The 141,901-nt window shown below is 43.1% G+C and overlaps 5 protein-coding genes and 2 pseudogenes across 13 annotated transcripts; 3 read left to right on the forward strand and 4 right to left on the reverse strand.

The window, feature by feature from the left end:
• Nucleotides 1-4,915: 4,915 nt before the first annotated feature.
• TJP3 (tight junction protein 3) lies at nucleotides 4,916-59,606 on the forward strand. Of its 2 annotated transcripts, none has more exons than XM_072601763.1 (21): nucleotides 4,916-5,060; nucleotides 40,936-40,992; nucleotides 41,449-41,573; nucleotides 42,841-42,943; nucleotides 43,218-43,587; nucleotides 45,275-45,378; nucleotides 45,679-45,841; nucleotides 47,709-47,817; nucleotides 49,276-49,313; nucleotides 49,755-49,827; nucleotides 50,362-50,518; nucleotides 53,332-53,440; nucleotides 54,021-54,246; nucleotides 54,576-54,790; nucleotides 55,012-55,107; nucleotides 55,626-55,696; nucleotides 55,968-56,178; nucleotides 56,984-57,084; nucleotides 57,492-57,746; nucleotides 58,512-58,558; nucleotides 58,937-59,606. In XM_072601763.1, the coding sequence occupies exons 2-21, from the start codon at nucleotides 40,945-40,947 to the stop codon at nucleotides 59,037-59,039; spliced, it is 2,724 nt and encodes a 907-aa protein (XP_072457864.1). In that variant the 5' UTR covers nucleotides 4,916-5,060; nucleotides 40,936-40,944; the 3' UTR covers nucleotides 59,040-59,606. The 2 variants fall into 2 exon arrangements, with proteins under 2 accessions (XP_072457864.1, XP_072457863.1); XM_072601762.1 differs by lacking the exon at nucleotides 4,916-5,060 and adding an exon at nucleotides 28,853-29,092.
• Nucleotides 12,471-22,013, forward strand: LOC140499859 (MOB-like protein phocein pseudogene; annotated as a pseudogene).
• A 418-nt stretch (nucleotides 59,607-60,024) lies between the features above and the next one.
• APBA3 (amyloid beta precursor protein binding family A member 3) lies at nucleotides 60,025-67,856 on the reverse strand. Of its 2 annotated transcripts, XM_072601765.1 has the most exons (12): nucleotides 67,621-67,856; nucleotides 67,308-67,441; nucleotides 66,081-66,819; nucleotides 65,949-65,988; nucleotides 65,360-65,505; nucleotides 64,598-64,684; nucleotides 63,271-63,426; nucleotides 62,799-62,978; nucleotides 61,472-61,684; nucleotides 61,057-61,176; nucleotides 60,633-60,773; nucleotides 60,025-60,503 (listed from the first exon to the last, which is right to left on the reverse strand). In XM_072601765.1, exons 3-12 carry the CDS (start codon nucleotides 66,726-66,728, stop codon nucleotides 60,432-60,434), a joined length of 1,803 nt encoding a protein of 600 aa, XP_072457866.1. In that variant the 5' UTR covers nucleotides 66,729-66,819; nucleotides 67,308-67,441; nucleotides 67,621-67,856; the 3' UTR covers nucleotides 60,025-60,431. The 2 variants fall into 2 exon arrangements, with proteins under 2 accessions (XP_072457866.1, XP_072457865.1); XM_072601764.1 differs by lacking the exon at nucleotides 67,308-67,441.
• Nucleotides 67,857-70,254: 2,398 nt separating this feature from the next.
• Nucleotides 70,255-74,277, forward strand: MRPL54 (mitochondrial ribosomal protein L54). Its single transcript, XM_072601774.1, has 3 exons — nucleotides 70,255-70,442; nucleotides 72,002-72,161; nucleotides 73,767-74,277. Exons 1-3 carry the CDS (start codon nucleotides 70,325-70,327, stop codon nucleotides 73,897-73,899), a joined length of 411 nt encoding a protein of 136 aa, XP_072457875.1. The 5' UTR covers nucleotides 70,255-70,324; the 3' UTR covers nucleotides 73,900-74,277.
• Nucleotides 74,278-78,574: 4,297 nt separating this feature from the next.
• Nucleotides 78,575-88,258, reverse strand: RAX2 (retina and anterior neural fold homeobox 2). 4 transcript variants are annotated; one of them, XM_072601772.1, is made up of 4 exons: nucleotides 86,961-88,258; nucleotides 85,544-85,660; nucleotides 83,042-83,271; nucleotides 78,575-80,165 (listed from the first exon to the last, which is right to left on the reverse strand). In XM_072601772.1, exons 3-4 carry the CDS (start codon nucleotides 83,261-83,263, stop codon nucleotides 79,761-79,763), a joined length of 627 nt encoding a protein of 208 aa, XP_072457873.1. In that variant the 5' UTR covers nucleotides 83,264-83,271; nucleotides 85,544-85,660; nucleotides 86,961-88,258; the 3' UTR covers nucleotides 78,575-79,760. The 4 variants fall into 4 exon arrangements, with proteins under 4 accessions (XP_072457873.1, XP_072457872.1, XP_072457871.1 ...); XM_072601771.1 differs by having other exon boundaries at nucleotides 86,033-88,258; XM_072601770.1 differs by having other exon boundaries at nucleotides 85,544-88,258.
• Nucleotides 88,259-88,362: 104 nt separating this feature from the next.
• On the reverse strand, nucleotides 88,363-98,307 carry MATK (megakaryocyte-associated tyrosine kinase). 4 transcript variants are annotated; one of them, XM_072601768.1, is made up of 13 exons: nucleotides 98,090-98,307; nucleotides 96,022-96,072; nucleotides 95,546-95,659; nucleotides 95,262-95,377; nucleotides 94,792-95,011; nucleotides 94,045-94,138; nucleotides 92,970-93,035; nucleotides 92,528-92,627; nucleotides 92,054-92,138; nucleotides 91,424-91,497; nucleotides 90,847-91,042; nucleotides 89,340-89,426; nucleotides 88,363-89,057 (listed from the first exon to the last, which is right to left on the reverse strand). In XM_072601768.1, the coding sequence occupies exons 2-13, from the start codon at nucleotides 96,028-96,030 to the stop codon at nucleotides 88,827-88,829; spliced, it is 1,392 nt and encodes a 463-aa protein (XP_072457869.1). In that variant the 5' UTR covers nucleotides 96,031-96,072; nucleotides 98,090-98,307; the 3' UTR covers nucleotides 88,363-88,826. The 4 variants fall into 4 exon arrangements, 3 of the variants coding, with proteins under 3 accessions (XP_072457869.1, XP_072457867.1, XP_072457868.1); XM_072601766.1 differs by having other exon boundaries at nucleotides 96,022-97,568; nucleotides 98,090-98,211; XM_072601767.1 differs by lacking the exon at nucleotides 98,090-98,307 and adding an exon at nucleotides 97,423-98,083.
• Nucleotides 98,308-113,003: 14,696 nt separating this feature from the next.
• Nucleotides 113,004-118,840, reverse strand: LOC140502244 (cleavage and polyadenylation specificity factor subunit 6-like; annotated as a pseudogene).
• Between the last annotated feature and the right edge of the window lie 23,061 nt (nucleotides 118,841-141,901).

Genomic DNA, 141,901 nt, shown 5'->3' on the forward strand with positions numbered 1-141,901 from the left:
AATGAGAAGAAATGGATGTAGATTCTGGTAAGGATTTACACATAGTGCCTAATTAATAAATTTAAATGAAAATCACTAATAAGAAAGTTTGATTGATTATATTGGTGTTTATTGTTAAGCTTTTAGTAAAGTTTTTTTTTTTCAGGTAAACCCCAAAGACCTTTCAAGTCTGAGACTGTATGGTTCTATGAGGGGGATGGCTTCATTTCTCCCTCCATATGTATATCTCATATAGGGACTCACATTTGATTCCACATGTTTCATCCCTATGCAAGCTTACTGTGTATGCTCCCTACTATTGGTGCATATATTATGAAAGAATGTACCATAAGTTTAGAAGGGTGGGAGTCCTATTGCAAATCTTGTTACTATTGTGGAAATAGGATTAAAGCCCCTCTCCTTTTTTTAAATTAATTTATGTATTTGTTTTCAGTTTTCTACAATCACTTCCATAAATCTTAGATTTTTCTCCTCCTCCCTCTCCCTCTTTCCCCCTTCTTCCCCCCTCCCTCCCTGAGATGGTGTGCAATCTTATATGGGTTCTACACATACATTCTTACTAAATACATTTTCACTTTAGTCATGTTGCATGGAAGAACTAAAGCAAATGGGAGAAACCATGAGAAAAATCAAACCAAACCAAAACATAACACAAGAGAAAATAGTCTGCTTCATTCTGAGTTCCAATTCCATAGTTCTTTCTCTGGATGTGGATGGCATGTTACTTCAAGAGTCCATTGGGAATTTTTTTAGGTCCTTGCATTGCTATGAAGGGTTAAGTCTACAAGAAAAATTTCTCACACAGTGGGTTTGTTGCTGTGTACAAAGTTCTGCTGGTTCTGCTCCTTTCACTCAGCATCAGTTCACATAAGTCCTTCCAGACCCCTCTGAAGTCTTCCTTTCATCGTTTCCTATAGCACAATAATATTCCATTACATTCATATACCACAGCTTGTTCAGCCATTCCACAATTGATGGACATCCCCTTGATTTCCAGTTCTAGGCCACCACAAAGTGAGCTGCTATAAATATTTTTGTACATGTGGGACCCTTTCCATTTTTATGATCTCTTGGGGATAAAGTTCTAGAAGCAATATTGCTGGGTCAAAGGGCTACATTTTTGTAGCCCTTTGGGCATAGTTTCAAATTGCTCTCCAGAATGATTGGATCAGCTCACAGTTCCACCAACAATGAATTAGTGTTCCAACTCTCCCACATCTTCTCCAACATTTATCATCTTCCTGTTTTGTCATGTTAGCCAATCTGATAGGTAATGTGGTATCTCAGAGTTGCTTTGATTTGTGTCTCTATAATCAATAGTTATTTAGACATTTTTTTCATATGACTATAGATAGCTTTAATTTTTTCCTCCAAAAACTGCCTGTTTGTATCCTTCGACCATTTATCAATTGGGGAATGACTTGTATTCTTGCACATTTGACTCAGTTCTCTATGTATTTTAGAAATGAGTAAAAGCCCCTCCTCCTCTTAGAAATATTAATAAAACATTTAAAAATTATACTACTCAAGCCTTTGAACTAATCTGAAAGAGAAAAACCTTTTTGATCTTGACTTAACTATAAATTAGGAAACAATGTCTTGCTTCACTCTGCCCAGACAGACCAAAAAAGATTACTCCCAGAGCAAGGAATACTTTACCTGTCAGATAGAGAACAATTTGAAATGCAAAACGAATGATTTTGATTACATTAAAGTGATAAGTTTTTGCACAAACAAAACCAATGCAACCAAGATTAGGAAGGAAACAGAAAACTGGGAAAGAATTTTTACAACCAGTGTCTCTGATAAAGCCCTCATTTATAAAATACGTAGAGAACTGAGTCAAATTTATAAGAATACAAGGTAATCCCTAATTGATAAATGGTGAAAGGATATGAACAGGCAGTTTTCAGATGAAGAAATGAAAGCTATCTATAGTCATATGAAAAAATGGTCTAAATCACTATTGATTAGAGAAGTGCAAATCAAAACAACTCTGAGGTACCACATTACACCTATCAGACTGGCTAACATGACAAAACAGGAAGATGATAAATGTTGGAGAAGATGTGGGAAAATTGGAACATTAATACATTGTTGGTGGAGTTGTGAACTAATCCAACCATTCTGGAGAGCAATTTGGAACTATGCCCAAAGTGCTATAAAAATGACCCAGCAATACCACTGCTAGGTCTGTATCCCAAAGGGATCATATAAATGGGGAAAGGACCCACATGTACAAAAATATTTATAGCAACTCTTTTTATGGCAGCAAAGAATTAGAAATTGAGGGCATGCCCATCAGTTGGGGAAAGGCTGAACAAGTTGTGGTAAATAAATGTAATGGAATACTATTGTGCTATAAGAAATGATGAGCAAGCAGACTTCAGAAAAACCTGGAAAGACTTACATGAACTGATGCTGAGTGAAGTGAGCAGAACCAGGAAAACACTGTACACAGTAACAGCTATATTGTGTGATGACTAACTTTGATAGATTTGGCTCTTCTCAGCAGTGCAAGGATCTAAGACAACTCCAAAAGACTCATGATGGAAAATGTCATCTACAGTCAGAGAAAGAACTTTGGGGTCTGAATGCAGATGGAAGCAGACCATTTGCTCTCCTTTTCTTTTGTTGTTTTCTTTTCTTCTTTCTTGGGGTTCCTCCCATTAGTTCTAATTCTTCTTTACAACATGACTAATGTGCAAATATGTTTAATATGAATGTATAAGTACAGTCTATATCAGACTGCATTCCATCTTGGGGAGGGGGGAGAAGAGGATAGGGGAAAAAATTTAAAACTCAAAATCTTATGAAAGTGAATGTTGAAAAATAAAAATAAATAATGTAATAAAAAGAGCTATGAAATCTGAATGCAGAGTGAAACACATTATTTGCTCACTCTCTCTTTTTTGCTTGTTTCTTCTTTCTTGGGGTTTCTCCCATTGGTTCCAATTCTTCTTTACAACATGACGAATGTGAAAATAGGTTTAATATGAATATACGTATATGCAGAGCCTGTATCAGATTGCACACTGTCTTGGGATGGGGTGAGGGGAGAGATGGAGAAAAAATTTAGAACTCAAAATCTTATGGAAGTGAATGTTGAAAACTAAAAACAAATCAATTTAATTAAAAAAGAAAAGACTCCTACCAGAAGTAATTAGGGAAGTGATCAGACTAGTGAAGGGGACCCCGAGCTGATCCGCTTGAACCAGATTATGGCACAAAAGAGCAGCCAAAGAGAAGAAAGAGGTCTCAGATTGCAGCAGTTAAATGAACTATATTTTGGGTTCACCTTTGACCCCTGTAAAGGCAACACCTTAAAAGGATGAGGATGTCGAATGATTTTTAGGAAGATCACTCTCTGAGGTGGTGCTGAAAGGTTAGTGACTATTGTTCATTGCAGAGCAAAAAATTAACTGCTCTTTACCCTCAGGGCTGTATGTTTTATCTCATTTTGGAAGTGTGTGTATTGTCCTGGAATACAATAGGTTTAACTCCAAAAGGGCTAAAGGGCTTGGCTTATAAAGAGATTTTCAGAGACATGATAGCTCTCTTTCTGTGTTCTGGAATGCTCTCTCTCTCTTCCTCTCCTCTCCCTCTCCTTCTATTTCTCTCTCTTTACAGAATTGTTTAGATTCAAATCATCTAAATTAATAAAAAAAAATTCCTGAAAGACTGGTGCCTAAAACACAAAATACAGAATTTTCTTTCACATTCTGCTATTTTGAACTAATTGTGTCTTCTGGAGAACTAGAAAAAAATTAAACATTTGTATGTATGTATGGGCTTGTATGTATGAAGGGTATGTATCCCAAAGTACCCTGAGATAGCCAGCCTCTTAGCTGTCTTCTAAAGATTCAGTAGTCTCCCCCATTCTCAACACCCCTTCTCTCCCCAAAGCAATGTCAATTGTCTCTCCTTCCCCCCTCCCCCAGCCCCTTCGACACTGGCCCAGTGATTGTGAGTGGGTGAGCAGGATATGAGAAAGAAACAGCCCTCAGTCAAGGAATCTTCACCTTTACTGTACTGTACTTATCTCTAAACTGAGGGCATTAGACTAGACCAGAGGTAAGGAACTGGCATACTCCAGGTCATATGGAGCCCTCCATGTTCTCAGGTTCGGTCCTTTGACTTAGAGGGCCACATGTGGCCTCGAGGATGCAGGTTTCCCATGGCTGGTAGTCTATCCAGCTCTGAGTCTCACCAGCAATTCTATGACCCAATGAAGTGACAATCCTTAGGAAGAAGCAATGCTAAATTCTCCTTTTCAAATGAAACAGACTTTGGAATGTCAAAGCTGGAAGGGATCTTTGAGACCATAGAGTTATGACCTCTCATTATGAAGATGGGGAAACAAGAATCCCAAAGACTAATCCAAGGTCACTCAGGAGACCCAAATGCCTGACTACCAACCTAGGGCTTTTTCCATAGTACCATTCTGCCTTTGATAGGTTCCTGTAGATGACATGGAAATTGTATGCAAATACAGAAGTGGCCCATTTAATAACAAAGTTATGCAGGAAGACCAACTTTCTTCCCACACCTCCTAAATAAATAGATGAATGGATAGACAGACAGACAGAAGCCAAAGGAAGAATAAATGAGTTTCTTGCTCAGACCTAGTTCTCCAGTTTGGAAAAAAGGAGTTGAGAGAAGTGGGTAGGAAATATGCCAAAGGAAGGAGGTGGATAGACAGCTGGGTTTCAGGGTTCCATCCCCATGGACAGAAATAGAAATTTGCAACTCACCTACCCAGCCAGCTTCTTTCCTTTGCCGACAGGGAGAAACCTCAACTGGGCTGAACTCTGGGAAGTCAGGGGTTAAAATCAGGTGCTTCAAAGTGAAAGCAGTTGTGTAAAAGGAGCCCCTCCCTCCCTAGCTAAATCACACGCCCCCACTGCCACTCCTCTGGAGCGGATTTTGCCTAGACCTGACCCATCTTGGGGAAGGAGACGCAACAGGGAATCGCAGCAGCTGGTAGCCTGCTGGTTTCTCACTCTGCCCCCCGCTCATGCCCAGTCCCCCTCCTACCCAGACGTCATCTCTCCAAACAGGTAAGAACTTTTTCCCAGCACTTCCACCCCCTCAAATGCATACTGAGGCGCTCGCTTACCACTCCTTCCCCATAGACACACACCTATCCTTGCCCCCCAAGTCCCACCCCAAGTTAGTGGGAGATGATCCCTGCCTAAAACCGAAGTTCTGCATCCCGCCCTCCTCACAGGAGAGCACACACTAACTCAGTAGAACCTAGTCCTCCCCGGTCCTCCAACCCCCTCTCCCAAAGAAGAAACGGAGACTCCTGCCCGGCATCTGACATGGTTTCCTAAGGGATCAGCTTGCCAGCCTTTCCCAGGGCTGGCAGCTGGCCACGACCTCAGGACTGGGAAACCAAATCTTCACCCCCTCCATGCTGCTGGTTGCTAGTTGACACCTTGGAAGGGTTCCAGGTGGGCACTGGGGAATGACTACTGGACCTAGCAAAGGATGAAGGGAGGCTGACCCTTTCTCCTACAAGGAGTCTCCTGGCATCTTCCCAGCAACTCTGACTCCAAACTGAGTTACTTGGCTCCAAAGGAAGACGGAAGGAAGGACTGAGGTAACACAGGGAGTGAAGGACAGCAGGATTTCTCCCCTCCAATCCCACCCTGAAAAGTGTCCTAGATAGGAATATGATAGTTGAAGAGATGGGAGCAGGTGTGGGAGTGAAGATTGGTCGGATGTAACTGCTGGGATGACCTTTTCTGTCTCGATTTCTGTATAGAAAACATCCTTATTTGGCTGGAAGATAAGATGAGAGATAGATACTCCACCCTTTGCCCAAAGGGAGCTAGGACTGATGGGGAACCCTATGTCTCAACCCCTCAGAAGGGAAGACACTAGGTCCTCTGGTGGGGAGCCCCAAAGTAGTGCTGAAAAGGAGCCAGGACTTCAGGACTGATACCCAATCTGGCCCCTGCCGCAACTGTCAGGAGAATGGTTAAGACAAAGTAAGCTCTTGGGGTAGCTCCCTTGGGGAGAAGCAGGTGATTTCAATCACAAGCTGGCTTTGTGAGGAGCAACCTGACCACAATCATGGCCAAAGCTATGGAGACCTGGACTGGCACTCAGAGGAGGCAGGGCCAAGGAGACTCAGGAAGGCACCCCCTTTCTGTTCCAAGGTGACTGGAATCCAGGGGCCAGTATTGGGGATGCAAGTCTAGGGATAGGAACCCAGTCAAGACCTAGCTCTGCCCAGGACCAGCAATGGGAAAATGGAGACTCAGGCATTCTTCTGGGCAGAGATTCACCCAAGATAGCCTCTACCCCCATGTCAACTCTAAGGTCCCACATCCCACCATACCTTTGATCTGCCCAGAAGGCAAGAAAGAAACTAAGCATTTATTAAGCACCACAATCTCATCTGATCCTCTCCAAAATCCTGAGACAAAGATACTATTATTATCCTCATCTTATAATTGAGGAAATTCAGGCAGAAATTAAGTGACTTGCTCAGAGTCAACCATCTAGTCAGTGTCTGAGGTCACACTTGAACTGGAGTCTTCCTGACTGTAGGCCCAGCACTCTATCCATTGTGCCATCAAGCTGCCAGAAACCATCTATCCTAGGATCCCTGTGACAGGTCTAGAGACCTAGCTCAGTTACCAAGCTTGACCCCCTCTGAAGGAATGATGTCTCCCTGGCCTCTTGTTCTGAGACGAGGCCTTATTCTCCCTTTTCCAGCCCTGGGGCTGGAGCTCCAGTTTGGGGGACACTTTCCTTGTTCTTCCATTTCCTCTTCCAGTCCTCAGAATATAAAATACCTGTGGGTCTGAACACCATTCTTCAGGGTCTCTTTCTCTGGAAGGCACAAGTCTGAACCCCCTTCCCAGTGGATTTTCCCCCCTTGTCCCAGTGTTAGAGAATCTTCTCCTCCCCTCCTTGGGCTCAATACCAACACATCTTCATAGGACTTCTTAATTTCTAAAGCACATTCCCATCCATCCTTTTATTTCTTACTAAAATAGAGCTGGGAGATAACCAGAGTGAGGAATAACACCCCCATTTTACAGAGGAAAGAAACTGAAACCCAGAGAATAAATCATAGGATCATAGGATTCCAAAGCCAAAAGGAACCTTAGAGATCATCTAATCCAACCCTTTCATTTTATAGATGTGGAAACTTGAGTCTCAGAAAGGTAAAACAACTTGCCTATGGTGAGGGCCAGAACCCAAGCCTCTTCACTCCAAGGCCAGAACTATCAGTTAGATTAGATGGCTCCTGAGGTCTTTTCCAGCCCTCCAATTTGGGCATTCTATCAGATCACAGAGAAACACAGAATCCCAGAGGTGAAAGGGGCTGATTGTAGAGTTTACCTAATCCAACCTGAGTCAGAATGTACTCATTCACTCACTTGGGCTCAGCTCCAACCATGGAAGACAAGGAAAAAGAAAGAGAGAGAGAGAAAGAGAGAGAGAGAGAGTCCTCAGTGAGGGGACTTGAAAGTGATCTTGGTGTATGGGAAGAGGTTTAATGGAGAAGAGAGCTTTGTTTTGGTAGACATTAAAAATGGCTCTAGCTATGTATTTTATCAAACAGCAAGATCGACAATACTCAAAATACAGAACTATTAGTGACCACATGGAGGAAGAGGTTTGTGAGCTTGGATCTGTGGGTTTGGGCGGGGGTCGGGGGACATTCCCCACCTTCTGGTCCCATTTCTGTGGCTTATAAAATCCCTGCCAACTCAGACCCATCAGACCAGTGTAGGGGGCCTGCAGAGGGGCCTGCCTTCAGTACTTCCTGGTAGCAGGGGTGTGGGGGAAAGTCCATCTGGAGAGCTTTGGTTCAAACCGTGTGTTTGGTTAGGGAGGAGTCAGACTTTGGAATGGTATTGGGCTGGCCTAGCAACCCCTATGCTATGGGATAGGACCTTTTTCTTGATTCGAGGGAGGAGGGCCATTGCAGCCTGGTGACCCTAGTGTCATGACTTCTGAGAAACCAATCCTAAATCAAATCAAAGGCAAGTTTGGGCCATAATCTTCCTATGAAGACTACTCTAGCTCCTGCTTGAGTAAGACTCCTTCTAAACTATAATGCTCAGTTAATTGGATTTAAAAGTGAAGAAACCTCTGAGAGTTAGTCCAATATCCCTCCCTGGGACCAATGTGGGGGATGGGAGGGGAATGAAATTTATTAAGCACTTACTATATGCTAAGTACTTTTTCAATATTATCTCATTTCATCCTCATAACTCTGAGAGATGTTATACATTATTCTGCATTTTACAGTTGAGGAAACTGAAGCTAACAGAGGTTAAGTGACTTGTCCAAGGTCACACAGCCAGTAAATATTTGAGGCTAAATTTGAACTCAGTTCCTGGCCTAGCACTCCATCTGCTGCACCACTTAGCTATCAATACTTCATAAAGAGGAGGACATATTTCAGCTCAGCAAAAGAGGCAGTGCCTCAGGGGGGTTGGAAAACTGGCTTCACAGATAAAACCTGGGTTCAAGTCCCATTTTGTGACCCAAACTGACTGTTTGTCCCTAGGCAAGTCACTTAAACTCTCAACACCACCACCACTACCACCACCCCTCAAGCAACTCTAAGACTTTAAGTTGCAGACAAAGTGCTGACCTGCACTGATCGGAGTTCTCACCTAGGAGTTCTCTACACCAATAGAATCACAGTCCAGTCTTTCTCCAGATAGACAGATAGGTGGAAATAGGGCATTTATTTAGTGTCCACTATTTGCCAGGAACGGTGATAAGTGCGTGCATGTATGTGAAAATACTGGAAGGATTTCTGTTTTCCTTGCTATGGACACCCCTTCTGCAGGTAGAGATAGCAGCCCCTCCATATCTTAGCAGTTAAGTTTCATGATGCAGTTTGAAAGCACCACTTTGATGGTAAAACACAAAACTCAGAGACTGATCCTCAGATCACAGGCACAAAGCCTATCCTCAGGCCAATATTCCAAGCCAGGGGTGGCCTCAAGGCCAAAGTTTCCCAACCCCTGCTCCAATCCTTTTCAGCTTCCAATTAGAAATGTCCTGTAAGGAAGGAGTTAACTCAACAAGTAGTGAATTCCATGCCCAGCAGAAGTGTTCAAGTAGAGATCTAAGAAGATCCTTTGGGAAGATGGGGTCTATTTGACTTTTGATGGCCCTTCCAGCTTTGGGGTCTTCTTATTCTGGCCTCTGTAGAAGGTGGATGGGCTGGAGAATTTGGAGGGCCAAGATTAATTATTGAGGCATTTTTCCTAACTCATGAGGATTGTAGACAATGGGGTTTAATGAGAGGTGTTGTGATGTTGTGAAAAGGAGACTGAATTTGGAGTCAGAAGACCTGCTACTTACTAACTTGATGTCCCTAAGTCAGTCATTTTCCTTCACCAGGCCTCAGTTTCTCCATCTGTAAAGTGAAGATGTTAGACTGGTTGATCTCTTAAAGTCCTTCCTAGCTCTGAATCCAATGATCCTATGACCAGCTCCAGGCTTCTGGAGGACTCTAGAGGTCTGTGGGCTCTAAAAGCCCAACCCCTCAGATTCAGTCTTGCGTCCTGGATTCCTGTCAAACTCGTTTGGCTGTGAGATAAGAGCTGGAGAACACACCCTTAGAAGGCAGTCCTGGCCAGGCTGTCCTTGGGCCAGCTCGTCAGCTAGGAGTGAATCAACCTTTTTCTTAACTTCCTCCTCTGGCCCTTGCCCTCCCATTGCCCTCAGCACCAATAACCCCTGGGGGTAGGAAGCTTTTTAGATTCTAGACCCTAGTCTCCCTAATATATGACTTCCCCCCAAAAGAACCTGCTCCTACAGGCAGGCCGGTCCTGCCCTCTACTGGCCACATCGCAAAAGCAGGAAGCTTTTGGTAACCCTAACTCCATCTTCATCTAACCAGAAAGTTAGAGAAGATGAGGGATGAAACCCCAACTCTCCAACTAAGGAGTTGTTTGGACGAGTTGTATCCCATCTCTGGGCCTCCACTGGGGCCTCTAGGGATTAGAGGGATCCTTCTAGAATACCATCACACCGTGATTAAGAATGACACACATTATCATTGTATCACATTATAATTAAGAATGACATGTAATATTATTGCTTATATTGTTCCTGTTTCTAGACCCCATAAAAGTTTGTTTATAGTGAACTTTCCCTACAACAGTTAGTCAGCAAACATTTATGACTCACCCCCTGTGAGCTGGCACTATGCTAAGCACTGGTCACTACACAGAAGGGTAAAAGGCCCAACTCTGCCCTCAAGGAGCTCCCAGTCCTGTGTGAGAAGACGTGTAAGTCTTTTCTTTGGACCAGAACTTGTGATTTCATTGGTAGAGGGGAAATTCCCAATGAGAAAACTTCCTCTGCCAGTGTAGAACTCCACCTGCTTATGAGGTAGCTGATTGTCTGAGAGTTGCCTAAGAGGCTAAGATGTTGTTAAATGACAATGCCCAGAGTGACAAAACACTAGGCTGCTTCCCCTAGTATACAAGTATGATTTGTCCCTATTTTACAGATGAGGAAACTGAGGCTCAAAGAGGTACAGTAAACTGAACAGCTTAGTGGTGGAAGTATTATGAAGCAATAATAATGGAGCCAAAAAAGCACTGGTCTCGGAACAGGGTTCAACTCCTGGTTGTCATGGACTGAGTATATGGCTGTTGTCAAATCTTTTGCCCTCTATGGGCCTCCATTTTTACATCTATAAAATGGGGAGAATTTCTTCTTTTCTGGGTTTTAGTTTTCACTTCCATGAATTAGAGAGAATTTCCTTGTTCCTTGTTATTGTTGGGAAAACCCAGGAAATTGTTAAAGCAATATGGATTCTTTTCATTTTTTTTTTAAGTGCCTCCTATACAGCAGCTAAATCTCAGAGAAGGGAATGGAGCAGTCAGGGAGGGCTTCCTGGGGCCAATGTGGAGACACAGGGTGAGTGAAATTTCATGGGATCACAGATTTTTAGAGACCATCTAGTCCTGCAATTCCCTAAAAACTGAGACCTTTTAAGGAAAAAGTAATTAAGCCAAACTCCTAATTAGTAATAGCAGAGTTAGTAAGAATACAAGATCGTGGTTTTTTTTCCCTTTCCACTTTTTCCACTAAGTGCCCCAAGCATAGATTGGTTCCCACATTAGTGACCCCTAGGGGTATTGTTGAGAGATAGGGAGGGTCAGGGGCCCTAACGTATTTCGGGAAGTGTTTCATTCCAATTGAATTCCTCCCTTCAGTCTATGCCTTCCAGCCAACTGCCCTCTTTTCCTTCTTCAGCTCTGCCTCTGCCCCTGCCCCTAAAGTAGCAGTCAGCTTTTTGCCTCAGGGCAGTAGAGAGCTATCAGGAATTAGATTGAGAAGAAAGGTATTGAACTCAACAAGGAAAAAAGGAAAGATATTTTTCTTCCATTACTGTCTCATCCTTCAGAAATCAAAAATCTGTAACATCCTAAGATGATAGCTCTAGAGTTAGAAGGGAACCTAAAAGGCCATCTAGTCCAGGGCCATCATTTTACTATACATATGAGGAAACTAAGGTCCGTTGACACAGAGCTGTCCCAAGTGACACTGTCAGTAAGGGTCAGTCAGTGCTGTGTGTCCTGAGGGTTTTCTGCCTTGATCAGACCATATCTGCAATATCATGTTTATTCCACTACAAGGAAGAAATTCATAGGATCGCATATTTAAAGCTGAGAGGGATCTTAGAAACTATTAAATCCAACAACCTCATTTAACCAGTGGAAAAATTGACTCAGAGAGGTTGTGACTTGCCCAAAGTCACAGTATCAAAAGCAAGGTTAGAGCCAGGTCTATCTGACTCCAGATCCAACATAGTGGCCCACTCACTGCCTCCTCACCATTCAAGATGTCCAAAAGTGGAATTGGCCACCTAGAAAAGACAACTCAAACAGGTGTGCACTCAAAAAGCTTACGTTGTCTGGCAAAACTCATGTAGGTGATTAAAAAAAAATAAATTCAAAATATATACAAAGTAATTTCAGGGAAGGGCAGCTAGGTGGCCTCAGTGGATAGGATACAGGACCTGAAGTCAGAAAGTCTCATCTTTGTAAGTTTAAATCCTGCCTCAGACACTTACTGTCTGGCCCTGGACAATTCACCCTGTTTGCCTCAGTTTCCTCATCTATAAGATGACCTAGAGAAGGAAATGGCAAACCACAATAGTACCTATGTCAAGAAAATTCCAAATGGGATCATGAAGAGACAGACGTGACTGAAACAACTGAACCACACAAATTTCTGGGAAAATAGACCCAGATCTAATATAAAGGAGAGTTTGTTAACAATAGAACAGGGATTTCGGGGGACACAAACGAATGGCAGAGTGGATCCATTGAGCAGGCGATAGAAGCAATATGAGTTCTGGATGCTGATTGGATTACCAATCCCTAAGCAACAGGTGGGGTTGAACTAGATAACCCTTGAGGTCCCTCCCACTTTTGTTTTACCAAAGAAAAGAAGAGACTATAGCCATGGTGGAGGGGACTGCAGTGCTGAGGAGAAATAGGCCCAGGACCAAGGCGCAGGATTTCTAATTGGCCTGATGAATCCTTTGATGAAATGGACAGCACATTGGCTGTTGAACAGTGTATTCAGCAGAACATAAGTGCAGACTGTTCCAGTATTGACAAAATTCTTGAACCACCTAATGGCTGAGAAGGTGTATGGAAATATGAACATTTAAGGCAATTCTGCCTAGAGCTAAACGGACTTGCTGTCAAACTTCAGAGTGAATGTCATCCAGATACATATATTCAGATGACGGCAACTGAACAATGGATTTTTCTTTGTGCAGCTCATAAAATTCCAAGAGTGTCTGCTATAGACTACGCTAGGCACACAGTTGATGGTGCTGCATGTCTTCTGAATAGCAATAAATATTTCCCTGAAAGAGTTAGCATAAAGGATCATCTGTAGTCAAACTAGGATCAGTATGCTGTAGAGTTTACAGAATATTTTCACATGTTTATTTTCATTGTTGGCAAATATTTGATGAATATGAAAATTTAACATTTTTGTGTCACTGACTTACTAAATTTGTGATGAAATATAATTTGATGTCTAAGGATAACCTGATTGTACCAATTTTGGAAGAGGAAGTGCAAAATTCAGTGTCTGGGAATCATACATAAAAATATACTGAACATATAACTAACATTAATTATGTACTGTATATATAATTTTAGACACTTCAATCATGTATCCATATTATGACTTCTTTGTTTGGTATAGTTTTGTATGCTCTATGTTGCCTTTCAAAATGGGAAAGACTTTAAGTTATTCATGAGCTGTAAATTCACCAGCGTGGCATTCATGGTTTTTAAATAAGATTAGTATTATCTGTTTATAATGCCTGTTAATAAAAAGAATTTACAATTCTGTAAAAAAGAAACAAAACAAAAAGAAAGAAAAGAAGAGCCAGGGAAGAGAGAGGAAAGGGTTAGTCCAGGAAACAGCTGGCCCCAAGACTTTGCCTCAAATATTAACTCAGCTCATCATTCTGGCTTCACCCAAGTCCTTTTATGCTGTGAAGACTGGAAAATCCCTCCCCTCCTCCCACTACCAATCAGCTGGAGGAACCAGGGCTCAGACTAAACAGCTAAATAATAAGGAATGTTCCAAGCCTTGTGGTCAGTCAGCTAGTATTAAGGGCCTACTGTGCGCCAGGCACTGTGCTAAGGGGTAGGCATACAAAGAAAGGCAAAAATAAACAAAATGAAAACAAAAACAAAAAACACCCAGTCTCTGCTGTCAGCGAGATCACTGTGTAATGGGGGTGACATTATGGGGGCAAACAACTGTGTAGAAACATATATGCAGGATACATTGGGGGAATCTCAGCAGGAAGGCACTAAGATTAAAGAGGACTGAGAATGCCTTCTTGCAGAAGATGGGATGTGAAGAAAGCCAAGGAAGCCCACAGGAGGCAGAACATTCCAGGCATGGGAGACAACCAGTAAAAAGGCTGAGTGGGGAGATGTAGCATCCCATGTGAGGAAAGAGGAGAACAATATTACTGAATTGCACAGAAAATAGAGGGGAATAATGCTTAAGAGGACTGGAAAGGTGGGAAAGAGCCAGGGTACAAAGGGCTTTCCAAGCCAAATAGGGAATTTTATATTTGATCCTGGAGGAAATAGGAAGTCACCAGAGTTTATTGAATGGAAGAGATGGGGTTGATATGGTCAGACTTGGGTTTTAGGAAGACCAGTTTGACAGATGAGTGGAGGATGGATTGGACTAAGGAAGGACTTGAGGTAGGGGGACCAACCAGCATATTCAGTGAGTAATGAGAACAACCAGTCGATACAGGATTAAGAGAAAGAGAGGTGTTACAGGGGGCCAAAAGTGCCTTCTCCGAGTTGGAAAGGACCTTAGGGACATGTAGTCTAACTGCCACCCCCCCCAAGCACAAATCCTCTCTATGGAATTTTGAATAAGTGGTCATCAGGTTTTCACATGAAGCTCTTCAATGAACTCTCAAGGCAACCCATTCCACTTTGGGATAAGCTCTCATTGTTTGGGCAGCTAGGTGGTCTAGTGGATAGAGCACCAGCACAAGAGTCAGGAGGACCTGAGTTCAAATTTCGCCTCAGACACTTGACACTCACTAGCTGTGTGATCTGTGTGGGCAAGTCACTTAACCCCAGTTGCCTCATTCTGGGTCATCTCCAGGCATCCTGATGAATATCTGGTCACTGGATTCAGATGGCTCTGAAGGAGAAGTGAGACTGGTGACCTACACAGCCCTCCCTCCCTCAAAACAAAGTCAAGTGCAAATCAGGTCATTATTTCTCTGATGGCATGGTCTTCTTCTGCAGCGAAGGACTAACACACAGCTCTCGTTGTTAGGAAGTTTTTCTTTATTGTCAACCTAAAATCAGCCCTACTTGGGTGCTAGTTCTGCCTTCTGAGACCTAGCAAAGAGAGTAAAATCCCTCTTCTAGAAGACAGGAAGATATGGTATAAAGAAAGTCTACTCAACATGAAACCTATTTTCACTCTTGGCTATGTCAGTATCTGCATTAACCTCTCTGTCAACTTCTCCATCTGTAAATTAGGAGTGATAATACTTGAACTATTAACTTCCCTAGGTGGTTGATAGGAAAGTCCTACAGAAACATTCACAATGATTTTTTTTTTTTAGTAAGAGCTGAATGGAAATTTTTGTTGTTGTTTTATTGATTCCTAATAATTTCTCTCCCAACCCCAAAATAATTTTCTCTTGTAACAAAGAGATAACAATTAACTCCAACCCTATCTATTGGGACTCCATTCTCCAATATTACCTTCCCTTCCAATTCCAGATAAATAAAAAGGGTCAAACCAAATCAACAACTAAGTTCTATATGTTTGCTAATAGCTTACATTTCTTTTGAAAATCATTTCCTCATATCCTTTGCCCGCTTATCTTTTGGGAAATGGCTTATCTATTTGAGACAATTCCTTATAAATCTTATAAATTAAATTTTTATCACCTATGTTTGATGCAAAGAATTTTCCTGTAGCTACTCTTATACTCCAGTTGTATTTGTTTCATTTATGCAAAAAGCTTTTTAATGTTATACTATAAGACTCACAGCAACCCTGGGAGGTTGGTGCTAATATTATGCCCATTTTACAGACGAGGAAACTGAGGCAAGCAGGAGATGAGTGATTTGCCCAGGGTCACACAACTAGTAAGTGTCCAAGGCCAGGTTTGAACTTAGGTCTTCTGGATTCTTGGCTTAGCACTCTGTCTGATGCCGTTTTAGGTGCACAGACCCCAAAATACTGAGGTTCAGAGTGGAGTTGTATGGAAAGAATTCATGTACTCAGTCTTCCCATAAAGTGGCAAAAAAAAAAAAGTTTATTATAACACTAATAAAGGTAGTCAGAGCTCCTTTAAGGAACTCGAAACCTAACAGTAGTGGTGGTAAAGCTTACATAGAAAAGATACAGTGAATTGTGTGGTAAGTATGCTAATTAGATGGTGGTATACAGTTTCTATATCTTGGGCGCAGGTGTTATTCACTACTGGCATGGAGCCAGGGAGAGCTTATAAGGGGTCTGTGTGTGTATACATCTACCTCTGTAACAAGATAGCCTTGGGAATATATTGTATATGTATGTTGTATACAGTAACTGTGGAAATGAGTACATAACAGTTCTGCTGGTACAAGATAGTCCTGTTCATAAAACAGAAATTCTACAGAAGTCAGCTTCTTCCTGTAGCAGGGAGAGATAGTTTGCTTACTGGGTCCACTCATGAGTTATTGCCAGAGATAGGGTCTATGGGCTGGAGAGAAATATGGTCCTAGGGCTGGGGTCTGAGCACAAACACCTCATCATATCCATTGTAGCATCTAATTGCCCTCAAAACTGAGTGTCAATTTTTTTCCCATGCTTTCATCTATCCATTTTTTGGCTAAGAATTGTCCCCATAGCCATATACCTGAAAGGCAACTTCTTTCATCTTCCTCTTATTTTGAAATGATGTGACCTTTTACACTTAGATCAGGTGTCTGTTCAGAAGTTATTGTAGCATATTGTGTAAAGACGCTGCCTAAACCAGTTTTCTGCCAAACTGATTTCCAGGTTCCCCATTCAGTCTTGTCAAATAGTATTGGTCTTTTTTGTTCATTTCCCTCTAGATTTTCCTTCATCCAGTCTCCTCCCTTGATTCAATTCAGTAAGCATCTATTAAATGCATTTTCTGTGCCAGACACTGTGCCAGACTCTGAAAATAAAAAGAATTTTTAAAAGAGACATTCATTGTTTTCAAGGGAAACAACTGGGTGAGGGAGATCAGGAAAGACCATATATGAAAGGTAGACTTGAAGTGAGTCTCAATTGGGAGCCTGGAATTCCAAGAGGTGTGGAAGGGAGAGCATTCCAGGTATGGGGAGTATCCTGTACAAAGACAGAGATGGAATGTTGCGTACAGAGAACAGCAAATAGGTCAGTTTAATTGGACTGTAGAGTGTGTGAGGGATAGTAAAAATGAAATTAATCTGGAATTATATGTTGGAGCTGGATTTTAAATGAAAGTAAATTCCAGAGGAATATTTTTATCCTGGAGACAATTTGTGGTTGTTCAGTCATTTTCAGTTGTGACTCTATTTGGGGTTTTCTTGGCAGAGATACTGGAGTGGTTTGCCATTTCATTCTCTGATTCATTTGAGGCAAATAGCATTAAGTCCAGGGTCACACACATAGTAAGTAGCTGAGACCAGATTTGAACTCAGGAAGATGAGTGCTGATTTCAAGCCAGTGTTCTTTCCACTGTGCTACTCAGCTGCCCTATGACAATTAACTCTTTTGTCTCATGTAGTTTTCATTTATGATTTCTTGAAATATATAGCTCTGAAGATTACAGGCTTTGTTAAAGGTCATTGTGATTCAAATAGAGCTACCTGACTAAGCCTTTAAACCCAAATCACTTTGGCTCTCACTGATTGGCCAATAATAGATTCCAGCCCAAGTCTCACTTGCTCATTGTTTAGGTACTGTAGCTCTGGGTAAATATAAATAACAATTATTTCTATTATGACTGTGAGGGTCTTCCCCTCCCACATGGATGCTTTCATGAAAGTAAACTAGGCCATCTTTTGCCTCAATTCTTACCTGGCCTTTAATTAAAGACTTTAGCTTCAAAAGGCCAGGGTCTGTCACTGCATCAGGTGTCTGTCCTAACGTGTGTCTTAGTCACTGGACTCAGATGATTGTGGAAGAGAAACTTTGCACTACCCTGCCTCACTTAAATCCAATTCACTTGCAAGTCAAGACTTCACCCTCATTGGTCTTCTTCAAGAAGGCAAGGAATCTATTGGAATAGTCCAAGAAAAGACATAATCCAAGTCTAGATGAGGTTGGTGACTACGTGAGGAGAGGTGAATAGAATGAGTAGAGAAGATGAATGTGATTGATCTTCTTTTCTACATTTTTAATCAATGTCAAATCATTTTGCTGTCTGCCACTTTATACTAATATTTTAAGACATTAAACATGACTTCCCAAAATCTTCTCTCCTCCAGCCACGTAACCTAGTTTAATCCGTAGGGTTTCAAGGCTCCTCACCAATCTGGGAAGGGATCCAGGAAGAGGTAGAGCTTGAGCTTGTCCTTGAAGGAACAGATCACCCAACCTAGACCTAACTCTGAGGGGACTTTTCACTGTAGTAACAGAAACAGGATGTTGGTGGTCAATTCAGATGACTCAATCTTAACATTGCAGAAACAGGGATTCTCTCCATGGGTGAGTCAGTCTAGATGGCTGCTGAAATCCCTTATAACTCAGATTCTGTGATTTGAATTCCGCTAGGGAGAGGGCTAGAGGGTTGGAGTCAAGGAAACTGAGCCAGGGACATGACCCTGGGACAGAGCTCCAAAGTCAGCTCTGGTGAATTTCCTAGGAAATAATATTGTTGGAAATAACCCAGTCCACCAACATTATTTCATTTTCTTTCTCAAAGCAGCCTTTCTGAGGGAGGTAATGCAGCTATTATTATCTCCATTCTTTGGGGGAAATGGAGCCTTAGAGTGCTGAGGTGATTTGCTCAGAGCCATGATTCAAATAGGGTCCTCTCACTCCAAATCCAGTCCTGGTGCCACTGTACTGCCCTGCAGTCACAAGGCATGAATGCCATAGCTAACTCCATGGAGATCACAGTAACAGGATTTGCCAAAGCAGAATTCTTTATACTTTCCCATTCATTCTCTTCTTTGATCTTCCAAATGCTCCCTGGGAAAAGAGGGAAGCAAACATCATTTCTGTCCTTTTCCAAAAGAGAAAACCTAATGATACTGTGAGGAAAGGTCTGAACGAACAACTAGGAGACCCTGGTTCTGTTCATTCATTCCACAGGCATTTATTAAGCACAGTCACGGAGTTAGACCTTGGGAATACAAAGACAAAAATGAAGTGGTCCCTGTCCTCAAGGAATTTATTTTCTATTGGAGTGAAAAATAAATGCACAGTTTTTGTAGAGACAAAATATTTGCAAAGTAATTGTGGAGGCAGAGCCACTGGAGACTGGGGGGAATCAGAGTAAGCTTCATGTAGGAGGTGGCCCTTGAGCTGAGCCTTGAAGGAAGCTAGGGATTCTGGGTGGATTTGAACAGTGCAGGGCTTTGCTCCCACCCCCAGCCTTTGAGTCGAGGAACATCTGTGCAAAGCCACACAGGGGAGAGGGGACATCATGGCAAACAGCAAGCTGGGTAGATTGTCTGGAACATCCAAAAGAGGAAAGTGTGCAATAAGCCTAGAATGGAGAGCTGGTGCCAGATGGTGAAGGGGCTTTAAATGTCAAATAAAGTTTGTATTTTTGCCTAGACAATAAAGAGCTGCTGGAGCAGGAAAGAAATGCAGTCAGCCTTGAGAAATTTGGCAGCTGCAGGGAGGGGCTTGAGGCTATGAGGCCAGTGCAAAGGCTATTGCTATTATCCAGAGGAAAGATTATAAAGTGAGATTCTAAGATGTTGTTGAAGTTGAACTGCAAAGATGTGGCTGTGGACTGGAAATGAAGGGTGTTGACCTGAAAACTTGGTTAAAGAAAAGGCAACAGGCTTTATGATTTAATTAATTAATTAATCAATTCCCTATTAAAGAAAACTGTAACATAATGCATTATGGAGCCAGAAAAATGTTCTGGCTACCGATACAAGGAACTGGGCAGCCTTAAATCTGTTTTAGGACAAAGAAGTGTTCTGTGTCCTTCAGATTTATGATCTCCATAAGTGATTACCTAGACTATTAGAAAGGAATTTCTTAATTGCATAGGTTGTAAATACAATAAGATAAAATTTGACAAAGTTTCAAATAGAAATTACGACCTAAGATGTCTGTATTTTCTTTACCATTAACATGCCATAACATAGTATATGTCTACAAATATTAAGATATGGAAAATGTCCCATTATTCAAGATAGTGTCTTAGGTTAAAGGTCTCTTAAGGAATGTTAAGTCAGCCCTGGCTGTCTTTTGTTGACATAGGAAGAGGCATTCTCTGAGTTTGCTTCAGAGAGAACAAAGAGATTATTCCAAAATTTTATATTAAACATTATCAAGGGTAAAGGGGAGAAAGAGGGGAGAGTCAAGATGATTCTGAGGTTGCAAATCTGAACCAAAGAAGGGTGGAAATGGGAGGGAGAGCCCTTCACAGGATTAAGGAAATTAGGAGAAGAGTTGGAAAATGGGAGGAGGAGGAAAGATAGTGAGTTTGGGATAGTTTGAACCAACCTGGAAGTTCCACTTCTGACACATGCTAGTTGTGTGATCCTGAGCAAGTCACTTATGATCTAGGAAATTCTCTAAGACTATTTGCAGAAAAAGTAATGACCTGAATTCTTAGGGGACTTCCTCATTCCACCATTTCTCTATACCAGTGAGATCACAAGACCAGTCCCTTTCCCTATGGGACATTCACTTGGGAATGCCCATTAGACATTTGGAGATGCAAAACCTTGGGTTGGAGCCATGGTTGAAGGACAGAAGCTGCCAGGGGAGAGAGACATAGATGATACTAATGAGAGGGAGAATGAGACAGCATAGCCAGACGAATAAGAGTAAAACCAAGAGAGAATATTTTTCTTGGTGATCTCATCAGTTCTATGTGATTATCAGTTTTATTCCAATTATCATCTTTAATCCAATGTGTATGTAAGGTACTGGCTGCCTCTCTGAGCTACCATTTTGACCTGTTAATGTGTGTGTGTGTGTGTGTGTGTGTGTGTGTGTGTGTGTGTGTGTGTGTGTGTGTGTGTGTGTGTGTGAGAGAGAGAGAGAGAGAGAGAGAGAGAGAGAGAGAGAGAGAGAGAGATGAACTTCAGCACAGAAAAATTGGGAAGAGTTTTGAGTCAATATACCTTCCAACCACCTGCAGTACATCTATATCCAGCCACATCCTCTTTTCTGAGCTCCAGTTCATCACCAACATCATTACTGGACTTTTCAACTGGTCATCCCATAGGCAGCTCAAATTCAACAAGTCCAAAAATAAATCATTAGGCTTCCCCCAAACCTACCCATCTTCTCAACTCCCTATTACTATTGTGAAGGTACCACCACCCTTCTAGTAAATCATGTTCACAGTCTTAGGGTCATTTCTGATTCCAGGCTTCTCATTCCCAATGAGGCATTTGAATCCTGATTTCACATCTCTTTTCTCTATTTCCTTATCTCCACTTATATGGCCCCCATCTTTGTTCAGATACTCCTCACTTCTCTCCTGGACCCCTTACATTAAATATCCTCCTAATGGATTTCTCAGCCTCTAGATTCTCTGCTCTCCCCAATTCCTCCTCTAACTGACAAAGTTATTGTTCCTAAGGCACTGGTCTGACCATGTCACTTCCTGCTCAATACACATTTATGTCTTCTCTTGGAAAATATAATTTGGCTTCTAAAATTCTTTCCCACCTGGCTCCTACATTTCTAGGTTTATTATACATTTCTTCCCTTCAGAAACTAAAGATTCCAGTCAAACTGAGATCTTTGTAGTTTTTCATACCAGACATTTATTTCATTTACCTGAGAGACAGGGGAAAGAACATTGTTTTTAGAATCAGAGGACCTGAAGCCAAACCCTAGCTCTGCTATTTATTTACCTATGTGACCTTGGACAAGTTATTTAACTTTTTATGCCTCAGTTTCCCCATCTGTATGACCAGATTACCTCTAAGGTCCTGCTCAGTTTTAAATATTTGATACTATGATCCATTTCCATTTTTATCCATATCCCTCCCAAGAGAAGTTTATCATTTCTCTTTTTTTGTATTTTTTAAAATTTTTATTAATATATTTTAAACTTAAATACAAAATCAGAAGAGGAAAAAAAACATTGCCATGTATACAACAAATCATAAGACAGGATCCAATATAAAGCAATCAATTTCCATTTCAAGAAAACCTATATAATAAATACTTTATATTGTTTTCAAAGCTATCCATTCTTTCTTTGCATTCCTTGTAGGTTTTTTTTGTCCTTTCTGTGTATTTTATTTTTCCCCCTTCCTCCCCTGCCCCAAGGGCTACAATTAAGCACAGATATAATTTTATATTTATATAAAAATATATATTTATATTTTATATATTTATATATAAATATGTGTGTATACAAACATACATACACATGCACATATATATAATATGTACACATACACATTTATATATATACATAGATATCCACAAACATACACATGTGTACTCAAACACTTATGTGAGACCATATTATGCTTATTTCCATTTGCATCTGTTTCTCTGAAGGTAGATAGAATCTTCCTTTATAAGTCCAAGTCTTTCCATATTTTTCTAAATCCATCAGCTTATCATTTCCTACCCTACAACCATATTCCAGTCCAATCACATTCTATCTGAGAGATTGTCTATGAAAGTTGGGGGATTTTTTTAAACCAATTTTCTGCTTAGTTACATAGGCTTTAGTTATACAAAAAAATTTTCATTTGAAATAATCAAAATTATCCATTTTACATTTTAACACTGCTCTCACCTTATAATATGGTTTAAGATCTGATACTACTGAATCTAGTCCCTTCATATCTTTTTCCCCTGATTTCCTTGAAGTTCTTGACCCTCTACTCTTCCAAATAAATTCTGTTATTATTTCTTCTGACTCAATAAGATCATTTTTTAAGAATTTTATCAGGATGGGATTACATGATTAGTTAGGTGAAATAATAAATTCTACTCCTGACCTTTATTTTATGTTTGTATCTCTTCATTTTTTATAGCATTTCCTGAAAGCAACATATTGTTGAATTGAAATTTTTAATCTGCTATCAGTTTCTATTTTATGGGTAAATTCATCCCATTCACATTCTAAACTGCAATTACTTGTAAATTTTCTTCCTTCCTATTTTCCTCTATCCTTCTTTCCCTATTCCTATCCCTCCTCACCTCTGCTTTATTTTCATCCATTACCTTGCCATCCTTTTCCTTAACCTACCCTGTCTCTAAGAATCCCTCCCTTTTCCTTTCCCTCCACCCTATCCCCTTACCCTCTTATTTTTTCCCCGAATTTAGAAGTTTTGCACCCTTTTAAATATAGTGTTCCCTCTTTATTCCATTCCCATTAATCCACATACCCTTTTATGCCCCCCTTATCTTATTCCCTATCCCTTTCTTATCCTCTCCCCTATCTCTATCCCCTTACTCTCATTTCTTCCTGAATTTAGAAGATGTTTATACCTTTCTAGATATATTTAGATATATATATAAATATATTTCTTTATTATTCCCAATGAGAATAGAGTTCCCAAACTACCAGCCCTCCTCCTCAGTCTAATTCCTCTCCATCAGTTCTTCCTCATTTGTATGAGATAATTACTCTTTTTACCTTTTCCTATACTATTTTACTTTTTAGAATCACATCACACTCAGCTCTACCTGACCCTTTCTTTTGAACTACACAATTACTAATGACAATCTTAGATACTGTTGTCTCTTTAGCTGAGATCTGACAGTAGGTTTCTCTGTAAAAATCCCTTCTATCTCCCTATCCCTTTAGCCTTTTATTTCTTTCTGAATTTAGAAGACTTTTATACCCTTCTAGATATGTATGTATTGTTCACTTTTTAACCCATTCCCCATGAGAGTAGGGTTCCAGAACTACCAACTCTCATCCCCCATCTGATTCTTCAGTGTCTGTTCTTCCTCTTGTACCTCATTATATAGTATAATTACTCTTTTTACCTTTTCCTGGATGGCATTACTTTTTAGAATCTCACCATAATCAGCTCTATCCCAGTCTCTCATTTGAACTACCCAATTACTAATTACAATCTTAAACTTACCGTTTACATTTCCTTGTATAAAAAAAAAGTCTGTCCTTATTGAGTCCCTTGTAATTAGTCTTTGATATTTACCTCATATTTCTCTTGGATCTTGTATGTCAAATTTTCTATTTAGTTCAGGTCTTTTTGTAATAAAATCCTGAAAGGCTGGAAATTTATTGAATATCCTTTTTTTCATTCAGGATTATGCTTAACTTTGCTGGGTATGATTATTTTCAGCCACAAGCCATTCTTTTGCTCTTCCATATAGAGTGTTCCAAAAGCTGTGGTTTTTCAGTGTAGCCACTGCCAGGTCTTGTGTAATTCTAATTGTGGCTTTGCCATATTTGAATTGTGTTTTTTTTGTTGTTGTTGTTGCTTGTAATATTTTCTCCTTCACCTGGGGGTTTTGGAATTTAGCTATGATATTCCTGTAGATTTCCCTCCTAAGATCTCTTTCAGGTGGTCATCAGTGGGTTTTTTCTATGTCTACTTTTCCCTCTTGTTCTAATACTTCAAGACAATTTTCTTTAATTATTTCTTGTATTATTGTGTCAAGATACTTTTTTTGATTGTAGCTTTCACATAGTCCAATTATTCTTATGCTTTCTTTTCTCGATTTGTTCTCCAGATCAGTTGTTTTTCTTATGTCTCACATTCTCTTCTTTTTAAAAATTCTTTATATTTTGTTTTATTATTGCTTGGTCACTTAACTTCACTGGCTTCCCCTTGCCCAATTAAATTTTCAAGGAGTCATTTTCTTCCTTAAGATTCTTGATCTCCTTTTCTAGCTGGTTGACTTTCTTTTCATAATCTTGTTTTTCTTAGATTATTCTTACTTTTAAAAAAAATTTTCTTTAATCTCTGATTTTGAAGTCTTTTTTGAGTTCTTCTATGAATTCTTTTTGGGCAGTTGATCGACCATTTGATGTTACTCTTTGGGATAAGAGAGGCTTTTTTTTTTCTTTCAGTATCTTCTTCTGAAGATGAACCCTGGTCTTCTCTAGTCCCATAGAAAATGTATATGGTTGGGTTCTTTCTCCTTTGCCTGCTTTTTTTTTTTTTTAATTTCAGCAACTTGTCATTGTAATCACCTCTAACCCTGGGGTGTGAGGGATGTTGCCTCTGGCCTCAGGTGCTTCTTAGTGTTATTTTTTGAGCTTTGTTCTGGGTCCAACTTCTGAGCACTCCCTTCTCCTACCAAGCTACATTGAGGGCCCCCTCACTGGTAGCACAACTGTGCTGGAAATGCTCTTGCTCCCTGAGAACCCTCCAGTGGCTATAACCTTCTCTGACCTGGAACTGAGACCAAGAACTCAGCTGGCAGCATCCTGTAAAGTATCTTCTAGTTCCTAGGGCAGCAGAGGGGGGAGGGGAAAACATGATTAAGATAAGCATGTGGGGCAGAAGTCTGATGAGGTAAATGATAATTACTGAGCATCTAACAGCATACACAGTATTTTATATGGGCTCTATCTGTAGCAAACACATCTCTGTAATGAATTGACAAATATTTATTGAGCACCTACTATATGCCAGGCCCTGGAGACACAAAGACAAAAGTAAAAGAGTCTCTGCCCATGAAGAGTTTGCATTCTAAGACAGAGACAGCATGCACATATAGAAATATATACAGAACAAATGCCAAATAAAAATAAAATAATCAAATGTAAGGGTGTTATTGGGGAAGGAGGGTATCACTGGCAGCTGGGGGAATCAGCAAAGGCTTTTGGTAGAAAAGCTTGCTGTACACTAGACTCCAAGAGTGTTTGCACACAGCCAAGAGCATCCCCCCCTCCACACACACACACACACACACACACACACACACACACACACACACACATATACATACACATACCCACAGCCTTTGCACTCAATCCCAGGTCACAGTCCAAGGTTCCAATTGATAGCTTGAGGGAATGGTAGGGTCTTCTGAAGGTTTTTACTTATAGCTAAATCTTGGATGAGACCCATAGATAGGGAGAAATTGCAGATTTGATAGAGAGGGATGAATGAGAGAACAATCTGCTGAAGAGGATGAGATCACAAATACCTGGAGAAGAGGCAGTCAGTCTCAACCACCTAGATATCAAAGTAAAGTAGAGAAGAACAGAGTGGGGGATAATGTCCAAGGATTTTAAAATGAAGAAAAAGGGAAAATGAGAGTTCAAGGACAATGGCCTTGAGTTTCTCAGTAAAGAATGAGGTGAAGTCCTTAGCTTCCTTAGACTTAAGGAAAGGAGAGTGGTATCCTCCAACTGAATGAAGTTACATGGGAATAGGAACCCAGAAAAGTAAGTGGTGGGAGACATACTGCGTTGGGTTTCTCAGTGATCCAATGTCAAATCCAATGACCTTTTGTTAATCCTCATTCTCCTTGACCTCTCTGAAGCCTCTGACACCACTGAGTCACCTTCTTTTCCTTGATACTCTCTTTCTCTAGGTTTTCAGGGCATCACTCTTTCCTGATTCTGCTACCCCTCAGACCATTTCTCAGTCTCTGTCCCTGGATCCTCATGCAGGTGGCACCCACTAACCCTAGGTGGCCCACTGGGTTCTATCCTGGATCCTCTTCTCATTTCCCTTTCTACTGCTTCACTTGGCAATCGCATGAGGTCCCATAGACTTAATTGCTCTCTCTGTGATGATGATTCTCAAATCTACGCATATTGCCTTACCCTCTCTGTTGACCCCCAATCTCACATCTCCAACTGCTTTTCAGACATCTTGAACTGAATGTCCAGGAGACATCTTAAACACAATTTGTCAAAACTAAACTCATTATTTTTCCCCTTTAGCCCCTCCCCTTTCCAAACTTCCCTATTACTGTCAAAGGCATCACCATCCTCCCATCTACTTTAGGTCTCATCTCTGTCTCTCACCACTCATATTGGATTTATTGCCAAGACGTATAAATTTCACCTTTGCAATATCCCCTTAGCTCCTGTGATTTCTCTCCTATAATACTGATATCACCTCATGCTTAGACTATTGTAATGACCTGCTGGTGGGTCTGCTTGCCACAAGTCTCTCCCTACTCCATTCCATTCTGTATTGAGCCAAAAAAGTGGTTTTCCTAGAGGTCTGACCATGCCACCGCTCACCACCACCACCATCCCCCACTCAATGAATTCCCATGCCTCCCTATCACCTCTGGGATCAAATGCAAACTCCTCAGTTTGATAATCCTCTGTTCAAAACCTAGCTCCTTTTCAGTCTTCCAGCTTACTCTGCTAAACATACTCTTCCATGTGTGACATTGGCCTCTGCCATTCCCTGGAAGGAGATACTCCATTTCTCAACTCTACCTTTGCATTGGCTGTCCCCTGTGCCAGAAATACGGATGACTTCAAGTCCCAACTTCTGCAGGAAGCCTTTCCCAACTCCTCTTAACTTCTGTTCATTTTTACACACACACACACACACACACACACACACACACACACACATCTTGTTTGTACATATTCATTTGCTTGTGATCTCCCCCACTAGATTGAAAGCTCCTTGAGGGCAAGGACTGTCTTTCACCTCTTTTTGTATCCTCAGAACTTAACACAGTGTCTGACAGATAATAGGTACTTAATAAATGTTTATTGACTGTCAAATCACTAGGAATCATAGGACAAGCAGGCAAGGGGTCTCTAAGAAGACAATTGTGTGGCGTTGAATTGGTTAACTACGGGGTCAAAATGGGAAAGGAAAGAAAGTGAATTCAGAACAAAGATAATGACCTGAGAACATACTGAGGGATGTAGAAATAGGAGGTCACAAAAACAGGGGTAGAAGGGGTACTATTTTGATCCCCATTTTACAAATGAGGAACTGAGGCAGAGGTTAAGTGTGTTGCTCAGGATTACACAACTTGTAGATGCCTGAGGCTGGATTTGAACTCTGGTGTTCCCGACTCTTGACAGAGCCCTCACAACCCTCACTTCCACCACGTAGCGGGCTTTTGTTTCTTTGATTCCATAGCTCTAAGCTCAACTCAACGTCATTTCTTTCCAGATTTAACCCTTGGTACGAGTGCCACACCCTGCTTATTGTGTAGTGTTTTTTTTTTAATTTATTTATCTTTGTACCCGCTGAACAGGCCACCCCTCCCTCCCCACCCCCACCCCCAAGAATGTAAACTCCTTTGGGAGGGACTATTATCTTTTTTTTTTTTGGTGGCTAGGTGGCTTGTGGAGTCAGGAAAATCTGAGTTCAGATGCGACCAAAGACACTAGCTGTATGACCCTAGGCAAATAACCAAACCCCTATTTGTTTCAGTGCCTCATCTATCCATTGGAGAAGGAAATGGCAAACCACCTTTTCCAAGAAAATCGTCATAGACAGTCGGGTACTCGTTGATCTAGTAGTCCTCGAAAGAGCTGTTTAGGTTGAGTGCTGTTAGAAAGCGGAATGCAAGTTGAGAAATGAGTGAAAGTGGGGGTGGGGAGATAAGAGAGTCCAGTGAAAGTTTTTTTAAGGAAGTTATCGAGAAGCTTGGAGGGGATAAGGTAGGCAGGTTGGCTCGTTGGACCAACTTGGTGCACAAGGCACACCTCCCTAGACCTCTGTTTTCCCATTTGTAAAATGAAAGGGTTGAATTTAGGTTGTCCCTAGCCATTCAAAGCATAGCTTGGGGAAGGGACTTGCACAAGGTCACACATCCAGTCGCTGATAGAGCCGAGGGAAACTCAGCATCGTGACTCCCAGCCGGGAGTGACCTTCTGATTAGATTCTTCTGGGAAATCTCCAAAGACAATCCATTCCCTGCCAAGCATCAGAGCAAAGATCCATTCCCCCAAGTTGTGGTCTCACCTCGGGGCCAGGGTGACTCAGAGGCCCTGGCCAGTGGGAGACTGTCCCCAGAAGGGAGTGGGGCTGAATCCCAGGTGGGTCTGGCCATTAGCCCTAAAGTCCCTCTTTCTCCCGGCTCGTCTACCCCACCTCCTCCCCTGGCCCTGGGCCAGTAGCAAAGGGAAAACCTGGCCTGGAATTTCCATCCGCCTGGAGTACAGGTGCCAAAGTTAGGGCCGGCCCTGGGGCTGGGAAAGGGCCTTGGCCATCTTGAAGGCGTGTCCCTGGCTCTTACTGGGGGCGGGGCAAGGTAGCCCGTGCAGGGGCGGAGGAGGAAGAGGAGCAGGTGTAGCTGAGAGTGACACAGGGACGAGAATTTTGGCTCCTCGTGCCCCGTTTCCTGCCTTGGACTCCCGTGTCCTCCTACCAGTGTTAACAGCTACCTAGGGTCCCAAAGGAAATCCTCTAGAGTTTCTAGCCACCCACCATGCTGGGGAGCTGAAGGACCTCCCGGGTGGATGATGGCGGTGAGATTTCAGGTGAGTGCCTGGCCAGATAAGAAAAAGGAGTTGAGCCCCTAGGGCTTTGGAGGGGGAGGAGAGGTGAATAATCTGACCTATTGGTAGCTATTTAGCCAGGGGAGATCTCTTGGGGAGGTCCTTTCTCCCCCGAAACACCCACAATGACCCCCCAGTAGCCAGAATTCCAAAGTATTAGAGCGGAGAAACACCGAAATCAACTCGGTAGTCCAGCCCCATTTTACATCTGGGGAAACTGAGGCCAAAAGGGAAAAAGAATATTGCCTGAGGACACAATTATGGCTGAGATAGTGAATGCACTTTAGAGTTCCCAGCCCCTCCTTTCTTGGCTCTTTCCCCAACCCAATCCCCTCCTCTTAAACTGTTTCCCCTCCCTCCCCAAAAAACCTTTCCTAGGGCTAGTCGCTTCTCAGAACCTCAGTTTCCTCATTTGTTAAATGAGGAGGTTGAGTTCTGCCGGGTCCCTTTCACCTCTAAATCCTGAAATCTGTCCCGGGTTTGGTCGGATAAGTTGCAAGAAAAACTCTAAACCTTGTTGTCCGGCCCCCTTCTGTCTTCAAGCTCTTTCCCTCTCCTGGGCTGCTCCATTCTAAGCCTGAATTTCAATAGGGACGGTGGGAGGGAAGGAGGAAGAGCAAAAGGCTGTGGGACTGGGTCGTCTAGAAAAAAAAAGAGTCTAGATTTCCAGGAATACCTAAGAAAGCAAGGTGGTGCTAAAGGAAAGAGCCCCCAGCCAGAGAGTCAGGAGTTCTGAGGCCCAGGCTAGACAATATATTCGATATATTACCTTGGACAAGTCACATCCACCCTAAGACAATAACTGGTTTAGTAAGGCTTTTGCATTCCTAGTCACATTACCCTTTTGCAGGGCGGTTATAAAGAAATCTCTTTTGGAATGTGAGTAATTTTATTATCCCTGATTATAAGGAAATTCAGACTTAAAGAGAAGTGATTTTTTAAAATAGACTTTTATTGTTATCCTTTGTTCTTACCTCTACCGCCTTTCCCTGGTGACCCTCCCCTCCCAGTGAGCTGTCCCTTAGAAGAAAAAAAAAACTGTGAGGAGAAAACAAGAAAACCAACACACTGGAAAATTCTGACATTCAGCGTTGGTCCCATGGACCTCTACCTCTACCTCTGCAAAATTCTTTTCACATTTTTTGGGGGCCAGTAGTGGTTCCTTCCCTTTACATGGTTGTTCTCATTGTATAAATTAACTCATGATTTCCTGACTCTGCTTACTTCACTTTGTGTCAGTTCACGTAAATCTTTTCATTGCTTCTCTGTATTCATCCTGTCCATCATTTCTTATAATCCAGTAATATTCCATGATGTGCATGTGTAGCCAATCCCCAATTGATTTATTTCCAGTTCTTTTTATTGCAAAAGTACTGCTATAAATCTTTTGGTGCATTTTCTTTTCAACAATAACTTGACGTACCATATGCCTAGCATAGACTTTCTGGGTCAAAAGACAGTTTATGCCTTCCTGAGTGGTTGCACCAATTCTCACCTCCACCAACAATAGATTAGTGTGCCTATCTTTTCGCAGTCTCTCCAACGTGTGGACTATTGCCATTTTATGAGTCTGTGGTTATAGTTCTTTAGGAATCTGGGAGCGTGTTAGCCAAAACTCTAAAAAATCTTACTACTTTCTATCTGAAAGGTACATAGAGGAAGAGACCAAAAAGAGTGACTCTTTTAATAGCTTAAGTTGTATCTACTGACCTACCTCCCCAGGAAGAACCAAGGGGTTGTGTCCTAAGTTTAATGTGGAGCTGAACATGACATCTGTGGATACCAAGGGTCTTGCAGGGGTGGGAATGGGAGGCAGCAAATGCTCCCACCAGGCAGGACTAATTTTTTTCAAACCACCGTATTCAGGAACCAGTTTCCATAATCATATCAGAAATTCAAACTCTCTTTGAAAACGAACAATGAAAACCTACCTTACACAAAGATAAGCTAATGATATCCCAGTGGTAGCCCACAGAAGAGAATCCAGAGGGGTGGATTCTAATCCAACCAACTAACTATATGTTAGGGCAAGCAAGTCACTTCCCTAAATTTCAGTTTCCTCTTTTGTAAACTGAGGGAATTGGTCTCTGAGGTCTGGCTCTGGCAGTCTGTGCTTTGGGACCCTTTGAGTTCTCTGACACTGTATATGGTAAATTTAGAAGAGCACTAGTTTCTGAGTTGGGGCCTGGATTTGGATCTCAACCACTCTTCCTGCCTTCTGTAACACTTATTAGCTATGGGCCCTTGGAAAATTCCCTTACCTTTTCTTAAGACTGTTTTCTGCATGGCAAAATGGAAATAAGACTTGGATTTCTCACTAATAGAGTTGTTTTGAAGTTCCCAAACACATGCTGTCTCCCATCTCTGTATCTCTTCTTTTACTGTTTCTCTTTTCTGCTACTGTCTTTTTTGCTTTCTGTTTTTCTGCATATCCATTCATTTGTGTATTTCTTTTCCTGTTGTCATGGCTCAAGAGCCGGAAGGGATCTTGTCTGTAACCTAGCCCAGTCCCCTCATTGTACTAATGGGGCATAGAAAGAAAAAAGTAGTTTAATTACCCAAGGTCATGTAGGTAAGTAAGTAGTTGAGGCAAGATTTGAACCCAGCTCCACTGATTCCAAACCCAGTGCTCTTTCCCGTTTCTGTCACAAATTAACCATGTCTTTCTTTTTTCTATGTCTTTCTCCATTATTCTTTAAAGAAACCATCATTGCCTTCCTCTGTCTCAGTTTCTCCTGTATCTGTGTTTCCCTTTGTCTATTTTGGACTTATTCTCTCTGTCTTTTCCTCATTTTCTCCATGTGTAGCTGTCATTGCTATAGCTGATCATTTCATCATTTTTTTCTTCGTCCCATTATTTCATCCTCTTTTCCTTCCCTGGAATTATTGAGGCGCATCCTGGACACCACTCCTCCTCTGGTTCCTCCATCACCACTACTGACATCAGTGCCCATTCTCTGCCACATTCTCATCACAGCCTACTCTGGTTACTTCTGACATCTGTTTCTCACTACCATTCATGGGCCCCTTAACACTATGGTCAGTTACCTCTTTCCTGCCACCCCCAGTTAGAGAGTAAGTACCTGCCAGAGAAACTAGGCAGGGAAGGTATGCCAGTCTGACACAATAGGAGCTTAAGCTGACATCCCCTGGGGGTGGGAAACAGGCCTGGACAAGTCAGCCCAGAGGGTGGCACACTGGGCTGAGGCTCGGAGCTCAGTAGCTAGAGCACTGGGTGGGGAAATGGGGAGGGGTGGAGAAAGTGAAACACCTGGCACCTGATTTCTCCTAGGCCCTCCAGTGGCTTCTTGTAAAAAATAAGGCCCCCTGGGGTAAGATCCCCTCCTCCTACCTTCTGGCTCCCTGCAGAGCCTTCTCCCTGAGATTAGTTCAACAAACCCTTAAGAAGTACCTACTATGTGATTTGTAGACCCCCTCTTTAAAGCTGGTGATTACAAAGATGATTATATCAGCCTGTGTTCTTCAGGAATTTGCAATTCAATTCAACCATTCAGTTCAAACTTATTAAATGCTTGCTATACGAGACTAGTTAGAGAGTTATGTAGTTCTTGGGTCAAGCAGAGGCCTGAAAGATTGGGGAGGAAGTGATCATGTCTAAGGCTGAGAAGTAGAACAGGAGAGTACTTGAAGGATGTCAATAGGCAGAAATGGAGTGAATCTATTCCAGGCATAGATCTGGAGCCAGGAGAGTATAGAACCAAGATCAAGAAACAGCAGTACCATTGAGCAGGAGTATAAATTGTTTACAAAGATAATTCAGTGTAGATGGCAGGGGGCCTTATGTACCAGGCTAAGACACATGTAATTTATCTGATAGGCGATGAGGAGTCCCTTAAGTTTTTTGAGTAGTCAGCTGACATAATGAAAGCTCAGATTTTAGAATGTGAATTCCTGGAGCTCAGAGATTGTTTTATTTTGTCTATCATTTTTTATTTTGTTTTCTTCTCTGTTAGTGCCTGGTATATAGTAGACTTAGACTGAGTTTGAGAGTAGGGGACTGTCTTTTGTCTTTCTTTGTGTCTCTGGTGCTTTGCTGACTGACTAGTAGGCATATAATAAATGCTTGATGACTGACCAATATAGCACCTTAAGATTAGCAAAGCACTTTCCATATTTTGTCTTCATTCAGTCAACAAGCCTTTATTAAGCACCTACTATGTGCCAGGAACTGAGCTGATCACAGGGGATACAAGTACAAAGAATGAAAGGATCCTGCTCACAGTGAGCTTACATTCCGATGAAGAAGAAAAATTCGGTCAGTTCTGGTACGTTGAGACATAGGCTGCCAGCAAAGTCTCTCAATAAAAACCACAGCGTTTATGGGGAAATGGTGTGAGATGCGCAACATTCAAATTTTAACAGTGACACATTTTTATTTTTAAGAAATGATGGGAGCTTAGAAACTGTAACATGGTTTTACACATGTTAAATGATGAAGACATACATAAATACGACAATAGAGGCAGCATCTGCTGCCTTGGGATGCTCTTTAGCCCCAGTTCCTACAAGCCATGTCTGGCAAAATCTGCATATGATATTTTACCTTGAAAAGACCTGAGGTTTGTTGGTGGAACTGGGCATTAGAAGGGGTTGTAGCTTGTGAGGCATTGTGAAACAGGGAATGAGAGTTACCTGAAATCAGGTAGAAAGTTATAGCATCGCATGAATATGAATTGTACTCTTGTCTGTCTGTCTCTTGAAGATAAAATCATAAATAAGTAAACTCAAGATGCAAGTTATACTCAAACTATTGCCTAATATGTCAATTGCATTGGAACAAATTTACATTTCAAAATAAGAATTATAACAGAACTGACTATACACATAAAAATGTATATGTCATATATAGAAAGTGGGTAGCTATGAATCCATACAAAGCAAAGGTAGTTTGGGAGGGGAGCCACTAGCAGTTGGGGGGATTAGGAAAGCATCCATGTAAAGAATGGTGCCTGAACTGCATCATATGGAAGATGGGGATACTTTCATGTTGAGGTGATAGACATAGGGGTCAGAAAGTGCAAGAATAAAGAGATAAGAAATGTAGTTTTATTAGTGAGAAATAGAAGGCCGTTTTGACCATATTGAAGAGTGAGAGGGGCAGCTGTGATCACTGAGGCTAGAAAGGATTGGAGTGTGGTTGTGCAGGACTTTAAAAGCTAAATGGAGCCATTTAAATTTTGTCGTAGAGGTGATAGGAAGGCACCAACCTTGGTTCAGTAAGGGAATCACGTGGTCAGATCTAGGCTTAAGGAAAATTATTTTGAGAGTAGTGTGTATGATGGACTGAAAAGTGGGGGAAATGGATTAAAGAGACCAATTAGGAGGCTGTTATAATCATCTGGAGGAGAGGTGATGAGGGTCTGAACTCAGGTGATGGTTGAGTAGAGAGAGGGGGTCGAATATGAATGTTGTGACAGTAGAAATGGCAAGCCTTAGCAACTGATTGAATGTGTGGGCTAAAGGGAAATGAAGGAAGAATCCAGGATAATGCCATGGTTATAAACCTAGGAGACCAGAAGGATGGTGTTGCTTTTGACAGAAATAGGGAGATTTGGAAGGGTAGAGGGTTTAGGGAAAACATAATGAGTTCTGTTTTAAACAAGTTGAGTTTAAGATGTCTCTGAGACATCCAGACAACCCTAGGAAGTAGCTACTAAAACAAGAGACTGAGACTGAGAGAGGTTAAATAACTTGCTGTGCCTACGCAGCTAGTAAAGTATAGAGGTGAGATTTGGACCTTCATCTTCCTGGGTCCAGAATCAACATGCTATGCTATACATCACTTAGACATTAAGAATTCAGTAGTCCCTTCTATTGCAATTCATGCAGGATGAACTGGAAGATGGCAAGGCTCCTAAAATGAGGAGGGGCTTGAACTTTTTAGTGTAGTAGCATTGGGACTGGAGAAGAAAGATGAAGGACTATTCCAAATGTTCTGATGTCTGAGACTGAGGGAGAAGAAATGGTACAAGACAGTTGTGCTGTCAGCAAAACAAGGAAGTTAGAAATGTGTTTAGCTTGAAATATGTTGGGTTTTGAGGTACTGGTAAGATTTCCCCCTAGGAAGTGTCCAAGGGATCATTGGAAATGCAGGATTGGAATTGAAAGAAAAGGTCAGGATAGAAAATATCACTCTGGGAGTCATCTACATAGAGGTGATAATTGCTACCAAGGAACTAGATGAGCTACCCAAAGGAAAGAATGTAGATGAAAGAACAGAGAGTCAAAGAAAGGTTTGGGGAAATCCTACCCTTCCCCCTACAAATACACTTAGAGGTCAGGAGGGAAAAAGAGGAACCAGGGAAAGAACAGAAGGAGGAAAGAACAAAGGGTGGTGTCTCAGAAAGCTAGAAGTTTTGAAGAAAAAGCTAATCAGCCTTGTCCGATAGTGCTGGTGAAGTAGGATGAGGACTGAGCAAAAACCTTTGACAATTACAAGGTTTTGGTGATGGGAGAGAGAAGTTTCAGTAGTGGGAGTGGAAGTTTGATTGCAGGGGACAGGAAATGAGATGGGGTGAGGAAGTGGAGGCAATAGGGACTCCAAATTTTGGGTAGTAAAAGGGAGAAGCTATAGAAGAAGGGATGGCAGGATCACAGTAAGGGTTTGTAGCAAGAGAGAACCCATCATGCATTTCTATGGACAGAGAGGATAAAACCAATGAACAGGAGTGATTGAAGGATTTCTAGAATCAAAGGAGATTACCGATGAGTAGAACAAGCTCCCAGAAGAGAATCAAGTCATGATATTGGGAGTTTGGAGAGGGAATGATGGTGCTGGAGCCAGTGAGAGCCTACTGTTCAATTTTCAGTGTGAGCATTTATGCCGCAGAAATTATAAAGGTTCTAAATCAGGACTTTATTGTTCATCTAAACTTAAGGAAGTGATAGAAAAATGTTAATGATGAAGGTTAACCTTAAATGTGTGCCCTGTGTACATTTTTTTTAGTCTGGAAAGCCAGTTTTACCAGCATTTACCAGCACACTCCTGGCTGGGGTTGGAGTTGTGGGGGATGGGACAACACATAAGTTTTTGTCAAGAAGAGGTCCTCCTCATCTTCTAAGATAGAAGGAAGAAAAATCTAATGAAGAAAGCAGAGAGAAAAGAAAAAGGAAAGAAAGTCTGACAGTGGTTAGAGCCCATCTCGGATACATGTATTGCTCTATAATCCTGGACAAGTTACTTAGTGTCTCTGTATCCCAGGCATCTCTCTAAGACTAAAAGTGGCCAAAATGATAATCCAAACTGATAGGTAGAGTCTGTCATGGGGTGTTCCTACACTTCCCTATAAAGTAAGAGGTCCAGTCCCAAAAAAGACTCAAAGAGGTTTTGAAGGGAAGAAGGAAAAGAGGAAATGTCAAGGAGGAATTAAAGCGTGTTCTCAGGCATCGCCTCAGTCTGTGCGATGGCCCCCTATCTCCACACAGCTATCAATGAACACAGGTGTTACTCTTTAGCTCAAGAAGCTCCAAGGGCTTCCTATTGGGTTGTAGGGTAAAATACAAACCTCTCTGTTTGGCATTTGAAGTAAATCCTTTCACAACCTACCTCCAGCCCTATTGTACCTGACTCTTCATGCAAATAATCCATAAGTATTTATTGAGCCCCAACCATGTGCCAGATACTGGAGATAAAAGACGATCAAAACAATCCGATCCCTCTAGAAGTTTGTATTGTATGGAGGAAAAAAAATGTATACGTATCTAGGTCCAAGGAGATGGAGGAAGGGAGCTGGCAAAGGAAGTTCTAGGAACTGAGGAATCAGGAAAGGTCTCACGGAAAAGATGAGACTTGAGGCAAGTCTTAAACACACCCTCTATTCCAGCCAAACCAGCCCCATATGTGACTTTCTGTCTTCCATCTCTGCTTATGTATAGGTGATCACCCATGCCTAGAACACTCACTTTCTTCACTTCTGCTTAGAATCCCCAACTTCCTTTAAAGCTCAAAAGTCCCACCAGGAACCAGTTTGAGGCCTGTCCTGTATTCCACCCCACTGGTGCCTGCCTTCCATCTGAAACCACTCTGTATATATTTTGTTTTTTCTTATCTGTGTGCGTACTATTTCACCCTAATAGAATGTAAACTCCTTGAGGATAAGAACTGTTTGATTTTTGTCTTTGCATTCCCAGGGCCTAGGGCAATAACTGGGCACAGTAGGTGCTTAATAAGTTTATGAAATGAAATGACCAAGTCTGATCTATAGGATGTTTTCCTGGACATCTCTCAACGCAAGAAATAATCTCAGATTGGGACTTTTCTCCAAAGATCTGTCCCATTTGTCCTCCACTGTTTAGTTTTTCCTCACTCAAAAACCCACCAACCTTTCCCGCAAAAGAGTTTAGACAAGATGACCCTTAATATTTCTGCCAGATATATGATCCCCTAAATTCTTTACATGGGAATGGGGAGACCTACACATCTAAGCCTGGTGTTGTCACTGAGTGATGTGGGACAAGCACTTTCTTCCCTCTGGGCCTTAAATTCTTCCTCTGTCAAATGCAAGCTCCTTGCTAGTTCGAATATATGAGCTGGTGAATGAGAAAGATAGCAACTCTTTGAAAGCAATAAATGTAAAATTCTATGCTTGGGTTGAAAAAATCCACTTCAAGTAAGTGCAAGATGGGGAAGCATCATGTACTTCGGTTCCGAAAAAAATTCTTGGATGCTGTATTCTCTGGGTCAGGAATGCAGTATGGCAGCCCAAGGAGCCAATGCACTGTGGGAAACACAGGGTCCAGAGAATTGAAATCATTAGTCCATAGTGAGTCTTACGGCCTTTAGTGAAGGCCTGTGTTTTGTTTTTCTTTAATAACCAGCTGCCCTTTCCTGACCAAGGTGATTTCTCCTTTCAGGGAGGGTTCTAATCAGTTTCTTTATCAACCAGGACTGGCTGCTCACCAACTCTGCCCAGGCCTCACCCCATTAAGTTTACTGCCCTCAGAGCTCTGGCCTGGCTAGAAATAGACTCTTTGATAGAGGCCCCACAGCCTCCCCTGGGGTGGAAAGAAAGGGAGATAGGAAAGGCAGGGGTTTGATTGTTTTCCAACTTCACAGCCCCTTGCTTCTCCTTTCCCTGCCTTCCAATCCTTTCCCTGAGTCTTCCCTTCTCAAAGTATTGTAGAAGGGACTTCTGGGTCCCTGAATAGGAATCTCCAGAGCATCCCTGACAATTGATCATCTAGTCTCTTAGGGAGGGAGAATACACTCCCCACCAAGGCAACCCACACCACTTGGTGACAGCTCTAGGGTTTAGAAACTTTGTCCTTGTATGAAGCTGAGATTTTTACCTCTACGGTTTTCCCCATTCATTTCTCGCTATGTGCTCTGAGGCCAAGTCAAACACAGATCATCCTTCTTTGGTCATCCTTCTAGACGAGCCCATTTTTCAAACTTTCTTAGGGTGACACCCAGAATTTGACTCCTGCATTATTAGTTCATGGAAGTCTTTCCATCCTTCCCTGTATTAACTATGTTCATTATTTTTTCTTACAATACAGGAAAATTTCTTAACATTTGTGGACTGACATTTTTTTTAACCATTTCCCAGTTAATGAGAGGAATCATTCCCCCTCCCCCTTTTTTTTGTATCCACAGTGCCTGGTACACAGTAAGGGCTTAATAAATGCTTGTTGACTGTTCCAGACCATCAGTCATAGAAATAGAGGTACATATAAGCCTTAAAAGACAACTAGACTAAACCTCTCCTTTTACAAAGAGAAAACAGCCCCAGAGAAGTTGTGACATTTTCCCTTCTTCCCTCCACCCAGCTCTGAACCTTAGGTAGATACTTAATAAATTAAATGTTAATTGAATTGATTTGAATTAGCCCAAAGGCAATACGGTCTTTTGGAAAGAGCCTTAGCGTTCATGGAATGGGACACTAGCCTCCTTGCTGTTCCTGGAACCAGACACTCCCATCTCCCAACTCTCTGATTTTGCCCTGACTCTCCCCCAGGCCTGGAATGCTCTCCCTCCTCATCTCCACCTGGCTTTCTGGCTTCCTCCAAGTCCCCACCAAAATCCAACCTTCTACAGGAATCCTTTCCTCATCCCTCTTAATGCTAGTACCTTCCCTATGTGAATTATCCAATTTATCCTTTCTTTGTCGTGTTTTTATGTAGTTGTTGGCATGTCTCCCCCATTAGATGAGCTCCTTGAGGACAGAGACTTTGCCTTTCTTGATATCTCTAGTATGTGGCGCATAGTAGGCACTTAAAAATGTCTATTGACTGATTGAAAGAAGACTAGTTTTAAATCCCTCCCTGCTTTCTTGCTAATTATCTGTGTGTCCCTGGGCAAATCACTTAGGGGTCCCCATTTTCTCAAGTATCAAAATATGAAAAAAGAATAAATTATCTCCAAGGTTTCTTATAGCTCTAAATCCAAGTTTCTGATACTCTTGGGATTTTGGTAGAAAGAGCACTGGATTTGGAGTCAAGGAATATGGATTCAGCTTTTGATTCTTTTATTTATCTCCTGAGTAACATTGGACAAATTCATTTAATTTCTCTAGGAGTCGGTTTTCTCACCTGTAAAAATTAGAGGAAGTTATATTAGGTGATCCTCAATTTGGTAAAACTGATTAAACATCTGCTATGTGCCGGCACTGTGCTCGGTGCTAAGGGTACAGTGACAGAAACAAAACAGGGCCTGTCCTCAGGAATCTTACATTCCAATAGAGGAAGACAACAAAACTGAAAAAAGGGAGGTGAGAGAGGAAGGTAGCCATAGTAGAAAGGAAGGCAGGTGGCCCTTACAGAAGAGTATCCCAGGGTAAGCAGGTTGCAGCGGGTAGGTGAGAGGTTGATCCAGGGCAAGGAGGAGTCAGGCACTGAGAGTATTTCCAAGATAAGCCAGCAGTGAAGAAGGCTGAGAACGGGGCTAGGAGGAGACAGAAGGAAAGAGAATTATCTGAGGGTCTATAGAGAATTGCCACCAGGCACTTCTGAATAAGATGATGCATCTATGCAAAATGAACCATAAAGCGAGAGTTGCTGAATGATAGGAAGAAAGAGAGCCTGGAGGTAGCAATGAGCAGTAAGGAACAGGTCTACTTCCGTCCCTGACCCACTCTGTCCAGGGGCAGGAGATAAGGTACACATTCAGCACTGGAGAAGGAAGCCAGAGATGCCTTGTCTTCTGGAAGGAGCCTGAGAGGAAGAGTCCTAATATGAAAAGTAGTTTGCTAACAGAACAGAGATTCCAGAGAGTGAAAGGGAAGGGTAGAGTGGAATATGGAGAGGGGAAAGGTAGGTTGGACCTGGGTGAGTTTGAGGGAATGAGGGAGGGAAGTATCTGCCTAGGCAGCTTTAGGCTCAGAATCACCCGGTCCTCTGAGAGGAAGAAAAAGAGAGAATTTACAAGCCATAGAATGATAGACGATCATACCCTTCTTGGTAGTAGTTGAAGCTGATCTCCTGACCTCAAAATCAAGCTGATTTGATTAGCATTCTGTGAACAAAAGGTGGAAGATGTACAAATCCCTATCTGGACTTGGTGGTAAACAGAGCCCTTGATTCTTGCTGGCTAAAGAGGACTGAGAAGCAGCTGGGCCTAGTGGTCTGATTGCAAGGATGGAGCCTGCAGAGGTCCATGTCTGGTCCCTAAAGTTCTGAAAGCCATCATCCCCTTAACTTTCCTCTTTCCCCTTCCCCTTCTCTTTTGGCCCCTTTCTCCCTTCCAAGCTCCTCTCAGTTTGAAGAAAATGCCTGAAGAACTTTTCCAGCCAGCCCTGGATTTCCCTGGGATAGCCCTGAACCTTCATGTCCTCACGTGTACCTTTGTCTCTCTTTTGTGACCCCAGGTGTTAGACATGGAGGAGATGACCATCTGGGAGCAGCACACCACCACACTGAGCAGGGTGAGCGAAGGAGTAAAGAAGGCCAAGGGTCTTCTGTTCGTTTCCCAACCAATTCACCACCAGACCCTTCCTGGGCTCCCTTGGGTGCCTGGGCCTTGCTGATAGGAAACTCCTAGTCTGACTTGAAGTCTCAGGCCTTGGGTTGTACTTAAGTCATAGCCTAGTCATATACAGCATCATGAGGGCTAAGAAGTCATAAAGGAACCAGAATTGAGCCTAACCTTGAAAGACACAAGTTTTTCTGAAGAAAATGTAGATAAACTAGAAAAAGCACTGGTCTTGGAATTAGAAAACTTCAACTTTAGCCCTTGTTCTACACTAATTCTATTACTCTGGGCAAGTTGCTGCCCTTCCATGGGTCTTGTTTACCTTGTCTATAAAGTGAAGGAACCCCTACCTAAGGTCCCTTTCAGCTCTAACATCCTATGATCTTTTGAACCTCTTTGTGTCTTCCAGGATCCTCGAAGGGGTTTTGGAATTGCCATTTCAGGAGGCCGTGACAGACCCAGTGGTCCCAGCAATAATGTGTCAGTGGTGATATCAGATGTGGTACCAGGAGGACCAGCTGTGGGCAGGCTGCAGTGAGTACTCTGGATGGGGGGAAAACCTAATCTGTTACCACTGAGAGGAGAGGATGTCATATTAACCCAGGGAAAAGAGCCTTTGAGGAGGAGTCAAGAATTCTGGGTTCTGGAGCTGGCCTTGACATTGTTACCCTGTACAGTACACTCCATCTCGCCAGGCATCTGTTCCCTCATCTTTCAAATAAGAGAGTTGGACTAGATTTCCCTAAGAGCCCTTAAGGTCTTTCTATCCCATGTTCTGTGTTCTAAGATCCCTTCCAGCTCTGACATACTCCATCCTAGAGTCCTTCCAACTGTGACATTCTCTGTTCTAAGGTCTTGTCTAGTTCTGATTATTCTGTGTTCTTGTGTCCCTTCCACCTCCAACAGTCTCCATTCTAAGGTCTCTCAGTTCTGACATTCATTTTTCCTATGTTCCAAGGTCCCTCCTAACTCCAGTATTCTAGGTTCTGAGGAAGGAATTTTAACCTTCTGTGTACTATGGCCTCTGTCAAATCCAACAATCTACATTCCAAAGCTCCTAGCTCCAATATTCTGTGTCCCAAGGCCCCTCCCAGCTTTATTATCTGGCATTTTTCCAGTTCAGTCAACACTTTCTCAAGGATTTTCAAACAGGAAAAGAGAAGTGTCTGGAAGTGCATTTAAAGCAAGTCCCTGAAATGCCTTTTTTTTTTTTTTTAAGGTAGCAAGGTCTCTCAATCACAGTCAACCTAGGGCTCTCCTAGGGGAATAAGCAGGTTCAGGTTCCCCTCCCTTCTTTCCCCCTCCATCTCATCTACCAGGAGGGCCTCTGGGAGAGACTGAAGTATCAGTTAACACACTACTCACTGTAACAGGTCATCAAAGCAGCCAGCCCATGGTGGTGACATGGCCCTGGCCTAGCCCTACCAAGCTGGCCCAGAACTGGTAAACAAGCCCTTGGGAGAGGAAATGAGTGAGAATGTAAGAGAAGATTGGACCGAAAAAATCAAGAGAGGGAGAAGAAAGAAGGGAAGGAGAGGGCTGTGATAGAAAGGAGGAGAGAAGCAGGGAGAGATAAGAGAAAGGCCCAGAGAGGGAGGTGGGGAGAGGCAGAGAGAGGTTGAAAGGAGAAGAGATTAGGGATAAGAGTAATTGAGGCAGAAATGAAGGAGAGAAACCTTGAAATGCACTGAGAAAGAAAGGTCTCTTCTTGCTCCTGGATCCCTCACCCAATCTAACCAAGATCTTGAAAAAACAGCAATTATCTGAGACTGCCTCTCAGACCTATGTCTTCCTCTGCCAGGACTGGAGACCATATTGTCATGGTGAATGGGGTTTCCATGGAGAATGTATCTTCGACCTTTGCCATACAGACCCTCAAGACTTGCGCCAAATTTGCCAACATTGTGAGTTGGCCCCAGTCCTAGGTGGGAGGACATTAGGGACAGGGGTGGTGGGAGGACAGGCAAGGTATGGTATCAGCCCTCTGTGTTACTTGTCTAAGATTACTCTGGGCTGTAAGGTCTATCCCCAAACAGTCAAGCTGTGGCTTGTGACTGAATTATCCAGCAGTCAGAGGTCCATGCTTAAGGGGCAAAGATTATGGGATTATGGGTTTGAGACCTGGGGAGGCTGTAAGTTTATATCTACTTTTCCCTCTCCATCATCCACCCAAACCAGACCATAAAAAGACCTCGAAAAATTCAGCTGCCTACCACCAAGACCAGCTATCCCACTTCAAGCCTAAGCCACCCCAGCCCACAGAACCAAGGGGCACCATGGAGCCACCAGGACCAGGAAGAATTGGACCATAGTCGGGGCTACGAGGGTGACTCATCCAGCGAGCGCAGCTCAGGCCACAGCTGGACTGAGCGTTCCCGGAGGCGGAGTCGAGCTGGCAGCCGCAGAGGTCACAGCCGGGAAAGCAAGTTGGATCGGCCAGATGGAGCCAATGGCCTGGCCCTGGTGTCTGGCTTCAAGAGACTACCTAGGCATGACGTGCTGATGAAGCCAGTGGAGTCAGTGTTGGTGAAGAAAAAAGAGAACGAGGGTGAGGAAGGCTGGTGTAATGGCATCTGACTTCAGTCCCCTCTGGTATAAGTGCTGTGATGATCAATGCCCAGCTACCCAACCCCAAGCCAAAGAACTGGCCTGGGAGCTGGAAAACCTAGATTTGAGTCCTGGCTCTAGCACTTCATTGTGACTTGGGGCAGTAATAAGATTAGCTCAAATTTATATGACATTTTAAGGTGCGCAAAGCACCTTATACTGCTTTCTCATTTGATCCCCACAACAGCCTTGTGAGATGGGTGCTGTTATTATCCCCAGCTTTATACATGAGCAAACTGAGGCTGGTATGAGTTAAGTGACTTGCCCAAGATCACACAGCTAGTGTCTGCAAGTCACTTATCCTCTCACCATCAGTTTCCTTCTCTGCAAAATGGAACTAGTATTTACACAACCTACTGCCTTTGGTTGTTTTGAGGAAACATCTTTATAAGCCTTAAAGCAATAAAGAAATGTGAGTTATTATTATCACTCTAGGTGCCAGGGCAATGTCTTTATGGAAGGCAGGTGCAGTGGCTTGCTGGGTCATTTTCCCCAAGGCTGGGAAGAGAATTGTCTTAACCCAGTTACATTTTATCTTGATGAGACCAGCTGGAGACTTGGGGAGACAGCTACTCGCCTTCTCTTAGGTCATTGGCTCTAAAGAAAACATCTTCCCTCACGCAGTACCACCAAGCTCCCATGCCAGACTGATCTGGCTCTGTTGGGGTATGACTCACAAAAGTGGGTGTGGGGGTAGTTCAGAGAGTTTGACCTCAGCCCACCCTGTAAGAAAGGGGTTTGAGATTGAGCTGGAGCCCTGATCTAAACCAGACAGAGTAACAAGAATAGTTGAAAAAATACCAGTTCAGGAATCGGAAGACTGGCAGCTCTTCTCAGTGATTCACCTTCTGACCTAGGGCAACTCATTGGGGTACCTACCTAGGCCTCGGAGTCCTCATCAATGAAACAATTAATAAGGACTTGGATAATTTATACAGTACCTTCCAACTCTATATCCTCTGCTCTATAAAAAGGAATTGGACCAGAGCTGCAAGGGACTGCAAAGGTCATCTGGGCTAATTCTCTCATTTTACAAAAGAAGAAAGTGAGGCACAGGGATGGGAAATAGCTTGCCCAGGGTCATCCAGGGAATGAACATCAAAGGTAGAATTAGAACCCAGACTTTGTGCCTCCACAGCCAACATTCCTTTTACTATAGCACACTGATGAGCTTGGAGGGCTTTTCTACCTCTCGCATGAGTGGTTCCAGTCCTTCAGAAATATCCTGATATCAGTTTCCCCAGAATTAGCCTCTGACAGAAGGTTCTTAGGAAGCAGTTTGGGACATTTGGCTATCTTCCATTTACTCAAAGGGCAGGACCAGACCTCTTCAACCTCTTGAGTGAGAGCATTAAAGACCTGTCTGGAGCTCTCTCTGACACTTCAGCTACCTGGGGTGGGGCTTCAGACTAGGGGAAGCCCCAGATTCTGGGATCCAAACTCCCAGACACATCCAGGGATATGATTCTTCCCTACCTCCACTGCCATTCAGAGGTTGGGAGGCCTCAAACCTTCTCACTTCCCTGAAGAATGTTTGGGGAGTCTTTTCCATAGGGTCACCCTGCTAGCTACCTCTTGTCACCCCCTCAGCTCTGCCTCACTTTGTTCCTTCTCTGGGGTCTCTGCAGAGTTTGGCGTGAAGCTTGGCAGTCAGATCTTCATCAAGCACATTACAGACTCAAGCCTAGCCTCCAAGAACAGGGGGCTGAAGGAGGGTGATCTTGTCCTTAAGGTGAGCTCAGGAAAAGGTGAATTGGAACCTCCTGAGTAGGAACTGGTGGGGAAGGAGGGGGGAATTTCTCTGTCTTCACCCAACTCTACCCTCCCCCAGCCATTGAAAGCTGAATAGTCACCCATTCATGCCCCAGCCCCACTCCATTCCCTGTGGATCTGTATCCTATAACTCGTGTTTTAGACTCCTCCCTGGAGATTGTCTTCTCTTCTAAGTGTTGTCCATATATGAAAATTTTCAAGGGCCTTAGCCCTGTCCCTCTCCCCAACCCCTCCCTCCAACACCAATGGGACCTTTCAGATAAATGGAGTGTCAAGCCAGAACCTGTCCCTGAACGACACCCGAGAGTTGATCAAGAAGTCAGAGGGGACTCTGACCCTACTGGTGCTTAGGGATCATCGGCAGTTCTTAGTGAACATCCCCCCAGCAGTCAACAGTGACAGTGAGAGTTCATACCTGGATGGTAAGGAGGTGGTCATTGGAGGGAGCGGGGAGTGAGGTCTTGCTTGTCCAGTCCCCAGATACGCTCTGGACCCCTAGTCAGCCTTCCCTTCTCTCCATCATCTCTCCTCACTTGACTTCCCTAGTGCCACACACTCCAAGTTCTCCTAACTCTTCCCTGTCTCCTTCAGTGGTTCCCCCTACTCCCCAGCCTAGTAAAGTTGTGTTTCCCAAAGATAGGTTCTCATTCCTCCTCTCTTCTGTGCTCTCTCCTTGGGCAATCTCAATCACTGCAGAGCTTACGCCTGCCAGCTGTCTAATAGACCTGTGATCTCATTGCTATGGGAAAGTCCTAAAATGCAAATGGGCATTTTCTCTGAGGGTTATCTAAAACACTCCCAGGGGTGGGGAACCTTCCAGCCTAGAGGCCATATGTGGCCATCTAGGTCCTTGGGTGTGACCTTTAGACAGAGTCTAAGTTTTACGGAACAAATCCTTTTATTAAAGGGATTTGTTCTGTGAAGTTTGGATTTAATCAAGGGGTAGCACTTGAGGACTTAGAGGGCCTGGAGGCCTCAGGTTCTCCACCCCTGACTCAGACCATGAGTAACTCTAAATCCAGCCCTTGTTCCTGTTAATTATATGGTGCTAGTAGGACATGCTGGTGGAGATGTCCTATAGACAGAGATGTGGGAAGAGAGGTCAGGGATGAAAAAAAGGTTTGGGTATATTTTTCATAAAGACAGTGTGGCCTAATGGCTAAAGAGCTAGGCTCAAAGCCAGGAAGACCTGGATTGAAGTCCTATCTCTTACATCTACTAGTTTCAGGACCCTGAACTAGTCACTCAGTCTCTGACAGCCTCAGTGTCTATCCCCAGTACTTGTAGAGTACCTGGCACATCATAGGCATTAATAACACTTGGCTGACTCACTGATTGACTCAATTGTAAAATGCGGAATCATAGCTCCTACCCCCTAAGATTATTGTGAGAATCAAACAAGATAATATTTGTAAAGCACTTAGCATAGTGCCTGGTGCATTAATAGCTGTTTGTTCCCTTTCCCCCTTTCCTTCTCCCCTCTCTATAACAACACTCCTTCACTCACTGCCAGACAAATCCTCCTTCTGCATAAATTCTCATGATGTCACTTTCTTTTCTCCCTCCAAGTTCTTTAAAGGCTTCCTGGTTGCTTCCCAAGTAAAGTTCAGACTCCCCTGCCTGGCTCCCAGGGCCCCCCATCCCCACCCTCTGGCACCACCCTACTCTTCCATCCTTATCTCACACCATTATCAGCATAACAGTTATCAGCTAAGCCGAGTTATTCTGCATAGGTCCTTGTGTCCCCTGCACGTTTTCTGCTTTGTTAATGTGATACCTGGTTCTTGGAGCCAGCCTGGGGGCCCTCTGTCCAACCTCAATCTACTGAAAGCCTGACTCAAGTACAAGAAGTTTTCTCTGCTGTCCCCAGCTGCTGCTGATCTTCCTTGTGAGACCTCACATAGATAGCACTAAGCTTGCCCTCCGAATCATGTAAGGTGTGATACAATGTTCTGTATTTTTGTGTTTCATCCCTCTACTAGACAGCAAACAGAAAGGGAAAGACCAAGTTTTGAACTGTACCAGCTGAAATTCATAGTCACAAATCTGTTGAGAATTTGAGATGATACAATTCAAACACTTTAAGATACCTACTGTGCTCATGAAGCACTATGGTGCTCAGTGCTAGAGAAAAAGATACAGTTTACACAAAACTTGCTACAAGCTCTGTGGGCGCTCTGTCCTGCTGGGTACAGTGGCATTTGTCCCATTCTGTAGCTGTCATTTTTTAAGGCTGGGGAAACCAGAGAAGGAATGATTGCTTGTAATGATGACCTTTTGCTGTTATAGACATCTCTGACATTGGCTCTGAGCCTTCCCAAGCACCCCCCTCCCACGTGCCCCCACCACCTGGTGGCAAGCGGCGGGTGTCTGATGCCAGCTGGACAGAGTCTCCTCCGTAAGTGCCAACACCACACCCTCTCATCTGTTTCTAGTGTCTTGGAGCTTGTCTGTCTCCAGTATCATCAGGATCCGGGGTTAGAGGGGTAATCTGTTTCTAGTAAACCCTGTCAATGACTGGTCTCCAGGGAAGCATTAGCCTTGTTCCTCTCCACCTGTTACCAGGTAATAGAGAGTCTTTGAAGTGTGGAAAAGAGTTCACAGAAGGCCACCATCCCCACTCCCCAGCTATAAGAGAGCCAAAGAAATTAGAAAGAAGCCCTGGTTCTCAGGAATTGGTGACAAGGTGGAGACTTTGAATGTCCAGAGATTTGAAAGTTAGCATTTGGTTTGACTGCCTGGAAGCCGAGAAAGTAGTCAGTCTATGATGAGACAGTGTTGAAGTTGGGCTGAGTGCTTAGTGGTGTAAGTTAGAGAAAGTGTGTAAGGGGAAGGGTTCTGGTGCAGTTTATTTGACAAAGAGACAGTGTTTCAGGATTTCTGATGTGTTCCCCAAAAACACATCTGTGTTCAGAGCAGGTGAATAAGTTTTGAGTTATGGTGGTGGGGAGAGAGCAGGTGCTAGGATGAGAAAGGGGCAAGGATCTCCAACCAGTGTAGCTGGTCAGACAGGTTGTTCCCTGGGGCATTGTTCCAGGCCCCATGGAGTGATATCAATATTTAGGGAGCTATGATGACAAGGCCTGGCAGATATTAGAGCCACAGTGCAGGAATCTGTGTGTGAAGGGGTCTGTCTTACTTGAGGTCCTTCATTGTCATGAACAGAAGTAACCCTTGCTTAGAAATTCAGAGTCCTCTAACAAGATGGGGCAAATTCTTGTGTCTTTCCCCCCAGTTCCAAAGGACCTTTGGTCCAACTATACCATCAACCCCTACACAAGGACCCAAAGCAGACAGAATGCTACATGGAAAACCTTCTAGAAGATTAGGGTTCAGTGATTTCCAGAGGGAAATAGGGTACTAGGGAGACAGTGAGGGGATAATTATTTCTTTTAATTTACTTGTTTTCAGCTTTCTACAATCACTTCCATAAATCTTAGATTTTCTCCCCCTCCCTTCCTCCTCCCTCCCTGAGATGGCGTGCAATCTTGTACAGGTTCTACATATACATTATTACTAAATACATTTTCACCTTAGTCATGTTGCATGGAAGAATTAAAATGAATGGGAAAAACCATGAGAAAAACCAAAACCAAACAAAACACAAGAGAAAATGCTTCGTTCTGCAATCCAGTTCCATAGTTCTTTCTCTGGATGTGGAAGGCATTTTGTCTCAAGAGTCCATTGGGAGGGGATAATTATTTATCAATCAAAATGATCTGCTTAGAGATCATCTCTCTGGGTCACAGCTGGCCTCAGTTTCTTTCCTCCCCCCAACCATCTCCTCCTCACATACCTTGGGTACTATTGAGGCTGGCCCTAAACCATCTTAACTCTAGTCCTTTATTTGCCCCAGGGAGGAGTCAGTGGAACCAGGACCCCTTCGGAAATCAGGTGAGTGAGAGGGCAGCTATGTGGTATTCATAGGGTTTGCCCATTGGGCCTAAACCTGGTACTATCTGGGAGTGTTTGAAGTCCTTGGGACTTAGTGTTCCTCGTCTGAATAGAGAGAGAGCAGCAGCTGTCTTAACATTTCAGCCCTGTGGCCTGGTTTCAAGGGTAAGGGCCCAGACCATCCAGTTTGGTCTAAACCTGGCAAAGGAGACTGTGTGGCCCACACCTTAAAAGTTAACAGCTCAAAAGAAGTAAGATAAAGCCCTAGAAATTGCACTGCTTAGGACATTTTTGGAGATAGTGTGGGGCCTGAGCCAGGCCTGGGAGTTGGAGAGGAGTAGGATGGGGGAAAAGGGAGGAGAAGCATGGCATTCTGTGGAAAAAAAGGGGAAATGGGTGACTGAAGGCAGAATGGAGTGGAGGGACTGGTTCTTCCTTTAGGTACTCAGGAGGGCCTGAGAAAAAGCAGCTACGACATCTATCGGGTCCCCACTGACCAAAGAGAAGATTATGGGTAAGTGTCCAAGCCTAGGGTCCCTGGTAGGTTACCACCCCATTACACACACATATTCATAGCCCTACCTTGCTATTATTACCCTAGCAGAAAAGGACTCTGGGCCACCTACTCTTGGAGGCCAGGGAATCCATGTGTGAGTAATCAAGGCCCTTAGAGATCACATAGTCCCCTCATCTTCCAAATGAGGGAACAGGCTTAGAAGGAAGAATAGATTGTTAAAAGTACCATCAAGTTCTAACATTCCACACACACACATCCCACCCCCAGCCAAGGCAAAGGAGCCAATAGGATATAGAATGTGAGAGTCAAGAAGATCTTGTCCAAATTCAGCCCCCTCTCAATTTTCAGATGAAGGAATTGTTTCAAGGAAGGGAAGGACTTACCCAGTATCACTCATAAGTTAGTGTTGGAGTCAGAACTAGAACCCAAGTCCCTTGACTTCCAGTCCAAGCCTCTTTTGAGTGCCTGGTGAACCTACATCTCAAATCCTTCACCTTGCCACCCTCACCCCCTTCCCCCACTTGGTACCAGGTATAGCCCAGACACTCGGATGGTCTGCTTCACCAAGGGTTCCAGCATTGGGCTCCGTCTAGCTGGGGGCAATGACGTCGGCATCTTCGTATCAGATGTACAGGAAGGGAGCCCAGCAGATGAACAAGGGATTCAAGAGGGAGACCAAATCCTACAGGTAGGTGGGTTAGCTTGAGGCCAAGGGAGGATGGGGCAATGGAAAACTAAAAGAAAGCCCTGTCCATGAAGAAGGTCCTGTCCTTTCAGAACCTGGTGATGGTCTGTTAGAATCTCTGTTGGACCAGAGCATTCTTGGCCAAGGGTTTGGTCTCTGTCAGTTCAGTTCATTTGATTTTAAGGGAATATGATGCCCCATCCCCAATTTTCCCTAGAGAGAACCAAACAGAAATTGGAATGTGATACTTGAAAGGCCTCTTAGGGGCTATCTATTACAACCCATCCCTGGACAAGCATCCACTCTACAACATACCTAACATGTCTTTTGTTTAAAGACTTCAATAAGCAAGGAACCCATTCCTTGCTGGAATCAGCTGGAGGCAGAAGCCATTCACTCCACTTTGAGGTTGTTCTGAGCTTTAAGAAGTTGTTCTCAACATCAAGCCCACATCTTCCTCTAATTTCTACCCATTGCTGTGAGTTCTGTCCTGTGGGGCAAGAAGAAGAAAAAAATCTAATCCATTTTCCATGTGGTAGCCCATCCAACACTTGAAGAAAACCATCCTTCCCTCCTCACCCTAACTCCTAGTCTTCTCTAGGCTTAACAAATTCTCAATCTCTTCAAGTGATGCTCATATGGCTTGAAATAGATAACTCTCATCATCCTGCCTGGCACCCCTTGAATACTCTCTAGCTTATTAATTTCCTTCCTCCAATGTGATACCCTACATTGAACAGAAGATTCCAGGCTCTCCTGCACAGTACACGTTGTTTTTGCCCTGGGCATTATGCCTTTGTTAAAGTAGCTTTTTTGACTCCCATTGCATACCATTGACTCTCACTGAGCTTGTAGGCCTCAGATTTTTTTCAAATAAATTACTGTCTATCCATGGCTTCCTCCTTCTGGTAATTATGACATTAGTTTTGTATTTGTTTTACCCAAGTGTACAGAAAAACTCTTACTTTTTTGTTCTTTATACACTTCATTTTTTTAAGATTTATTCTGTCAAGCTCTTTTAGGGGCCTTGTCTCTATCGTATAAGATGTTACTTAATCTACCTAGTTTTGTATAACCTGTAAATTTGATAAATTTTGCCATCCATACCTTCAGGCAAGTCGTTGGTAATAATGTTAAGTAGCATAGGGCCAAGTACAGATCCATGAGGATCTCCTGAAAACCTGCTTCCAAATTGACATGGAACCATCAAAGCCTACTCTTTGGGTCTTTTCACCCAGCCAATTCCTAATCCAACTTTGTTTCCAGTCCACAGATTTCCATCTTTTCTTCAAGAATAGGATGAGAGACTTATTCAAATGCTTTGCCAAAAATCTAAACATCCTAGTATTCTCCTGGTTAGTTGGTCTAGCAACCTACCTAAAATCTTATCTTCTACAGGAAGCCCTTCCCAACCCTCCCCCTCTTAATTCTAGTGCGTTCTCTCTCTCTCTGTCTCTCATTTCCTATTTATCCTGTATATGGTTTATTTGCATATATTAGTCTGTTGTCTCCCCACTTAGGTTGTGAGCTCCTTGAGGGCAGGGATTGTCTTTTGCCTCTTTTTGTATCTGTAGTCCTTAACATAGTGCCTGACACCAATTCGGTGCTTAATAAATAGTTTGGTTAATCAGTCCTAACCAAAAAAAGAAGAGAGGGTGGTCTGGTACAACTTGATGTTGTTGAAGCAATGCTGGCGCTCTTTGTCCTTGTCACATGAACCCTCAGTGTTCATGAACCAGCCTTTTAGAGGCAACTCGGTGGCACAGTGGATAGAGCACTGGACCTGGAGTCACAAAGTTCAAACATGGCCTCAGACATTTATTAGCTGTGTGACCAGGGCAAGTCACCAAACTTGTCTTGCTCAGTTTACTCATCTGTAAAATGAAGGTAATAATAGCACCTATCTCCCCCGGTTATTGTGAGAATCAAATGAGATAATGTGTTAGGTGCTTAACAAATGCTTATTTCCCTCCTTTTAATAATACTTGCAACAATTTAGCCAGGAAAATGAAGTCAAGCTCACTGGTCTCCAGCTGGTCAGTTGTGCAGGACATTTCCCCTTCTGTGGTCCTGAGCTACCTTTCCTATTCTCCATAATCTTTTAAGGTCTCTGACAGTGACTCAGAAATTATATCCAGCAGGTGTTTCAGTGCCTTGGGATGTGGTTCACCTGGGCCTGGTCACTTGCACGCATCCAGGGCAGCTCAGTATTCTCATACATATTTCCACTTCCCTGGGGCATTACGTCTCCTCTCCCTAACCAAAGATCATTCTCCTTGGCAGAGAAAATGGACACAGCATGAGTGGGAAAGCTTCATCTTCAGAAAGCCCTCTTTATCATCCATCTGGAGTAGTGATCCAGTGTTTCTTTGATCCTTCTTTTTCTATTACAGCTAGAAAAGGTTATGGGCCACACTCCGGGATATCCTTTAAGCCTTACGCAGTCATATCATCCTCTTTTCTCCCCCTACCTCTCAAGCCCTGCCACTTCCAGGAATAATAATAACGTTGCATTTATATAGTGTTTTATGGTTTGCAAAACACTTCACACATCATCTCATTTGATCCTCACAAAACCCACAGAGGAGGAAACTGCAGCTGAGGGGCTAAGTGACTTTGCCCAGGGTCACACAACTGGTGAGTGTAGGATTTGAATTTGGGTCTTCCTGACTCAATCTCTCCACTTCAGCACCTACTTGCCAAGCCTACGCTGACCCTGCCTGAAGGTGGAGATTGCCACCATTTGTCTGCCAGCCCTAGAGTTGTCATGGTTCTTTCCTCCTTTCCCTCTTTCCCACCCTATTCCCACTCTACAGGTGAATGACCAGTCATTCCAGGGCCTGACCAGGGAGGAGGCTGTTCAGTACTTGCTGGAGCTGCCCCCAGGAGAGGAACTGGAGCTGCTTACTCAGCACAAGCAAGATAGTAAGTGGGGTTGGAGTGGCAGACCATCCTGCCTGTGGGAAGCCTGAAGACATCTGACTGAAAGCAGAGGCAAAGGGCAAGGGATCCCTTTAACCAAAACCCTCATGGGGTATGCTAAACCTAAGAGCAGACTGACAGATCATGTGCCCTGGCCATCTCACCCTTAGACTTGCCCTATGATCAGCTCAAGGAGTAGAAAGCATGGAGTTTGGTATTGTCCCTACCATCATGGCAAGGCCAAGAGCTCTGGATTCAGTCTCCATGCATCCCCGGGAATAGGGCCCTGGCTCCTCCAGGCCTCTCCCCGTTCTCCCTCTTGACCCTGTGATACATGAGTCAGTCCTAGGAGAGGGGAGAATGGTTGTGTTTCCACAACCACTCAAGTCTAAAAAAAGGGATAGATGGGGAAGGGAAGCCAACGCTCCAACATAGTTTGGGTCAGTACATAAGGAGATGCCAGGTCACTCCTTCTCTTGGTCACTTTACACAGTTTTCCCTCCAGTGAGATAACACATGTAAAGTATTTGCAAACTTTAAAGTACTCTCTCCCTCTAACCCTCCCTTTCTTTTGAACCTTAAGTTTTTAGGAAGATGGTCAAGTCAGGTGTGGGTGATTCTTTCTACATCCGTACCCACTTTGAGCTGGAGCCAAATCCACCTATGGGCCTGGGCTTCACCCGAGGGGATGTCTTCCATGTTTTGAACACACTGTACCCTGAGCAGGGAAGGAGTAGCAGCTGGCTGGCGGTTCGTATGGGCCGGGACCTGACAGAGCAGGAACGGGGTATTATTCCCAACCAAAGCAGGTGAGGTCCTGTCTAGGGGGAAACTATGTTAGACCAGTGGTCAAATGGGAAGACCAAAAATTAGGAAAGAGAAAAAGCAAGAAGCCAAGCTAATGGTCACGTGGGAGAGGTCAAGAGTCTAAGGAGAAAGGAGCAGGTCCTTTTCCTGTAAGCTCAGGGTATTCGTTTCTCCTGGGTTTGGGAAGGAAGAGGACTCACCTGCCTCCTGTTCCCATGCGGTACTCTTGAGGTCAATGTTAGGAACAGGACCTCAGCCATGGGCAGTCACTAAATGGAGAATCACACTGAAGCCTCTGATGACCTGGCTAACTCTTCCTTTTATTTCACAGAGCCGAACAGTTGGCATCACTAGAGGCTGCCCAGAGGGCTGTGGGCTCAGGGCCTTTCTCTTCCTCAGCTACCACAGGGGCCCGAGCTGAGTTCTGGAAGCTTCGGGGCCTGCGAAGAGGAGTCAAGAAGCATGTGCGCCAAAGCCGAGAGGACCTGTCAGCCCTGACAAAGCAGGGCAACTATCCACCCTATGAGCGGGTAGTGCTGAGGGAAGGTTAGTTCTAGAGTAGACAAAGAAAAAGAGAAGGGGGGTACAATTTGGGGGGGTGGGGTCCAGAACATTTCATTATCTCGAGATCAAACAGTGAGACATCTAGGTGACAAATATATGCTGTGTTGAGGAGCAGCTAGGAGTCTGGGATCAGAGCTAGGGGTAAGAGGAGCACTAAGAAGAAATGAATTGTATCTACTGATTCCCTGCCTGTTCTGCCCCAGCAAGCTTCAAACGCCCCGTGGTGATCATGGGTCCTGTGGCTGATGTTGCCATGCAGAAGCTAAGTTCTGAGCTGCCTGACCAGTTTGAAGTTGCAGGTGAGGTATCTGGAGCCCCTCTGATCCCACTTACCTCATGTGTTCTCCACCAACTGTTCTACCTTCAGCTGAAGGAACCCACAGAAGGAGATGGAGGTTAGGCTACTTAGTGAGATGGTAGGATTAGAGGTAGGATTTGAAGGATGGGAGATTTAGAGAAGAGCCTGAGGTGATCCTGTCAAGTGCTAGTGTCAGGAAGGAGCCTGATATATGTGGTGTTTTAGGAGCAAGACTGAAATGAAGCTAGAGATAGGAACTGAAGACAGATCATGGATCAGAAGACCTGGATTTAATCTTGAGCAATAGGGAACTATTGAAGGAGCTATAAAGGATAAGAAATCCAAATCATCATGTATTTTCAAGAGTTTCCCCATACTGGGTTCTTAATTCCCAGGGGAGCCCTTCCAAGGGCTGATACCATCTTGGCTGGCATAAGCAGCTGGTACACAGAGGGAGGGGGAGGAAATGATTGCCACCCTTCCTGACTCTTACTAAAAGAGCTGTTTTCATCCCTACAGAGAGTGTCACAAGAACCGAGGGCCCTTCAAAGGTTGTCAAGCTAGACACAGTGCGGGTAATTGCTGAGAAGGTGAGTCCAAGTCTAGAGATGAGGGATGAAGAAGAGAAAGGGAGGAACCTTAAGACATAGGGTATAGAATCTCAGTTGTGAAGGACATTAGAGCATAGAACATTGGCACCAGGATGGATCTGTGGACAGAACAGATTTTAGTAGGTACAATGAAGGTCATCTGGTCCAACCCTCCCTATTTTACAGAGGAGAATGTAGAAGTCAGGGCCTCTTGGCATGGTCAGGGTCCAACCTTGGGCTTCTGTTGCCTCCATCTCTCTCCCTGACCCAGAACAAGCACGCTCTACTGGATGTGACACCCTCCGCCGTGGAGCGCCTCAACTATGTGCAGTACTACCCCATAGTAGTGTTCTGTGCCCCTGAAAGCCGGACAGGGGTCAAATCCCTGCGCCATTGGCTGGCACCCACCTCCAGGAAGAGTTCTCGCCGCCTCTATGCCCAAGCAATCAAGCTAAAGAAGTACCACAGCCATCTGTTCACAGGTTAGTCCAAGCTGAGTGGCACAGAGGATAGTATCAGACTTGGAGCAGGGAAAACTTGCATTTAAATCCTCCTCAGATACTTGGTAGCTTTGTGACAAGTCACTCAGCTTCTGCCTTGGTTTCCTCATTGCAGAATAGTTCTGATAATAGTACCCACCTCACAGAGTTGAGTTGAGTTAACAAATGACTATTATTAGGTGGAAGGAATGGAATATAAATAAAAGTTGGGATGGGGGAGGAAGACTTTGTCATTAGTTTAGTGCGTTGAGCAGAACTTCAAAGGAGGTGAAGGGAGGGAGGTAGAAGAAGGGTAGTATGGAGAAAAGAGCCCTAGGCTGGAAACCAGGAGACCCTGGGTCTATTTCTGACTTTTCCACTGACTTGCTGTATGACATTTCCCTCTCTGGGCTTATTTCCCTCCATCATAGCATTATAGTACTTGGTATAGCATCACAGGGTTATTAAACCTTAGCCCAATATCCTTATTATACAGAAAAGAAAATTGAGACCTCAGGAGGTTAAGTGACTCACCTATTTTTTCCTGAGGTGCGAGGAAGAGAACTCCCTTTAACTAATATGAAGCCCCAATATGGGAATGATAATAAAGAATCCAGACCCAAGTCTTAGGGACTCATGAACAGTAAATTAAAACTGAAAATTACATGATATAGGTGTTAAGCCATATCTACCATTCTTATACTGATCCTGTCAGATGTTAGAGAACTCTCTAACTGACTCATCCCCATGGATTTGTCATTGGAAGAGGTTATACCTCTCTTACCTCCAATACTCCACCTCTCTTTAGCTACCATTCAACTTCAGGGGAACAACAATGCCTGGTACCAGGAGCTCAAAGATATTATCAAAAGCCAGCAATCCCGGCCCATCTGGACAGCTGAAGACCAGGTAAACCTACTTAGCAAGGATCTGTCCTTTTTACATACCCTAAGAGTCTAGGAAGGGAAAGGAAATGACTTCACTATGATGATAGCAATGACGATCCCAGTTTAATGAGATGGAGCCACTAATGTCAGCTCCAAGCTGCTCTAAAAAAGGTGGGCTGTATTGAATTACCACATCCTCTTTACCAGTCTCCTTCATAATATGAATTTCTGAGAAGACTGGCATTATCTAAGTAACTAGCATGATGAATCAATGGGAAAAAGCTAGAGACTTCCTGATCCTATATAGCTAAGCCCAATATTAGGAATTACTAGGGACATCCGTTTCTTGGATTGTACCAGTTTCTGCTAAATGGGGGTTCCCAAGGCTAGCCTATTGGGGTCTGTCTCCTATATCATTCCTTCCCCCAGCTGGACAACGCAGCCGAGGAGAGCCTGGACCTGCCCCACCAGGACTTTGGGGGGAGCAGTGCCTATCTCAGCTGTGACAGTCGCGTTAACAGTGACTATGAGACAGATGGAGAGGGTGGCTTTTATACGGACAATGACATGGACGAGGAGCCCGCAGAGCCAGCATTGGCTCGTTCATCAGAACCAGTAGAAGCAGATGAGGTAGAGAATCTGAGGGAAGAGGCACTGCCAGCCTCAACATACCCAAGAGCCCAGGTAAGCCGATGTTTCCACCCCAAGAAGGAAGGAGGGAGGGATCTTTGCCAGAACCCCATAGATGAGGGGGCTCCCCTTGAGCAGATTGTTACCATTTACACTTCACAGACACAAAGACACACTTTTCTTTATCTTGGGTTGTAAAGGTCAAGAGGTAGGGGTCATGTTTCTCCACAAAGGTCAGGTTCTCTTCTTTCCACCTCTCCATCTTGTCTCTTTCTCATTCTCCTTGTACATATATCTGTGGACAAGCTACTTATCCTTACTGGACGTTTCCAAGATCCCTCCCTGCCCTAACATTTTGATTCTTTCAACTCTGTATCTCCCTTCCTCTCTAACCCTCTTTCCCTCTTTCGTAAAAAAAGGTCTTCATTTCTAAACTGATTTTGATGGTGCTTAGTCTGAACTTTAAAAGCAGACAAGGGGGAATGTTTTCCTCCCTTTTTACCCTCCCTTCAAAATTAAATTAAGTTCCTACTCACAATGTTCTTGGTTGAAAATGATGTTTCTTCCTATAGCTGTGGGTTCCTCCTTTTCTCTGTTTAAAGGTCATTTCTCTCCATGCTTCAAAACTCACTTCCTCTTACATGCCCAAGCACCTTTTGCATTGACAGGTTTTCTTTGCATTTATTTGTTAGTAGCTTATGTTTTGGGGGTTTTTTTGGGCAGGGGGGAGTGCGATATCTTGCTTCCCACATTTCCCCAACTTAACCTCCACTGCAAACATGCAGTCTTGCCCCATTAACCTTGAGCAACTCTCTACAGGCCAGAGATCCACCTTCTCAGGGACAGTGGAGACAAGATAGCATGAGGTAAGACCATTTCTTGCAATGGACAGAAGCCTGGGGAACAGTCACTGTTGAGGACTCTCTGGGGAATATGTTGCTACAGGGCAGCATGAATTTAAGCTTAAAAGGGGACATCTCTTTCTAAAGGTGAGAAAATAAATCTAAAAAAGGGAAGTGATTTGCCAAAGGCACACGTCATAAGTAGCATTTGTACTCTCAATTCCCAGTGCACTTTCCAGTCCGTCATACTGGTCTCCCCACTGGTATGCAGGCCTTCTCTCCAGGAGAAATGGGAATTTCCAAACAGCTTCACCTTTAGAATCCTATAGCTTAGAAATTTTAGAACCAAAGAGGGGTTGTCTACAGTTACATAATCACCAGGATATTTCTTACCCTCCCCAGAACCTATGAGCGGGAAGCCTTGAGAAAAAAGTTCACCCGAGCCCGGAACTACGAATCAGATGAGGATGATGGCTATGACTGGGGCCCTGCCACTGACCTGTGACCATGGGGGCTGTTGACCAGTCCAACACCAAGGTGACCTCAGGGAATCCACCTACCTGCCTTACTCCAGCAGCCTCAAGGAAGGGGACTCACTCTGGCTTCTACCTCCTCATTTGAAAAGGCCATTTCCAGACCTGCCTATTCCTAATAAAGGAAGGTGGATTTTTATTGCCCCTTCCCCCACACTTGGGCCAGGGAAAGAAAACAGTTCATCCTATTCCATCCCCTGCAACCCCATCTCTGGGCTTGGCTGTCAATGACACAAAACATCCCCATGAGCCCCTCCAGTATAGCCCTGCCCCCAGCTGTCCCAGTAAAACAATATGTTCCTGTTCTCAGGACCCAGAACTCAAGACCTGGATTGGACCACAGACATCGAGTGAAAATCTTAGTTTTATGGGTGGGGAAACTTAAGGGTCATTCAACTTGTGTCAGGGTCTGGACTTAAACCGTTCTGGGTTGTTAGCTTAGAACAAGAGTTTTTAAAGGAACCTAGGTGCCTGGGAACCTTTTTTAAAAATACTTGGATAACTGTACTTCAATAGAATTGATTTCCTTTGTAATCCTACGTCTTTTGCCTGTGTTCATGATTCTGAGAAGGAGCCCACTGGTTTCACCAGACTGTCAAAGTTTATGGGAATGGAGGAAGGTGTCACAGAATGATCTGTATGCTGCAATCCCTATATGATGGGGTTCAGATGCCCAGTATATGTATATATACTGGGTATGATCTTGAAATTATTTATGGAAGAGTTAAATGAAAGGATCTTAAAACCCCTCTAAGTGTATAAAAGTTTAACCCCTACTCTGCACTTGTGGAAGTGTCAGGGGACTGCCCCTCCTTGCTCCAAATCCATTTAGGCCAGGACTAGATCAAGAGATGAAGCAGGAAGAATGGAAGATCCAGAGGCTCTATCCAGGCCCCAACATGACATGGAACTCACAGCCTCACTGTAACCCAAGGCCTTGTCCACTACTGCACTCTGTCTCTTTTCGCTACTTAGTTTAATCTTTACCAGCTAAAATGATGGGTTAAAAAAACACCCCTGTGGGTTACAGCTGTTTCTGTGGCCCCTCCCCCACCCTCTTCAGAAAGGGGGTATATCTCTTTGGTGGGTGGGTAGAAGGAGGTAGGCAAACTGAGCCCAGGATAGATTGGGCGAGATCCCTGGTGCCCAGGATTGTAGCATCTCCAGCCCTGATGATCTAAGGCCCAAAGTGGCAGACAAGAGCATAAGGCACCAACGTTGGACAAAGCCCAGGGGAGAGGAAGTCTTGGCCATGATGATTCCCAGCAGAGGCGGAGTTTGGGGATCACTTCTTCCCCTGAGTCTGAAAGTATGCGTGCCAGAGTAATCATTGTGGGGGGGCCAAGCTGGGCCCCCCTCCCAGGTCACAGATAGATGGGCTGCTCCTGGCCAGTGAGGAGGCGGTAGGTGGAGGCTGGCATCATCTTAATATGGACCTGGTAAGAGAGAGGAGGCTGGAGGCTCAATATTCTGGTATGCATAACAATAAAGAAAAGCTCACCCCATCCAGCCCCAATCAGAAGCCCTGGGGGAGAAATGGGGGGCATTGAGAGAAAGGTGCCTACCTCATTGTGGGCCTCAGTAAGCAGCTGAATGATCCGATCATGGGGTGTGGCCACCACACTCTGCCCATTGATCTCGATGATTCGGTGTCCCACTCGAACTCCCCCACGCTCTGCAATACCTCCACGCATCAAGCTGCAGATCTGAGGGATGAAACCATGACATGGCTGTTATGGAGAAGATCCAGATCCCTTCCCATGTAGCATTCCTAGATCCTCTAAGGTCCCAGAGAAGAGGGCCAATCCTCCACTGAACCCCTGGTCTCAGGATATCTGCAAACTCCCAGGACACAGAGATCAAAAATCTTCACTGACTCCCACCTATTCACTTGTTTCTTTCCAGAAGACAGTGAGCCTCCCAGGACCCTTCTCAAACACCCACCTCCTTATGGTACAAGCAATCCCAGCCCTTAGCCTCTGAACTCACAATGCCATTTTCCACACAGAAGCCCAGCTGCTCTCGAGCATGAGGTCGGCGGATGATGGCCGTGGTGACAGGTGGACAGTGCACAATACTCAGTGTTACTGAAGTCTGAGACTTTAATTCCTATTGAGGAGAGGGGCAGGGACCGGGTTCAGACTCTGAGAGCAGTATAGGGGGAAAGCAGAGAAGATAACTAGATACTAAGAGACCTGGTTTCTAATCTTAGCTTTACCATGTGATGTTGGGTTAGTCACCTCCTCTCTTGGGGCTTTACTCATCTGAAAAATGGGGGAGTTGATCTAAATAATTTCAAAGATCCTTCCCAGCCTTCAGCCCAATGGGACATGGGCTCAGGGATCAACTTCTATCCACTACACTTGTTTTAGAATCTAGAGCAGTCCCCCTAAGGCGCACTTACTCGGACTATGGCCTGGCATGAGGCCAGGGGCAGTCCCACCAGGCTGGTACCATTGACTGCAGTGAGCCGGTCCCCAATGCTCAACAGCCCAGAGCGCTCAGCTGGACCACCATGCAGCAGGTTGGCGATGACAGCCGTGGGCAGCAGGGAACCCCAGCCAGATTCTACCAGGGCCACACCCAGGCATTCTCCCCGCTGTTTCTCAATACATACCTGTCAGGAGGAAAGAGAAGGTGTCGGGCACAGAGTCATACATCCCTCCCTCCTCACTGGGGAACAGATGGGATTAGAGACCAGGAAGAACAGGAGAATGAATGAGCTTAGGAGAGAAGAGAAAGCCTTTCCTTCTGCATTTAATCTTTTATGACCTAAGAAAATCACTTTCTCCAATACTTCTACTACAATAATGCTATAGATCAGATTCAGGGCTAAAAGAGACCTTAAATGCCTAGTCCAACCTCCTCATTTTACAGCCACATAAATCCAGGCTCAAAGCAGTTAATGAGCATGTCCCAGATCATACAGGTGGTCAAGTAGCAGAGTCCAGATTTGAAAACATATCCAATGCCTCCAAATCCAGGGCTCTTACCAACATACAATGCTCCCTTATGGGGAAGGGGGGAGGGGGGAAGGAAACGAAATGGCTTTCTAGAAGCAGCTACTGCATTTAGCACTGGATGGAGCACTGGATTTAGTCTTATAAGACCCTAGTGTGAATCCCAACTTTGCCCATTACTAGCTGTCTAAACTTGGGTAAGTTGTTTCAGTTTCCTCATTTGTAAAATGGGGATATTAAGACTTAAGACAGTGGGGGATAGAATGAGATAATAGAACACATTTTTGTAATTTATACAGCACCAAAGTTCTATATAAATGACAGCGATTGTCATTTTAAAACTCATCAGAACTTTAGGATGAATGTAACCTTAGGTTCTAGAACATAAACTGTCAGAGTTGAGAAGCTCAGATCTTAAATCACCCACTGCTTGAGCTGAGCAGGGCCTTTGAGATCATCCTGTCCAAACCCTCCTCTCATCCTTACTACACAGATAAAACAACACGATGCCCAGAAGGGTAGGGGCATCTCATTGCTTTCTCAAGATGACCTGAGATGAGCATGATGTACTGAGGAGTTTAAAGGTCAAGGAAGATGAAGTCAGGAGCAGTAATAGGTCAGAGGGGACTCAGGAGGTCCAAGGACCTCGGTGTGGAAGTTATGAGAACAAAAAAAAGGAGAGGGAAATCTTGGGAGAGAGTACTGTGTAGGAAAGGGACTGGGGGCCAAGGACAATTTGGTTGGGGAGGAAAAGGTTTCACTTTCACTTACATCTCTGCAGTTTTCCTGATTTGAGAAGTGGGCTAGGTCTCCATTGTGCAGGTCCCCCTCATTCAGCCTCCCACAGTCTTCTTGGGCACTCAGCTGGCTAGGATCAATGCCACTGGCCCGAAGGAATTGACCATAGGCCACACCAAAAGCCTGTCCAATAGCCTGGGCAATCAGCTGGGCCTGGGGAGCATAGATAGCACTAAAAGCCTGCCCCTCTCCTTAAGCTTCCATCCCTGGGTTATTTCCCAACCACTGGGCAGTCCAACTTGTCCATGCACCCTTGGAATCATCCCTCCTCCAAGGTGGACTCCCCACTGGGGACAAGGGCCTGGCCTGGGGCTTTGAGAGAAGTAAATGGGGCACAGTCAGAGCCTGATGCCCTTCAAGGTCCCTGCTGAGTCCCATGCTGACCCTGTGGAACCCTTAGAAAAGCCTAGCGCCCATCTCTGCCCTCCACCACCAGGCAGCTCACATCTGCTGAGTGGAAGACGTGGCAGATCATCTTGTAGAGACGTCGCTCCTGTGAGCCAGGCTGCCTTGTTAGACGCCTTCGGGCCATCAGTACCACCACATTGCCAATGTCAGCAATGTAGGAGATGGTCTGCAGGGAGTGATCCATCATAGCCTCCTGGTGGACACAAATGCCAGAGAAAAGGAATTCAGAGCAGGGTGGCCTGAGAGTAGCAAGGTGTACTTACTGGGAAGTCCAGACAGGAGGGAGAGAACTCAGTTCCTGGGCAGGCCAGGCCAGAACACACCCTCCTTCAGAAGTCCGAGATTGGACACTAGGTAGCTGTAGGACCGTGGGTCAAGTTCCTTCACCTCTAAGTCATTTATTCTCTGAGCCACAGTTTCCTCATCTTCTAATAACAATCGCAGCTAGCATTTATGTATCATTTTATGTTACCTTCTTCACTAATGATCAATGCATTTCTATATCATTATACATTATCTTTTTGGGCCCTCCTAACACAACCCTGGGAGGTAGGTGCTATTGTTATCTCATTTTACAGGTGAGGAAACTGAGGCAGACAGAGGTTAAATGACTTGCCCAGAGCCACACAGCCAGTAAGTGTCTGAGGCTAGATTTGAATTCAGACCTTCCTGACTCTAAGCCCAGGGTTGTATCCACTGCTAGTCGCCTCAGTCTAAAAGAACAGGATAACACGGGCACTCCTGACCACGCAAGGCTATTACAAGGAAAGGATTTTGCAGACTTTCAACTGCTATGGAAATAAGTTATGATGACCTCTTTCCCATTTCTTCCTTTGATACCCTGCCCAGCCCAGCCCATCCTTTTCAATCACTCCCTGTTCAAGAAACTACAACGGTACCACATTGCCCATAGAGCCACATGTTCAAAGAGTTAGAACTGGGAGGGACCCCAGGGAGCCTCCCAGTCCAACTCCCTCTGATATAAACCAAATTAGAGGCAGAGGGAAAAGAGAACTAGATCTGCATTACTGGAATCCCAGCACTCCCACTTATTACCTGTTTGACTTTAGGCAAGACATTTAACCTCCCTAAGCCTCAGGTTCCTCATCTACAGAATGAGGGATGGTTGGGGAGGTGTAGAGAGGATGGGGGTGTGGACAGTGTAACTCCACTCTCATCAGAAAAGTGACCCAGAGGATTTAAGTGACTTGCCGGGCTTTAGTCCAAGCTTCTCCACCTAGCATCTAGAAGCCATCCATAATCGGATGCCCCAGTCTCCCTCACTCAGCCCATCAGCCCCCACTGCATCATGCTCCTTGTCATACCCCCACCATTTCTCCCTCCCAATGCTCCTGTGCCAGTACCTGGGAATCAGCTGTCAAGACTTTGATCCTCTTTGTGGAGATGAAGAGGTCAACCTCAGTCATGGGCTGGGTCTCTCCTTCAGGAGCCTGCAGATAAGGATAGGAGTGAGGGTCACACACCTGAAGAGAACTTGAAGCTCCTAGGGCAGGCTGAGCCTGACCAAGCCCTCCTTCATCCCAGCCTTCCTCCTTTCTTCTTGGGAGCCAGGCAACCACAGCCCAATCCTCTACTCTCTCAATGGGTCCCAGATATCCCAGGCCTCTGACATAAACCAAATTAGAGGCTGAGGGAAAAGAGCATTGGATCTGCATTACTGGAATCCCAGCACTCCCATTTATTACCTCTTTGGCTTTAGGCAAGACATTTAACCTCCCTAAGCCTCAGGTTCCTCATCTATAGAAGGGGGGGGAGAAGGGAGAGAAAATGTCACTTGGGATAGGGTAACTCCACTCTCATCAGGCAGCAATGGAAGGAAATAAAACCAAGTGATTCACTAGGTGACACCTGCCCTATTGACTCAATTCAGGCGCTGATGGAATAAGGGCCCAGACTCCCTCCATGATCTTCCTCAAAGGTGTGCACAATCTCAAGGCATGGAAGCCAGATATCCAGGGAGGTGGAGGTTAAGGCTAAGCTCCAGTTCCAGGTCCGTCCCTTATCTACAGACCTTTGTCCCCAAGGGCAAAAGGAAATGGTGACAAAGTCCCCCTATCACATTCTCCTCCTCCTGCTATCTCCTTCCCCATTTGTCCTAGCCTTACCTTGATGCGGTCTACAGCCTCTTGAGCCTGGGCCATGCGGGCACTTGGCGATGGGTTTCGCTCTGAAACGAGCTGAGTGGAGCCCAAATACTTGGCTCCAAAAATGACTCCATCCAGCAGGTCTTCTGGGTCACAGGGTCCTGCCACTAAGACGCAGCAACAGGAAAGGCAGGAACAAGAGTCAACTAGGCGAGTCCTTGTAGCCCTCACTTTTAGTTCCCTGTCATCCAACCCCTCCAAAGTCTGTAAGTACAACTCATATCACCTATGACTCCAGATGCCAGAGAATAGTTTGGCCTACTTGTTACTCAAGAAGTTCAAAGTAGCTTGCAGTTCTCAAAAAGTCCAAAGTAGCTTGCAGTTCTCAATTAGAGAACTGTGATGGGTTCTGCGAGCACAGAGAGCCTCACTAAAGTCTATTTTGAGTTGTCTAGACCTCCCAGTCTAGAACTCTCCATTGCCATGAAGGTCTCCAGGGTACCTACTCCTAGGTTGGCCATCTGAGAAGCAGAAGCGGCCCTTCACCTTCCCCTGTGACACCCCCCTCAGATCCCAAATTGGCAAAATGGAGAAGGAAAAGGACACTCACCTTCTTGGAAGGCAGGATAGGATGCTAAGGCTTCAGGAGTCTAGAAGGAAACATGAGAAAGAAGGAAGCTTAACAAGTTCTCCTGGTTTGGCTCCTAGGTTTTTCTGAGAGAGACGGGAAAATCCTATTTACCTGGGTGGTGCCAGCATCAGGGGACAGCTCCTCAGAATGGGCCAGAGGGGTGGGTCCAAGCCAGGGCTCTGGCGAGCTACTAGAACTACACTCTCCATCCACACACCCCTCCTCTGTCCTCTCAGCACAGTCCTTTGGGGGTTGGAGAAGGCAGGGCATGGGAGCTTGGGGATCTTTGGGTTCTGGGAGCTCTGTTTGGGTCACAGGTGCTCCACTCTCACTGCACAGGAGATTGAACAGGTCTTCATGCCTGGCTTCAGATGACAAAAGTCCATGATTTTCTGGGGCTTCGGGAGTGGCCAAGCCACGGCCAGTGGCGATGTGGAGGGGACAAGGGTGTCCATTCTGGGAAGGTGCTTCTGGCAAGTCTGAAGGCAGGGCCTGGAACTGGTCCACCAGGTCCTGAAGGTCCTGTCCACTAGGGTCTTCATCCAGGTCCATCAGGTTTAGACTCCCCAAACCCTTGGGCCCTGTCCCTTCAAAATCTTTGGCTGAAGCTGCCTCAGGGACTGCAGGGTCCCAAGGGCAAGTAAGTTCTGAGGGAGTAGCAACTGAGGGTGGAGAACCAAAAGAAGAGAGGAGAACAGAGGCCTCTGACTCCTCCAGGTCCATGGCTGGAGGCTCTGAGGAACACACATCAGAGTCCATGTTCTCACACTACCTTTAAGGAACGAGGTGAGTTGAGTTCTGGGCTCCGTGACCTTGCAAAAGTTAAGTCGCTGGGCCTCAGCTGACCCATCTGTAAAGTAAGAAGGCTGGATTAACAATAGAAGTAATACCAAGTAACAGAAGAAATAATGAGGCAGCTAGACAGTGTAGTGGATAGAATACTGGACTTGAAGTCAGGAATTCAAATCCAGCCTGAGACAACTTAGTTGTATGACACTGGGCAAATCACTGCATCTCTGAAAGGAGATTAATAATAGCACCTACCTCCCAGGGCTGTTGTGAAGATCCAGTGAAATAACATTTATAAAGTGCTTTGTAAACTTTGAAGCACAACAGAAATGCCTAGTTAGGTAATAGTAACTGGCATTCATCTAGTCTTTAGGTTTGCAAAAGTCATCTCAGTTGAGTTTTATAACCACTCCAGGAAGCAGGTGATAGATACATAGTATATTATTATCCCTGTTTTGTTGTAGGTCAGTTCTATCTGATTCTTCATGTCCCCATTTGAGTTTTTTGTAGCAGAGAGGAAACTGAGGCAAATAGGGTTAAGAGGCTTGCCTCTGGTTACACAGTCAGGAAGCGTCTGCGACCCAATGTGAACTCAGATCTCCCTGACTCCAGGGATGGCACTCTTTAGCCAGCTGCCCCGATTTTACAGATGAGCAAACTGAGGCTGTGGTGTCAAACAGCTACTAAGTATCAAAGGAGAGAACTGAAGTCAGTCCTTCCACCCCACCCCCACCCTCACCCCCACCTTTTCCCTTCGATTTTCCCAGGGCCCTTCCCCCACAAGCTCCCACCTGCCGCCACAAGCCCAACCCCCTCCACTGCCCCCCTCCTTTCCCTGACACCCCTGCCCAATTTCCCAAACCTGATTAGGGTCCCAGGCCAGACTGGACCACATTCTGGCCCCACGATTACTACCATGTAGCGGCACGTTCCTGAGAGCTCGGAATTCCGGGGAGGCTCCGGCTCTGGTCCCGGACCAGCGCGCTGGGCGCCCCGCTGGGCCCCGACTCTGGGTCACCGCAGCCGCCGCCACCGCCGCCACAGCCACCGCCACCGATCCCAGCCCAGCCCGGGCCAGGCCCGGTCCCCACACCATACTGCGCCGGCGCCACCCCAGGAGCTTGCTGGGAAATGTAGTTCCTGAGAAGACAGGGCGGCATGGCCAGGTGGGGCTCTCCAAGGGAAATGAGTGGAACAAATTCAGGGCTAGCATAATAAATTCAGTAAGACAAGACAATTAATAGAGCAATGTCAATTGAGCCTTGCGATTCCAGGCTGGGTAAACATGCCATAACATAGTATATGTCTACAAAATATTAAGATATGGAAAACGTCCCATTATTCAAGATAGTGTCTTAGGTTAAAGGTCTCCCGAGGAATGTTGTCAGCCTTGGATGGCTTTTGTTGACATAGGAAGAGGCATTTTCTGAGTTTGCTTCAGAGAGAACAAAGAGATTATTCCAAAATTTTATATTAAACATTATCACCGCAAAACAAAGGTTAGGTATGGCTCACTTTCGGTGTTTCGAAAATAGGGGTAACTTTTTGAAAAAATATTTACTATTGTATCTGATATAGGACAGTGGTTCTTCCCTCTTAAAATCAGAGTTCTTTGCCCCACACTACCCCAAGTCCTACTGCAATATAGTTGTCGAGATGGGACTGGGACCCAGGTACGCTGACTCCTAATTCAAACACCTTATGTTTTGGAATTTATTAAACACCGATCTGTTAGTACCTTATTTTGTATTATAGTCTTTCATCAGAAGGAGGGCCACTGAAACTTGGGACAAAAGACAAAAACTGCTTTTTATGGAAGGAAACCATTTTTCTACTGTCAACAGTTTGTTCAAATGTCAGATTTGAATTGCCTCAATTCCGTGCCATATCTTCACATTTTTATTCTTCAATAACTAATAATTAGCATTTATACAGTACTTTTAAGATTTGCAAAGGAATTTACAATGATTTTCTCACTATTCTAAGAACAACCTCAGAAGTTGTAGCCGTTTGTCCTTCTTTCTTGAAGGGGACCATGGCATCACAGGAAGTGATGCCATGACGTGCAAGTGAATAGAATTTAAGTGAGGGAGGACTGTACAGTCACCAGCCTCACTTTCTCCTCTGGAGTCATTTGGGTCCAGTGGCCAGATATAGATCAGGACAACTGGAGATGACCCAGGATCCAGTGGGATACCTCGACCTTTTTTTAAAGTCTTTCCCAGGTCTCACATTGAATGAGGTAATGTCTGTTCAGTGATTAGGGCTGTTTTGGAAGTGAGCCAAGTGATAGCCCCTTTAATCCAAAATTGAGAGAGGAAGACCCTCAGGGTTTCTGACCAAAAGAGGAACAATTACTATTTATATTCACCGTGACTCATCAGGTCCCAAACAATACCAAGTAGGGCTTGGCCTGGGACTTTGTTGGCCAATCTGTGAGAGAAAGAGTGATATGGGGTTAAAAAAAATTTCAGAAATTGAGATTTACATACCTTTTGGGCAGTGTGCCCAAATTGTTACAAATGAGGAAACTGAGGAAGAGGGATAAGTGGCTTCCTCAAGATTACACAGTTTAGTAAGTGTCTGAAGCTGAATTTGAACTGAAGTCCAGCGTTCCATTCACTGTCACCTAGCTGTCTGTAAATACTTCTCCATACACAGATATCTCGGGGAGTGGGGAGGAGAGGCAAGAGCAGACTGATTTTGATTTCACTGGGTGTAGGGAGCTCTAGGGGTAGAAACAATCCATCAGATCACCAGATCCTCCTCTTTACAAATTCAGAGGCTTTCCTGGGCACTGAGAACCTAAGGGAATTCCCCATAGTCGCATACTACTTCAGTCAGAGACAAGACTTAATTTCGAGATCCTGACTTTCAGAGGCGGGCCCTCTGCTGGATAAAGATAGTAGAAAACAAGTTTTAGAGGAGGGCAGATACAGTACTTGGCTTATAACTGCTTAATAAAGACTTTTCCTTCATGTGACGTTGGAGGGACGTAACAAAGTACTAGGTCGGTACTTCTCTAGGAAAATTTTCTGGAAGAGGTTCTACCTAATTCGGGCTTAATTAAAGGATTTGAAAGACTTCAGCAGTCTTGAGCTCCCAGGTTCTCATTTTTCGGATCTATAAAGTAAGAGATCTGGTTCCAAACCCTGTGATCAAGAGGCAAGGAGAGAGGGAACGCATTCTAGGCAGAAGGCATAGAATGAATAAAAATACGGAGAACTGGAAACTATTATTTGGAATAGATCAATTTCTTTGGACATTGGCAGAAGGGGAAAAAATAATAAAGGTGGTGTAAGTTAACAGACTCTGGAAGGCCCTGAATGCCAAACAGAGGAATGTGAATTTTACTCGCGACCTACTGAACATTTCTATCCGATTCACCATTTAAATTTTTTTTTAATTAGAGGTTGGACTACGTGGACCTGAGGCCCCGCCCAGCTCTGTAACCTGGGAACTACTAAAGCTTCTTGGAAGGGACTACATTTCCCAATATGCTGTGCGGCCACCTCAGTTCCGGGCACTTCCTGATGACGAAATAGTCCTCGCGACCCGAGGAAGTCATGGCTGCGCGGTTTGTCTTTGGAGTTCCCCGGGGCTGGAGGAGCTTATGGGGATCCTCGCTACAGGGTCCCCTCGCCCCTTGTAGCCTCTCTTTCCGGGGGTACGCTAAGAAGCCGGGTAAGTTGGCCTGGACTGGGCAATAACAGAGCTCAGAGGCCAGCTTCAACTTTGCACCTACGCGGGCCGTGGGACCCGAACCGGGCAAGTTGAGGATGCCGGGTCTGTTCTCTCAATGCGCAGGCGCCTCTTGTAGGCCTGGGTCACCGAGCTCAACGCAGTGCGCAGGCGCTGATTGTGTACCTAGGCGAGGAAAGAGAAGGAGGGCGGGACTGGGCTCTGAGAAGGCCCCGCCTTAGGTAGTATTCGACCACGCCCCTTTTCTCTCCTTTTCCCCTCCAAGAGGTTTTGGGTGGGGAGGGTCATCTGGCCCCAGGATTTACTAATGGATCATTTGAGATAATCTTTGTGAGGCACTTAAGCGCAGTGCTTATAGTAGGTGCTTAATAAATGCTTGTTCCTTCCCCTCCAAGCCTGCTATGGGGGGAGGGGAGGTGTTACAAAGGAGATAAGAAAGAAAAAAGAAAACTTCCATTTCTGTAACTGATCTTCGTAGCTCGTTGGTACCCAGACTTTGAGAAGGATTTTACACCCCTAAAAGGAACTTTAAGCCAATAATCTTATTTTACAAAAGAAGCTAATTTCAGAAAAAGTGAAATGACCCACGCAGGGTGACACCCCTAGTAAGTAAAAGAGCTGGGATTCAAACTTAGATGTTCCAGTTCCCAAATCCCTTGTTCTTTGTGCCACTGTAAACTAAGAGGAGATACTTAGTCCAGACTTTATTGAACCATCCTGTCAGAGCTGTTGTTGACTTGTCTCAGTTGTGTCCTACTCATCGTGACCCCACTTGGAATTTTCTTGGCAGAGATACTGGAGGGCTTTGCCATTTCCTTCTCCAATTCATTTTACAGATGAAGAAATTGAGGCAGACAAGGTTAAGTGACTTGCCCAGGGTCATACAACTACTAAGTATCTGAGGCCAGATTTGAACACAGGTTCTCCTGACTTCAGAACCAGTTTGCTCCATCCACTTTGCCACTTAACTGCCCAGTGTCATAACTGCAAGGGGCCTATATTAATGTAATATCTAAATACAGAATATCTAAGCTGGAAGGAAGCCTGTTAAATAGAACTTGAAGTGGCTTTAGAGATCATGTGGCTCCAAATTTGCAGAAAAGGCTAATGAGTCACCCCAGGACAAGTAGGTGGTGTATAGAAAGCGCCAGACCTGAGGTCAGGAAGATCTGAGGTTAGTTCCGGCTTTAGATGTTCCTTGCCGTATGATCCGGGGCAAATCACTTAAAACTTGGTTTGCCTCAGTTTTCTCATCTGTGTAGTAATAGCACCTACCTCCAATGGTGGTTGTGAAGAGCAAGTGAAATAATTATTGTAAAACTCTTTGCACGCTACCTGGCACTTAGTAAGCCGTACTATATAAATGTTTGCTATTGTTATCATCCACCTCATGCTTGCTGAGTGAATGATATTGGAGGTGGGGGAGGACTAAGCTTTTCCAACCTTCGCGGCACTAGCACAGGGTCTGGCCTGTAGCTTCTCAGCTTCTGCCCTGGGATATTCTTGCACAGTGCTGAGCTGAGCTGTCATTTTCTTCACAGTCATGAAAGGAGGCAAAGGCAAAGCTTTACCTGCAGAGGCCCTGAAGGACCCAGATGTGTGCAAGGACCCAGTCCTGCTTACTACTCATGCCATGGGAGTTAACATCTACAAACAGGGCTCTGAGGTGGTCCTGAAGCCTGACTCGGAGTATCCTGACTGGTGAGTTGAAGGGAGCCCCCTGAAGCATTGTTTGCTCCTTTCTTACCTTCAGCCTCACATAAAAGCCTCAGGGAAATGCATGTTACTTGATACCTGGAAGCTTTTCAGGCTCAAAGGAGGGAAAGGTCACTCTTGGCTGGATGTTGTTCCCCAAACTCAGCCTTCTATCTCCTTCCTTCTCTTCCCCCATACCTGCAGTGTACTCTCCCACCTGTTAGAATCATGTAAGTGCTTAATAAATGTTTATTGAATTTAAAAAAATCATTTCCTTTGAGGTTTATTTTTAATCCAGTTCAAAATGGAAAGGCTTTGTGTAAGAGGTAGCTCTTGAGCTGAGCCTTAAACGAAGCTAGGGATTTTGAAGGGTAGCAGTGAGTACACTACAGGCTGAGAGGACAGAGAGCCCATGCAGAGGAAGAGAGAGGAGAAATGGAGCGCTGGGAATGTGGAGAAGCCAGCTTGGCTGGAATGTAGAAGGAGGAAAGGGGAGTGATGTCCAGTAAACCTGGGCAGGGTAGACTGGAACTAGATTGGCAAGCACTCTAAATGGCAGGCTGAAGGGTTTGTATTTTATTGTAGACGCAGTTGGGAGCCATTGAGATTTATTGAGCAGAGGAGTGACATAGTCATACTTCTTTAGGAAGATTATCTTAGTAACTGCATTGAAGGTGGATTGGAGACTAGAGACTAGAAGGAGTCTGATAAGGTAGGTCTTGAACTAGTCTGGTCAAGAAGAGATGAAGTCCTGAACCAGGATGAGGTCCAGGGTGAGTAGATAGAATGGGATGGATGTGAGCTTACCTTCTATTGGGGGGATACAACATAGAAACAAATGAGGGGCTACCAAGTAACTGGAGGCAAGAGAAAGCATGAATGAATGGGATCAGGCAAAGCCTGATGGAACAAACTTCCCCATTCCCTTATGGAATATCTCTGTCCTTCTAGTCATTTAGTTTTACAGTCACAATCATACTTGAGTGTTTCCTCTCCCCCACCTCCCATATTCATCTGGTTGCTACATCTGGCCCATTCTGCCAGTGGAATGTAAGCTCCTTGAGGTCAAGGACTGGTTTTGGTTGGGTTTGGTTTGGGCTTTTTTGTCTTTGTATTCCCAGCACCTGGGAAAATGCTTTGCACATAGTAGGTGCTTAATGACTGTTTGTTGAAATGGGTTGAAATAGCAGGTGGGACTTGAATTGGACCTCAGAGGATTTGGATAGGGGAAAAGAGCAGACATTGTCCTGACCTGTGTAGGGAATGGTACAGAGGCTAGCCTGGTTGGACCTCAAAGGATTTGGATAGGGGAAAAGAGCAGACATTGTCCTGACCTGTGTAGGGAATGGTACAGAGGCTAGCTCAGGTATCTGGTCTTCATCCTATAAACCAGGGATTAATACATTAAAGTCCTGGGGCCAGATATAGCTGCTCCCTGTTTTTTTGTAAGGCTGCAAGCTAAGAATGTTTTTTATATTTTTTAGATAAAGCTTTATTATATTTAACATTGTAAAAAACGTTCCTAGATGGGTACATGGCCCTCTCTGCTGTAGACCATGGGGAGCCGTGGAAGGTCGTTGATGAAGGGAATGACTCCCTTTTCTTCCTTAGGCTCTTTGAGATGAACTTGGGGCCACCTAAAACCCTGGAGGAGCTGGACCCTGAAAGTCGGGAGTACTGGCGGCTGCTGCGAAAACAGAACATCTGGAGGCACAACAAGTTACACAAGAACAAGAAGCAGTAATGGAGGACATCAAGGGCAGAGGCATGCCTGTGCTCCAGACAGGCTGTGATGGGACATCCCTTGGGGACTCTCCCTACCCCCATCCCCTACGAACCAGGGTGTCCTCCTGGAACAGAACTTAAGGCAGCAGGCTAGGAAGCCACAGAGTAAAGGGTTTTCTCCCAAGAACTTTGTGTTTTGTTGGTGGGAAAAAGCAAGAAGTGGAAGAGATAGCTTCTTCCCTTCTGTTCTTGGACCATGATTCTTCAAGCCCACCTCTCATCTTACCTTCTGAGGTTCCCAGCAGCTCTTTGTGCTGTGAAACTGGCTGAGAGGACCTGAGCCTAAGGCAGGTGAATAAAGCCCTCCCAGGAGTTTCTTTGGGAGCAGAATGACTCACTCAGTGTCCTCTCTTTTGACCCTGGAGTTTGGGAGTGGGAGTGACCCCTAGGGGTCATCATTCTAGTTCCTAGAGAATCCACAGGGATAGGAGCAGGAATGGTTGGCATTAGTCACATAGTGAAACAGCCCCCTCCCTTGCCTCTCCCTCTGCTTTCCCAAAGACCCCATCTTCTTACCCTCTCAGTGAGCCAACTTACCCCAGTTTCCCTTGAGTCTCCTGTAGTTACTGAAGAGTCTTCTGGCTCTTGGAATGGGTGGCATTTTCCTGGGAAAATGTGGCTGGGCTTTAGTGATGCTGAAATTTAACTGATATGTCATGAAGCTTAAATCTTATCATTTTTTTGCCACTGACCTTCCCAGCAGCGCAGAGATTATTATACCTGTTTTACAGAAAGGGGCAACAAGTTCAGTAATTTGGTGAGGGTCACACAGAATTACGGGGGCTATCTGAGGACCCAGGTCTGCTAACTTCCATTATATTATACTGCTACCTTGCCAGGTGCAGCATTTCATAGGATATGATTACAATATCTTATAAGCTTCCTGGGCCCCACTGGACCCCACAACTGGGGTTCTGGCTCTGAAGTCCCTGCCCAGGGCGTGCTAACCAAGGAAAGTCCTTGACCTGGACTAGTGCAAGTAAGGGAAGACAGTATCTATCTTATCTACGCTGCTCTCTATTTTTCCACACTCCCACCCATGATAGGTGAATGTCAGGTTTCTCTGAAACTATCCTATTCATCATTTCTTATGGCCCCCTAGTATTTCATTCCATTCACATACTATATAATACATTCCCTAATTGATGGGCACCCCCTTAGTTTCCAGTTCTTTGCCACCACAAAAAGAGCTGCTATAAATATTTTCATACTTCTAGGTCCTTCTGCTCTTTCTTTGAGGCATTTGTGGTTGGCTTTTCTCTACTGCTATTGGCATGAGCCCCATTTGGCTGTGTTCCCCCTGTCATTAGGGGCCACGGTGATTTATGCCCCAGCTGCATTTGCTACTGGTTAGCTTTTGCAAAGCAACATTTACTTCAAAGACACAAGTATTCGAATATTTTCTCGTCACCCTACTCACCTCGGTCTCTGGGGAAGTAGGAGCAAAACAGCACGCTTCCTACATAGTACTGATCTCACCAAATACATGTCCAGCTTTGGTGCTCCAGTTGGGTGAGCCTGCATCTCAGCAACTGCTGCGCTATGGTCCCAGAGGTTACTTTTTGCTACTCTAAGGATTGATGTTCCTTTTGCTGAGACACCTGGTCTGGACTCTGACTCCCTAATTACTGTGACTTGATCTCCCAACCTTTTAAAACTCCCAAGGTAGACTCTGTTTCTCATTATACCCTATGAATTAAAGAGTCACCTGAGAGAGGACCTTTACAGTCAACTTGGACAGCCTTGGGGGAAAGTAGAATCACAAGAGTTGCATTAATTTGTATTTCTTTAATTATTAGTGAACTTACAGGACTCAAAGTATATTTTAGTTGCAATTGAGCAAGGATACAGAATATATGTAACCGTTCAGTTAAGTCTGCTTCTGATGTTAACATTATAAAACTTCTTGAGCCAATCAATCAGTAAGCATTTCTTAAAACACCTACTGTGTCCCAGGCACTCTGCTAATCGCTGGGAACACTAAGAAAGTTAAAAGGCAGTTACTACTCTCATGGAGGTTATATCTCTTAGTTCCATCAGTCAAGAGAACTCTTCCCTTGTTCTGTCACTGCTCTAGTTACTTTAGGAAAAGGTCCTTCTGGACTGATCAGAGAGAAATACTCCTTTGGAATTGGGATCTAGAGACTGATACAAGTTTCTCTTTCAGATTTGTCCAAAGGGAAAGAAAATAAGCATTTATTAAGTGCCTTCTCTGTATCAGACATTTTGCTAAGTGCTTTAGAAATATCTGATTTTGAACCTGTGAGGTAAGTGCTATTATGATCCCCATTATATAATTGAGGAAACTGAGGCAGATAGAGATTAAGTGACTTGCCTAGGGTCACATGACCTCTGTCAGAGATCAAATTTGAACTTTTGGGGTCTTGTTGACTCCAGACCCAGAGCTCTATCCACTGTGCCACCTAGCTTCAGAACAAGAGAATTTTTTAATGATCTCTTAATATTTCTAAAAGAGGGAGCAGGAAAGACTTTGCTTCCACAGAATGGTAAAGATGGGGTTCTTCTCAGGTATAAGATGAACTAGATGATCCCTAAGGCCCCTTCTGGCTCAGAGATCTGCTGATTCTATAAAGCAAACAAGCCTTTTGACACAGGAATATCACTACTAGGTCATACCACAAAGATATCAAAGGAAAAGAAGGACCCACATGAGTGAAAATATAGCAGCTTTTTTGATGGTAGCAAAAAATTGGAAACTCAGGGTACTCATCAATTGGGGAATGGCTGAACAAGTTAACTTATAGTAATGGGATAGAATACTATTGTGCTATAAGAAATGGTGCAAAGGATGATTTCATAAAAAAAGACAGCCACCTTAGAAGACACAAACTGATGTAAACTAAAATGACTGGAACCCAGAGAACAATTGATACAATAGCGACATTATAAATTCAAAGGATTTTGAAAGCCTTAAAGACTGATCAACACAATGATGGGCCAGCAGAGATTTCAGAAGATCTTTGATGAAGTCCGCTCATACCTCCGGACAGAAAAGGGCTTCACCTCAGGGTGCAGAATGAGGCATTTCCCTCCAACTCCACCTCCAACATACATATCTGGACGTGGCCAATGTACTAATTTGATTTGCTTGACTATGAAAAAATAAATAAAATAGGTGGGATAAGGGAATTTCCTGAGACCATTATGATTAATTCATGTGTTAGTCTGGGGAACTTGATGGATCTCCAAGCTTCTTATTAGCATTCAGCACACATTAGCATTCAGATCCACAATATGTGGATCTGCCAGTCTCTGAGAGAGGAGATGGTAGCTCACACTCCAGCCTGGTCCTGATTCACTCTAGCTGCCTAATCAGCCCCAGATCCACATACTGATGCCAAGAAGATTAAGTGAATTATGCAGGGTCACACAGCTACTAAGTGTCTGAAGCCAAATTTGAGCTCAGGTCTTCCTGAATCCAGGCCTGACACTCTATCCACTTTGCCACCTCATGGGTAGATGAGTTAATTTCATCAATAGTGCAAATGAAATAAGTGATTTGATTGACTAGCTGGTGATTGCTAACCAAAAACTGGCACAATATGGATAACAGGTATTCATGACGTTGTTCCTCCCTTCCCTCTCTTTCCTCTGTTGGGGGATTGATTGCCCACAAGGGCAGAAAGGAGATGGTGCCACCTCCACATATACTTCCACATGTTCAAAACAACTAGGCAATGGAGATCTGAATGTGAACAGAGAAGCAAGGGTCCAGCTCTTGAAATACAAGTTTACGCAATTGGGATATAGGGCTAGGGGTGAATAGTGAATACAAGTTGAGGCTCAGCAGTGAACATGGGTGTGTGGGCTCCAGATTGGGACTTAGTGTGAGTGGAGGTATGCAGGTACAAGATGTAAAAGACTTTCACCAATATTTTTTCCATCTTGAACTCCAACTTAGTCCAGATAGGTAAGGGTAGGATCCATTGGGGTTTCCAATAGTGGTGAGTGCAAAGATGAGGGAACACACTAACTTCCTCTAAGTAAGGAATCTCAGGATCTGCAACAGCCAAGGGTAGCCCCCTGATGCCAGGCCAAGAGACAAGTAACATGGTAATATCAGGACATAAATCAAGCCAAGTTCTTTCCACCTCATTGACTTCATTGCCCCCAGTATCATCCCCGGAGAGGATGGCACCAGTTTTTCCACCTAATTACTCATTAAGGATGTAATTGGAACCATTTCCGATCCTCCAGCCTAGACAGCTGGTGTGGCAGCAGGAGTGATGAGTTTTGGACTGAAAGCCAAGATACCTAGATTCTATTTGTATTAATTATGTAGCGCTCTAAGGTTTGCAGGTCTCTTTACATGTTACCTTTTTTGAACCCAACAACATCACTTTTTGGTTAGTCCTATAAGTATTACTATTGTGCCCATTTTCTAGATGTGGAGCTGATGCTCAGAGACATTAAATGTATTGCCCAAGATCCCATGGCTAGAATAGGAATGGGCATCCCAATACAGATCTTTGCTAACCAAATCCAGTACACATTCCGTTATACCAAGCTACCTCTCTACTTGTTTCTAATTGATACACCTAAAAGCAAATCATCAGCTCCCTTTAAGCCCATGTTCTCCAAGTGTCATTGGTGTCTATGAGGCACCAAGTACCTTATTCTGCCCCAACTCCCCTTCCCAACACTTTGCCATCTATGCCCAACTTCTCCATTTTCCTTTTTGTTGCCAATCTAGAATTCCTGACTCTCCCATACAACTCTAAGGCTGCAAGGATGAGAAGTTCAGGATGGCAAGGGTCTATGGTTGTGGGGGAGAGGAAGGGGATTTTCCTGCCTCCTCCTCCTTCCTTAGCGCCTGACTTTCCCAAAAGGGAAATAATACCTCACCAAGAGCCGGAAGACCTGAGCCCTGGCACTTCCCCTGATTCAATGTGTGACCTTGGGTGAATCCATTCCTTACTTGGCTGTTTTCCCATCTATAAATCAATGAGGAAAATGGGAGAATTGGACTCAAATCCCTTCTAGCTTTGACAATCTGTGTGGTATAACGGGAAGAACAGTAGAGTTCAAATTAGGACCTGAGTTCTCTGCCAGTTGAAGATCTGCCCAATTCTCACATACTAGGGCCTCCTTCCCAAGGTTTCTCCAGAGTCAACCCCCTGACAGTCATGTTGTCACTCAGACATACATACCTGACTTTACTGGGAAGGCAGCATGAACACAGGGTGCCCCCATTCCCCTCCCATTTAGCAAGAAGAGAAGGAGAGGAACCAGTGAATGGCCAATACTTCCATTGTCCCCAATCACCCATCCACCCCATCCCCCACGAACCAGGGATGATCTGATGGAGGTGACTCCACTGACCCTAATCACTTACTAAATTTTCAGGGTGCATCTTCACACTTTGTTAATGAGCAAACCCTACAAATGAGGTTTGATTTATTGTTTTGTTGATTGTCTAGCCTTAGGAAAGTAAGGGAGAAAATATGAATGATTCAGATCAAATTTAAAAGGATTCAGTGAATATTTCTTTTTGTCTTTAGAGAGCTGGTTATTAAACATTTACCAGCCCACCCCTGGCTTCTTAGATTCTGGCCCTACTACTTTCTAGTTGTGTCTCCTTTGCCAAGTTGCTTGAGCTTTCTGGTTCTCAGCTGATCCATCTTTAACATGGTCAAAGCCCTTGTCAACAGTTGTTCACGGGGCCTGGCCCCTGTTGGGCATCCCTGCAGGGCTTCAAAAGTGGGTAGGGGCAGGAGGGAAGAGCACAGCAGAGGATCCTGAATGAGCCCAGCTGTCCTTGGTGAAGTCTAAGGCAAGGAAGGGGCAGCAGGGACAGGGTCAGAGAGGCTGCCAGGTCCTATCAAGAGTCTGGACATGCTCCTTGGCCCGAAAACAAAGAGAGACAATGCTGGAGCTTCGAGTGTGGGCATCCCCAGCTTCTGCCAGGGGTCCAAAGGCCTCTCCAAAAGGAGGGGGTCCTGAGGATGTGTGGAGGAAAGCATGAGGCCCATAGGTGGGTTGTAGACCAGGCCTTGGTCCCAGGAAGCCTGGCAGGGTATGCATTGTTGGGGGAGCTGAGGTCAGCCAGGGGTCCAAGGGGAGTGAGGCAGTTGGGGGAGGTCGAGCAAAGGCCAGCATGGGGGCCTCTGGAAGCTTAGTGGCTGCTGCTGCTGCTACTGCTGTGGAGCTGGCCTCCTGCTTCTCCTGACGTCGCCATTTGGCCCGGCGGTTCTGAAACCAGACCTAGAAGGATGGTAGACACAGAAGATAGGAGTGTTGATCCCTGAGATCTTTGGACCTGTTTTCTAGCATTTCAGTGGGACTTTCTATGGCCTATCCCATATTGTCCAGGCTCAGACCAGGAAATGAAGCTCCTTTCTGCCTCAGGTACCTTTTCCAAGGTTCTCCCCATCAGAAAAGTTCTGCTTAGCATCTAACTTAACTTGTCCACTAGAGTTCTAACTCCCTAAAGGATATTGGCAATCACAATAGCCTTTTCAGGGGAGCAGGGCAGAAAATGTCACGTTCATCTTTGGGCTCTTAATGCTTGGCTTTGGATCAGATCAACCCAAATAGGAAACCTCCCAGCCTCCCAATCCCTATAAGCTTCTCCCTTCCTCTTAGAGGGCTTGGAGTGGGATTGGAAATGAGGCAGAGTGGATAAATATGATGAGAGAAGGGGTGTCTAGAAGAGCCCAGATTTCTTTTCTATCACTCCTCACATCAGTTACCACAACATCCAATAACAGCTCCACCACCGACAACCTAGGGGAAGTTCTTTGGCTTTTCTGGCTTTGGCTTTTCTCCACTTCATCAGCTGCCTTCTCACCCTGAAGAAACCTGAGGCCCACTCTCCTGATGGGTGATTCCCTACCCTGATTCACCGTTTCTTGAAGGGCCCCAGTCATGCTCATTTTAGTTCTGGCTTGACTCATTCATTCTCCAAACTTCTCTATTTGTCAGTTGCTTTATTCCTGACCCCCTACTTTCCAGCACGATATCTTCCTTTCCTCAAAATGCAAGCTCTTTGAGAGTAAAGACTGTTATGTTTGTTTATACTTGTACCTTTAGCACTTAGCACAGTACCTAGAATTTAGTAAGTGATTGATAAGCGCTCTGTTCATCTATTTATTTATCTCTGTATCATGAGAGGATTTGTCTGGATCAGATGTTTTTAACCTGGAGTTCACAGACTCCCAAAGGATTCAGGGAAGATTTCAAGGGGACCATGAACTTGAATTCCTTTGGGAAAAAAATTACATTTCCATTTTCACTAATATCTATACAAAATTTAACATTTCCTTCAATTATTAAAAAAAAATATGATTCTGAGATGAGGTTAAGAACCCTGGGTTGAGATATTGTCTAAGAATCCTTCTAGCTCTGGCATGTGTTTTAAGGTGCTTTCCAATTATGACATTCTATGATTCTCCCTCCACAATGTCCAGACATCTACCTTCTCCTCTCTACTCCCACCACTGTCTAGTCCCCATCTGATCCTGCCTATCCCAACTTTCTCCTCAGTAGCCTCCATTTTCTCTTCCTCCAGTCATTCCTGCACAGGTAGTCAGCCATCTTCCAAAAACTCAACACTGTTCACAATCTCCCCAAATTCACTCACCTTTAATTGTTTCCATTGTCTGCAAGAGGAACTCCCATGCTATCCATACTCTGGCCCTAATCTACAGTCTCCTTCCTCCCCACTCTCCTAGGAATACTGCATTGGCTTCTACCAACATGGGTTCCTCACCCTCTTCCCCCTCTTCTAGGTTCATTCCTGCCCCAGAGCTTTTGTTCTGTCTTAGAATCTTCCACCTGCCTCTTCCACCAGCCAGTCCCACCCCCTGTTCTGCAGATCCCTTTAGTATGTGGCTTACCAGGCACTGTGCTAAGCACTGGGGATACAAGAAAGGCAAAAAACAGTCTTTGTCTTCAAGAAGCTCAGTCTAATGGAGGGAGACAACATGAAAATAATGATGTACAGAAAAGGATAAATATGGGATAAATTAGAGGGAATCAAGAGCAGAAAGGTATCAGCATTAAGGGGAATCAGAAAAGGCTTCTTGTAGAAGATGGGACTTGAAGGAAGCCAGGAGGCAGAAATGAGAAGGGAGAGCCTTCCAGGTATGGGGGACAGTGTGTGAAAATGCCCAGAGTCTGGAGATGGAGTGTCTTGTTTGAGGAGCAAGGAGGCCAGTGTCACTATATTAGAAAGGTGGAGGGGAGGGAGAATGAAGTATAAGAAGACTGGCAAAGCCATCCTCTCTCATCCTGATCGCTATCTGGCCACTGGATCCAGATTTCACCCAGAGGTGAACGTGAGGCTGGTGACTTTGCACAGCCCTGCCTCACTTAAATCCAGTTCACCTGCATGTAATGGCATCACAGTCCGATGAACAGCAAACAATGACAAAGAGAGAATTGATCCTGTAGGTGATGGGAAACCAATGCAGTTTATTGAATAGGAGAGTGGTGTGGTCAGATCTGTGCTTTAGGAAAATTATTTTGACAGCTGGGTAGGGGATGGACCAGAGTGGGGAGACCAATTAGAAAGCTATTGCAATAAATAGTCTGACTAAAAAGTAGTAAGAGCCTGCCCTAGGGTGGTAGCAGTGTCAGAAGAGAAAAGAGGAAATATATGAACATAAAATCAGCAGGACTTGGCAACAGATTAAATATGGAGGGAGAGAGGAGAGAAAGTAAGGAGTTCAAAATGAGTTGTCTTCCCCATTAGATTGTAAGCTCCTTGAGGCCAGGGGTTCTCTTTCTTTTTGATAGTATTTGTATACCCAGGGCTTGGCACATAATAAGCACTACATTTGTTGCCTTGCCTACCCACCTACCCAGGGACACTTTCCCTGACCCACCCACCATTACCCCAGCCCAGCAACATCGTTCTCTTTTGAATTCCATGACCCACTTTGTCTTTGCTTTTATCCTCTCCCACCCTGAGCTCCGATCCTTCCACAAGTCCAAGTCTTGTCTCTCACCTAGATTGGGAGCTCCCTGAAGGCAGTGTTCAGAGTCTCTTTCTTCTATCTCTACCCCTACCCCCCAACCTGAAGTGCAGGGGAAGACAGTTACATAGCTGATGAGCGGCTCATTGCTTTCAGTCTCACCTGCACCCGAACCTCAGGAAGATTGACCTGTGTGGCCAGCTCCTCTCGGCTGTAGACATCAGGGTAGTGGGAGCGTTCAAATGCCCTCTCCAGCTGATGCAGCTGGAAAGTTGTAAAGGTTGTGCGGTTCCTCCTGTGTTTCTTCTTGGGGGCCTCTTCTGCCTCTGAGGACCCTGGGGGCCTTCCCTCAGCTGGCTGTCCCTCACACTTGCTCAGAAACATTGCCCCACCTGAGCAAGCAGGGGGAAAAGAGATGATAAGGTGGGGGGAGGGAGAGGAAGGGAGATGGGCAGTCTGCCCCCTAGACTTGCCTACCAGTAGCCTGTCTGGAGAAGCCTTTAGAGAAAAGAGATGGAGAATCTCGAGGTCAGTACAATGAATTCTCCAGGTGTGGGTTTCAGATGTTGAAGGCGGTCAACTACCTAGATGGAGAGCTAGAAGACCACCATCCTGCACAGGCCACCTGTCTCCCATGCCTAGAGCATAGTCCTGGCTCATCTCTAAACCACCAAGTCATTATCTTCCTGCTAGGCTGAGAACAGGCACCACTCCTTGCATGAATCTTTTGATCACCTCCATCACTAGTGCCCTCTCCTTCCTCAAATTATGTTGTACTTGCTTATGTGTGTACACCTCATATCCCCTAGAAAAATGTAAGCCGGGTGGTGCAGTACATAAGAGCTCTGGACCTGCAGTCAGGAAGATCAGAGTTCAGAACCAGCCTCAGACACTTATTATTAACTCTACGATCCTGGACAAGTCACTTCACCTCAGTTTCTTCAATTGTTAAATGCAGATCAAAACAGCACCTATCTGCCAGCATTGTTGATTAAGAAATGTGTGTTTCTTTCCTTGCGGATAGGGATTACCAGTTTTTCCTCTTCCTTTCCACAGTGCCTAGTTCATAATAAGTGTGCACTGAATCCTGTGATCTTGGTCAAGTCACTTGACCTCTACAGGTCTCAGTTTAGCCTTAAGTTCTTCTAGTGAACTACAAATAGAATCTACTACTCATTCATGGTGTAACCCTGAACAAGTCACTTAACCTGAGCCTTTGTTTCTCCATTTGTAAAATAAGAGAGTTGGACTCCAAAGGGTCTCTAAAGCGCCTTTTTGGTTCTGAGAGCGTAGGGTTCAATGGGATGTTTCGAAGGGGCTGGTGTATCCCTTCCCCCACTCCCAGCTAATCATTGAAGCCCCTTAATAACCCTTTTCTCTCTGAAGCCATCTCTGGGCTAAGCTGTTGATCCCACAGACCAGAGATCTTCTAGGGGTATTGAGGCTGGATTAGGGGCAAAGGCACCACCTGGAAACCTTGCTCAGGCATTTAAATAAAGCATATACACTCTCTTAGGGAAGCCCAGTCAGTTGCTCAACAGTTAGGTATTTTTTCCTTCTGCAAATATTCCCCAATGGGCTACGTTCTGCATTCTGAGCCTACGTTAATACTTTGGATGACAGAATTAGGATTCAGTAAGCTAAAATGATGGGTCCAATCTAATAGGATTAAATTTAGGGATAATTATAAAAAACATGCCACCAACTTCAAAAAATCAAGGGCCCAATTACAGGGAGAAAGCACCAGAGGCTAAGGTGCATTCACAGCCACAACATGGCAGCCCCCATAAGTGAGTTTGATCCTGGGCTGCATTAGCAGAGGTGCAGCGTTTATAAAGAAAGAGGCAATACTGTATTTTACATCCCACTGTATTCTGCCCCGGCCAGACCTCATCTGCATCACTTCTTAATTTTGGGGTCACATCGGAAGGACACTGACAAACCAGAACATTTCCAAAGGAGGGCAGCTAGTTGGGAAGGAAGGGCACTGTAAAGCATGAGAGATGAATGGAGCTGGGGATGTCTAGCCTGGAGAAATGAAGACTCAGGGGACGTATGCTAATTGTTTTCAATTACTTGAAGGGCTATGTGGAAAAGGAATTAAGCTCGTTCTTTATGGCCACAGAGGACAGATATAGGAGCAAAGGAAGGAAGCCATGGGATGGGGGTGGGGTGGAGAAACAGATTTTGCTACCATAAAAGAAAATACCTCCTATAAATCAGGGCTGTTCAAAAACAGAACAGGATGCCCCCAGAAGTCCCTGTTACCAGGGCTTTTCAGTTATGCACTGGATGACAACTTTTCCAAGAATGGAAAAGGTTGGATTAGATGTCTTCTGAAACCCTTTCTGCCCCTGAGATTGTGTGATTCTAATAGCAACTATTTTCTCCCTCTACCCTAGCACTAGAACTCGGGTGTTCTGGCTCCTAGGATTTCTTTGCACCAAATATCCCTGTCTTCATTTGCTTTCTAGTTCTTTGTCTCTCTCTCTAGCTCATTCTCTCCTCCCTGTCTGTCAGCATCTGTCTTTCTCTCAGGGTTGGGGATCTTGACTCCACTGGGTCCCCTCAAACCATCTCCTTGACACTTACTTCTTTCCAGCCACCCTGATTCTCCCCACCTCTATCCCATCTTAGCCACCCCCTTAACCATATGGCACTCACCAGGAACAGGGGGCTCCTCCGGTCAAGTCTTCCTCCCTGGGACACCCACCTGTCTCTGCAGATCTTTACACACCCCTGTCATAAGCCCTTACAGACTAGAAAGCAATGGGAGGAGAACTGGAAGAGAGATTACAGCCAGTGATTAATTGGGAGGCCTTCCCCTTTAAGGATGACAGACAGCTGCTACCCCTTGATGTCCCCCTGAGTCTAGAAGGTGGTAGGGGGTGGGGGGAGTGGTTAACTGGATAGAATGGACCAAGGCGAAGTCCTGGTAGACAGGCAGCTAATAGAGTGATGTAGGACAGGTAGAAGACTAGAGGAGAGGGACAGGCTTCCTCTGTGGTATCTCCAGGTCCTCTCAGAGGGGCTAATGAATGGAGAACCATTAGGGAGCATGAGCATGTCAGAATCACAGTATCTTAAAGTTGGAAGGGGCTGGTACATGACTAGGAATCCCTTATATGAGAGTCGAGCCAAGTGTTCCTGTACCTCAGTCCTCCAAAGACCTAAGGAAGATCACAGTGGTCTTGAAGACTTGCTGTGCTGACACATTTCATCCCCCTGAAGCCTTCACGCTGAGCCTCTCTGAATGTAACCAGGATGGTCTGGCACAGTCCATCAATTGTCTTTCCTTCTTGAAACGACTCACCAGAGTCTGTGCTCAGCTTGTTTGGTTTTGGAGAAGCTAGGGCCCTTCCATGACTCAAAGGATTCGGTATTAGCCCAAGGGAAGGTAGAGAAGGCAAGGAGGACTTTATTGGAAGCAGTCACATTTTATAGAGGAGGAAACTGAGGCCAGAGAGACTTGCCTACAGTCACCTGGTGAGTTAGTAGCACAGCCAAGAGGCAGATTCAGAGACCCTGGCATCTCCCTACCCTCATCACCCTGAAAAGGCTGCATTCGCTCTCTCCCACTGAGACCACAGATGACACCAGCAGCCTCCCCAAGATTTGGGGAAGGGAAAAGGGGATAGGGAGAGACTCTAGAGAGATGGGCTTGGGGCCTGGGACCCTCCTATATTACCCTCCTATAGTGCAAGCCTAGGTAATTGTCTGCCTACCTCCATTATGTGTCTCCAGGCCTCCAACTACCCCAAAGATCATAGATGTCTACAGGCCCTGTAGTATAGATAGTGGCAGGTGATTATTATCCCCATTTGAGATATAAGGAAGCTAACATTCAGGATGAGCCCTGGATCCCCCAGCTAACAGGTGTGAGGATAGCATTCAAACCCAGGTCTGGCTGCCAGGCCATGCTCCTGAAGGAGGAAGCTGGGAGTTGTGTAGCAAGCACTAGGCTGGGAGTCAGGAAACCTGGAATCTAGTTCTAGCCTTACCACTGACTCATTGCACAAACCTAAGCTGTCCCATCTTCCTCCCTTAGCCTCAGTTTCCTTCTGTACAAAAGCAGACCTACTTCATTTTGTCGATCTCCCTTTCTCACTCTGATCTTCTGTGACATACTGGAGATAGTGGTGGAGACTGGAGCAGGCTGGGAGAGGGAGGGAGAGCCCCCTCCATAATTACCCTCCTTGCAAGGCCCCTAATTGCTTCATTACTTTAAAACATTAACGAGCTTCATCTTTACAAGTCTCCCAATTACACTAATTGGCCACAAATTGGTTAAGAGGGCAGGCTGGTAGTATCAGGGAGGGTTAGGGTATTCTGTAGCTTTAGCCCAGGCCTGAGCCTCTTATGGCCTGGAGGCTGATGCTCCCAGACAGCTGTGTCAGCTTAGAGGCCCTGGGGGGGTAGGGGAAAGAACAGCCCACAGATTAGTGGGCCCCTGAAGGACAGGGGATGGGTGACCCTTAGGCTCTGCTCCAAGAGGTGATGTGCCATTCAAGCTGGAGTGTAGTGCTGTGGTGGCCCCTCGTTACCCCCAGTCCTGACTCCAATCCTTTGGACTTTCTTCAGAAGGGGCCTCAAGGTTTTCAAGGGGAAAACAAGAGCATGGTTTATGTCTTTCCAGATGAAGAGGATGGAGAAGAGCCTCCTTTGAAAGATTTGGCAATGCTTAGGACTTTAGGAAGTCATAAGACTTATCTTTAAGTATTGGAAAAACTATCCTGTGAAAGAGGGAGCAGGTTTGTTCGGCTGGGCCCCAAAGGCAGAACCAGGGGGGAGGGTGGAGTTTTGAAGGGACAAATTGAGATTTTAAAATAAAGACTTCCTTAGAGTTGCTGCTACTCCAAGAGGAATGGGCAGCCTCAGGAGGTACTAGGTTTCCCCCCTCCGCCTTCAGGCTGCTGGAGATGCTCCATGCAGAGGTGCAAGGTGGGTAAGGCAGCCTCTGAGATCCTTTTCAAGTCTGGGATTCTGTTTCCTGGAGACCATGAGCTCCTCTTTGCGTCACTTGCATCCACCTCATTCCAAGGCCTGTTCTGACCCACTGGTTTCCAGGAGCTCTGGGAGAAGTCACTGCATTTCCTTCCCTTGAATGAGGTCCAGAAGGAAAGAGAGCCCTCCTTTGCTAGATCTTCACAGGTAGGGGATCCAAGATATCTACTAATCAGAGGGTGGTGGGATCCCGTGAATAGATCCTTCATCAAATTGGGCATGTGATCCTAGATCAGATCACCAAGAAGGGAATGGATCTCCATGATAGGATCCTGGGAGATTTTTCACCAGGAAGATCACCATGCTTGATTCAGGGTATATTCAAAGAAGATCTTAGGGAGGGGATGGACATTCACCAAATATGAGAGCTGGGCCCCAGCAAAGGGATCCTGCACCCAGCTGACTATCACAGGTGTAGTGCAGTAGGGATCTCTGCCAGGGGTTAATAAGAGGAGGGGGCAAAGAGACTCAGAAGCCAGTTTTCAGAATAATAAAGCCTCCATGTCCTTTATCACCTTCTCCCAGTTTGCCAGGGTCCTCCCTTGGGCTTCTTGATTTCTATAGGCCATCTGGGGGCATCTCCATGCCTACATCCCCTGGCTATTCCCCAAGAAGACACCTCCAGCAGAGGAGTGACTGTAGCCCAATGAAACTGAGGCCAGATTGCACCAGAAGCTTGAAGGGCCGGGGGAGGGCAGGAATCAAGTGTAGTGCAGCTCTACATTCCCCACCCCATGCACTCTCCCACCCAGTCCCAGTCCCACTTCGGATGGCTTTCTCAGCAGGAATTATCCAGGGAGGATAGGAGACAGTAGGCGGCATTTTGACATTCTCCAATCTCCCTCCAGTCCCCAATGGGGTGGCCTGGGCAAGGCCCCTGGGAGCCCTCCACTTTAGCCTACAGAGTCTGGTTTGCAGCCTTGGGGGCACAAGGCCCTGAGGTTCAAGGTTCTTGGAGGCTTTGGGGTCCAGCCGAGCTTCCCTCGGAGACAGGCTCTGTTGCAGTGTTCCTCAGCTCCTTGGCCAGCTTCTCCAAGAGTTTCCTGAAGGCCGGACGGCGAGTAGGCTCTGCCTCCCAGCAGCTGCCCATGAGGGCATAGACACTGGCAGGACAGCCCTCTGGGGGCTGCATTCGGTAACCCTGCTCCACAGCTTCAGATACCTCCTTCAGAGACTGCATTGGAGACAACAAGGAGGACACAGCGAAGGCTGGTTGGATGCATCCTCAGGCCCAGGGCTCCACCACCCCCAATCAAGGCCATCACTCCATCACTGTGACCTTGGAGCATTCCCCCCCACTAATCCTATCCCTGGGTTACTTACACACACATACATGTGATTCCAGGGTCCCCCATCTAATCTTATCCCTGCACCCCACATTGGGAACTTTGAACTTTACTCTTCCCCACTATTCTGGCCCAATTGATCTTAGGGCATACCTCACCACCATGCTTACCATCTTGGGGTATGGAGCTCGGCCATAGGAGAACACTTCCCACAGAAGGATCCCAAAACTCCAGACGTCTGACTTACTGGAGAATTTCTGCAGGTCCGGATTGGAAGTGGAGGACCGGTGAGATGAGGGGAACACTATGGGATCCCTTGACCCTAGACTACATATCATCAGGGAAGGTCAGGGCCTGGAAAAAGGCCTTGGAGGGTGGTGGGTAGAAATAAGAGGAGGGATCTGGAAGGGAAGGAACCTCCCCTGCATGCTGCCTTTCCTTACATCACACCCTCTGGTGTGGATTCTCCCTGGTATGTCAGCTCAAGTCCCACATCCTCCAGGAAACATTTCCTGATCGCATTCCCTCTAAAGGATTTCCCTCCTCGGCTCTCCTGCTACCCTGACTCTACCACAGATCTGTCCAGAGTAGAAAAGACTTGGATTGTTTCATGTTTCTCTGAGTGTCCTGTATCCTTGGTGAGACTGTGAGTTCCCTGAGTGCATGTGTTTCCTCATGCAAAGAACATACTAGTCTGGGTACAGAGTAGGTACTCAACAAATTCTTAGAACAGAATGTCAGAGCTGGGAAGTCCCTTACAACCGACAATGTTAGAGTCGGGAGGGCCCTTAGAACAGACAATGTTAGAGTTGGGAGGGCCTTTAAACTGTAGGAAACCAGAACTGGGAGCATCCCCAGGACACAATGTAAGAACTGGGAAGGTAGTCATCTAATTCAGCTGATACACTTTTCTCATTAAGAAAGCAAGGCTCTAAGAGGCCTGCCCAAGGTCACACAGCACATCAGGGGAACCCTGTGATGGGGCAACAGAAAGGCTGAGATGTGGAATTGCAACAAGGGCCACAGCTTCCAGGAGGAAGGGGCAGGAAGGTCCTGCCCTGGTTGGACTAAAGCTGGACTGCTGTGTTCAGTCCTGGGCACCACAGCTCAGGAAGACTATGGATAAGCTGGAAAGTATCCAATGGAAGGCATCCAAGATGGGGAAGGCATCCAAGATGGGGAAGGCACTTAATGTCCATGCCCCGTGAGAACCGGGGATGTTTAACCTGGAGAAAACTAGGGGTGGGGAGTGGAGAAGGAAAGCTGTCTTCAAGTATTTGAAGGGCTCTCACATGGAAGTGGGATTATTAAACTGTTCTTAGGATTAGGAGCAGGGAATGAAAGTTGTGAAGATGCAATTTAGGCCTGATGGCAGGAAAAAAATGAAAAATCCTTAACCAAACACATGTCCAAAAGGGGAGGGACTGTCTCTGGAGGTGGTGGACTGGGTGGGAAGGGGTGGGGTGGGCTTTAAGCAAAGGCCAGGTTACCACTTGTCAGGTATGTTGCAGTGGGGAATTTAGGGGTTATGAGTTCTTTGGGGTGCACTAGGTAGCCACTGAGGTCCCTTCCAACTCTGAAGCTCTAGGACTTTCAGACTGGGGTTCACCTTACCTTCACCCCCATCCCAATGACCCCCTAGATAGCTGACTGATCACCCTGATCCCCATGTCTCACCCCATGTCTCAAGGCCTCCGGTGCAGTCCACTTGACAGGGAGTCGGCTGGTATCCAGGCCCCTTCGCTCGGCCTTGGCCAGACCGAAGTCGCTGACTTTGGCCACGTGATCCTCCGAGATGAGGATGTTGCGGGCAGCCAGGTCTCGGTGTACAAGTTTCTTACCCTCCAAGTAGTCCATGCCCTCAGCTACATGCCTGGCCCAGGAAGTGGGAGGGTGGGGGAGGGGTCAAGGGCTTAAGAGCAAGTTTTATACCATGGTCTCCTATACCCTGGTCCCAGCACAGGACACAAACACACTCAGGATCAGACTATTAGAATTGGAAGGACCCAAGATTCCTTTTAGTCCACCCCTTCCTTTTACAGATAGGTAAACTGAGGCCCAGGGAAAGAAAGATATTTGTACAAGGTGATGATGGTATTAAGTAACAGAGCAGGGATTGAACTAGAACCCAAGTCTTCTGACTTCAGCTTCAGCACTCTTTGTACAAGGTGCTTCTTCTGGGGCCTGGCTTGCATTACCCCACAGCACTCAGAAGTAATGTCTATGAGGGTTCAAACTCCCTTCCCTCACTTACAAGGAGAATTGCAGCAACTGAGCCTTGTGCACCAGGGCACGGCCTCGGGTCCGAAGAAAATTCACCAGGTTCCCCTATGGAGGGAAGATTGGGCAGAGGGGGTTTCTCTGGGCTCTGCTGATTCCTTCCTCCCCCAATCCTTTCCACCTCCTCCCCCAGATCCTGAGTCTCTCCTCTCCCTTTCATCTTCCCTCAATCCTCCCCTCTCCATTTCCTTCCCCTTTCCCTGAATGTCCCCTACCTCCTTCTCCCTCAATCCTCACCCCCTCCTTTGAGTCCTTTGGACCCCTTTCCCCTCTTCTAATTCTCTCCATCTTCTTTTCCTAACCTCTTCTACTCCCTTTCTCCCCTCCCTCCAATCTCTCTATCCTTCCTTCTTCCCCCATTCATCAGCCTTCTCCTTCCCCAGATCTCTTCAGCCCTCTGCTCCCTTCTCCAGATTCCATAATCCCCTTTTGGCCTGGTTCTGGGATCTGAGCAGTGGGGAAGAGGAACCCGAGGAGGAGTGAGGTAGCAATGGACAGAGAGGGTGAATAAGCTGGGAAGAGAGCAGAAAAAGAGGAGGCATGTGCCCACCAGGGAGAGAGTAGCACCCAGAAGAGGGATGGAGAGGACAGGGCTCAAGCTGACCTTGCTCATGTATTCCATGACAATGTAGAGCCCTTGGTGAAGAATGACCCCCAGCAACCGCACCAAGTTCTTGTGCTGTATCTTCCTGGGGGTGAATTGGAAGAGGGATAGAGGCTGCATGCACATGGAGAAGGGATGCCCAGAATGCATCCATCCTGGGTCCAACCCTCTCATTTTACAAATGAAGAAACTGAGTTGAACGGATTTGCCCCAGGTCATCCAGTGGTTGTGGCTAGAGCTCCCTGGTGTGGACATGGATGGAAGCCCAGAACTCACTCTTCCCTATAGGGTCCCTTCCAGTTGGGGCATTCTAAGACCTGAATAATCCAAACACACCTGGGAATCTCCAGCCCCTAAAAGTTGGCTCCATTTGCTTTGACCCAGAGCTGGGAGCCACCTCCTCCCCCAAGCCCAGGGGGGAAGGAATAGATGGGGCTTCTTTCCACGCCTTCCAAATTGGGTCCTGAGCCTTACGTCATTACAGCAGTCTCATCCAGGAAGGCTTGGGCAGTTACGTCACATTTGATGTTCTTCACTGCCACCTTCTGGCCCAGGTACTCCCCCTGCAATACGGCTGAGACAAGCCACACCGGAAAGGTGTCTGAGACTAAGCCCAGCCAAGCCTCCACTCCCCACCTTCTCCACGCACCAAAACCTTCCACCCACACCCTCCATAGTCTGTGTCTCTTTCAGCTCTCCTGGGCTCAGTGCTTACTGAATCTCTTCAGGTCTTGGTCTCTCCTTGTGTGACTTTCAGGAGGCACAGCCTCTGGGGCCAGGGATGTGTGGGGGTGAGGGGCAAGGGTTACTCCAGGGAGAGAAGCCTTAGTCCCATTCAAACCCTACACACACACACACACACACACACACACACACACACACACTCTCTCTCTCTCTCTCTCTCCTTCCCACTTACCGCCAAACTCCCCCTCCCCAATCTGGCAGCCAAGGGTCAGCTGTTGCAGGTTCAGTAACCAGCCGGCTGTGGGAAAAGAGCCCAGTGAGGAATCAGGTGGGACCTACCAGACTCCAGACACCTCACCCACCCATCAGGGAGCGTCTTTTCTCCCCTCCTATTCACATGTTCAGCCAGGCCTGGTCCTTCAAGGTCACTGTGTTTGAACTCATATGACAATGCATATATTAGCACCTGCTCCAAAGCTTACAAATCCACCCAGAGCACTGAGAGGTTGTGACTTGCCCAAGGTCACCCAGCCAGTATATGTCAGAGATAGGAAGGGTTTCCTGGCTTGAAGACCAGCCTTCTAGCCAGTACTGAGGGAATAGATGCATGCAAAATAAAGCACTTTACACGTTTTAAAGAGCCATATAAATGCTAGCTACAAGTACAACAGGTTGTCCACCCATATGGACACATTATTACTCCAAAAATAGCACGTCCCAAAACTACAAAGCCACTCTCTCATCTGACTCTCACAACAGCCTTCTGGGGTTGTAGTGGTTGCTTCTGTTTTGGGTCTGGGCTTTTGTTTTGGGCTGGTTTGTTTTTTTAATCTAGTCCTGGGAATTCTTCAGGGTAGGGAGCTCTTAGCATGGAAACTTCCTCCACTAGTTCAGATAGCAAATTCATCTGTATTGAACAGCCTTAAAGAATTGCCTGGGAACACTGACAGGTTAAGTCCCTTGCCCACATTCACACAATTACTGTTGGTCACAGGGACAACTTAAACTCTGGTCTTCTTTACTTCAAGGGGAATCCTCTCTCTAACCACTGCATGGTAATGCCTCTTGGTGCAGGCATTTGCTGTGCCCATTTTCCCAGATGGGGAAATGACCCAAAGAAAGGAAGGGATTTATCTTAGCACAGTTCCTGGTACATAATTGGTGTTTAATAAATAGTTGTTTCCCCCTCCCTTCCCTCTTATGATTTTCTGCCCAAGAAGACCTTTTGTTAAAGTTTCTACCGTGTAGGGAGTTGGGAAAAAAGACTTCTAGATCCTCCTTTCCCTGGGCTACCCCATAGTTCCCACCTTTGGCCAGCTCCTCCTCAGCTGACTTGGTTCCATGTTTCCTCTTGGGTTTCACTAGCTTTGTACAGATGGCCCCCTTGTCCTTCATATAATGCTGAAGATGGATGGACAGATAGACAGATGGCAGATTGAGTTAAGACATGCTCACAGGATAGAGGCTACTGAGCCTCCTTGGGAAAGGGGACTGGACTCCCTCTCCTGGGCTGTGGGGGTGGCTATCTGGCTAATTGGGATTCCTGGTTCTAGCTCCCTTCGAGATGACCACTGACCCTCAGGAAGCTGAGGAGAGGCTGGGGGAGCCAGGGGACCTTGGTTCCCATGGACACTAGTTGCTGACGGCTGGATTGGTTTCCTTGGTAACCAAAGCTGGGCTGACATCCCAGTTAGAATCTTGAGAAATGGGAGGGGAGAGAGAGATAGAGAGTGGTCAGGAGTTAGGGAAGTAGGAATGAGCTGGGTGGATTGGAGGAATTCTCCAGAGAATTCTCTCAGAATTGGTGGGGGTAGAACTCTAGCTTCCGTATAGGGTTGTTGGGAGCTAGGAGACTCCTGGGGAGACTGAGGATTTAGAAGTCTCAAGCCTAGGGTCTTGGGAGACTCAGGGATTTGTATTCCTCAAAGGAGGTTCCTGGGGGAGATCAGTAATTCCTGGAGGCCAGAGGGAGGGATGGGAGGGGCCACTAGAACAGAAGGGACTGCGGGATAGTGATGTTACTAGAGGTAATGCATAGGATGAGATGGACAGACCTCAATCATGTCAATAAGGTTGTAGAAGGAGACATTTTCGTCAATAGTCAGTCGTCCACCATGGTGCAGCACTCGGTAGTGCACCACCTCCTGGCCATGGCTGACACACAGCACATAGTCACCTGGGTGCCGCACAGATTCCCGCACCAAGAAGAGCCCATCCTCTGCTGGCTGTAACAAAGTTACTGCCTCCTGTCCTGAGATCTTGCCATGGAACCACCTGTGGGTGAATTGGGAGTGCCTAGAACTGGAAGAGGAAGTTCTGGGGGGAAGGGGACAAGGGGGGAACCTTGGGCAAAGAATGCCCTGGACTTCAAGAATTAAGGGGGCATTGGGTAATATGAATCCTGGTACTGTGGCAAGTTGACATCAAAGGCATGGGGGGTGGGGGATACTGGAAAACAGATCCCATAGACAATGGCATTCGGAGGCACTAAGAACGGTGAGCACTGAGGATACTCTCTACTCACGGCATGAGGCTGAGCTTGGGGTCAGTGGGGATGGCCTCTCGTTCACGAACGGATCCAGCTGCCAACAGCCCCTCTTGACCACTTTCATGGTGTTTAGCCCGATACCAGCTCTTGCTCTGCCGAGGGGATGAGGCCAGAGCTGGCGATGGAGGGAGGGAATAGGAAGCTGTGCCCAGTCTTTTCCCTGAGATCTACACTGGATCCTGGCTCAGGGGCCTCACCTCCCCAAAGGTATCCCCCAGAGTCTGGGCCCTTTCCATTCCCACCTGTGGCCCGGTCCCCACCTCGCAGGCCTCCAGGATGGTGACGACCTCGCCTTTTCGGAAGGCCAGCTCGCCCGGCTTGGGCTTCATGTGTTCACACTTGGTGATGCACTGAGTGCCTGGTGTCCAGCGTCTCTATAGCCAGAGATAGAGCCCAGTGGGACTCAAAGACAGAGAGAGCCACAAGGACAGAAGGAGATACAAAGAGAGGAAAATAGAGACAGGGGAAGGTAGAGATGGGGAACGAGAGGAAGGGATCCTGGGCAAAGGAGTGGGGCAGACACCAACCCCCCAGGCTATATAGGAGAGGGCATCCCTGAACCTATCCTTCCCCCCTCCCCCAACAGCACTAGGGGGAAGTCAAGTTAATCAGTGGATCACAGCCAATGAGGGAATATGATTCAGCCTCAACCCAGGAGCACCCACAGGACAGCCTGGAAGGCAGCAGGGAACCTGAAGCTGGGAAATTCTTGGCCACAGGTTGAAGCCATGCTTACCGTTGGCATCTTGGCTGAGACTTGGAGGATCCAGGGATTACTAGGGCTTACCTGGGATGAGAGGAATGTGCAGGCAACAGGTAAGCAGGGGACAGAACTGTTTCCCAGGGTATAAGAGAGAAGAGAGCCTGGCAAAAGATTCTAGGAGTCTTGTCCCCAGTTCTTTCATGCACAGTCATTGATGAATCATGGATTTTGTGTGTGTATACTTACATATATGTGTATATACATGTATACACATACACATACTATATGTGTGTGTGTGTGTGCGTGTTCCATTTTACAGAAGGGGAAACTGCACCAGACTGAATAGTAACAAGTTTGGATCAGAGTCCCACCTCTGCCACCTACTTGCTGTGTGTGACCTTGAACAAGTTACTTTGCTTCTCTGAGCCCCAGTCTGGAAGATCAGAGGGTTGGACTAGATGGTTCTTAAGGACCTTCCAGTTCTGACACTCTGTGTTCTAAGAGGTCTTCTCAGCTCTTCCATTCCAGGATTCTCTTTTTCCTTCCTCCTGGCCTAGTTCAGCCCCTAGGACATTCCCCTAGGAAAAGGGAACTGGAGCCAAGATGAGTGGGTGACTCCAGCACCATTTGACTGGTGTGTGGGGAGAGGACTAGAGGTCAGAGGATGAGTTTCTGATCAGTTCTTCCCCTTTCTCTTACAAGGTAGATGGGGGGAGGAAGGGGAACAGTGGAATGGTGGAAGGGATGACTCAAAGTCATTTCTAAGTATCTGAAGTTACACAAGGGACATTGGTCAGAAGTTCAAGATTCTTGCCTTGATCTCTATGGCTGGAGGGCCTGAGGTTTAGCCTTAGCAGCTGTGGGGTACCTGAAGGCCAGCAGCTGTTCTCTGTGCCTTGGTTCCCCTGTCCCCATCTCCTCATCTTCAGGGCTATTTAAGATCTATGACTTTGATGGCAGCCCTGGCTAGAAGGCCAACTGCTCCTTGAAGTGTGTTGGCTCAGCTATTGGCCGGGGGGTATCTGAGGGTGCCGCAGCCTCAGCAGGGAGCACAGGCTCAAAGATCTCAGAAAAGGAAACAACACCCAGGAAGGTGAAGGTCACACAGGTAGTAAGCCTCAGGACAGGATTCCGTTAGGGCTCTCCATGGTTCCCTAGCCTTAGCCAGAGGTACCTAACCAACTCCACATCCTGCAACCCACTCTGTTCCAAGTGACAGATGAAAGGAGCAGGATGGGAGAAGACACAGTTTTTGATAGGGGAAGGCCTCTCTGTCCCCAAAATCTAAGGTTTAGAAGGCTGAGTGGCTTTCAATTTATTCTTTTGGGGGAAGATTATCCCCCACCTCCACGCCCAGGCACACAAAATACACAACCGAGAGATCTTCTGGTTCAAGTACCTTTCCTCAAAACTACAAATACACACACTACTTACCCAACAAGAAAGCTAGGCACACAGCATCCACGTTCCCAGAAGGGCTGCACTCCACACCATGCACTTGAGAACACCGGTAAACAGCCCCCCAACACACAGCCTGCATATGTCCGTTACACACCACTCTGCCGTCCCTGAGTTGGCACCTAGGCAGACCCACCAAGACGCCTACACAACCACAGCCATAGTCAAATACAACCATCTATTATGCAGACTGTCACACACACACACACACACACACACACACACACACACACACACACACACACACACACAAAATGTCATGCTCAGAGCCCGAGCGCAGTCTCCCACACAAGATCACACAGACACACACCGGCAGTCACCTATAGCGACTGTCACACATAGCGATTGTCGTACGCTAACAGCACAGTCTGTGCCGTCCTCGCCACCCCCGCTCTCCGGCGCAGGCTCAGCTGCCTCCAGACCCTGAGATGTATCCCCTGGGTTCACCTCCCCCCTTGACCTGGACGACGGCAGCCGGGGATGGGGATGGGGATGGGGGTGAGGATGAGGATGGGGCTCGGGAGCAGACCCCAGGCCCCCCGGCAGGCGCACTCTCCAATTCCGCTGGGGCGAGGAGCGGGTGGGGGTCATTCCCCAGACCGCGCGCGCTACCCTCCCCAGGACATTGTCCCGCCGGTCTCACCTGCCCTGCTTGGGCCGCTGGGGCTCTGGACAGCACCTGGTGGGATGGAATGGGATGGGGGACGGAGAGGGTAGAGCCAGGCTGGGCGGCCGGGCCCCCACTCCCGGCTCCTCTCCTGCCTAGCCCCTTCCCTTCCCCGGGACTAGTGGGGGGCCCCAGTCGTGGGCACTGCGCTCCGGGGTGGCCGCAGCCGCACAACTTGTGGCAAGTTCCTCTGTTTCCTCATTTTCTCCCCCTCATCCCCTCCCAGGGTGGAAAAGGGGCGGTGGCGCTGCAGCCCAGAGGAGGCCCTCGCCGGTCCTAGCGCCCGATGCATACACTGCGGTCCCAGTCACCAGCTCCGTCCGCTCAACCTGCCTTGGGGTGGGGGAGAAGGAGGGGGGGAGCAGACTCTGCGTCCCAACGCCCTTCCTTTTTGGCGTCCAAAGACACTTTCTTGAGTGTATTAGACCAAGTCTCTTTTCCAATAACTGAAAAATATGGAAGTAGCCTTTGAAGGAGGTTGCCTCTAAAATCATGACCTTCACCCAGTTCTAACCCTCCTCATTTCTACAAAACAAGGAAACTGAGATCCAGAGAGAAGAAGTGTTTTTTTCAGGTTAAGCTGGCAAGAGGCACACAGACAGATTTTCAGCTTGGGCTATTCTGTGTTCTAAAGTCCCTTTCAGCTCAGGAATTTGGTATCTTAAGTGGATGATTTGTGTAGTTTCACATACCTGTGCCTCTGGCATTAAATCCAGGAAGCAAAACAAATAGATCTGTGTAGATTTTAGACCCAAAGAAGTTATTACCCTAGAACCCTAATCTCCCAGAAGACAATGGAGCAAGGCCACAAGGCAATCGGACTCTAGCTAGTTCTGCTCAAAAATAGCAACAGAAATGTGGAACAGAGACACAGTTGCAACAAACTTTTACAAGAAATTTAAAGTTGACCAAAAGAGATTAAGAAAAAAACAAAAAAATAACAATGGTTTTAGACAAAACTAAGAAAGTAGTACCATGAAAATGAACATTGGAATACAAAATGATAGTGAAAATTGCATTAATCAACAGACATTTATTAAGCCAGAAGGAAGGAAGGAAGGAAGGAAGGAAGGAATAGAAAAGAAAATGGGGAAAAAAAGCCCCTGATCTCAAGGCATTCTAATGGAAAAGAAAACATATATATTTAAGTAGGTATGTTAACTGGTTGGTTGTTGTCCTTCGACTTGTAAGAGGACCAAAATGACATCACCAGGATAACGTGAAGTTTCAGTGTGTCTGACTGTGGCTGATCAGACCAATACAAGCTTGGAATGCTCTACCACAGGTTGGGCACAGATAGTCCGTGTGAATATTTGGAGTGGATATCCCAAATTTGTGCATCCTGTGTTTATTTTGTGCTGTCTCAATTCTGCTTTGCTCAAAGAGCACAGAACCCTTTCTGATGTGGGCACGCCATGCTGAGCAGCTCTGTGCCAGTCTCCCAAGTTGCACAGTCAAATCCAAAGTTCTTGAAAGAGACTTTGAGAGTATCCTTGTAGTGCTTCCTCTGGCCACCATGTGATCACCTGCCCCATGCAAGTTCTCCATAAAACAGTCCTTTTGGCAAGTGTACATTTTACATTTGAACAATGTGGCCAGTCCATTGGAGTTGTGCTCTCTGAAGCATAGTCTGAATACTTGGCAGTTCAGCTGGAGCAAGGACATCAGTGTCTGGTACCTTATCCTGCCAGGTGATGCTCAGAATCTTACTAAGACAGTTCAAATGGAAATGATTCAGTTTCCTGGCATGGCACTGGTAGACTGTTCGTGTTTCACAAGCATACGACAATGAGGTCAGCACAATGGTTCGGTAGACCTTCAGTTTGGTAGTGACTCTAATACTTCTTCTTTCCCAAACTTTTCTTCAGAGCCTCCCAAACACTGAGCTAGCTCTGGCAATGCATGTATCAACCTCATTGTCAATGTGTATATCCCTGGAAAGTATACTACCAACCTAAGTGAACTTATCCACAGCATTCAAAACTTCTCCATTTGTTGTAACCAATAGTTCCATGTATGGATGGTGTGGTGGTGGCTGATGGAGCACTTGTATTTTCTTGATGTTAATTATTAGACCAAAATTAGCACAGGTAGCAGAGAATTGATCCATACTTTGTTGCATCTCAGCTTCAGAGGCTGCATTGAGTGCACCATCATATGCAAACAGAAAATCATGCACCAACACTCCCTTCACTTTGGTCTTGACTTGTAGCCTTTTCAAACTGAAGAACTTACCATCAGTTCAGTAGTTGACCTTGATGCTGTGTTCATCCTCATTGAAAGCATTTGTCAACATGGATGAAAACATCATGCTAAAAAGAATGTTAACTACGTACAAGATAGATGCACAGAGAAAATGGAAAGTAATCTTAAAAGCAGTAGTAGTTGGGGTCTAGAAGCTAGGAAGCTACAGATTCTAAGAGGCAGAGGTGAAGAGGAAGAGCATTCCAGGCTTGGGGATAGCCAGTGAGAAGAGATGGGAGGTGGAGCGTCATGTGGGTGAAGGCCAACATGGTAGAACGAGAGAGTGAACAAGTAACATAAAAGAGAGTGGGGAGGATGGAAAGGAGTCAGGTTGTAAAGATGTCATGTCAAAGGAATTGATATTCAATCCTAGAAGTAATAACAGACTACTGTAGTTGAGTGGTGGTGTAGCATGATCAGCCCTGCACTTTAAGATAATCACTTTGGCTGATGAATGAAAGATAGGTAGCAGAGGGGAGACCTCAGGCAGGAAGATCAATTAGGAGGCCTTGGTCCTGGCTTCACTTTAATAAGTACTCTTCTTCCCTTCATTAAAACAGGCTGGCAGTTCCTTAGTCAGAGCCACTATACCCAGCTAATGAATGTCCCAAAGCATGCCCCCAAACTAAGTCTAGAGAGATCTAGTTAGGCCCCTAATTTAGAGTTAGGCTCAAAGATAGGTGGTCTGGTCAGTGTTTTTCATTCACCTAGCCCCAGTTCCCATCTTTATTATCTAGTTCTGTCATCAGCAAAGCCTGATTGCCTTGTCCATGAAAAAAAATATTCAATCTCCCCAGACAAACATTCTCAAACTCCTTTATACTACCATTATGGATGATGTCATTGGCTAATAATTTCTCTGAAGTCCTCTGTCTCAGGAGAGAGAGCAAATTTCTGAGCCTGTTCTCAGCAGGGCCAGAAAACTCTAAAGTAGATTGTACTTGTCACTCCTTGACTAAATCCACATAGGAGGACTGAGCATGTACTAATTCTAGAGCTGAATTTCTTCCTTAGAAGGTCTTTCTGTTCTCTAAGCACCACAAAGTTGCCTTCTTATGTCTCTTCTTAGTCCGCCCTTCAGCTAGGAGTCCTTCTTGCTGATAGGCCTACCTACCCGCTTTTTTTTTTTAATTTAATTAATTTTTAGTTTTCAGCATTCACTTTTATAAGATTTTGAGTTCTAAATTTTCTCCCCTCCCTCCCCTAGACAACATGTAATCTGATATAGGCTACACATGTACAATCATGTATTTCTGCATTAGTCATGTTGTAAAGAAGAATCAGAACCAAAGGGAAAGCTACAAAAAAGAAATGAGAGAGATAATAGTATGCTTCATCCACATTCAAACTCCATAGCTGTTTCTCTGGATTCCTACCTTCTTTCAAATATCGCATTCATTGGAGATTTTATACCAAATGCTTTTGCAAAAAAGTGAGGTGCGACCATTATTGAAGTTGTTAAAAATTGTGCCGGTATTACTTAAAGATCATTTATTACTGAACTGTCTTTGGTGCAAGATTAGGATGCATGGGATACTCGTGAATATATATTAAAATTGAATACTAACAATGCTTGCAATGCTCGAGAAATAAATGTATATCCATATGCCACTGGTGAATATATCGCTGGTCTGTTTCCCTTTTAGGCAGTGTGTTGAACAGAATTATACTATGTGATGATTTTGTGCTGAAAGGTTATAAATCAATTTTTGGACTGAAAAAACAGGGTATGACAATTATGTGGTAAAATACCAAATACTTGGATTTAAATGAGTTCTCCCTGCAGGGTTGAGATCAACTGAAAAGATTTGTCCTGGGATCCATATTGCGTCTCACTTCTATCTACCACACAGAAAAGCCTAATGTAACCTAGTAAGAATAATAAGTACTATTCATATAGCATTGTTAGATTTATGGAATGCTTTACAAATATTATCTTATTTTCTTACCCTTGCAACTGTCCTAAGAGGTAAATGCTATTATTGTTACCATTTTACAGTTGAGGAAACTGAGATTAAGTGACTTGCCCAAGATCACACAAAGAGTAAAGTCTGAGGTCAAATTTGAACTCAAGTCTTTCTGACTCCAGGCATAGCTCTCTATCTACTGGACCACTTAGCCACTGTCAGGGAGCTAAAAGTCCCACTTTATTTTGCTCTGATCCTACTGTAGCTGGATAGAACTAGGCCTGTGATCTCATTGTCATTTCTATTTTTGTGATCAACCACAACAGACTACTCTTGGTATGTTGACACTGAGAGCTGCATCCATAACATTTCCTCATGTATTAGTCCTCTGATTATTTGGACCAGCCAATCTAGTATGATCCATGAGTCCCACAGACATTGTTCCTTGATGACTAGGCTCTGGATCCTACATCCTTAACAAAAAATTGGAGATCTTTTCTCCCTCCTGTTGGAGGGGATCAAGAACTTCACATAGCCACTTTATGCATTCTCATTGCCACCAAACTCATGGACTGGGCTCTGCAAATCTTCAAGTCTTGTAAAGGTAGGGTGTTGCATCTCTAAGGAGTGTAGAGGGGTAAAGGTAATATCCTCTGGGGTTCTATTTTAGTTTGTTATGTTTTTCGGGACTAGTCTCCTCTCACTCCTGCATCAGATCCATGGCAAAGACAGATGGTTAGGGATGCCCCTTGAAAAATGCTATGACTTTCCATATCAAGCCCCTGGTACTGCTTGTCTCATACTTGGCTTCTTTGCAGTAGCCCTTGCCATTCCGGGCATGGGATCATTTGCTGCTATAGAGGGTGTAGGTACTGGTTCACTGGCACATGGAGGTTACCCTTGTCTCAGAAGATCTTGGGTTTTATCCTATCTTGCTCTTGCCAGGAAAACTTTAGCTTAGTCCCTACATTTTAGTCAGTAGTGTGAGGCTTACTAATATAATTATTAGTTACTTCCCTTGTCAGTTGCCTCTTGGTAATCACTTCTATGGTAAGTCCCAAAGGTAGGGGATATCCCCCTGAAAAATACCATAGCTTTCCATATTGCATTCTTTGTCACTATACTGGTTAACTCAGTAATTTATTTAATTGGTCAGCAGTGGTGGAGCTTATTATCTTATGTCCAAGTATACTTTTTGCCAGTTATCACTGGCATTCTCAAATCCTCAAGGTAGGCATCTTTAGCTTGACCTAAAACTCCATTAAAAAATTATCCTGAATGACTCCCTCCATAAATATGACCTGCTTTTCACTTCACTCTGGAGTTCCTACAGATTGTTTGGTCTAGTGTGTATTTTTTAAATTAATTTTTATTTTTTTCAATTAGCAAGCGTGTTTTCTTCCCTCTCTTCTTTTTTTGGGGGAAAAAAGAAAAAGAAAAGCTTTGTTAAAAGTAAGCATAGCCAAACAAAACAAATTCCTACATGACTTAATATGTTTTGAAAATTAATGTGTCTCAGTCTGCTGAAGCCTCTATCACAAATCAGCTAGGCATTTCAGTAACCATCTGAACACTGTTCCCATGAAGTTAGCAGACCATATCAAGAGCACCCTTTAGAAAAACATCGGATTGGATTAATAATATTAAATAAAATTAATAATAATATCAATTGATATTGACATCATGTCAACCAAAGGACTGGAGTCAACACTTTGCCCACACACTCCCAAGAGACCTGGGTCTCCTCTTCAAGTCAGTAAGACCAGGTGGACATCCTGGAGATGCGTTCCTTGGGAAGAGTCATGTTTCAACTGTGGAAACTTCTCTGTTGTTCATTTGGATGGGGTGAGAAAGATTTAGCTATGTAGCATTTTCCATTTTATTCTTCAACTGCACATTCATCTCAGTCTCAGAAAATTTCTCTGTGTGTCTCTTTGTTTCTCTCTGTGTGTCTCTTTCTCTCTCTGTCTCTTCGTCTCTCTTCCCCTTCCCCTCCCCAGACCCTCGCCACACAATTTATTCTTGAACATTAGTAAGCAGGTGGCTGCCCACATCCTGCTCAATGATGCTCGAAGGAAATTGAGGTCTACAGAAAGTAAATGTCTTTTCTGCGTCCGGTAGCTAATAAGTAGCAGGCTCAAGATTTAAATCCAAGGTCTCTGACCTACATACAAGGTCACATGTCCTTTCCACGCAACTATGGCCCTCTTACAAAGAAAGATAAAGGGAAATAAGAGCTCTAAGTAGTTAATTCTTCTCCTTAAGTCTTCCTGTGATTTCTCTTCATGGTATGAAAAATGACCTTAGGCCCTTGAAGGCAAGGTGCTGGCTAGTCCTATGGGTCTGTAAAGATTTGAATAAAAACTCAGGGACTGACTAGTTTCTTCATTCCTAATGGGTGGATAGACATTTCACCATAAGAACAACTACCAAGGGGATTAGAGAGATATTCTTTTCTTTTCTTCTCTTTTCTCTTCTTTTCTTTTTTTTGCTTTCACATCCAGTGGTAGTGAAACAAACAATAGTACAGAAAGATTCTTAGTCCTATAATATGCCTTTATGCTTTCCCAGAGATGGTGGTGGAGTGGCTAAAGGGAGCTACAAGCCACAATGCTCTTAGATGGTGTAAAACCATTCATTCAAACAACCAGCAAATTGATGTAAATATAGAGTTACTTCTGAACGTGTGGTATTTTCCAAGGAAAGAGAAACTCCTTGAGGGCAGTGACTGTTTTGTTCTTATCTTTGTATACACCAAGGCTTGAACAGTCTTGCACAAGAAGGCATTTAAATAAGTGTTCCTCGAAATACTTATTAAACATCTACTATGTGCCAAGCATTGTGCTGATTGCAAGTATATAAAGAAAGTAAAAGATAGTTCCTACCCTCAAGGAACTTACAACCTGCAAGGAAAATAACAACAAATAACTAGGTAGAAACAAGCTACATGGAGGATAAATTGGAAATAATCAACAAGGGAAAGTCATTAGAATTAAGAAGGATCTGTAAAGTCTTCCTACAGAAAGTGGGATTTTAGCCATGACTTGAAGGAATCCAGAAGAGCCAGGCTTGAAATGAGTTGAATAACATCCATATTGACATTCTAGTTGTAAAATAAATCATAAGACACAAATGGAAAGATAGCTTTCAAATTCGTCATAGGGTCCTGAATGAAGGAATTAGCAGAGTATGCAACAATGAATGTCACGATGAAGGGCATAATTTCAGAAAAACCTGGGAAGACTTGTGTGAATTGATGTAGAGTGACATCAGCAGAACCAAGAGACAAAATTTTATGATAACATTGTAAAGACTTAAGAACTCTGATGAACCACAATTCCAGATGACCCATGAAGAAACATTCTGCTTATCACATGACGGAGAACAGACTCAAGATTGAGACAGACATATTTTGGGGGAACATGGCTGATGTGGGAATTTGTTTTGCTTGATTATGCATTTTTATAACAAAGATTTTGTTTTTCTTTCTTTTTCAATAAAGGGGTAGGGAGAGAGAAAATAGATTTTTATCCACTGAAAAAAGAAAAATACAATCAATATTACATAGCTTCTCTGCCAAAAATACAGTCTCCCCAGTCTTGAATTTAAGGCCTCCATAGTGGTCTCTAACCTACCTTTTGATAAAGCTCACATTCATCCTTTTCACACACTTAGTCTTCTGGCCAACCTAGACTACTAGCTGTCTGCCAAATTTCTTCCATCTCACGTGTCCCTGCATTTATGTGAGCCATCTGTCTGAAACGCATTCCATCTTCATTGTCATCCCTTCTGTATACTTTTTCCAAGTTTCAGTTAAAGCGGGTGACCCCTTTTCCAGGATGTCTTTCCTCATTCCTCCAGTTGTTAGTAACTTCTCCTTCAAATTACCTTGTATCTACTTATCTCTGAATCTACTGTCAGCTCTCATTAGAACACGGAGGCAACTAGGTGGACCACTGGATAAAGCTTAAGATTTGGAACTAGAAAGACCTGAGTTCAAATCTGGATTCAGAGATTTATCAGTTGTATGAACACAGACAAATCACTTAACCTCTCCTGCCTCAGTTTCTTCATCTGTAAAATGCAGGTAGTAATAGAATATCACCTAACTCCTAGGTTGTAAGGATAAAATTTGTAAAAATGCTTTACAAGTCTTACAGTACAATATAAACGCTAGCTATTATTAAGATGACGATGATGAAAGTACTTCTGGTCTCTTTTATCCCCACTGCCTAAATTCAGTGCCTTGTACAAAAAGGGTACTTAGTTGACTGGGTCATTTTGCTTTGTAGGGCACCTGAGCTTATGGAAACAGAACATTTTTAAGATTACTAAAGTATGAGTGCCAAGAAATGAGCAAGATTCACCCAAAAAGTGTGAGTGACTGAAAAACCAATGAAAATCCCTGAGAAAAGATAGTAAGACATACCTCCCTCCTCAATCCAGGGGGGTGGAGGATGAAGCAGCATGAAACATCATTCATATTGTTAGATGCTGTCACTATATCAGATAATTTTGCTTAATATTTGTATTTCCCCATGAAATTACTGAAGTATATGCCAAAATCTGTAGAAGCAGAGGATGAAGAAAGAGAAATCCTCTGAGAAAATTGACAAAATCTTCCTAAGTCAATATATTTCTTTATACTTAATGACATCAATGCAAAAGTGAACACAAATTTAGTTGAACTGTAGAGATAAATATAGTTCAGGTTCAAGAAATGAAAGAGGATAAAGGCTTTGAGGATAATCAGAAACCACATGTCAATGCACAAATAATACTTTTCTCAAGAGTGTTAGAAGGTACCGGGTGTTGAGAGAACAAAATGACTTTTAAAAAAATGAAATTGACTACATTTTAATAAACCCAGAGTCCCATTATGTTGTCTTCCTTCATTAGAATGTAATCTCCCTGAGGGTAAGCATGGTCTTTTTGCTTATATTTGGGTTTTAAGTACTTCTAAGTACTTAGCATTGTTGCCTGTCTGAGGAAGTGAATGAGGTTAGCTGTAGCAGTCACTTCAGATTCAGGTGTATGTATTTGGTCACTTTGTTAGAACAAAAAGCAAAATAAATACCAAGTAGGAAGAGAGATATTGCATACAATTATAATAACTTCGATTTATCCTAGGTGCTGAAAAAATAGAAAAGAGATGAAAATAGATGTTGACTTTATTATCATTTCTTAGAGAAGATTAAGACAATACAAAATAGTTGTAACAGTAAGTCCAGAAGCTGTCCTAGCTAGCAAAGAAAAGGCAGAGAGATCTAAGATACCAATTTATTGGTAAAACAAAGAGGAAGGGAATTAACCACTATTTTTTTTTAAGTGTTAGTTCAGAAAAGACTTAAGACAAGTTAACAGGAACTGAACCTGTAGAAAACCAGAGGGGAAAACCAGATTATTCCAAGAACACTTGTAGGTGAAACTAGAAGGTGGGGGGTGGGGCAGGCAACACATATATATAAAAAAGATGCATGAGCATCTTTAAAGCAAATAATTTATTTGCTAAGCAGTTAAGATGACTAAGGCTTGCTTCATGGCACCAGTGATATGAAGATAAGTAATGATACTGCCTAAGACTCCAAGTCCTCAAGAGATTAATATTCTACTAAAGAGGTAAGCATAATACTACAAGATAAGGTGTGATGGAAGCAAAATAGAGGTACAAAGTACTCTAGGAAAATTTGAGGAGGGAATGTAGGAAAGGAAAGGAAAAGAGAAGAGAAGAGAGGGGAGGAGAGAGAATGAAATTACATAACAGAATATATGAATATTAAAAGTCAGGAGGGGTTTGTCAAGGAATTAGTTAATAGTGGAGGAGTCCCAGCCTTAGTGGAAGTGCACATTCAATTTCCCATAATGCATATAGAGAAACCCATGTAGGGGCATGTATATATGATAGTGATATTATAATAAGCCTCTCTATGTCATAAGTTCACCTAAAAGACAGCTTTTGCTATTACTGCACAGGTGCCCAATTAGGGAAAGTCCTTTCTATTGTTTTGGGGTCCACATCCTGATCAGGCATCCTGGTGCTGCTACTTTCTGATTGGCTGGCTGTTGTGGTCCTGTCTGAGATTAGATGAATGTGGTTGCAATTGAGTGCATGGACACACCTGCTGTTTCTGTGAGAAATATGAGGAATGGGTCTAGGGGCAGTGGCTAGGAAGGATTCCATCACGTGGACATGACTGATGTTTAATGAAGCTGTATCAGTAAGTACCCCAACATACACAGGGGGGCCTGCTACCACAGGCTCTTAGATCTGCATTCATAAAAGGGAAGCAACTTTCAAAGGGATAACAATCACTTTAATCAAGTATTAACCAAGTACATATGTCATTCAGTTAGTTCAGGGAATCAGCACCCTGAATTTCAAAGAAAATACAGAGAAATCAAAAGATCAACAGACATGGCTTCCTCTGCCTGAATTCAACAGTCAATTGGACCCCAACTGTATGAACATCGTTACCAGAGAGGGAAGCATGACTCTGGGCTCTCAGAGCATGGCGGGGAGGCAAGAGGGCTCCTTAGCAGCTTCCCAGAGTCCTCATCTGGCACTCAATCTTTGTTACCAAAAACTAAGCCCCAAAGTAAAACCTCAGCTCAGAGTATTTATACCTTTTTTAGAGCCAGAGGGCATCACAACTCTTTGACCCAGTGCCTCAATAGAAAAAACAAATGGTACTTGGGACCATCCTACAAAACAGCTCCCCTAATCAAGCTTCCCACAAAGGGCAGGCCCATCAATGGGTGGGAAAGATTTTTAATCACATTAAAATAATTGGCAATACAAATACATACACTGTTTCTAGTTAAAGAAACTCAAGTTTCTGTACTTTACTCCTTGTAAAGACTCTTGATTGATAAAGACAAGATTCAGTCAGAGGTACTTGATAATACTAAATTGATTAAAATACATTTGATTAAACAAAAACAGCAAACGATCCTATTTTGATTACCATCACACTGGCCCATAAGAAAGTTAGAATACTGGGGCTGGGGTTAGCTTTATTAGGATTCCATCAGTAAGTTTCTCGGCTTCAAGTCTTTCCTGACTTCACTCTATCTTCTACTCAGCTGTCAAAATTATCTTTTAAAAATGCACTTCTGATCATGCATACTCATACTCAATGTTCAGTGGCTTTCTATTTCTTCCAGGATCAAATAGGAAAATCCTCTATTTGGTTTTTAAAGCCCTTCACAATCTGGTCCATTCTTCCATTTTCAGTCTCCTTGCATTTAACTGACTCACTTGTGATTTCTCAAACATGACACACTCATTTCCCAGCTCTGTGTCTTTTCATTGACTATCCCTATGCCTGGAATGTTCTTGCTCATAATCTCTGCTTCCTGGCTTCCGTCAAGACTCAGATCAAATTTTACCTTTTGCCTTTTCAAGGCTTCCTTAATGTTAGTGCCCTCTCTCTGAGATTACCTCCAATTTGTATGTACATAGTTATCTGCATATCATCTCCTTCATTAGAATATCAGATCCAAGAGGAAAAACAGGATTGTTTTTGCTCTCTTTTATATCTGGGACACTTAGAACAGTACTTCATACATAGTAAGCACTTAATAAATGTTTACTGACAACTTAAATATGAGGGAACAGTACATGCTAAGTATGAAGAAACATCCTTCATTATTACAAGAAAACAGAAAATGTCATGTCAAACCTGGGGTAGATAAAGCATTTATTAAGTGTGCCAGACCCTGTGCTAACTGATGACGTCAATACAAACAAGCAAACATTTCCTGTCCTTAAGGAGCTTACATTTTAATGGACAAAGGCAATATATAAAGTGGTATTTTATTTTTAAAAATAAATTAATTTATTTGTTTCTGGTTTTCAACCATCACTTCCAGAAGTCTTAAATTTTATCCCCTTCCCTCCCCAAGATGGCATGCAATCTTATATGGGTTCTACACATACATTCTTATTAAACACAAGAGAAAATAGTCAACTTCATGCTGTGTTCTGATTCCATAGTTTTTTCTCTGAATGTGGATGGCATTTTACCTCAAGAGTCCTTTGGGAATGTTTTAGGTCCTTGTATTGCTGTAAAAAGGCTAAGTCTATCAGAAACAGCCCTCATACACTGGCTGTTACTGTATACAGTGTTCTCCTGGTTCTGCTCATTTGGCTCAGCATCAGTTCATATAAGTCCTTCCAGGTCTCTCTGAAGTCCTCTTGTTCACCATTTTTTATAGCACAATATTGATGGGCATCTCCTCCATTTCCAGTTCACCCCTTCCCCTTCCTCTAAGAACTTAATGGGAGAAGAGTAGGGCTGTGCTAGAGCCAACTCTAAGATCTTGTGAAAGGGGATGGTTAAAATTTCAGTTAGAGCATTTACACCTCAAAAACTGGTAACCTGCAAATCAGAGCTTGATTTATTGTTCTTTTGATTGTTTAGATTTAAGATGCTGTTAATAATGCCAATTAAACTTTGAAATATGTGGGTACATTCCACCCCCCCCCCCAAGAAAGCCTCATTGTTAAACATTTACTTATAGACTCCTCTATTGTCCTATAAACATCACATGAGTATGGCAGCAGGACAAACAGGACAGTATCTGGAATTTGTATAAAACATTAAGGTTTGCAAAGTGCTTTACATGTATTATCTCATTTGAGTTTCACACTACTTCTAGAGAGCTGAGAGGGAGAGAGAAAGGTGGCCACATGGGAGGGATGGGGCAAAGTCCAGAGCGTCAAAAGCAGAGCCAGGAGGGAATGAAGCATGGCCAGCCTAGGCCCCTTTCCTCAAATGGAGATTCCAGGAGGAACTTACCAGTGATAGAAGGGAACCATAGAGGTGAAGGGACATTTCAGGGTGAGAAAACCTCAGGTAATGAGGAAAATTCCAGAGTGAGCAGGGTAAAGCAAAGGCTCATCTAGCAAAGTTCCATGTACCAGGAACAGAGTACAAGGTTATGGTTGGGGGAGAGAATTAGGGATAGAGGAGGAGGATAGCTCAAGTGTAGTGTGTAGTATGGGAATGATGTCTAGGAAATGACATTGTTCAGCCTGGCTGGAACATTCAGTATGTAAAATTAAGTTGAAAAGATAGATTGAAGCTGAATTTTAGACTAGCCCCTTCAATGACAAGCTAAGGTGTTTGCATTTTAACCTATGGTCAAAAGGAAACTCCCAAAGATTTGGGGACAGGAGAATGACGTAGGCCTATGCATTAGGAAGATTATTTTGGTAGCTATGTAAAGGATGGATTTCTGGGAGAGGCAGGGATTAGGAAGTTATTGCAATAGTTCCACTGGAGGACCACAAGATTTGAACTAAGTGAGTAAAGTGTATGAAGAGTAAAAATGTAAGAAGGGACCTGGTTATGAAGGTTTTTAAAAACCCAAGAGAGGATTTTATATTTGATATTGAAGATGATGGGGCATGACTAGAGCTGATTGAATTGGAGCAATTTGGAAGAATGGGTTTAAGTAATGTAGTCAGATCAGATTCCTCCAGGAAAATCAATATGACAGCTGAGTGGAGGATGAATTGGAATGGGGAGAATCTTGTGACAGAGAGCAGCCAGGAGACTATAACATTAGTCCAGACATGAAGTGATAAAGGCCTTTACTAGGGTGGTGATTGTGCCAACGAAGAGAAAAGGAAGTAAATCAGAGATCTTAGGAGGAAAGAATCAACACAACTTGACCGTTGATTGGGCATGGGGGCTGAGAGAAGGAGTCAAGGATGACACTGAGGTAGTGAACCTAGTGGTACCTTAAATAATAATAGGGAGTTAGGAAGAGGGGAGGGCTTGGGGGGAAAGAAAACGAGTCCACCTTTGCACATGTAAACTTGATATTTTAATGGGACATCTAGCTTGAGATGTCAAACAAGCATTTGAAAATTCAAGACTAAAGTAAGGAGAGAGATTACAGATAGACAAATAGATGTAAGAATCATATGCTAAATACAATTTTTCACTTTATTTTTTTCGTGTTTTTTTTTCTTTTGGTCTGTTTCTTCTTTTACAACTTGACTAAAATGGAAATATGTTTTACATGATTGCACATATGTAACCTATATAAAATTGCTTACTGTCTTTGAGAAGGGGGGAAGTGAGAAAGGAAAGGAGAATATTTGGAAGCTCAAAATTTTTTTAAATGAATGTTAAAAATTGTCTTTACATGTAATTGGGAAAATACAACTTAAAATGAAGTAAACTCAATAAGAAAAAATATCATCTGTTAAGATGATAACTGAATCCATGGGAACTGATGATATCACCTAGTTAAACAGTATAGACTACATTCTATAGAAGGAGAAGGGAAACTAGTCTTGTCTGGTTCAACTATAAGCTTTAAACCAGTCAGTTTTGTTCCTCATAATTTCTTCTACTGGCTTTGGTTTTTTCCCCCATTAAACAGGTTATTACAACACTACATCTATTGTAATCAAAGTGGTGCTGTTTACAGACATTATCATACAAACATTTCAACAAGAACAAACATTTACTTGACTTTTTTCCAATTGCTTGTACATTATAATGGCCAAATGTATGTAATCAGTAATAAAGTTGCAAAGACTATAACTTTTAAATCACATAGGTTTCCTCCAAATAAAACAGTTAAGCAACATAACAAGTAAAAGTAGAACTACTGGTTACCATTTATGCAGATTTGCTTTATTCAGATCTATTCCTGTTCATTTTATCCATGAATCCCTACAGGTTCAGTTCAATCACAAGAAACAAATTGCTAGACAAGTGTCATTTTCCCCCATGCAGAATGCTTCTTGTCTTGCAAGATGTTCCTCTTCCTTCAGCTTCTCTTAATGGTGGCAATACTCTCGCTCTGTCCCATTCTCCATCACTGTCTTGGTTATGATCTCAATGTCTTTCTCGTTCTCTGCTTCTCTCTCTATAATGATCATCATGACAATCTCTACTACGGGATTTGTGATGTCTGCTCTTTAATCTGTATCTACTGTGGTCCCTCTCTTGATCCAAATCTTTTTATTTAAATTTATTTATTTAAGTTTTCAACATTCATTTCCACAAAATTTTGGGTTCCAAATTTTCTCCCTATTTCTCCCCTCCCCCCACTCCAAAACACTGAGCATTCTGATTACCCCTTCCACCAATCTGTCCTCCCTTCTAACATTCCTCCCTTCCCTTATCCCCATCTTCTCTTTTGTCCTGTAGGGCAAGATAGCTTTCTATGTCCCATTACCTGTATTTCTCATTTCCTAGTTGTATGCAAGAACAATACTCAACAGTTGTTCCTAAAACTTTGAGTTCCAACTTCTCTTCCTCCCTCCCTCCCCACCCATCCCCTTTGGGAAGGCAAGCAATTCAATACAGACCATATCTGTGTAGTTTTACAAATGACTTCCATAGTAGTCATGTTGTGTAAGACTAACTATATTTCCCTCCATCCTATCCTGCCCTCCATTTCTTCTGCTCTCTCTTTTGACCCTGTCCCTCCCCAAGAGTGTTGACTTCTAATTGCTCCCTCCTCCCACTGCCCTCCCTTCCGTCATCCTCCCCATCCTGCTTATCCCCTTCTCCCCCACTTTCCTGTGTTGTAAGATAGGTTTTCATACCAAAATGAGTGTGCATGTAATTCCTTCCTTTAGTCGAATGTGATGAGAGTAAGCTTCATGTTTTTTCTCTCACCTCCCCGCTTTTTTCCTCCACTGAAAAGTCTTTTACTTACCTCTTTTATGAGAGATGATTTGCCCCATTCCATTTCTCCTTTTCTTTTCCCAATATATTTCTCTCTCACCCCTTAATTTCATTTTTTAAGATATGATCACATCCTATTCAGTTCACCCTGTGCTCTCTGTCTCTGTCTCTGTCTCTCTCTCTCTCTGTGTATGTGTGTGTGATCCCACCAACTACCCAGATACTGAAAAAAGTTTCAAGAGTTACAAATATTGTCTTTCCATGTAGGAATGTAAACATTTCAACTTTAGTAAGTCCCTTATGACTTCTCTTTTCTGTTTACCTTTTCATGCTTCTCTTGATTCTTCTGTTTGAAAGTCAAATTTTCTTTTCAGCTCTGGTCTTTTCATCAAGAATGCTTGAAAGTCCTCTATTTCATTGAAAGACCATTTTTTCCCCTGAAGTGCTGTACTCAATTTTGATGGGTAGGTGATTCTTGGTTTTAGTCCTAGTTCTTTTGATTTCTGGAATATCATATTCCATGCCCTTCAATCCCTTAACGTAGAAGGTGCTAGATCTTGTGTTATCCTGATTGTATTTCCACAGTACTTGAATTGTTTCTTTCTAGCTGCTTGCAAAATTTTCTCCTTGACCTGGAAACTCTGGAATTTGGCCACAATGTTCCTAGGAGTTTCTTTTTTGGATCTCTTTCAGGAGGTGATCAGTGGATTCTTTCAATATTTATTTTGCCCCCTGGTTCTAGAATATCAGGGCAGTTTTCCTTGATAATTTCATGAAAGATGATGTCTAGGCTCTTTTATTGATCATGGCTTTCAGGTAGTCCCATAATTTTTAAATTGTCTCTCCTGGGTCTATTTTCCAAGTCAGTTGTTTTTCCAACGAGATATTTCACATTATCTCCCATTTTTTCATTCCTTTGGTTTTGTTTTGTGATTTCTTGGTTTCTCATAAAGTCATTAGCCTTCATCTGTTCCATTCAATTTTTAAAGAACTATTTTCTTCAGTGAGCTTTTGAACCTCCTTTTCCATTTGGGTAATTCTGCTTTTTAAAGCATTCTTCTCCTCATTGGCTTTTTAAACCTCTTTTGCCAGTTGAGCTAGCCTATTTTTCAAGGTGTTATTTTCTTCAGCATTTTTTTGGGTCTCCTTTAGTGAAGTGTTGACCTGCTTTTCATGTTTTTCTTGCATCTCTCTCATTTCTATTCCCAATTTTTCCTCCACCTCTCTAACTTGATTTTCAAAATCCTTTTTGAGCTCTTCCATGGCCTGAGCCCATTGAATATTTATTTTAGATGTTTGAGATACAGAAGCCTTGACTTTTATGTCTTTCCCTGATGGTAAGCATTGTTCTTCCTCATCTGAAAGGATGGGAGGAGATATCTGTTCACCAAGAAAGTAACCTTCTATAATCTTATTTTTTTCCCTTTTTTGGGCATTTTCCCAACCAGTTACTTGACTTTTGGGTCCTTTGTCAAGAGTAGGGTATACTCTGGGAATCTGTAAGATCTTAGTTCCTCCAAGGTGGCACAATCAAGCATGTACTCTGATCTGGGAACGGAAAGAGATTTTTGTGCCCAGAATCTTAGCAGAGTTTCCTCTCCACAGCCTCCTGGCCTCCAGTTCTGCCAAGCCAGCGTTGAGGGGCTGGGATTCAGTCAAGCTGTGGGGGCAGGGCTGCCATTCAGTGTGAGACAAAGACCAGCTCCCTCACGGCCTCTACACAGGACCAAGGTAATAATTAGCTCCTCAGTTCCCCCAACGGTTTTTACTATCCAACAATGGATGCAGACTGCTGTGGGTGTTGCCGTGAGAACTGCTGCCACCTGCCCGATGTGGCCTCTGCACTGGCCGCTGCCTGAGGCCGGAGCTATGGGAAGGCCCTTCTCCTTTCCCAGCAAGCCGAAAAAACTGTCACTGACCTTTGGCGACTATGGGTTGAGGGATCTGCAAATCTGTTGCTACTGGGACTGGGGATTCCTCGACTGGAGATTCTGCCCCTGAGGTCTGTTCTCGAGCCAGGCCTCTCAGCCAAGGCTGGGCTGGCCTCTGCTCCATGCTAGTGCAACAGACATTTCCCGTGAGCCTTTCAGGTCACCCTGGGCTGGAAATCTCCTCCACTCTGTTGTTCTCCACTTCTGCTGCTCCAAAATTTGTTGAGAGTCCCTCTCTACAGGTATTTTATGGGCTGCGTGAGGAAAGCCTCCATATGTGTGCCCTTCTACTCTGCCATCTTGGCTCCACCTCTTGATCCAAATCTTGAATCATAAGATTTGGACTCAATTCCATGAAAGCAATCCTGCAAGTAAATAATAAGCACTTTGCAACTATCATCAGCAGATACTCTGGATTATTTAATTAAAGACATAGCCTTATCAAAGTCTCAATAGCACTCCCATAATCACCAGCACTGGCATCAGACACAGCTCTTGAAATGGCACTGCTTGAAATTGCCTGTTTCTATTCATGATTTCTTCAAACTCTGCTTCACTTAATGGCAGTCTTGCAGAATCCATAGTCACTTCTATCATATGGGAGAGGTCAGTCATATGGGTCAGTGGGTGGTGGACCCCGATTGTCTGATGTTGGCATATTGCTGTTGGTTGATGGGGGAAAGAAAGCTGCGTTCTCATGTGGAGCCAGTGGGAAGGACACCTGGTTCTGATCATGTAGTTCTCTTTTAGGTAACAGATCCATCCACAAAGATATGAAGGAGGAGCAAGTGTGAGGGGTAGCTCCAGAAGGCTTAGGTGGGTGAGGTGGAAAGGGTCTGGAGGCAGAGGTGGCTCTTGCTGTGGAGGTGGAAGACCAGGAGTGGGCCTGTAACCTGGCACTGGAGGTGGAGGACCAGGAGAAAGTAGACCCAGTGGAGGCTGCCCAAAAGGCTGTCCAGGAAAAAGAACTGATGGTGGAGGGCAATCACCTCGATTAGGAGGCCCAGCTAATGGAGGAGGAAGAACCTGACCAGGAGGTGAAGGACCTGGTGGGACAGGAGGGCCTGGAGGACCTAAGGGTGGACATGGTGGAGTTTGTCCAGCTGGGAAAGGTAAGAGTGGTCCTCTTGGTCCAGTTGGTCCAGGAAATCTGTCCCCAGTTGGAACAGCCCCTGGAAAATGGCCCCATCCTCTACCCCCTTGTGGAAATGCTGCATATGAACTGCCTCCTGGAGGGCCTGCTTTCCCTTCCCCAGACATTTGTCCTGATTGTGTAGTTTTCCTGGACTGCATTTCAAATTGACTCAGGAACTGCTTATTACAAGGAGTCACAACAAGATTTTGACCATATAGTTCTCTTTTAGGCAACAGACCCATTAACTTTTTTGATGATGCTTCAGATTCAACACCAAGAAAGGCAAACTCCTTTGACTGACCGTTAGTATGGTTTTAAAAAAACTTAATCTCCAAAATGTCATTTATTCCCAAAGAATGGACTGCTTTAGTTAAATCTTCATCAGTTGTCCACCATGTAAGATTTCCAATGTACAGTGCAATTCTCTCTCCAGTATATGTATAGACATCTGGTGCTGATCCTTTACCTACATCGTTGCCAACAGATGGTGGGAGAGCATCCATGTAATCGCAATCCTCTGGGGCATCTCCATTGTTTGCAGATGCAGGGATGACCTCATCATACAAATCTATCTGATCATGCCCACCGTATTCAGCTTCCTGGTTGAACTCCTCACCCACATCCACATAAATGTCTATGAGATTCACACCATCCACCGTTTTCCCTCAGCTGCAGCTGCTGCCATAGCCGCCTGTGGCAGCTTGGTCCACTGCTGCTGCTTCCTTTGTTGATAAAAAAAATGCTTCCTCACTATAGGTGAGTCAAATATATTGTTCTTTCTTCTTTCAGTTTAAAAAATATGATCCAATTAGAGTTTTTTTTGGTGTAGTATTATAAGGTATGGGCCCAAATCCAGTTTTTGCCATAGATTGTCCAATCTTTAAAATTTATACATACATAAATTATTCCATTTCCCAAAGGTTTTTTAAGCTTAGGTTTATCAAACCCTAACTTCTGTATTTTGGGCCCTATTTCTGAGTTCCTTATTCTGTTCCACTGATATCTTTTAGTTTGTTTGGTTTTTCTGTTTGTTCTGCTTTTTGTTCTAGTATCAAATCAATTTTATAAATATTGATTACATTTTATTAAGGATAATTATTAATCATATTTTGAAATCTGGTAGAATTAAGTCATCCTTTCCTAGTTCTCTCTCTTTTTTCTAACTCTTGATATTCTTGCCCATGTACTTTTTTATATGAATGATGTTATAAGTTCCAAATGGATACATAACTAGACATAAAAGGTCATATCACAAACAAATTGGAGAAGCAAAGATCTTATCTTTCAAATCCATGCATAGGGGAAACATTCATGACCAAATAAGGGAAAGAAAGGATCACAGAAGATAAAATGGGCAATTTTGATTATATAAAATTTAGAACTTTTTTGATAAATCTAGTTCAGATAAGATTAAAAGTCAGAAGGAAGAAAACCCTTTGCAGCAACTTTCTCTGATAAAAATTTCATTTCCAAGATATATGGAACTGATTCAAATTTATAAGAATAAGAGACATTCAGATCCAAGATGGCAGATTAGAGGCAATCCAGCTGACCTTTCTAATATTCCCCTCCAAATGACTATAAAATAAAGCCTCAAATTAAATTTAGGAGCAGAAGAGCCAACAAAAGGTCACAGTGACTCATTTTTCTGGCTTCAAAAAACAAAGACAGTAGAAAAAGTTTGTGATGCAGGGGGGAAGCTGTCCAAAACCCACCAACACAACAGCAGAAACAGCATCTGGAGCAGCAGCAACTCTCAGCCCAGAAATAATAAAAGAGCCACTGGTCAGAAAGAGATTACAGGGCACCCTTTGTTGGCACTGGGTCCAGCTGGCATTGAATAACATCTCCATTGCCCATCCACAAATGCAGTTCCAGGACAGAGAGGAGCAATGGATGTTGGTCACAAGGGAGCAGGGTTCCTGGTCAGAGTTTCAAGGTAAAGAGAGCACTAATGTTTGTGGTTGCAAGGTACCAGGAGCCCTTCCTGGGTAAAGACCAGAGTGCAGATCAGGAGAGCAGTAACCATACCTCTCCCAGGATTGCATCACCTTGGAAGCACCAAAAACTTGCAGACCCCCAGAACTATTTATGAAAAGACCAGGGTCTTAAGACAGCACCTCCTTACCTCCAGGTGAGCAGAACCCAACTTTAACATAAAGTTAAAAGTCACATACTAGACTGAAAAATTAGAAAACAACCACAAAAAGAATTTGCATAAAAAGCTACTATGATGGCAGAGAAAACTAAAGCATGTATTCAGAAGACAGCAATGTGAAAACAGCTTCCCAAAAAGCCTCAAAGAAATATGCTAATTGGACCCAAGCTCAACAAGAATTCCTAGAAGAGTCAAAGAAAGAGATACGAGTGTTAGAGGGAAAATTGGGAAAATAAGTGGTAAAAGAGGCATAAAAAATACAGAAAAATAATAACACTTTAAAACAGAATTGGGCAAATGGAAGCTAATGATTCCACGAGGCATCAAGAAACAATAAAACAAAGTCAAAAGAACAAAAAAATAGAAAACCAACTAATCTGGAAGACAGATCAAGGAGAGATAATTTAAGAACTATTGGATTACCTGAACACTATGATCAAAAAAAAGAGCCAAGATGTGATATTTCAAGAAATAATACAGGAAAACTGTCCCAATATCTTAGATTCAGAGGGTAAAATAAAAATTGAAGGAATCCACTGATTATTCCTGAAAGATGAAAAAATGAAAACTCCTAGGAATATTATAGCCAAATTCCAGAGTTCCTAAGTCAAAGAGAAAATACTACAAGCTTCAGATATCTTGGAATCACAGTCAGGCTTACAAAAGACTTAGCAGTTTCCACATTAAAGGAGTGGAAGACTTAAATATGATATTCCATACAGCAAAGGAGCTAGGATTACAACCAAGAATCACCTAGTATAATCCTTCAGGGAAAGAAATGGATATTTAATGTAATATAGGATTTTTAAGCATTCCTGATGAAAAGATCAGAACTGAATGGAAATGTGACATTCAAGCAGAAGACTTAAGAGAAGTATAAAAAGGTAAACATGAAAGAGTAGTCATGAGGGTCTCCATAAAGTTGATCTGCTTAAATTTCTATATGAGAAGATGATAACCATAACTTTTAGGAATTTTATCATTATTAGGGTAGTTAAAAGGAGTTTACACAGACAGAGAGTATGGATTTGAAATGATTTTCTTGGAAAGATCTCCCCCCACAATGAAGGGATGAGAAAAAGGGGGCCCTTGGAGAGGGGAAAAGGGACAAGTAGAATTGGGGAAATGTTCTCATATAAAAATTGGTGTGCAAGGAAGAGCTTTTACAGTGGAAGGAAAAATGGGGGGTGTGGCAGGTAGTGCTTAAACCGCATTCCCACTGGAATTGGTTCAAAGAGGAAATTATACATACACACACACAGACACACACTCAGATGTAAAAAGAAATGTTAAGTTACTCAATAAGGAAATAGAAGGGGAAAGGGGATAAGAGAAAGAGGTGAAGATGATAAAAGGGAGGGCAGGCTAAGTAAGTCAGTGGTTAAATGCAAAATAAACTTTTGAAGAGAGACAGGATAAAAAGAGAGAAGAAGAAACAGAAGAAAATGGGATGGAGGGGAATAAACAGATAGTAATCGTAACTGTGAATGTGAATGGGTTGAATTTACCCATAAAACAGAAGAGGATAGCATAATGGATTAGAAACCAGAGTTCAACAATATGTTGTTTACAAGAGACACACTTGAGACAGGAAGATATACACAGAGTTAAAATAAAGGGCTGGAGCAGAATATACTTCAGCTGAACTAAAAAAAAGTAGGGATAGCAATCATCTCAGACAAAGCAAAAGAAAAGACAGACTTAATTAGAAAGGTTATCCTTTATAGGTACCATAACAAAGTAATATTAAAAGTTTTATCCTAGTTTCTCAGATAAAGTCTCATTTCTCAAATATATACTGTATAGCATCAAATTTATAAAAAATAAGAGCCATTCCTCAACTGATAAATGATCAAAATATATAAACAGGCAGTTTTCAGAAGAAGAAACCAAAGCTATCTATATCCATATAAAAATGCTTTTAATCACTATTGATTAGAGAAAGGCACATTAAAACTGCTCACATCTATCAAAAATAACAATTGCTAGAGGGGATGAGGGGAAAATATGTACACTAATGAACTGTTGGTGGAATAGTGAACTAGTCCAATCCTTCTGGTGAATAATTGGGAAGTAGACTGAAAGGAACATAAAACTGCATATTCTTTGACCCAGTAATACTACTATTAGTATTCAAAGAGATTAAAGAAAAAGGAAAAGGATCTATATGTACAAAAATATTTCTAGCAGCTCTTTTTGTGGTGACAGAATTAGAAATCAAATACAAGCTTTTCAATTAGGAATGGCTGAACAAGTTTTGGCATATGATTTAGATGGAGTACTATTTTCCTGTGGGAAATGATGAGGGGATGGTTTAAGAAAAACCATAGCAAGACCTATTGATGTAAAGTGAAGTGAAAAGAACAAGGAGTTAGTTGTGCACAGTAACAGCGATTTTGTAATGATGGCCAACTGTGAAAGACTTGGCTTTTCTGATCAAATGCAATGATCCAAAACAATTCCAAATGATGAAAAAATGTTATCACCTCTACAGGGAGAACTGATGAACTTTGAGTCCAAACTGAAGTGTAATTTTTTTCATTTTATTTTTCTGGCTTTGTAACAATATGACTAATATGGAAATTTTTTGCATAATTCACATGCTTAATTGATATCATATTGCTTGCCTTCTCACTTTGTGGAGAAAGGGGAAGCAGAGGGAGAGAATTTGCATATCAAAATTAAAAAAAAACATTGAAAATAAATAGTAAATTAAAACATTTTTTTTAAAAAACTGATTGAAAGACCATACCTTAATTAAAATTAATTAAAAACTTGATGTCAACTTGAAAAAGAAAGGAGAGATAGTCACCGATTTATAAACTGTCAAATGATATGATGACAAAGGTCCATATAGTCAAAGCTATGGTTTTTCCAGTAGTATTGTACGACCATGAGAGTTAGACTATAAGGAAAGCTGAACATTGCAGAATTGGTGCTTTTGAATTGCGGCGCTGGAGAAGACTTTTGAGAGTCCCTTGGGCAGTAAGAAGATCAAATCACTCAACACTTAAAGAAATTCATTCAGATTACTCATTGGAAGGATCAATATTGAAGCTGAAGCTTAAATACTTTAAGAGTACAAATGAGAGGACAGGACTCACTGGAAAAGATCCTGATATTGGGAAAGATTGAAGGCAAAAGGAGAAAGGGAGGGCAGAGAACAAGATGGATAGACAGTGCCATGAATATGACCTTGGACAGATTTCAAGAGAGAGTAGAGGACAGAAGAGTCTGATATGCTATAGTCCATGGGGTCACAAAAATACAACTGAATGGATGAAAAACGTGAACAAGTAGTTCTCAAGGGAAGGAATCCAAGCTATTTATAACCATATGGAGAAAAAAATGTTCCAAATCTCTACTAATTAGAGAAATGAAAACTAAAGAAATTCTGATGTTTCATCTCACATACATCTGGTTGTCAAGGCTGACAAAAAGAAAATGACAAATGTGGAGGACCTTCAGGAAAACAGGCGTACCAAGATGTGTCCAGCCTGTTCTGGAAAGTGATTTGGAACAATGACCAAAAGTTACCGCTTTGCATGCGGCTCTTCTTGCAGTGAGACAGAACTAGAAACTAAGGGAGTGCCTATCAATCAATGTATGGCTGAACAAATTATGTTATATGAATGGAATGTAATATTATTGAAATATAAGAAATGGAGAAAGAGACCATTTCAGTGAAAAGTGGGAAGACCTGTGTGAAGTGATGAAGATCCAAGAGAATGATTTACACTGTAATACCAACATTATAAAAGTGAACAATTTTGAAAGATTTAAGTGCTCTGGTTTACCGTAGTGATCGCTCACAATTACAGAGGATAGATACTACCTACCTCCTGACAGAAAGTCAATAATGAGACACACATCCTTAGATGTGGTAAATATGGAAACCAATTTTGCTTGACTTTGTTTTCTTGTTACAAGGGTTTTCTTTTTCTTTTCCCAGAGGGAGGGCAGAGGAAGGATTGAAAAAAGAAAAAAAAATGCTTATCCTAATTCATCACCCTGTTGTAATGTTGTAAATTTAGAGGCGGAAACGGAATGCTGTACTTCTTCAGACTACTAAGCAAAGACGCTCTAAACAGTGTATGAAAAATGCCATAACTTGAACTTCTCCTCACTTAAAAAATTCTCTTCTCTACCTTTAACCAGATTTATGTTTAAGAAAGAAACTCTTGATACCAAATTGTGATACTTCAGAATTATCACGGGAAGAAAAGGTCATTCCTAACTTCCCTCCCCGTCTTCCAACTCCTTTTGACCCAAGAGAAAACCTGCAGGGTATCTTCTTGATTTGCTGTTGGCATTTGGTACCAGGCCACAATGTTGGTCTGCCATGGTTCAGATGTGAACCATGTCAAGATATTAGGAGACTCCCTGTTTTGCAGAGATAAGGTCCAGCAAGCAAGCTGTGCCCTGAGCTTGGCATAACAATAATCCTCTGGATGATTTCACTCTCTGGAAAAATCATATAATTGTTATATTGCTTTGACCAGCAGCAGCAGATGTTCTCTGAGCTCAGACAAGCATCAGGCAAACTCAGACAAGTATCCATGTTCTGGTCATGAAGTCCTGCTGTGAATCAAACTTGCCTCATTGTTACTGTTTTCTCTCACTGCATAGCCATAGGTATAAGCTCTGAGATCTGCCCATACTAAAGCAGTCTCTCCCCCGCCCCGCACTACAGGTGGGGCTCTGGCACACATGTCCTTGCTTGTAAGCCATTTCCCTCATTTTGAAATTAAACTTCTGTTTGATTCCTGAGTCCTGTCTCAATCTGCTCTGCTTGGCTCAGGCCATCACCAGTTAGAGGCCAGTTTGGTCTAGTTGACAGCTACTAGTATTATATATGTTTCTGTCACATAAGCACTGTCTGCAACCCACAGAAAACAGGATATGCAGAGAAACATGAAGTGTCCTGAGCTGAGAAAAATGAGCAATTTTCCTAATTGAGTAGTGAGCAGTGTTTGAGACATCCTTTCTACTCATCTAGTGAAACCCCTATTCTCCTCTACCCACATCAATTCCATTTAATTCACATAGAATCCCTCCCTTGACAAATGTCAAGAGAAAGGCCAAAGATCTGTACTAAGTTCACTTCACTTTTTTTTGTTAATAATTAAAATTATTTGTTTTCAATTTTCTTAACTTCACTTTTAAAGTACACCTTTTGTTCTTTCTCTGCTTTATGTCAAAATAGATTATTTAATGAGAGATTACTATTTTTAAGGAGCTAGCTTTGTTTAGGTGGAATGATTTGGCTGAAGGTATAATTATAGTTATGGAACAGACAGGCATAAAGGACAATATGGAGTCACTTTTTTAATTGAAAAAACTATTGGCAAAATTGGATATAAATAGATACCATTATCTTTGAGGAAACTTGTTATTTTTTAAATAACTTCATTTTTATCTAGTTATTATGCAATATGTACATTTTTAGTTTTAATATAGGGCTGTAGTTTTATTCACTGTCATTATTTATTAGCACCTTTATATATAATAATATATACAGTTGATAAAAATTTCTGATTTTCTTCATTTACTTATATCTTCTTTTTCACCCTAGAATGTGATTAATTTCTATGGAAGTTCCAAGCATTCTAAATAAAAAAAAAAAGATTCTTTGTTTTCTTCATCAGCTTCTCTCTACGCCTTTATTAAGTTTAATACTGTGTTCTACTCTATAATTATTTATTCTTTATTCAACTGTTTTGTTAGATTTCTTATATTCTGATCACTGAGGTGTTAAAGTTTCCTACTACTTCTAATTTTTAAATTATTTTTTAAGGTAAGATTGATGTTTCATTTGTCAATTTTATATATATATATAATATATAGACCATATATTTTAAATTGACATACTCAATCTGCATGAAACTCTTTCTCATAATGGGTCCTTGTTTATCTTTTAGAATTGTTTTTGTATCATTTCAGTTTTGTTTGATATCGTTAGTGATCAAGAACTCTTGAAGCCTTAGGATATCCCAAGGCCTAGAGATCTGTGAAATCCCTATTTGGACATCATCAGGATTTTGGTTTTGAAGATGGCATGGCACTACCACTCCCTGTAGCTCCTCTTCCATCCTTCATTCAGACCTCAGCTTGCCTCTTTATTTCTGCTTCCTATTAAAGCTCTTTCTGCCTTATATTCTCTTCCATTTCCAAGATAACACAAGCTGAACTCAAATTCCTCTGCCCAGATTTTCCAGAGCTTCTGACATATTGGACCTTCTTCAATGAACAGCAGTCATCTCGTCTTGGTATCTTAGTAACTCAAAGCCTCCTGGGTAAGTAACTTGTCCCTATCACACAAACAAATGAAGAGGAGAGAAAACAAGATGAATGACTGATGAACTTGAAGAGAAAATTATCTCTTAGATAGGAAAAAGAAAAGGAAACAAACAATTGGGGGGAAACCTAACTCCATCAATAAATTAACAAACATTTAATAAGTGCCCACTATGTGCCAGGCACTGTGCTATGCAATGGAGATACAAATACAACATATTAAATAATTTCTACTCACAAGAAACTTGTGTTCTAATAAGGAAGACAACCATGTACACATAGGTACTGCATGTGTATACTGTGGTGGTCCTTGTATTAATTCCCAATCTTTGATAAGCTGAGTCCTCAGATAGAGAATCAGAATTCATCAAATATCTGGCAGCAGAGAGGAGACTGACCAAACTCTAAGAAGGAATAACTTGGTGTCAAGGTTGGGAGAGGAATGAGGGAAGAAATTCTCCCACCTTTTCCCCCTTCCCCACCCCTTTGCTGGAGAAGGACCTTTCAAGCTTCAAAAGGTATAGAGGATTTTGGACCACCCATCTTCCCATCCCATCATCATCACCCTTGGACAATAGTAGTTATTCCATACTAATAGGAGAGTGTGTCACCAACTTTTGGGGAGATATTTTGTACCAAATGTCCTTACTGTACAACCTTAGTAAATATCCTTCTCCAAAAGCTAATTAAATCTGACTTACCACTTGACAAGTCAACAGGCAACCATGGTAAAAAACATATAAGTGGGAACTCATGAGTTATAGGGCTAAAAACATTCCTTACAATCCTCCAAGACTAGTCCAGAGCCCTGAGGGGTCCTAGTAGTAGCCACACTCTGGAGACTCACAATCATAAATGAGAGTGGGAGTTCAGAGCATGTGATGCATATATAAGTACATATAGCACCAATATAAACAGTAGTTCAACACAAGGTATTTTGAGAGGGATGGCACCTGCATTTGGGGAGGAATCAGGAAAGGCTTCATGAAAAAAGTGATGATAGAGTTATCTGTTAAAGGAAAGGATTCTAGGGAGCAGAGGTGAGGAGAGTTATTAAATTAAAAGACACAGAAGAGAAATAATCAGAAGGGAAAAAAATTATCAATCCTCAAAATAAATTTAAATGTAAACAGAAGGCCTCAATTGAATTAAAAAGATGCCAAAGGAAATGAAGGAGGATTTGGTTTTGGTAAAGAAAGAACTGACTGGGGGGTGGGGGTGGTCCAAGGCATCAGCATGGAGCCAAGATGGCAGAGTCGAAGCATAGGCCTGCTTGTGCTCTCCCCCCAAAGCCCTTAAAACACCTGTGAAAAATGATTCTAAAAAATATTCGAGAGCAGCAGTAGCCAAAAAATGACAGGGTGAAACCAATTTCCAGCCCAAGACAACTTGGAGGGCTGATAGGAAGAGTCTATTGCACTGGCCTAGGAGCAGAGCAGAGCTGAATCACTGACAACTGCTGCAGTTTCCAGATTTCTCAACCTACAAATGCAAAAGACAGTTTCAAAGTTCAATGAGAAAGCTCTCTCACCTGGGTGAGAGGGGAGCATGGTCAGGCCCTAGCCCCAGGCCAGTGGCAGCAGTGACTGCTTCTGGAGCTCTTGATCTACAGATGCTGGGGAAATCAAGCAGCTGATCTGGGTCTCAGTCCTGAGTAGCAGTCCTGGGGTAAGGAAGAGCAGTGGCATGGCAGAGCTGGTGGTGGCTGTGGAAAGGGAATCCTGCTCACAATTCCAGGGCAGAAAAGAGTGCTTGCAATTGCTCACAGAGCAGAGCACAGACCAGGAGAGAAGTAAACACCTTTCCCTTGACTATGCCACTTTGCAGGAACTGAAAATTTATAAGTCCCTAGAGATATCTCAGAGAGCAGCTACACAAAACCTCTGAAGCCTGAGATAGCAGACCTTCCACTTGACAAAGGGCTCAAAAATCAAGTAATTGGCTGGGGAAATGCTCAAAAAGCAGGAAAAAATAAGACTATAGAACATTATTTTCTCGGCGAAAAGGTATTTTTTCCAGTCTTTTAGATGAGGAAGATCAAACATATCATCAGAGGAAGATCAAAGCATACAACCAGAGGAAAACAGCTTGCTGTCAAGGCTCCTACATCCAAAGCCTCCAAAAAAATATACAACATGGTCTTAGGCCATGGAAGAGCTCAAAAAAGGATTTTGAAAATCAAGTAAGAGAGGTGGAGGAAAAATTGGGAAGAGAAAGGAGAGTAATGCAAGAAAATAATGAAAAACGAGTCAACAGCTTGCTGAAGGAGACCCAAAAAAAATGTTGAAGAAAATAACACCTTTAAAAATAGACTAGTTCAAATGGCAAAAAAGGTCTGACAAATCAATGAGGAGAAGAATGTTTTAAAAAGCAGAATTGGCCAAATGGAAAAGCAAGTCCAAAAGTTCACTGAAGAAAATAGTCCTTTAAAAATTAGAATGGAGGGGGCAGAGCCAAGATGACGGACTAGAAAGACACGCTTATGTAGGGTCTTCCCACACAGCCCACAAAATACCTGTAGAGAGGGACTCTCAACAAATTCTGGAGCAGCAGAAGTGGAGAACAATAGAGTGGAGGAGATTTCCAGCCCACAGTGACCTGAAAGGCCCACGAGAAGCATTGGTTGCACAGACGTGGAGTGGAGCGTGGAGGCCAGCCCAGCCTTGGCCACACTGCACTCCATGAAGAGACTCTGGGAGGAGGACACCTCAGGGGTGGAATCTCCAGTCGTAGCAGCAGGGCCTCAGATCCCTCAGCCCACAGGTGCCAAAGGTCAGTGAAGGGGTTTTATCAGCTGGCCAGGAAGAGGGAAGGGCCTTCCCATAGCTCCAGCAGCAGGCAGCAGCCACAGAGGGTCCTCAGCCCTGGGTGGAGGACCTGGCCAAGCTGGTCTTTGTCTCACACTGAATGGTGGCCCTGTCCATCCAGCTTATCTGAAAATTAGCCCCTAGGGCTGACTTGAAAACTGGAGGCTAGGTGGCTGTGGAGAGGTAATTGTTAAGGTTCTGGACATAAAAGTCCCTCTCTGTGCCCAGACCAGTACATACTTGATTGTGCCACCTTGGAGGAACACACACATATACATACATAGATGTGTACATGTATATTATATATGTATATGTGTATGTATGTATAGATATGCATACATATACACATACACATATACATATACACATACCTAGAGGGCACAGAGTGAGCTGAACATGAAGGGAGAATACTTAAAAATTAAAATTTACTGTTGAAGAGAAAGGGAGAGGTAGAATGTAGCAAATCATCTCCCATAAAAGAGGTAAGAAAGAGCTTTTACAATGGAGGGCAAGAGAGGGAAAATGAAAGGAAATAAGTGAGTCTTATTCTCATGGGATTTGGCTTAAGGAGGCAATAACACACACTCAATTGGATATGGAAATCTATTTTAGCCTGCAAGAAGGCAAGGGAGAATGGGATAGGAGAGGGAAGATAACAGAAGGAACAGCAAAGTGGGGAAAGGAATAATCAGAAGCAAACACCATTGTGGGGCAATAGGTCAAGGGAGAAAACAGAATAAATGGAGGGCAGGGCAGGACAGAGGGTTAGTCTTTCACAACATGACTGTTATGGAAGTGTTTTGCGGGGCTATGCATGTATGACCTATATCAAATTGCTTGTTTCTCAATGAGGGGGGTGGGGAGGGAGGAAAAAGCTTTAAAAAATGAAGGTTAAAATTGCTTTTGCATGCAACTGGGAAGTAAGATGTACAGGCAATGGGGTATAGAAATGTATTTTGCCCTACAGGACAATAGAGGAGAGGGAGATGGAAGAAGGGGAGGATGATAGAAGGGAGGACAGACTGGGGAAGGGGCAGATGGGGTGCATGCCATCCTGGGGTAGGGGGTGGGGAGAAATGGGGAGAAAATTTGGATTCATATTCTTGTGGAAGTGAATGTTAAAAACTTAAAAATAAATAAATTACATATATATTTTTAAAATCTTAAAAAAAATAAAGATCTGACATTTGTCCTGAGAGATCTACCATCTATAAAAAAGAAACAATGCAAGGTGATCATTGAAATCAAAGTTTTAGTGAAAGTAATGGAAAACTTTACTGAAAGCTTAGAATCAATGAGAAATAAAATTCTCATGCTGGCAGATAAAGCAGCAGGAGCTACAGAACAGACATCAAGGAAGATTAAAAGGCATTTCAACTAGAAAAAAGTTCGAAAATTTTTCAGGTAAAGATGATAGAACTAAGAACCAGAGCTCAAAGAAATAATTAAGATCAGTAGGTTACTTGCAAAAATATTAGAGTCTAATCACCATTTTTCAGGAAGTCACTCAAACAAAATTCTCGGTAGAAACAAGATCAAGACACAGATGATATTTTAATAGAATTCACTAGTCATTCAGTTAAGGCTTGAACATGAATTTCTTTGTTTGCCTTGAAAGACAGCCTTAAATTATTAAAAACCCTAGAACTTGTATTTTTTTTTAGGGAGAGAAGAGAGGAAGCTAAAAAGAGATTGAGACGGGAGGCTAGGGTTTTCTCTCTGAAGCTGCTGTTTTAAGGTTCTTTCCAGGGAAGGGTCACAGTAAATTAGGGGTACACTAAAAGAGGAGGCAAGTGGTGCAGTTTTCTCCCGATATATGGAACAACAACTGAACCAAGGCTTCTTGGGGCAGTGACTTGGGGCAGCTCTCCTTTTCCTTACCCTCATTCCTCCAGGAGAGACTGTGAGAGAAAAATTAAAGGGGCAATTCATCAGCAAAACACATCTTGATTCTGGTCTTAATCCCTCAAAATTGGCCTGTTATAGTCTACCTCTTTCATGGTTCTCTGGTATCATTACAGGGTTGAGAATGTAGCTTTTATCTACCATCAGCTTAAGACCCCACTGGCTATGTCCTCTTTTCTTTTAGTGAACCTGATGACTAGCATTCTAATTCTATTTAACTGCTTAATATAAAATTAGCTTTTGAAGAGATATTTAATTTAAAGATATGGAAAAAATAAATATGAAAATTTTCTCCAACACCTTAGGAACATAATACCTCCTCTACTACCTCAGTTTCTGGGAAAAGAGGAGTAGAGATTGAGCTTATACCTCAGTTATTACATAGCATTAGTCCAACCAAGTTTATATCCAAAGCCAGTAGTGCCCGCTTCTTCAAGCTGGAGTCCAAGGCCCTTGCTCACCAGAGCTTGTTGTAGCATCTGGCTTGGATTCCAGGATTCTTGAATCCCCAAGGCTGATACTCCTAGGCTAGACTGGAGAATTCACTCCCTGAGTCTAAACTGGAAAAGAATAAACAAAAAAGCTAAAGATCTAGTCACATTTCTTATGGAAACATGGTCCAAGTTGAGGATGGGGAGAGCCATATGATGTGAGTGAAGTAGTCTTCTTCACTCTCAGAGTCAAATATAAGAAAAACCCCGCAGGTACTGAATTAGTCCATTTTAAAGACGATGACTGTTCCAACTACAAAAACAATGGAAAAGACTGCAGTCAGCAATCTGGTAGAACACTGGAAAATGTCTTCATATGCTCCAGTACTCCTATCTCTGGAAAGTAGGTCCCTCAGTATCTTGCACATGGATGACTCTATCTTGGGTTGTCTAAGAATCTGCCACGTACCTATTATATAGGTATGAGACTTCTTTTCCCTCAGTATTCCCATCTGAGATTTTAAAAAAGCCCACCATCTATTGCTATCATTTATTCTTCTATCATGATCATTCTTGAAGGCTTAGTTTGAGAAAGGGAAATATAAATGTCATTGCTAGTGTCTCAGGTCTCCTTTGGGAGAAAGCCCAGTCATGTGCTTCCTCTCATTTTCCCTACTCTTTCCATCTCCAGAGAGCATTATAATTCCTACTGCAGGAGGAAAATGCCACTGCTTTAATATTGGTCTGATCGAGTCCTAATCTTGTGCTACCTTCTTCTCTTCTCACCCTAGGAAGTAATAAAACTCCCAGGGTCTTTAGCAGCTTAGGTACATGTTCTTTTTCTTCTTTTAAAAAATTATTTTATCTTTTTCAATGAATAAAAATTTGCTTTCTATTCCCCTCCTTCTTTCCCTTCCCACTAGGAAAAACCTTTGCAGCAAATATGTTTGGGCAAAATTAATTCCAACATTAGCCATATCCAAAAAGTATATATCTCAGGAGAGGATTCTGGGAAGATGGAAGAGTATGTCAGAAAACTTTCAGCTCTCCAAATTTACTCCACAAGAGAAAAAAGAACATTGTCTCAGAGGAAATGTAGAACACAGAAATAAACAAAAGACAAGGTTAAGCATTTGTCCTCTTAAGAAAACTCAAGAAGACCACAGGAAAGTCCTGGCCTCCACAGTACTAGGTTCAGCCTTTGTGAAGTGCAAACACCTCCAGACCACTCTGTGAAACCAACAACAAGCTCTGGGGGTAGTGGTTGGGGCAGGAGGGGTGTCTGACCACTGAGTAGGAGAACATTAAAGGAACTTCCATTGTCAAGGGATGCTAAGCACAGCTGTGCTGACCAGACATATCCCAGACTGTGGATGAAGGGAGAAGGAGCTAGCATATACACTAGTGAGTGCAGTAGCAGAGGGGAGAGGACCCTGCTGGCTGAGGACACTTGAAAGGGAGTAAAGTCCTTCGTTTCAGTTTCATGGCAGAGAGGACAGCTGTAGTTTGTAGCCACCTGAGGGACTGCAGTGAGTAAGATCATTTGTGGGACAGTGTGACTGGAGGACCCTGGTCTTGGTTTAGAAGTGGAAAAGAGACCCCAAGGTTGGACCCTGGGACAAACCTCAGAAAATATCAGTAAGAAAGACCTGAGGCTTGGGGCATCATTTCCCATACTTTAGTCCTAGATCTTGATTTTACTAATAGCTGCTAAAAGCAAAGTAAAAATGAGTAAGCAAAAGAGAAATAAACCAACCATAGATGAGGATAGAAAAGATCTAGGTTCATATTCAGAGGAAGATAATGGAGCTAAAAAAAAGCCAGTTCTTTTCAATGAGAAAAGTCTTCTAATTTCAAATGGTCCCAAGCATAAAAAGAATTTTTGGAAGAAGTTTAAAAGGACTTTAAAAATCAAATAAGAGAGACAGAGAAAAAACTAGAAAAATAAAATAAGAGCAATCCAAGAAAATTAAAAAAAAAGACTATGAAAAGAAAGTCAACTAACGTGAAATGAAGAATCAAAAACTTAAGGAAGAAAATAATTCCTCAAAACTAGAATTGGGCAAAGGGAAGCTAATGACATTCTAAGACACCAAGAAATAATGAAACAAAGTCAGACAAATAAAAAAGAAAACAACGTGAAACATCTCAACAGAAAAACAACTTCTCTGGAGAACAGATCAAGGAGAAATAATGTGAAATAGTTGGACTACCTGAAAATTACAATAAAAAAAATTTTGATACCATAGTACAAAGGATTATAAAAAAAGTTGCCTTGAAGTTCTAGAACAAGAAGGCAAAGTAGAAAAAATCCATTGATCATCACCAGAAAGAGATCCCAGGAGGAAAACAGGAATATCATAGCAAAATTTCAAAACTGCCAGATTAAGGAGCAAATATTGGAAGCAACAAGAAAAATAAATTTAAATATCATGGAGCTACAATAAGGACTCTACAAGACCTAGCAGCTACTATGTTGAAGGACCATAGATCTAAGAATACTATATTTCATAGAAAAAAAGAGCTGGGACTACAACGAAGGGCAACTTAATATAATCCTGAAAGGAAAAAAATGGATACTTAATGAATTAAAAGACTTTCAGGTGTTTGTGCCAAAACAGAAGAACTTCTGAGAAAATATGACATATAAGATCCAGGAGAAAGATAAGGTAAACATTATAAGTATCTCAGTAAAGTCAAATTGTTTACTTCTTATACATGAAAATGTTATCAGTACTCATGACTGTCATCATTATTTGGGTAGTTTAAGGGAAATAATTAGGCTAACCTGTGTATGATGGGGTGATTATTTAAAAAAAACTATGTAGAGAGATAAAAAGGAGTAATTATCTCATGCAAATGAGGCACAGAAGGAAAAACTGATACAGAAGAAGCTAGGGAGGGAGGACTGGTAGTGATGGAACCTTACTCTCATTGGGAAAGGGTTAAAGAGGGAATATATAAAATATATAAAATACATATGTATATATATATATATATATATATATATATATATATATATATATATATATATATATATATATATATATATATACACACACACACACACACACAAATACATATACCTAGAAGGGTATAAAAGTCCTCTAATTTCAGAAAGAAATAAGAAGGCAAGATGTCAGGGTGGGTGGGAAGATAAGGGAAGGACTTATGGAGTGGTGAGTAGGTTAAGGAATAGGAGGACAAAGTAGCAGATAGAAGTAAAGCAGAGGAATGAGAAAAAATAGGGCAAATCGGGTGGGAAGGAAGGTGAGGAAAAATAAGAAGGAGGAGAATACACATGTAATTGTAGCTTAGAATGTGATGAATTCCATAAAATGGAAATGGATAGCAGATTAAAAATATGAATTCAACAATATATTGCTTCCAGGAAATACTACAAAAATGAGAGATGCACATAAAGATAAAATAAAGGGCAGGAGTAGAATTTGGTATGTAAAAAACAGGAATAGTAATCATAATCTCAGACAAAGGTAGATTTAAAATAGATTTAATCAAAAGTGAAATATAGAGAAACTACACTATGCGTCAGTCAATTGAATATTATTCAGTATTGTTTTAGATCTTTTAAAATACCTAGGCAGTATAAAATATCTGAGCATATACCTGCCAGAACAGACACAGGAACTATATAACCATAAAAATAAACCACATTTCATGCAAATAGACACAGATCTAAATAACTGAAATAATGTTTCTTGTTCATAGTTAAATAAAGTCAATGTAATTTTTTGAATGGCAGTTCTACCTAACTAATGTATCTATTCAATGTCATCCCAATTAAATCACTAAAAAAATTTTTACTGAGTTAGAAAAAATAATAACAAAGTTCATTTGGAAAAATAAAAGGTCAGGAACCTCAAAGAAACCAGAGAAAAAAGATGTAAAGGAAGTAGATTCAGCAGTATCAGACCTCAGACCTCAAACTATATTATATGGTAAGAGCATTGTTGAAGTATAAAGTGGATAATTTCCGTTATTTTAAATTAAAATTTTCTGATATAAATAAAACCAACACAGCCAAAAATAGAATGAATGCAGAAAATTGGGGAAACACTTTCATAGATAATCTTTCAGATAGGATGTGATTGTGTTGGAATATTGTTGTGTAGGAAATGATGAACTGGTTAATTTAGAAAAGCATGGAAAGACTTGGACTTATGAGGAAAGTTGCTATCCACCTTCCAAAAAGAGATAATAAGAGGAAATATGCACAGTACAGCCTCACATATATGTGTATGAGTGCATATGGGTATATATGTATGTTTACAGATATCTATGTGTGCGTGCGTGCGTGTGTGTGTGTATCTGCATTTCATTGTAGCCTTCTTTAGGTTTGGGATGGGGAGGGAGAGGAAAAAAGAAAGTAAAAAATACATAGCAGAGAATAAAAGAAAACCTATAAGGAAGCAAAGAAAATCTGGGTAGCTTTGAAAACAATGTGTAGTATTTATTATATAGGTTTTCTTAAAATGGAAATATTTTTTATGTTGAATTCTCTCTTACATTTTGCTGTGTACATGGCAGAATTCTTTTTGTTTGTTTGTTTTCTCATTTTGTATTTAAGTTTAAAATGAAAAAAAAAGAAAACAAACACATGTATCTCAATGCACACCCTATGTTCATCACTTCTTTAGGAGGTAAGTATCATGGTTATTAGTTTTCTGGAGTCATTTGGTCATTTCCAAATTTCTTTCAAGGTATCCCTTTTATCATGTCTTTTTTCAAAAATGAAACTTTCTTTACTATTGTGGAGGAAAAATAACCTTATTATCAGAATGTGATGTTTAACTGAATTACCCACATTCTGCTGTAGACTGAATAAACAAAACCTGAATTAACTACTTCTATCCTGCTTAAGCTGAATACACAAAGTTCTACTACACATAACATTCTTTAGTTGAACATATTCCCAAGAATGTTGCACCCAACTAGCACACAACTAGGGACATTCCAGAAAACTCCCTTATCGAGATGCACCAAATCCCATTGGTCTAGTCAAACGTGCAAAATATTGCTGATTGACTGGGTACTCTAAGCAGGCCTGAAAAAGCTACAGAAGTCTAATCTATACCCTAGCTAACTGTGAACCAGCTTCCATATCATGCTGCAACTGAACAGTTTAGCTGTTCACTTTATTTGTTGTTGTAAGGATCAAATCAAAGGAGATATTTGTAAAAAGTGCTTAACAGAGTATTTGGCACATAGTAGGGGTTATATAGATGCTTATTCCCTTCCCTTCCTTTTATTTGACTTCCAGTCTTGCAAACCACTGGTAGGTGTGATTCTCAATTAGCTTTGAAATTCCCCAATAAATCTTCTGTTTTAAAATCATCTCAATTTTTCTCTCCCTTTGTCCTCTTCCATAAGGGCCATGATATACATATAACAAGGAATTTTTTAAAGGAAAAACTGAGGAAGCAGGGGGAGAATGATGTGATGGCAAGCAAAATAAGATCTTTTGCTGTTTTTGTTTTAGTATAATCAAATGCCTCTGAATGAATAATGCCTTTATTATCAACCAAGAGTCTTTACGAAGAGTAAAGTACAGAAACGATATTCTTTAGCTAGAAACAGTATATGTATTTGTATTGTTAATGTGATTAAAGCTCTCTCCCACCCATTAATGGGTCTACCCATTAAGGGGAGTTTGATTAGGAAAGATTTGTAGGAATGCCCACACCTTTTGTTAATGAGGCACTGTTTCACAAGAGTTGGGATGCCCTCTGTCTCTAAAAAAGGTATAAATGTTCTGAGGGTGAGGTTATACTTTGGAGTTCACTGACTGGAAGTGTTTGTTTGGCCAGATGAGGACTCTGAGAAGCCACTAAAAGAGCCCCCCAGCTTGGAAAACCCAGATGTTGTTCCTTCCCTCTCTGGTAGCTATAGTCAGACAGTTGGACCTGTCTGTTGATGGTCAGGCAGAGGAAGCCATGTCTGTTGCTCTTTGATTTCTCTGTATTTTCTTTAAAGTTCAGGATGCTGACTTCCCTGAACTAGGTGAATGATATATGTGCTTGATTAAAATGATTGTTAACCCTTTGAAAGTTGCTTTGCTTTTATGAATGCAGATCTAAGAACCTGGGATAGCAGGCCCCCTGTGCATGTTGGAGTGCTTACTGATACAAATGAAATTTTAACCTTACATAACTGAAAGGAGGCAAGTTTGAAAGAGGGATAAGATTCTTTTTTGTTTTTAATATGAACTCCATTTTGAGGCATATTGAGTTTAAAATACCAGTGGGCATCTAGGTAAGTTATTCAAAAGACAACTGGAATTGTAGTATTAGGTTCAGGAGAGAGATTATGCCTAGCTATGTGGAGTTCAAAATCTGACCTCAAATACTTACTAGCTATGTAACTCTGGGCAAGTCACTTAACTCTGTTTGCCTCAGTTTCCCCATCTGTCAAATGAGCTAGAGAAAGAAATGGCAAACCACTTCAGTATTTTGCCAAGAAAACTCCAGATGGGGTCATTAAGAGTTGGACATGACTAATCAACAAAAACAAAATATAGATTTGGGAATCATCCACATTAGAAAAGATAGATCATCTTTATAGATTGATTAGATAGATCATCTTTATAGATTGATTAGAAAAGATCATCCACATAGAAAAGATAAATGAACCCATAGGAGCTAATGAAATCATTAAGGCAGGAAGCTTATAAAAAAATATAAAAAGCCCAGGGTAAAGCCTTAGGGTTTCTTATTTGTTGCTAAATATAATAGAAGAGGTCATTTTATTCTAGGATTGGATAGGAGCATAAGCTTGTGATTTATTTAATTGGCCTGCCAAACATTCCTTTGCTGACTAGAACCTCACTAGTGTCTTCTATCTCACAGTATCTGATGTAAACCATCAACTAGGTGATAGTTGATTGCCTCAATAGCTTCCTGGGATGTGGATCTTACTCCCAATTTCAATTCTTATTTGTACTTATCCTATGATCTGAGTAATTTTAGAGCCTATTTAAAAATCTTCTAGTTTTCAGACCTGTGGATCTTGGTTAACTTGGGACATCTGGGTGTGAGGGGAAGAGGGAGAAAGGGCAAAAGAAGACTATATTTCTGAGAGTTTATGCCAATCAGTTCAAGGATCTGGTTTAGCTTAGAGATAGCTGTTTTCAAGTATTCAAAGGGTTGTCATAAGGCAGACATGTTTTACCTGACCACAGAGCTCAGATCTGAGAGTAGTAGGTGACAATTGCAAAGAGTTAGATTTAGGTTTAATAAAATACAACTTTCTTTACGATTAGAACTGCCTCAAAGTAGAATAAGTTTCCTAAGCAAGTATCTCTCTCTAGAAGGTTTCAGATGACCATTTGTCTGGGATATTGTAAAGGAAATTCCAGTTCAGTTAGGAATCTAAGGCCCCTTCCAACTATGAGATAGTCCTTCCTACTTTTATTTGTCAAAAGGCCCATTTTTACTCTGATTTCCTACTGATTCTGTCCATAATACACTATCTCATCTGGATGCATTTTATATGCTTTAAAAAAATTTTTTTAACTTAATACCAACCATTTGGTTAAAATTTTTGCTATGTCAACTGGATTATTTGGCTATCAAGGTAGGAGTAAAAATCATGAACCCTTGGGACTTCATCATAGATGATTGTCTTTTCCCAAAATTTTCTGGAAATTCCAATTTGATTCTTTTGCCAGTAGTGTTTAATTTCCTCATACAGATTAGGTTTGACCCTGTGGGCCACACCCAAAATGGTCAGTTTCTGTCTTTGGATCATTTTGACCTTACCTGGATTTCTCTAGGAAAATCACTAACTACATTTTAGGCCTTCTTATGTCTTGGTTTCCCCACATATGTGTTACATCAGGTCTTCATATAGCCTGCAAAACTGCAGAGTGTGCAAAAACGAGGTTAAGATGTAACTGGGAAATGTTTCATGAAGTAAGTAAAAATATAATACAATATAGATAATAGTAATGTATGGTATTCTAAGTTGATCTGTGACCTGCAGGGATCCATTCTATTTCAGTTTGACATCACTGAGTTACAGGGTTCTAAATTCCCACCTCCATTGATGGATCAATCAATAAGCATTTATTGAGTGCTTCCTGTGTGCCAGGCTCTATGCTGAGAATACAAAGGTGGAAAATGAAGTAATGCTTGGTCTCTCAAGGAAGTTGGCATTCAATCAGAGGAGAGGTACAAATGGCACATATGTATATAATATACAAATGTACATAGGCAAAATAAATACAAGGTAATTAGGGATGAAGGATGCTAGCAGGTGGGGGAAGGGATCAGTAAAGTTTCCATGAAGGTTATTCTCACCATAAGTCTTGAAGAAAGTGAAGTATTCTGTAAAGTGGGGACAAAGAGGGAGTATATTATTGGAATGGGGAATGGCGAGCAGATGGAGAACCATGTGTGAGGAATTTGTCTGGACATTAGAATGTAGGAAGAGGTATAAGATACAACAAGGCTGGAAAAATAGGTCAGCATCAGGTTGTGGAAAACTTTCAAAGGAAATGGTTAATTTCTTTATCCTAGAAATAAGAGGGAGCCCTTTTAGTTTATTGAGGAAGGGTCAATAAGCCCCTTATGAACCTGCATAGTGTTCTCAGCTGACACAAACTCCGTGTGAACTTTGGAGCACATGTAGACATTTTGCAAGTGATTTTCTATTCTTCTAACTACGTGACAAAGAGGAGCATCTTTCATTGACTGTGAAGCTGGAACTGGGGAGATATTCAAAAGGCACTGGATGGATTAGTGATCGTAGGCTGGAAAGATGATCCACTAGCTTCTCCTTCAATTTCCCAGTCACTACTCAGTCTAGCATTCTTTTAGATCATTATTGGAGTAGTTCTAGCAGCTAGGTGGCACAGTGGATATAGAGGCAGATCCGCAGTGAGAAAGGTCTGAGTCTCAGACACTTACTAGCTGTGTGAACCTAGGCAAATCACTTAATCTGCTTCAGTTTCCTTATCTGTTAAAGGAGGATAATATTAGCACTTATCTCCCAGAGAGTTTGTGAAATATTTGCAAAGCATTTTGTGAACTTTAAAGTACTACAAATACTAGTTATTATTGTTGTTAATGTCATCATCTTTATTATTAAGATATACTGCTTCTTCCTACTTCACCATCTTGTCTCAGTCCCCCTATAATGACTTGAAAAAGTTGTTGTGACTTATTTGTTAATATTTCAAATTACTGAATCAATGTTCATTAAGGAGATTGGTCTATGGTAGGTGTGTGTGTGTGTGTGTGTGTGTGTGTGTGTGTGTGTGTGTGACAAACTTCTTTGGCATTCTACTGAAGCTTATGGGCTACTTATCCAAATAATATCAAAAACATTTCTAATTGGAGGAAATGCTAAGTTTCAGACAGAGGTTAGTGAAAACAAAGATATAATTTCTTTTGTTGTCCACATTCATAGACCTCCTGAAAGTTAAGAACCTTTGGCATATAGTTTTCTTTCGTTGCTTAGTCTCTATGATTTAGGCATCAAGGACATATTTATAGCATAGAGAGAGTTTGGAAACATCTTTTCCTATTTGTGCAAATAGTTTCTGTAATCTTGTAATTAATTTTCTTTGAGTGTTTTATAGAATTCACTTGTAAATTCATTTGATCTTAATTTTTCCCCTTTGAAAATTCATTTATGGCTTCTTCAATTAGTTTTTTCTGATATTGGGTCATTTAAATAGTCTACCTCTTCTGTTGTTAAACTGAGTATTTTATACTTTTGTAAGTATTCATCCATTTCATCTAAATTGTCCGTTTCACTGTTATATAGTTTTTCTCCTTCAATTGTTGTGAATTCTTTTCACTTTTTATGTGAACAGTTTGGTTTTCATCTTATTTTTAAATATTAGATTAGCTTTTTATCTAGCTTGTTAGCTCTAAAAAAAACTAGTTTTGTTTACTGATTCAATGTTGTTTTGCTTTCAATTTTGTAAATCTATTCATTGATTTTCAGAATTTCTACTTGCATATTTGGTTGAGTAGAAGAGGTTGATTTGTCATTTTTTTCTAATCTTTTATGCCCAGTTCATTGATTTGTTCTTTCTTATCAGTGAAATCAGTAAGAGATACATTTTCCCCTAAGGATTGCTTTATCTTTATCCCCCAAATTTTGGCATGCTGTCTCATTGTCATTATGAAATATTCTATTGTTTCTATGATCTGTTCTTTGACCTACCAATTCTTTAGAATTAAGATGGTCTCCAATTAGTTTTTAATTCTTTCTTCAAAGACTCTATGTGAATCATAATTTTTATTACATCATGATCAATAAAGGATATTTAGTATTTCTACTTTTATGCATTAGGCAGAAGTTATGCCACAATACATGATCAATTTTTGTAAAGGTAGGGCCACTTGAGAAATATATAAACTCATTTTTGTTACCATTCAGTAATCATTAGAGATTAATCATCTTTAATTTTTCTGAAGTTCTATTTAGATCTTTAACTTCTTCCTTGTTCATCTTTTTGTTAGCTTCATCTAGCTCTGAAAGGGGTATCTTGAGGTCTCATCATTATAGTTTTATAATTTGTTTCTCCCAGGATTTGATTCACTTTCCCTTTCATCTTAAATTCTCTTCCCCCACCCTCCCACACTTGCTGTTCCCTCCTATTTCCACATGGAGTTCAATTTAAATCCACCCATACTCTTTCTGTGTGTGAATATGTCCAATTTTCCTTATTCAGATAAAAATGAGATTCATGGGTTGCACAATTCTCTCATCCTTTTCTCCAAGTTTGAATAACTTCATTTTATATACATCTAATATGTAAGATAATACATTTTTTCCCTTTCCTCCACAGCATAGTCCCTTATCTTTCCCATTTCCATTTTCTCTTAACAACATTGAAACAGAACCTGTCCCCTGACTTTCTGTCTTATTTAATTTTTATGAAGAATTTAATTAATGAATGCATTGGGATTCTGGGAAAATACTCATTTCTTTCTTCCCTATTAGCTTGTAAGCAACTCATCCTCGCAAAACCTCTTCCAACTAATCAAATATAATGTATCTTTGTACTTCTCTTGAATCCTGTGTTTTCATTTCAAATATCTACTTAGTTCTGGATTTTTAATCAAGAATGCCTGAAAACCTTCTATTTCATTGAATATTATTTTGTTCCCTTGTAGGATTATGCTCAGTTTTACTGGATAAACTACTTTGGGTTGCAAGTTTTTATCTATTGCTTTGGGGATATTGCATTCCAAGTTTTCCTCTTCTTTAAAGTGGCAGCTGCCAAGTACTGTGTGATCCTGACTGATTCCTCAGTATTGGAATGATTTTTTTTGGTTGCTT

The sequence above is a fragment of the Notamacropus eugenii genome, chromosome 4 (genome assembly GCF_028372415.1).
Source record: "Notamacropus eugenii isolate mMacEug1 chromosome 4, mMacEug1.pri_v2, whole genome shotgun sequence".
Taxonomy (NCBI): Eukaryota; Metazoa; Chordata; class Mammalia; order Diprotodontia; family Macropodidae; genus Notamacropus; species Notamacropus eugenii.

What these genes read in the sequence shown, in the direction of transcription:
- MATK (XM_072601768.1), bottom strand. An exon ending in CCCAAGCTCAGCCTCATGCC is followed by an intron (nt 95,012 to 95,261) that starts GTGAGTAGAGAG and finishes ATTCACCCACAG; the next exon opens with GTGGTTCCATGGCAAGATCT. An exon ending in TCATGGAATACATGAGCAAG is followed by an intron (nt 91,498 to 92,053) that starts GTCAGCTTGAGC and finishes TTCCCTCCATAG; the next exon opens with GGGAACCTGGTGAATTTTCT.
- APBA3 (XM_072601764.1), bottom strand. Translation starts at nt 66,728, where the DNA reads ATGGACTCTGATGTGTGTTCCTCAGAGCCTCCAGCCATGGACCTGGAG. An exon ending in AGGCTGTAGACCGCATCAAG is followed by an intron (nt 64,685 to 65,359) that starts GTAAGGCTAGGA and finishes CCTTATCTGCAG; the next exon opens with GCTCCTGAAGGAGAGACCCA. An exon ending in ACGTCTTCCACTCAGCAGAT is followed by an intron (nt 62,979 to 63,270) that starts GTGAGCTGCCTG and finishes TATGCTCCCCAG; the next exon opens with GCCCAGCTGATTGCCCAGGC.
- RAX2 (XM_072601772.1), bottom strand. Translation starts at nt 83,263, where the DNA reads ATGTTTCTGAGCAAGTGTGAGGGACAGCCAGCTGAGGGAAGGCCCCCA. An exon ending in TTCCTGAGGTTCGGGTGCAG is followed by an intron (nt 80,166 to 83,041) that starts GTGAGACTGAAA and finishes CCATCCTTCTAG; the next exon opens with GTCTGGTTTCAGAACCGCCG.
- TJP3 (XM_072601762.1), top strand. Translation starts at nt 29,072, where the DNA reads ATGATGGCGGTGAGATTTCAG. An exon ending in AGCTGGACAGAGTCTCCTCC is followed by an intron (nt 47,818 to 49,275) that starts GTAAGTGCCAAC and finishes TATTTGCCCCAG; the next exon opens with GGAGGAGTCAGTGGAACCAG. An exon ending in AGGACCCCTTCGGAAATCAG is followed by an intron (nt 49,314 to 49,754) that starts GTGAGTGAGAGG and finishes TTCTTCCTTTAG; the next exon opens with GTACTCAGGAGGGCCTGAGA.
- MRPL54 (XM_072601774.1), top strand. Translation starts at nt 70,325, where the DNA reads ATGGCTGCGCGGTTTGTCTTTGGAGTTCCCCGGGGCTGGAGGAGCTTA. An exon ending in GGGGTACGCTAAGAAGCCGG is followed by an intron (nt 70,443 to 72,001) that starts GTAAGTTGGCCT and finishes TTTTCTTCACAG; the next exon opens with TCATGAAAGGAGGCAAAGGC. An exon ending in GACTCGGAGTATCCTGACTG is followed by an intron (nt 72,162 to 73,766) that starts GTGAGTTGAAGG and finishes TTTCTTCCTTAG; the next exon opens with GCTCTTTGAGATGAACTTGG.